The sequence below is a fragment of the Anolis sagrei genome, chromosome 5 (assembly GCF_037176765.1).
Source record: "Anolis sagrei isolate rAnoSag1 chromosome 5, rAnoSag1.mat, whole genome shotgun sequence".
Taxonomy (NCBI): Eukaryota; Metazoa; Chordata; class Lepidosauria; order Squamata; family Dactyloidae; genus Anolis; species Anolis sagrei.
Window position 1 is genome coordinate 138235494 of NC_090025.1, and position 113677 is coordinate 138349170.

A 113677-nucleotide genomic window follows, 5' to 3' on the forward strand; every position below is an offset into this window, starting at 1 on the left:
GAAACGGGTGAAGAACCTGTGCTACTCCAGATGTCGGGTGTGATTCCCATCAACTTTGACCAATACAACCGATTGTGAGGACTGATGAGAGTTACTCAGAATTTGAAGGAGATAAATATCTGGACTACAACTACCACTGCCTGTGAGGAATCCTGGCAGTTATAGTCTAAACAAGTAACATTTCCAAGCTTTGTACTGCAGTATCTGGAAGCCCATAAATTCCTCACCATCATTAGATGTGTGCACCTTCAAATATTCTCTTGACTTATATTGACCTCATGAAATCCTTCAACTATCCCGATTTGGCAGGGAGTGCTCTGATTAATTCTGTCCCACCTTTTTAGTTGTCCCACCTTTTTGACACTGGCCTGGTTTGCTTTTTCTCTCCTGCTCCTATTTCCCATTTGTACTCCTTGCACTTCAGTTGCTGCAAAATGTGTTCAAAGTACAAAATGAGTTGGCATACAAGTAACTCAGGGGAAGAGGAGAGGAGGGGGCAGACTCATGTGCTTCCCAGTAGACTCAGCGAAAAGCTTGTGTGTTTTTACCCATGATGACTTGTGCTATCTTGACCACACTTTGATGTTGCTGGCCCACATGGGTGCTCTTTTTCACTTATGAAACAGAGTTGTGCCACTAGAAAGAATACACTTACTTGCAGAGGTGAACAATGCAGAATGTTGTGTTGCTCCTTTCCAAACTTAATAGTGCTCCAGATGCCTCATTTTAAGAAACTTGTCTACAGCTGACTGACCCTTCTCAGTGGTGGCCTCTTGGCTGTGGAACTCCCTCCCCAGTGACATTAGATCACACACACACCCAGGCCTTCAGAAAGAAAGTGAAATCGTGGTTTTGGGATCAAACCTTTGGAGAATAATTGTAGTACAATAGATGAATACATGCAATGACTACTGAACGACCCTGGATTACTATTGTGGATGGCATGGTTTTAATAGTAGATGTAATGTTTTTAAGTGTTTAAGTGTGTATTAATTCTTAATTTCAATTTAAATGCTTGTTTTGATTGTATGTGTTGCCTATGTGTAATCTGCCTAAGAATTTCCTTTGGGGTACTATATTTACTATATGTCTGTATAAATATAGTAAATAAATAAATAGTACAGCCCTGTCACATAAAGCCAAAACTGTGGATTCAGCTGCATGTCCTCACTCTTTGTGTGCTTGGAACAAACATATTAACAGATAAGAGAAGCAAGTTGCCAGTGTCAAACTATCCCATCCTATGTTTGTCTTTTTCTTCTTCTTGGAATGTGATTTCTGCTCTCTTCTGCTATTCCTATCAAATTCCTGGAAAAGTATATTTTTCCCACCATTTTTGAGTACTCATCCTCCCATTAGCTGCAATAAGACAGCTCTTTCAGGTGCTTGAGTGCCAAGAAAGGAAAGTTTACCACTTCCCCTAGGAAGGGATCATGCTTCCTGCTGTGCTCTTCAGAGCTTGCTAGATCCCAAAAACCTGATTCCGAGGCGTCATCAGGGTCAGGCATTAGGAAGGTGCTATCCTGTGAGACTATCTGTGCTGTACAGGTGGGAAGAACCCTCAGAACCATACATAGCTTTGTGGTTGCTGATGCTTTTCATGCCTAAGGATGCTCAGAGCCTTCCTACCTTCCGTCTTGCTTTCCGAAGGGTGAGGAATCGTGGGGCAGTGGCAATGGCAATTGTGAAGATCCCACCCCAGGTAACCACATTGGCTTTTCTTCACATAGTGGCATGGCTTTTCCTCACATAGCAGTCTTCCCATATGCTTCTCAGGGTATTGCAGCTATGAGTATCTCTACTGGATCAATATCTGCTATTCGATTGTCTGTATAAGGGCTACTCTTTTAGGAACTACTTCACCATGGGTTTGGTAACACTGATTCGGCTATTACCTGATTTAGAATAAATAACATTGATTGAAAACTATTTTGTTATCATGCTATTCACTCCATATCATCCTACATCTACTAAAAGATGTTTTTGGTTACCTTTTAACCTTCAGTTCGATTGGCAGTATTGTAGTTATTCCCTAAACGCAACTTGTTCTTCCAGTCTTTCTCTCAACTTCTACGAATGCTACCTACTCTGTACAAATATAGTGTACTAATACTCCCATGGTCTCCTCCAAATTATATGGCATGACAAGGACAGAAGTTTCTGTTCTCACCGCAGATGGCAGGAGAGGTCAGATTGTCCCTACTGGTAAAGTAGATCCCAAAAACCTAGTCATTGCCATTTGTTTTCACTGCAGTTCCTAGAAAAACAAATCTAATGAGGGTCCTGACCACCTTATTTGATCTGGAGAATAACCATGGTGCTTGCAATAACAAGTTAGTTTGGACATTGAGGAGATGGAGGAATATAAGCAGCATGGTGTAATTTTGACACAAAGCATGTTTGTATTTTCATAAAAACACAAATCCAAATATTAAAGTGTATTCTGCATATTAACTGGAATTTTACTTTTACTGTAAAGTGCCGTGTGTATTTGATGATGCTGTATGATCATTCGTAAAATACACACAGCTGGCAGATGTACAATTTTGAATGCTGTGGGTTGAATACGAATTTTTCCTTTCCCCAATGGAATGAGTCTCATATAATATATCTAATGGAGCAAGTCCTATTCATCCAAAGTTTTCAATTTGTTCCATGAACCTACTTGGGAGGCAAAAATTAGGAGAAATATCACAAACGCACAATGTAAGATTATATCTTTATTTCAGTTTAGTTAAAACGTACAATGTTTCATTGAAACTGTGTAGCACGCTTTTCCCAACAATTGTAGTTGAATTGTTGATCTAAACAATACAGTGTGTACCTTTCTCTATATATACATATACAATATATACAAACTGTACCATTACCTATACAGGAAGGCTCAATATATTGATCACTGAAAACATCAACGTACTCTGAAAACCTGAACTTTGTGGACCCAAAAGAGAATTCATGGTTATTGCGGTATACATATTTGTGAACAAAGAGTGAAAAGCTTAATACCAGTAAGGGCTTCTTGTGCCCTCCAATGACGAAAACATTGGAGTCCCTTTCAAATAGGGACTTTTGCACACATGACAGTACTCAGGGTCACGGGTAAGGTTTCAAAGAAACGGGAAGCTAGTTGGAATTATAACTTTTTTTTGCCTCCAACAGCAACTACCGTTGTTCATGCCACATAGCAAACTGCTTTGAAACTAACAGGAGTTTCAAATCAGTTTGGTGGGGCATATGGTACAAAGAGAAAAATAAGATTTCACCAGAATTACACAGGTTGTTGGGCACCACTTGAGTAGTGAATGACAGCCAACTTTTGTTTTTTTAATATTAGAGTGTTCTTATGCAACTTGAGTACACAGAAATTCAATTTGGGCAGCCTTATTATTTTTCTGGAAATTTCCATTCCAGAGCTCTTTCCGAGATGTACAACATGAACGGATTATGGACATAATGGTTTAGCTATGAAGCACATTGAAAGTTTATATACATGACCAAAAAAGTCCAAAACTACATTATATACAATATCATATATATATACACGACTTATGTACAGAGGATATGCATAAATACTTCCAACAGGTTTTTGTTCTATAAATAACATGTTACATTTCATGAATGAAAGAACATGGAAGACACTAATTGTAAAATGAGGTGACTAACAGTGGTTTAATTTATAATACTGAAACTGCTTACTTAGGTACTCCATAGAAATCTCCAAGGATACAAATGTGTAACAGATTTAGACACAACAAAACATGAAGCCTAGTGGTACACAGCAAGAACCACTGGATATGTTTGTAGTGATCATTTGACAGAAAGCTGCATGATTCACAGCGTATTGTCCAGATATCACTGGAGTCAAGCTGCAACTCTATACAGATGTATTTGGGAGTAATCCCCACTGGACTTGATAGGGCTTAACTTCTGAGCAGCCATGTATAGCACTGCACAGACCGTATTGTTTTATTGAGGCACAATAATGAGTATTATCATGGAACTGTTGAGACAAACCAATGAATGTAGACAATTCTCCAGTATTGGAAGAGGGCAATTTTTCCCCTATCCCAAACTGATGGCTTAAAGGATATTGGGACACTGCAGCTGTTTTATAAAAAGCTACATGAATGTGTAAAGAGCTGCCATCTTAACTGAGACTTCTTTGAAATATTTTCACATGAATATGGTATTAAGGACCACTAGATTAATTCAATAAACAGGAAAAAGAGAAAAGGTGTTATTATGTAATACATTATCTGCTACATATGTGTAATGCAATCCATATTCCACTAAAGTCAGTAAGAGACAGAAATGTTAAAACACAGTTTCACCTTAGTCAAAGCAATTGCTCAGAAAATTGGGATTTTTTTTTTAAAAAAACCCTCACTAAATTGTTCTCTTTTTGAAGTTTAGAGCTGCTGCAAAAATTAAGTTCTTCCAAGTACTGTAGGGAGGTGGGGGTTGATAATTTTTGGTTAATTCAGTTTTCCAAAAATAGGGGAGATGATTAAAATGATTCAAGTACACTTCATACTACTCTATGCTAGATCATGACTTGGATTCGAGCCATGAAGAGAGGAGGCAAGAAATATTATTATTAAAATGTCAAGCAACTCAGGAGTGGAGCCCCCGGTGGGGAAATGGATTAAACCCTTGTGCCGGTTGGTCTGACTGAAAGGTTGAATCCAGAGAGTGGGGTGAGCTCCTGTCTGTCAGCTCTAGCTTCCCATGTGGGGACATGAGAGAAGCCTCTCACAGGATGGTAAAACATCCAGGAGTCCCCTGGGCAACATCCTTGCAGATGGCCAATTCTCTCACATCAGAATCGAGTTGCAGTTTTTCAAATCGCTACTGACACGGGAAAAAACCCCCTCAGTAATGGATGCAAGGAGGCTATAAAGGGAGGGTGGAATTGATTAGTTTTCCGTAAGGCTGATTGCCATAGTGATCTCAGTGGAATTAGAATGGCAGCAGTAGAGGCAAGCAGCGCCCATGCAGAAATGCAAACAAAATCCTTTGCATTATCATATGTATATAGGAAGACACAATGACAGAAATCTACCAAATATTGAAAAATGGGCCAAGACATTTTTCACAGAAAAAAAATCCCGTGTTGCTTAATTAGCTAATTACATGCCATTTGATCCCTCTAAACCAACTATTACTTGAATTAAATGAGACTCAAACTATTATGCCTGTTGAATATAGTTGAAAGCAGTCTACAGGTACTATACATTGCTAAATTGTTGCATGTCTAGATTCTTACAGAATGTAATGTCCTTTCCAGCAGCATCTGTGTATGGAAAGCAGTATTGAATATGCTCTTAAACAAGTACCAAATGTCTTCAGCCTGAGACTGAAATAATGTAGTGAACACCTACAATTTGAAAGCAGTTAAGAGACATGATCCTTCCCCCATGCAGGTGGATACCAATACAAAAAGGTATCACCATGAGAAATAGGAAAATGAGTTTCTCTTCTGTCTTTTGAAATTAACTGCCATCAAGTCAACTTCAAGTTATGGCAACCGTACGAATGATAGGCTTTTAAGTCATATTATAATCAACAGCCTTACTGATGCAGGGCCATGGCCTTCTTGACTGAGTCTAAGCATCACAAACTTGTAAGATCACTCCTTGAGGTTATTTACAATGAGTGGGTGTCTATATGCTTCCCTCCATCCAACCTTCCAATGCTGAGGGAAAGGGATGGGCAAGGAGACCAATCAAGGGCCATGAGAGGTATGCACAGAGCTTCCATTCCCTGCAAGACCTTGTTAATGTTGAATGTTCAAGGTCAAGGAGACAGATCTCTGCATTACGAAAAGGATCATGCTCTTAGTAACCACTGTATACAAACTGTTTTTTAAAAAAAGCAAAGTTAAGGCTCAAACAGCACTCATATATTTCAGAAATAAATACACATGAGATGACAATGTAGTCAACCAATGACCTCTACTTTAAAAAAAAGACTGCTGTAAATATCAGTTGCATTTAGGAATACCAGTTGCCTTATGAAGATAATTTTTGCCATGTACACCAGTGCCTGGTGTATTTGTATGCAATCATCTGTTCCAAGACGAACAAATGATAAAAATAATTTTAAAATTCTAATAATGGATGGAAAGTTGAAATTGAGAAGTATTATGCAGCCAGAGAATACTGTACTGTCAGTAAACTATAATAGGACCTCACTTTTACTCGCTTCAAAACATAAAGCTAAGCCATTGGCTATTGATAAGGGGATTCTGTTTTAATAGCTGATGACTTCAGTGTGATTTTACATGTAACAGCAACTGAATGGGAAAAAATACCTACACTTTTCTTTTTAAAAAATCTAAACGCACTATTAAGCCTCAAGAAGAAAAATGCCAATCACTAATTTGTCAAATATTCCTCCTACGTAGCCTTCGTTCATTTCAAGAGGCTTGCTTGAGTGTACCACTAATGGGGTAGGATGCTATGTTTACTACATCATACATATTGGTTTACACATCATAGCCATTTTAGTAGATTTTTTTTTACAAAAATTATGATAAGTTTAGTAAGTAGAAATAGAACACGGTAGTTTAGATTGATTGGGTTAGGTATAGTACCATGGAATCTCAATAAATATTTGTTTGGTTTCACAATAACTAAATTATACATGAAACCCAGTTATGGTTTTGACTCTTTCAAATTAGTTAATCTTCAGCATAATAAGTTTTAAAAATATTTTTTGTGGCCAAAAATATTATTTTAAGGATATGCCTTAACACATGTTGAATTTAGAACACTGATTAAACTGTTTACCGATTTCTTTCTAACCTTATTTGGATCATCAACTTACAAAAACATTTTTTCTTAAAGTCAAAATAGTGCTTTTGAGGTCCATAAAATTTTTGGTACAAAAATAATCATGTTTTTCTCTCTCACACTTTCAATGGTTAGCTTAGCCACCCCTGCTGTAAACTAACATTTCTCACATCAATTGTTTCCATTAGGCACATTCAAGTAAATAATAAAATTTCCAAGTAACAATGAGAAAAGCCAAACGGCTTGATAATATTTTTTACAGAGAAAGCTGTCCATTCTCTGGAATGGAATAAATAGTCACTTCCCTCAGCCAACGATTCAGGTGGTTTGATGTTAGGATCCATTCCCATCGTGTAGAATAGTTTCTTTGTCAAAAAGTTCACCTATTCTACCATCAGAAGAACTAGCATCAAAGAATCTGCATTTCAAAGGAAGCAGAACGGCAAACGCGGATAAGAAGTCCTGTCAGTAGATGGTGCATGAACACTGTCCTTAAAAGCAGATAGTTAATGCCCATCAGAAGCAGCATTGCTTGTCCAATCCAGAATGATCAAGGTCATACTTCCAGTCATCACAAATATGCCACTGAGCAGGAAAAGAAGAGCCTACAAAGAGAGCAAATAACAAATACAAATAGCATTATTTCATCAGGGGGAAAAAGATAGAGACAACTGGCTATGGATGCATTAGAACAGTGGTTCTCAACCTGTGCGTCCCCAGATGTATTTGGCCTTCAACTCCCAGAAATCAGCTGGTAAACCGGCTGCGATTTCTGGGAGTTGTAGGCCAAAACACCTGGAGACCCACAGGTTGAGAACCACTGCATTAGAGCTTCTTAAGCTGTGTGTCCTGACCCAAAATGGCATCACCTTATCTCAACGTTGGGGTCAAGAAATATTTGATAATAGTAAAAATGTTCTGAATGCTACCCATTTCTACAAATCTGTTAGCAACAACATGTACTGTTTACAGTAGACTCTGACACAAATGCTTCAGTTATAATACACCAAAAAGGAAAATCAGCCTGTTTAGCAAGCCTTTGAAATGCTGATTAGTTATAAGTAAATGTTTGATTTCTATTCTTGTTTTACATACCTATATATGCAGGGTCACAAAAAAGGGAAAAAAATCTCAGGCAGAAAGGGGTCCCAAGTGGGGAAAAAATCTAAGTAGCCCTGTATTAGTGACTGGAATCCGCCTTTCAAGTTTGCTTTGTAATTTTAAGAGATAACGTTCCAGATACATCTTGCCTTGAATGCATGGGGGTTGTGGCTTTGAAACTTATAAACAACACTCAAGCTTAGGGAACAATCCCTTTACCCATGAGTACATAGCTTCTTTTGAAAGAAATCATTGTTCCACAACTGCTATATTCTAGTATCTTGCAAACTCCTAAATTTGGTTTTACATATGCTGGGACTTGCAATTTGTTTTTCTTTTTTAGTCTTTGAATAAAAATTATTTTATAGAAATTAATTCCACATTCTGGTCAGTGTTTAGTATATAAAAGAATACAAATCCCAAGTAAAGGTAAAGGTTTTCCTCTGACATTAAGTCTAGTCATGTCCCTTATTATTATTATTAAATGTATTTATACCCCACTTTATCTCCTCAAAGGGGCTTCAAAGCGGCTTGACATAAAAGCATTAGTATGCCCTTTAAAATATAGAAATATGCAAACATTAAAACAGAATTAAACACAAAAAGCACTAAAAAATCCATCAAAACATATTCAAAGTTTAAAAACCACAGCACATGCACAAAGCCAGGTATGGACTCACTCAGTTTCAATAAATCCATCATCATATTCCATTTTTACTACTTACTTGAATAAGCATTATCTAGAACTACTTCTCCTCTGTACTTACCCCAATCTTCTGTACGGACTTCATTGGCTCTTTCTTCACTAGCTTGATGTAGAAAGCAGATGGAAGTATAAAGATCAGCATAGCAGCAGCAGAGGCACCTACATTAAAAATTAAAGATCATTTGGGATATTAGTTTCTCTTACACTATTCAGATTTCATTTGAAGTGCTTTCCTTTCGAATAAAATAAACAAGAGCAACTTAAGAACACTTACCGATGAATCCAAATATATCTCGGATTGTGGGGACGAAGATCACAAGGATGTTGGTGAATACCAAAAGGACGAAGGTAATAGCACAATGGCGCAGCCAGCTGAATTCCTTCCCTGAACACAACAGCTGTGTGATGGAGCTGCGGATCTGTAAATACAGGAAATTTTATTGAAGTTATTCATTGTTGGAAAAATAAGACGTCCTCCAAGTACTCATAGGATTGTGACAACTGAAAGAAAACAGCATGTGGGGGAAATAGTCTAAACTTTCTGACCATTTTAACCAATTATTTATGGATTGATATGCTTATGTAAAACTTCAACATAGGTTATGGGTGAGTTCTGTTTTAAGGTAAACGAACTGGAGGATATAAATGTAAACAGAATTGGGAGAGACCATATGGGCCACCCAGTCCAATCCCCTCCCATGCAGGAAAAGTACAAAACACCCCCGACAGATGGCCATCCAGTCTCTGTTTAAAAGCCTCCAAAGAAGGAGCTTCCAGCATACACTGAGGCAATGAGTTCCAATGCTGAACAGCTCTTACAGTCAGGAAGTTCTTCCTAATGTTCTGGTGGAATTTCGTTTTCTGTAATTCGAACCCACTGCTCTGAGTCCTGGCTCTATGGCAGCAGAAAACAAGCCTGCTCCCTTTTGTTGTTCTTTTTTCTGTAATCCTCTAGCAGTGTCTTAGATTAAAAGGTGGCTTCTCAGGTGTTAGGAAGCCTTTGTGAAGAAAATTCTCTTTAAAAACCTTTTTCTACTTTTGTCTTCTGCATCCCAGGCCCCTTCTATACTGTCCTTCTATTCTAGGATCTGATCTCCTTATCCTAGATTATATGGCAGTGGAGACTCAAATAATCCAGTTCAAAGCAGATCCTGGGATGTAAGGGACCTAGATTCATCTTTTCCCTATTCTAAAATCCAGGAATCATCTGAAGGAAGGGGTAATGGGCAGCTATGCTCTAAACAAAATCAGTTATAATCTTCATCTGCCCCTTTTGCCACTCCATGACCATGTCAATGAGAGGAGGTGAATTGGGGGAGACTATCTCTTCCCTGCCCAAGAATATCTTAGAAAAGGTAATTCTGAAGATGATCCCAAAATTGGGACAAAATTGACATTCTCTCCTGTGGGGATGAATAACTTAAGCAAGAACAATGCTACTTTGAGAATGGGTGGAGCACCTTTTAGAACACATGTGTCAGACTCCAGGCCCACAGGCCAAATCTGGCTCACCATGTAATCTTATGTGACCATCCAGATGCTGTACTACAACTCCTGTATTCTTCATTAGACATTATCATGACTAGAATTGATGGCAGTTGTGATAATGTAACATCTGGAAGGCTGCAGTTTGTTCTGTTTAGTCAGGATAGTGGGGTTTGAGTTGAGATATAAGCTTGGGGATATGATGTCTGACATTAAAATGTCCTTTTAAGCTTTTCCCAACCTCAGAACCACAAGTGGTGTTGGGTTGCAATTCCCATTACCACCAGTCCACATGGGGAATAATTAAAAGTGATGGGAGGTGTTCTTCAGTAACATCTGGAGATGCAAATTGGGTAAAAACTAAAGGGCACCAACCACTCTGTATCCATGGATTCTCCATTGGATTCAATAGCCCTTTGAAGGAAGCCATAACATTGAAGAGACTTGCCCAGAATTGAGCTTGGATCAATAGAAAAAAAAGGGATATTTCTTGATGGCAAGATTTCCCCTTCCTTCCTCAGCCCATGAGAAACTTTTTAAAGGAGCAAATGAACTTATAGGAGAGGACATCTGTGAACTTCCTTAGGTTCATTAATCTTGAGAACAAGCATTTAGTTAGGTCAGTTCTTTTTCAGTATGTCACTTAATTTCTTTAAAAAGGAAACAGATCCAGTGGCCACAAAGCAATGAAACAGAACATATTGATGCAAGCAGATGAGGGCAGTTGAGACTGAGCAGACAAGTCCTAAGTTATTTTGGTTTCTAAAGGACTATCAAAACTATGAACAAACCCCCTGAAGGGAAGTTACTTACTGGAAAAATCACAACTGGCACAGTAAGAGTCACAGCCATCAGAACAGCCAGACGTACAATCAAGAGAAGAACATCACTTCCCAGGACTGCAGAGTATGTATGCAGCAATTCTGGCTCAACATGGCCTGCAAAGAAAATGGCATTTTGATAGACGATTAGTGACTTTAGCATATACAAAGTTCAAAAGCAAGATCTCTGTGCACTGTTTAAAACTTGCTAGTGGAATCAGGTGAAAACATAGCAATGCATAACCAGGACATTCACTTAAATGTTTCTTCTTATTCAGTTTTGTTTGACAGGGTTATAAATAGACCAAATTCTGCATTCTGAATCACATCAGTAACAGCCTTTGGAATACAATGTGCTGTTCAAAGTGTACCTTTAATATCAAGGCAATATTGTTGTCACTAAGATTACTCATAAATGGATTAAATCCTGACCTCACTGCAGAATTGTCACAGTTTGACACCACATTAACTGCCATGGCTCAATGCTATGGAATTTTGGAATTTGTAATTTTGTGGCAAATTTAGTCTTCCCTGCCAGAGAACTCTGGTGCTACAGCAAATGACAAATCCCAAGATTCCACAAGATGGAGATAAAACAGTTAAAAGTGCTGTCATGCTCTGTAGTGTAGATGGAGATGCCCTGGAATCTATAAATGCATCATATCTAGATAAAATCTACTCTAAGCGTGGCAAACACTAATTCTCAATTTTCAGTCACTGAGTGAAACCAGGTAGTCAACTATCTTTGCAGTTTTCTTCTGGCATACAATAGGGATGCACTGGCAAACACTGCAGACCTATGGGCAGGATTCCTAATAATAGCCTTGTCAATCCTCTTTGTAATAGTTTTATGTAGAGGAGACACGGATAACTGAATTTATACCCGACACAATACATTTTCCCAATACTCCCCACAAAGCAAGCCTAATTTGGAATGAACATCTAAACCGGAACTAATTTCAAGCCAGCATGATCTGTTTTCTCTTTCCCCCTCTCTTCCTTCTAGGAAACCTAAGTTACTTTTTTGGACCATAACTTGCAGTATTCTATGCCGGTTGGGGGAATTCTGAGTTATAGCCCAAAAAGGAACATTTCAAAGGACTGGCCAAGCAGGAAAATCAAAGTGTTAGTGTACAAAACAGAGAAGAAAATCTCCAGTTGGTGCCCTTTGCTTTTCTGCTCACCATTTTCTATGTTAAGATGATATCAGTGTGAATATTTATATATTAGATCAGTGGTTCTCAACCTGTGGGTCGCCAGGTGTTTTGGCCTACAACTTCCAGAAGTCCTAGCCAGTTTACCAGCTGTTAGGATTTCTGGGAGTTGAAGGCCAAAACATCTGGGGACCCACAGGTTGAGAACCACTGTATTAGACGCTACTTCTTAACATACAATAGCTTATGTATTAAAGATAGAAAAGCATTCTATTTCACATCTGATACCAACCACATTACTTAATATCTCTATTCAGAAAGCAGTCCCAATATAGCAGGACTTGCTTAAGATTAAATGCATTTCAGAATGTGGGCCAGGACTCCCTACAATCAACTGCTTAAGAATGAGCTACAAATACATTGAGGCAGTTAATTTAATGCAGTGCTTTTTGGAACAGGGAGTCAACTTTTCCAGGCTCTCAATGGAGACCACTTTTAGAGGGCAAATATTTGGACACTTTAATTGTCCCGATTCCACTGGGAGAATTCACATGTGATCTCCCCATAGCCCTGACTGAAAGCAAAAGAATATTAAATGGATACCGAAAAACATCTACATGGTGTTTCAAGCACAAAAACAAACAAACCCCAGAAACTGATACGGAAATGTAGCTATTTACCATAAAATGTCAAGTAGCCGAAGAGAGCAGCCAGAAGGTACATGAGGAACATGGCAAAAAATGAAACATTGGATACCTTCATCATTCTTCTGCGGCTTCGGCTATTTCAAAGGAATAAATGTATTATTACTTCTGAAACACATGCATTCATACCTATCTCATTTTCTATGAAACATATGATACATGCAATATATATAAGCCTTACCCTTTGAGTTCTTCATAAATAGGAAGAATAGCAGGATGGCAGACAAAGGAAAACGTCAGGATTGGTACAGCATAGACAGTCTGGGAAACAAAACAAAGGCATTCGTTAATATTTTTTATAACTGTTAACACCAAAAAAGCAAGGTCAGTTTACTTGTTAACTAGGCTGAAATCATAATCTCACTATTTTTAACATATTTTATGTTTATTACATTTCTATTCCACCATTCTTCAAATGAGCTCATGTGATGTACACAATAACCCTCTGAGGTATTGGCTCAATATTACTGAGGAAGATTTAGGCCTAAGGAGTGATATGGCTCCTTAAATTATAAAAGATTTAAGAATGTGAGTGGCTTCATATGTGCTCATGTGTGCCCAAAGGCAAAAATTCTGTCCAGTCCGCATCATCATGCATTTAATTCAAGGATGACAGAAGATACACTGGATCTTATAACAGGAACACAGTGCTCTTGTCAGAGAAATAGGAGCTTTCAATAGTCAATGAAGCTTTGAAAGCATTATAGTCACAATTCTAATCAGCATATATAGAGTCAGTCGCTCCTCCAGGTTAGTCTTTATGTTTACCTGTGAGTTGAAGATGAAATACTTTGGTGTGCACGCATCGTCATTAGTTACATTGACATCAGTTCCGTGAAAAGGTGAAACAGTTGACAGGTGTTCTTGTGTGGCATTCAGAGTTGCATTAATCAAGTCATGTTCCAGCCCACAAGGAATCTGAAATTTCTTGCAAATGACCTAAATAAGGAACAAAAACAGCACAGACGGTTAACTTCCTCTCATCCATTTGTTTAAGACCTAATGGCTGTGAATAATTATGGGTAAGGAGCAAATTCATTTGGACCAGGCATTGCAAGCATTTCAAATTATACAGAAGAGGCTATACTTACGACAATGAGAAAGAAGACCATGCACAACAAGGAAAATCCACTGGTGTAGCCCAGATAACCTGTAATAAAGAAATGTTTTGACTTTTGGCTGTGTTTATTTCATCTCTAAGAGGACAAACATCACATGGTTTCTATGGCTCAGAAATGGGTTTCTAGGGCAAGATCTGTAAAAATCCATTATGGCACTTTTACAGATTTTACAAATGCCATCTTACCATTCAACATATATGCTTATATTATGGTTTTCCTCTGCATTCTCAGCTGAGAAACCTATGGTCCTCAGAAGGTGTTAGAATCCAATTTTCACCAGCCTTTGCCAACTTGTTTATGTTGGGATATTAACTCATCAATATAAGGAGGACCACAATTTGTTCAACTATAAGTCAAACTGAGCCCCCTTCTACACAGCCATCCATCCCAGAAGGGGCCTGAGTAATTTGATAAGTTAACAATTAGATTTACAGAGCAATTCTATACAAGTAAGTCCAAGTGGGTTAAGTTGGACTTTTTGCCAGTTAAACAAGTATAGGATTGCAAGCTCTCATCCCTCGGTGGTAGGTAAAGGTAAAGGTAGTCCCCTGACATAAAGTCCAGTCATGTCTGACTCTAGGGTGTGGTGCTCATCTCCATTTCTAAGCCGAAGAGCCAGCGTTGTCCGTAGACACCTCCAAGGTCATGTGGCCGGCATGACTGCATGGAGCGCCGTTACCTTCCCGCCGGAGCGGTACCTATTAATCTACTGCAATGGGTTAAATCCTTGTACTGGCAGAACTGTTGACCGAAAGGTCAGCAGTTTGAATCCGGTAAGCTGGGTGAGCTCCCATCTGTCAGCTCCAGTTTCTCATGCAGGGACATGAGAGAAGACTCTCACAGGATGGTAGAACATCCAGGTGTCCCCTGGACAACGTCCTTGCAGACAACCAATTCTCTCACACCAGAAGCAACTTGCAGTTTCTCAAGTCACTCCTGACACGAAAAAAACATCTTTTCTTGGTTTTTTGTTATTTACATATGCTTTATAGAGCTCATGTAAATCTCCTCTTTCAGGCACCACAATTTATTTATTTAATACTACCAGATGTGCAGCTTGTCAAATGGAAAGCTTCACACATAAGTTAAAGAAACAAAAAGGCAGTTATGACTTCTAATTTAAAGATGCCTGACAGTCATTATTTATTTCCCAGCCTGTACCTCTAGTTTTACACAAAAATCAAAACCTACTACTTACCTAAATTTTTCAGTAGTGATAAAGGTAGAATCAGCACCAAAGATACCAATATGACCAAGTAGTCACCATTGATATACCACTGCCTATAAGAAAAGCAAGAGAAGTCACTGTTAAAGTTATCATATCTGTATATAATTCCAAATAGTCCGTTGTTAATACTGTATATATTGCAGTAGAATGAAGGAAACAAGAAATGGAGCAGAGAAAATCTAGATTGGAGTACCTCATACACACAAGTATCCAATTCTGGCTATGGATCTATAAAACCCCATTCTTTGGGAAATTTTGCTCTGCATTCCAAGAGGAATGCCCATATTCTGTCAGCAATCATATTCAAGATTTGACAGCTCAGTTTTAAATACGTTTACTCAGGGAGAAATCTGTGGATTTGACTTCTTCCTTAAGAAGGATGCCCAGGTTTGCAGCTAAGATTAACTTCCTGCTCTCTTCTTTATACATATATTCTGTGCTAGCTTCCACACTTCTCCTGTTTCCCTACATGCATTTATTTCCAAATAAATCCTCCTGACGCTTAAGAAATGTATAGGAAACACCTGAATTTAACATCAGAGGCCTACTCTTGGAAGTCTGAGAAGAAATGAACTTTTCTTCCAGAAAATATGAGCACACTTATATTTAGAGTAAGTCTAGTCAAGACACCGGTGGTGCAGTGGGCTTGCTGACCGAAAGATTGGCAGTTCGAATCTGGGGAGTGGGGTGAGCTTCTGCTATTACTCCCAGCCCCTGCCAACCTAGCAGTTTGAAAATATGCAAATGTGACTAGAACAGTAGGTACCACTCTGGCAGGAAGGTAATGGCGCTCCATGCAGCCATGTCAGCCACATGACCTAGGAGGCATCTATGGACAATGCCAAGTTTTGGCTTAGAAATGGAGATGAGCACCACCACACAGAGTTGGACACAATTGGATTAATGTCAAGGGGAAACCTTTACCTTTACTAGTCAAGGGCACAGGGATGTGGGAGGTATATCCCTATTTCCATAGGAAATTGATGTGATTCTCATAGAAATACAGAAAATAAGAAAATAAGAGCTGGGAAGAAACACTAGAAGGCAATGTTGTCTCTTATGGAGATCTCTAAGCATGTTCCATAAGGGAAGGACCATGTTCTAAAAAATCAGACACCCTGCTGCTAAATAAGAATTACTCCTTACCACAAGCCAAAACAGAATAGGCAAGAGTCTATAGAAAGTCGAGAGAGCAAATCTTACACTGAATTTGATATGTTTAATTGGTGTCCACATGTTAATGATTATAATGAGATTTAGGCATCCTTACTTATCTCCTGAATTCCAGTGAAATCATTTGCCTGAAGCAAAAAACATCAGAATTTCAAAGTTATGCTTCAGTCCTAAATGCTTATGTGCAAAACTTACATATCTAATTTTACAAAAATGCCTGTGACCAAGGTTTTTGTTCCACTACGTTAAATTTTACATTGTATTGCATAAATATACTAGAGAAAACACTTCAAAAATGTTTTCTTTTTTCTATTTTTTTTCTGGGGAAAACAACAACTACTCTGCAACTTTATTTTTTTTAACTGATGTAGTTTATCATTTTTTTTTGCAAGGCAAACAGAACTATGTTACTGAATGGTTAATAGAAATGCTGCAAATAAATAAAAAAACTGCAGTCTATCTAACAGCAAACCTAGAAACAGTATAACAGTATTAAATTTACTAGATATTCTAATTTTGTCAATTAATTTCAGGCATTCTAATTTTGAAACATGACAAGATCTGTGTCATGTTTCAAACAGATTGTCCAAGAAATAGGCAAGCATAACAGAAGCCTCTCCTTTGTTTAGGAAGTTTCGTTTGTGTGTATCTACATAGGTATCGTATCCAGATCCAATGCTCCTTTCTGTTCCTACCAACAGTTTTCCTTCTGACTTACCCTGTGTTCTCTTCTATGTTCATAAATGCTTTGATGACCAATGGTAATTCATATTTCACTATGTAGAGGTAGCTTGACATAGCTGTAGGAGAATAATATTGTAGATTGTTACAAAAATAGAACATGGAACAGAAAAGGGAGCCACCAAACACATTCCATAATACTGTTTTCATGCATTAGTGGAACTGTGTTGTGTGACAAAGTCAGAATAGAAATGAAATCCATTCTAAAGCTTGTAAGTAAAGAAGGGTATATATCTGAACATTCTTACCTCCAATGTTCTGCATTGTAATTGATCCAGAGGCTGCTAACTTCCCAGCCATGCCAAATGCCTTCATTCCCAGTTGTTCATATAACAAAGATCCTATAGCCACAGAGAAACATTTGCAATTATTACACAGCCCAACAAAAAATAATTTCTTGTTTTCTTGATTTTTAGGTCTGTTTCTGGGGTTATTTGAGATACTGATTCAGAAAATTGCATTGGCAAGACAACACCAGTTCTAGTTTCTTAGCTATGGTTATCATGATTCTTTATGGGTGAGCAGATGGCGATGGGTAGATGGCATATGTTCTGTATCTCAAAACACAGAACTGATAAGGGAAAATTGGTGCCCTTTTAAAATCAGCAGGTCAAATATACCCAGAAACAGGTCTAACATTTGAGGCACCAAAATGTGTGTGGGTCAATCATTGATACCTTTTACTACTAGATTGGGATGAAACTTGGCTAACAACTTTTAAAATAATGCAATCAAAAAGATATAAAATGCAAATATTAAAATGGAGTTAAACTAATTCTATCGAACTGGTTTATTATGATAATGAGAGAGAATATTTTATTCAGAAATTGTTGTTATCATACCTCCTTCATTGGCAGTCTTCAGAAGAAGGTGAACGGAATACAAAGAAAACAGCGACACAAATATTAGGAGAATTCTAAAAACAAACACAAAACAGAAATTTTGATTTGACTAAAGCAAGTATTAAACATAGCAAGAAAATATAATAAAACACAAGAGGAATTCGACCAATTTTATGCACTTCTACCCTCACTTATTTCCACAGTAAAGTATTTACAGTTGTGCTTAAGATTTTCATTGAAACCAATAGCAATTAAAAGTAGCATTTTTTGAAAAAATTTCATCTTTCAAAAGTAACTATTGTTTTTAAAAATATCTAAGAATGAATGTGACAACAATAGTGGAAGATCTTTATTGTGTCTGAGGTTATAAGACATTTTCCATAAAGGATTACAAATAGCCCAACTGACCTACCAGTTAATTGGATTGCCTTGATTTAAAATAGTTCAGACTCACAATGGATTAAATCTCTGTTCTTTTAAGCTGACAAGCCCTTTCTACCAAAATGTTACCAAACTTCTGAGACGCAAATAGTTGGAGGGGTAAAGAAAGCTCTAATTCTTTTACTTCTGTTTGCTTTAGTAGTTTTACAAATTAACATTGGAACTCATGATACAAATTTTGTTACAGATATGTAGCATCTAGCAATATTGAAGTAACCCTTGGGATGAGACAGAAGATTAGACAGAAGAATCTAAATCCTGTTTAGAGTATCTTCTGACAAAATTAAAGAATCAGGATAGGGCAATATCCACCCAAAAAGGCCATGACAATCTGTAAAATGCTGCCATTCCTTCTCAAAATAAAGCACGTGGAAATGAGTTCAATTTGGTCACAAAAACATGTAATACAGACGCGTGTGGACAGGCCTCGGTGTCTTATTCAGAAAACTTCATTCAGCTTTGTAGTAGAGAAGCTAAATTTACACAGCAGTGGTTCTCAGCCTGTGGGTCCCCAGATGTTTTGGCCTTTAACTCCCAGAAATCCTAACAGCTGGTAAACTGGCTGGGATTTCTGGGATTTGTAGGCCAAAACATCTGGGGACCCATAGGTTGAGAACCACTGCTATAGAGTAATTGTTTTATTCAAGGAAGAGAATGAATTCAAATAGATTTCACTTCTGATTTAAAACTCTTATCCTGTGAACAATGATCAATATCTACCAGTAAGTATCTAATCCACATGCAATACAATCCTGAACAAAAATAGGTTCCATCAGAGCCCATTAAAACCTGTTTTCGAACATTAGTACACAGTATTGCTACTTTAAAGTATATTTAAACTCAATATCTGTTAAAAAAACCAAACAAACACAATACAACTTTGGACAATGTAGTACTAAGTGTCTGGGGAAAAACTACTGATTTCAATTTTTTAAAAAACTCCACTAATGTAAATGAGCTTTTTTTAAAATGGGAAAAAACAAACATTGCTATTCAGAGGGTACTGCTAGCATGCATTATGCTGATGATGTTGTAACCACTGCAAAACATTCTTGGAGCATGAAATGGCACATCTTAATACCAAATTACTTTTATCTCGCTCTCATTTTAAAAGTGTATGGCACCATTTTGCTTGGATTCCATTTTCCATATAAATTTACAAATTCAATTAATTGGCAAAAAATGCATAAGGGCCATACACCAACATGTGCTTCATACTTCAGTGGGTTTTTGTGGCAGCAGTAAAATTACCAGCATATTGCATGTTGAGACATCGAAAGAGTGATCAGCAGTGAGTCATTTTGAGGACCTGAGAAGACAGAAGGGAAGTTTAAATGTGCATCGCTTAAAGCCAATGAACTGGGCAAACTGAAAATACAGAGTGAAATGATAAAATGTGGAGGAATTAATATGAAGAGCCTGGTTGATAGCTCCTCTTAGCAATGCACATAACATTTTTGAGTATAATTACTTGTTTCAATGCAACATTTAAAGAGATCTGTGAGCTGCAGGTACACAACATCACTGCCTTAAAGCCCTTTTGAGTCTCTCAGGATTATGATGCATACGTGAAATACAGAAAAGCAGTTGTAAAAACTGGTTTCTAATGATGCAAGAAGGCAGATTTTCTATCACAAAAGCCCTTAGAGTAGTAGAAGCAGACAGAAGGACATTTATGTTTTTTTAAAAAAATGATTGTACACATTTGTTTATGGTTTTATAAAACATCTGTGAATGGGAATATGCTTTGATCACTATGAAGAAATTATTATATTTTGTAATCTATAAATATTTTGTCATCATCTTTTTTGTCTCTATGTCCAGAGAAGACTGCATTGAAATAGGCAATACCATGGTTATATATCTTTCCAAGTACGTTCTTCCATAACAAATGACACTGCCCCTAAAGGAAATAATTATACTACATAGTGATATGGGAAAGACATCTCCATATCATCCTAGACTAAGATTCCACTTATTAGTTGCTGTGACTTTTCCTGACTGTATGGCCATGTTCCAGAAGCTTCTGGAACATGGTCATACAGTCCAGAAAACTCATAGCAACCCGGTGATTCTGGACATGAAAGCCTATGACAACACACTTATTAGTTGTTTGCATTATGCTCCTTTCAACTCCCTTACATAATTCCAAAGCATACTGCTTTTTTAACATGAAAAGGATACTTTGATGCACACCGAAACTAGGATAAATTGTATTACTGCATTTTTTTAAAAAGAGCAAGACTCATTGCTCTGCTAAGAACAGAATGGTGAGATGGTTATAATGGATGTATATCTATCTAGCCATCTAACTGCAGAACATTATGGCCAGAAGCCATGGTGAACAAACAGGGAAGGTTCTTCTCCACTAGTGGAAATATTTTACAGGAACATTTGTGCTACAAAAAGAATACATCTCTGAATGCTGGAAACAAACATTATTTAATTCAAGGACAGATTCCCAAACACTAAATGAGATAAGTGAATGAGAAACAAAACATAGTTCGGTGCTACTGAGAAACAGAGATGCAACTGATATCAATTGGACTCAAAATGCTTACATAAGACGATAAGACGAAGCGGATTATTTTAGTGTAATTAGATGTCTGTGTAGTAGTGATATGTTAGTTTTTGTCATGTTGGCTCATTGTAAACTGTCTTTTTGTATATTGTACACCGCCGCGAGTCGCCTCAGGGCTGAGAGCGGCGGTTAATAAATGCAGCAAATAAATAAATAAATAAATAAATGGGACCAGCTCCTGCCCTTTGTGTTTTAATTGACTTATAGCCTGTTTCTGAGATCAGGAGAGTGAACAGAATTGATGGTATTTTGTAGCCCAAAGATGAGAATAACAGGGCTGTTCCGATGTTTGATCACAATCCCCTAAATTTCTCACCATTGGCAATGCTAGCAAGAGCTGGATGGGATTTGCTATGCAACAACATTTAGGATCTCTAAGTCATGTTTACCTCATTAAGATTTAAACTAGTTCTGTTCCTATACTCCAGAAAACGATTTCCACTCTAAAATTGTCTGTTTTAGACTTAGAAATAAACTGCAAACGCCTGCAGAACTGACATGCACTCATAGGGACAACATCACAGTATTGCTAATTTAATGCATTCCAGGACTTACACAAAGAGAGCAATTCCAGTGTTTGCCATGGCATAAGACAGTCCAAGGATGCCACTGCCCACAATCGCATTGCTCAGGTTAAATACTGACATTCCAAAGGAAGTAGTACCTGGTTGCTGAAAATAATAAGAAGAACAAGATTATAAGGATGATGTGACCATTTAACACCCAATAATTTATAATTGGCTTTTATCTGGATAGAAATTCAATTCACTTGGGAGCAGATATCAGGGCATGCTTACATATTCAGTTTCATATTTCTTCTTTCCAGGATTGTTTTCAAGTAAAAAGTTTTGGTTTTCTGGATCCATGTCTACATAATGGCTATAAGAAAAGGAAGGAGAGAAAAAGGAGCTTTAAGTAACATTCTCCAGTGTCCCATTTAAGCATCAAAAATAGTTTTGGCTTTCATAGCTAGAGCTCACGGATTTAAAAGTTCATTTTTGACTTGTTTGTTTGAGTGTATTTGTTTGTTTGCTTTTCTTTCCAAACTGGGACTTGAGGTACCTAACTCTGTTAATGATTCAGGCCAAATATTTGCTCTGTGCCTCCACCCATTTATGGTACATGCAAACCAGTGATTCCTGTCTTTGGATGGTTTAGTGCATCCACTCCAGATGCACTAAAATTTATATCCACTCCAGATATAAATTCAAACTTTAACATTTATATCCACTCCAGATATAAATTCAAACTTTAAAGGAGCTATCCACAACGTTGAACCCTATTTTGTATCTCAGCACTTTGCTTTGCTTTGAGATCTCTTTCTCTGCTTGTGTGTCAGGAGAGATGTAGTAATTGAGTTTTTCCCATCTTGAAATCTTAGAAGAGACGGACGTTAGAGTTCCTGAGACCCAGTTCTGGATTATTAAGAAATGCAGTTATTTATTATTGTAAATAAACCTTTTGTGATTTTTAAAAGATTGGATTCTGCTTATTCGCCTCCTAAGCTCTGAATTCTTTACAGCCACATCACACAGCACTACACGCTCTGCTTGCTAATGAGCTGATGCTCAACTTTTGTATCCTGCTTGTTTTTGGATGCTCTGCCTAATCTTAGGGGAGTTTTCCCTAACACCTCAACACTGCAGATTTAATGCACTTTGACACTTTAACTGCCATAGCTCAATGCTAGGCATTCTGGGATATGTAGTTTGCTTCCAAACCATACCCAATATCACATTTCTCCTTCTTTATGCTATACTCCTCTTGATGCAATTTAGAAAGAATGGAATGGCTCTTTTCACCGCAGCACCACAATCTTGGCTCATGTTCATCTTGGGGGCTCCTAAGACTCCTAGATCCCTTTCCTATGGTTCTATATCGTTACATTTCATTTTATTGCACATAATAAAAATGCCCGCTTTACCAGAGAAGGCTACAGACCAGGCATGGGCAAACTTCGGCCCTCCAGGTGTTTTGGACTCCAACTCCCACAATTCCTAACATCCTCAGGCCCATTCCTTTTACAAAAGGAAAGAGCCTGAGGCTGTTGGGAATTGTGGGAGTTCAAGTCCAAAACACCCAAAGGGCCAAAGTTTGCTCATGCTTGCTATAGACCTTGTAAAACCACAACTCGCATGATTTTGTAGCATTGAACCTTTGCAGTCAAAGTGCATTAATTCTACAGTGTAGATGTACCTTCAAATTCTAAGCTACTGGCTTCCATGTCAGTAAGGTAGTGAACTCAGCCTGCATTTTAGGTTGAATTTTAAAGGTATAAATCCTTAATAAAAAGATTACAGTGGAAAACAAACAAATCTACTTTTGTCCCCTCTATTCCCCCGCCCCAAAAGGGATGATCTGATTTTGATTTGGATGGGACTCTATCTTATAAAAGCCTTATAGAGAATCACTCCTTTCGGACCTCTTCAGAGAAGCCTGCTTGGTGGGGTAGGGGTAGTTGAAGTCGTTGCTGTTCGAGCTGTAGCTGCTGCTGTCCTCATCCGGGGTGGTGTTGAGCTTCCCCATTTCAGCTTTGGTCATGATGGGATCGGGGATGTCCCTTTTAGGTACCAAACTAAGCAAGGATGGGGGATGCTGGGGTGGTGGTGGTGTTGCTGTTCCTCCTGATCTTTTGTCCTTGGTGGCTGGACTTGCCTTGCCTGTGAAGGTAAGGGGGGAAAAAAGAGAGGGGGGAGAGACAAGGGAGGGAAGGCGTCAATACTGCAGCAATGCTGCTCCTCCAAAGTGGATCACGTGACTGGCTGCTGTTGCTGCTGCTCTGATTCAGAGGCAGAGTGGAAAAGTACCAGCCAGGGAAGGGAGGGGGGCAAAGCCAGGGGATGGGAAGGAAAAGTACAAGGGAGCGAACAAAAGATGATCTCCACAGAGAAGGGGGAGACTTCTGCTTGGAAAAGCCCACAGACCACTGTTTGCACCAGAGATGCTCTTGGATGGACCTACATCTCCAAAACCACTCCTATGGAAGAAGCTTTGGCCTTTTCCTCTCCCCAAGGACCCTTATTATTATTATTATTATTATTATTATTATTATTATTATTATGTTTATTGGATCCAGATCTTGAGACTGAACCCACCCAGAGGAATCAATTGACTGAGAGGTTGCAGGAAAATCCACTTAACACAGACCTCTGTATTTCAGGTTTGAGAAACCACCCAACTCCACCCCTTTTCCTCTGGGTATTAAAACATGATGCAACCTGGCTCTGAAATTGACACAGTCTCCTCTCTTTCCCTGAACCCTCTCCTTCTTAAACCCAGTCTCAAGAAGATATGTTTCTATTAATCAATCAATCCGTCACTATTATTGATAGTGTGAAAAAACCTCCTTTCCTTGGGGAAAATATTGCTAAGCAGTCACAAGACTGCACCATTCGTTTTCGGGTGCGCTTGATTCATTCATTCATTGGTTTAGGAGCTAAAAGCCCCAACTGGGGAGTTCAATAAATAAATAAAGACCCATCTCATCTAGTCTTACATAAAGAAACCAACCAGAAGGACGTTAAATGAAGCATTGAATCCTCTTCCCAAACCATAAAAATATTCAGTTCCCAAAACTACAGAAATATTATATATTAAATATTATATTATATATTAAATATTATTTTTACCCAAAACATGGAAGCATTCTAATATTTCATCTCCTTCCCTAAACGGTAAAATATAATTCCAGCCCTTTCCCCAAACTATAGAAATACCCCATTTTTTCAAGGCCGTCCCAAAATTATAGAAATATTCTAGTATTTTTACCCCCCTTTACCGCATACATGGAAGCATTATATTTTATCCTCTTCCCAAAACTGTAAATAATATTTCCACCCCTTTTCCCAAACTATAGAAATACCCCAAACATTCTCTTTCGAGCCCTTCCCAAAAGCTATAAAAATATAATATTTTTCCCAAAACATGGAAGCATTCTAATATTTTGTCTCCTTCCCAAAACCATAAATAATAATTCCAGCCCTTTCCCCAAACTACAGAAATACCCCAAACATTCTCTTTCAAGCCCTTCCCAAAACTATATAAATATTATAATATTTTACCCCTTTTACTGCAAGCATGGAAGCATTCTAATATTTTACTTCTTTCCCAAAACAGTAAATAATAATCCCAGCCCTTTTCCCCAAACTATAGAAATATCCCAAGGTTTTACCTCAATCAATCAATCAACCGAAGGATCTATAAAGCTTCAGATCAGAGATATTTCTTCCTTTTTGGATGAACCGTTAATATTAAGTCTTCTTCAACGGATCAGATCAAAAGAGCCAAATTTCTTGACTGGCAACACGTTAAAAAAAAAAAACCTCAGTAGAAAAAAAATTAAATTAAAATCTTAGAAAAAAAAATAAAGTCAGTATAAAATAATAATAATAATAATTTATGGTACTTTCATTAAATTAAAAAAAAGAAAGAGTTGAGGTCAACGAGAGCGAGGTATTGTTATTATGATGAGTATTGCGGCGTTCTTGATTGCAAGGTCTGTATTGCAATGAGAATGCCACGCGCGGGAAGTGAAGGTCCAGGTTTAAGGGAATGCATTGCAATGCCCCGGCTTTTCAGGGCAGGGTGCGGTGACGTCAGGGATGGGCGGAGCCAGGGAGGGAAACTGGGCTCAAGGTTTTCCCCCGGGCAATTTTCCTTTGTATACCAACAGACACTGCATTTCTTCGCCCCGCCCCCCGGGGCTCCTTCTCCCTCCCTTCTGAAGTTACCCTAGGGACGCTGTGGCTGTATTTACACCAGGCATGGGCAAACTTGGGCCCTCCAGGTGTTTTGGACTTCAATTCCCACCATTCCTGACAGCCTCAGGCCCTTTCCTTTTGCCCCTCAGCCGCTTAAGCGGCTGAGGGGCAAAAGGAAGGGGCCTGAGGCTGTCAGGAATGGTGGGAATTGAAGTCCAAAACACCTGGAGGGCCCAAGTTTGCCCATGCCTGGTCTACACTGCTTGACACCACCATAGCTCAATGCTATGGGATCCTGGGATTTGGTGAAGCGCCAACACTCTATGGCATAGACACCTTGCAAAACTACATCTCCCATGATTCCATAGCAAAGTCCAAAACCATCAAAATGAGTAAAATCTGGCTACCTGTTTCTTTTTTTTAAAAAAAACCCTCTAAAATCAGGACAGTAAATAGAGAGCAACACTAAAAAAGCAGGGGAATTTCAGACAAGAATCAATTAGGGCCATCTCACACCTAACAAATAATTTTTCTCCCCCCAGGCAGCAATCAGCCAGGCTTTGAAGCTGAAAGGCCATTAAATGCTAATCAAGGTGGCCAATTGCAACATTAAAAAAGCCCTCTAAAATCAGGAAAGTAAATAAAGAGCAACACTAAAAAAAGCGCAGGGGAATTTCAGGCAAGAATCAATTAGGGCCAGTTCACACCTCTCAACAAAGGACTTCTCTCTCCCCCCCCCCCAGACAGCAATCAGCCAGGCTTTGAAGCTAAAAGGCCATTAAGTGCTAATCAAGGTGGCCAACTGCAACTTTTCCTCAGCTTCAGAGGAAAGCAAAAACAATCCCTCATCTGAACAAATCTTGAAAAGCAAAACCCATCATAGGTTGTTTTAGTCACGCCTGATCAGCCAAGAAAGCTCATTGAGTGATCTTGGGTAAATTACACTCTCTCAGCCTCACAGGAAGGCAAAAGTAAATCCCTCTGAACAAATCTTGCCAACAAGACCCCCATGGTAAGGCCACCTTTGATCAACTTAGGTCAGAAATGACTTGAAATCATACAACAGTGACACAGAGACTACGTTTCTGCAATATCTCCTGACATTTATCAAGGTTTGGAAAGATTGCATGATAAAACTAGTGGTTTTACAATATTTATTCTAGCTGTGACATCAGGGACAGAAGATCTGGATGAAGATGCTGCCAAAGATAAAAGTTCCACGTTAGTAAACCTACATCTGAAGAACGTAACTGTAAATATTGCGAACATTATTGGCTCATGCCCTTTTCTGTAATCAAAATGTTGCTCTAATACTGATAATCCTGCATATTGGATTTTAGCACTGAGGAACCAATGTTGCTCAGGATCCTTCTGTATTATGATTAACCATAACAGTAAAAAGGTTCCAGTTCATGTCTCATGATGATGACAGCAAAATCTCCAAGAGGAAAAGAGCATCAGTTATCCTGACTGATATCTCTCATGTGAGTTGCTCACTTATTATTATATTTATAAAATGTGATGTCATGCCTTTCTAGATAGATTATGGATAGTGTTTGAGAGCAATGTCCAAATGTATATTTATTTCAATGTTCAATATGTCACCTTCATTTTCAATGAAGTGAGTCTCCTGAAGTTGTATGTGGGGGTTTTGGGAGTGAAAAGCCAAATAATGATAACAAGAATTTAAACTTGTATTATGAAAGTAGGAAAATAAATATTGCATCTTGTTTCTACTAATTTTCTCTGTTTTGAAAAAAAAAAAGAAGTTTGGGTTTTTCCCCCTCTGTAATTATTCTTTGCTCAGCCTTCATGAAAAAGATAGAAAGAGTGCAAAAAAAAAAAAAAAAAAAAAAAAGGGGGGGGGGGAGAGATAGCTTTCCTCACTTTTAAACTGAGGGTGCATCTACACTAGAATGAATGTAATTTGACATCACTTTAGCTGCCATGACTCACTATTATGGAATCATGGGAACTGTACTTTGGGGAGGCACCAGCTAAAGACCTTGTAAAACTACACTCCCAGGATTCCATAACATTGACTTATGACACTTAAAAGTGATGTTGAACTGCATTAATCCTACAATGTAGATGCATCGTAAGTGGTATTAAGACTTCAGGCACAAAGGGTTCATTACACTACAAGATGAATAACTGCCATGGCTCAAGTTTATGGAATCCTGTAGTTCCACAAGATCTTTAGCCTTCTCCTCCAAAGAGTGTTGGTCCCTCACCAAACTACAACTCCCATAATTCCATACAATTCAGCCAAGGCGATTAAAGTGATGTCCAACTGCATTAATTCTACAGTATGTAGATACACTTACAGTGGAGTGGAACTGAATGTCAATATTCAAAGGGTTATGCAGGGTGTTACAGGTATTTCATATCTCTGCATTGACCAGTGATGTGTAAAAGAGATCAGTCTTCCTCAAAATCAATTCCCAGTTCAGAACTTTCTCTGAGAAGATTCCCATTGTCATCAGTGCAGTATTGAAGACTCTTACTAATATACCTTTGATACATTTCCTTGATGTTTTTATATCTTGTTGTTTTGAATGGTTTTAAATAGATTGATTATATATTATGTGTTTAACTGCGTCTTAGCTTGTAAATTTTGTTTATGCTGGGCTTAGTTTCCATGTAAGCTGCCCCGAATCCCTTCGGAGAGATGGTGGCGGGATATAAAAATAAAGTTGTTGTTGTTGTTGTTGTTATTATTATTATTAGAAACACAAGATTAGTACACAGCAAACAAGATCACTATGCTGGTTGTTGTATTGGATCACATGTCGAACACTTCCTAAGTGTCTAGCACTATGTGATGCATCGGCGAATAATACGTGCAGATCCCAGTAGGGTGGCCTTTTGCAGCTGACAGATGGTAATTTTGTCAGTGCTGATTGTGTTTAAGTGCAGGCCAAGGTCTTTAGGCACTGCACCCTGTGTGCCAATCCCCACTGGGACCACCTTGACTGCCTTGTACCAGAGTCTTTGCAGTTCGATTTTTAAATCCTTGTGATTGTCACCTTTTCCAATTGTTTCTCTTCAATCCTGCTGTCGCCTGAGATTGCAACATCTATGATCCATACTTGGCTTTTTAACATGATCGTGAGGTCAGGAGTATTGTGCTCCAAAACTCTTGTCAGTCTGAATTCAGAAGTCCGAGAGTGATTTGAAGTGTTCATTTTCTGTAACTTTTTCAGGCTTGTGATCCTACCAGTAGTAGTAGTAGTAGTTGTTGTTCTTCTTCTTCTTTCTCCTCTTCTTCTTATATGCAGAGTGCCATGAAGCTATAATCTTTGTTCATACCTTGATAATGGAATTTGTGAACATAACAAAAACCAGCAATTTCTCTCTCTTTTTAGTCTTCCTTGTTCAATGGTCACAACCTGTACATATTTTATGTCCAAGATAGTTGAACTGGCTGAACAGGTTGTGAACTTCTAGTCTCACAAAGTAGTATTCCAACAGTTGATTGCTTTACTTGCCATTTGGTATATATAACTCATAAAGATTTGCATAGAACCGTGACATTTTTTCCTTCCTGCCTGTTATAGTAGTACATGTGGCCTTTAACTATATCCTTTTGGTAAACTCATTGTGGGTTGAGTAAACAAAGGACAGTGTCAGTATAGAAAACTCAGGGCACTTCAAGACAGGCCCTATATCCTAGGATATGACCCCAGATTTTCTGCTTTAAACTGCATTATATGAGTCCACATTGCCAGATAATCTGAGACAAACAGAAAACCTGGAATTAGATCCTGAGATATAGGGCCTGTCTGGAAGGGTCCTGAGAATACTTAAAAGTACATCTCAATAGAATGCAGGTTGACATCACTTTCACTGCCCTAGCTCAATGTTATGGAATGATGGGATTTGTAAAAATGTGTTGTTGAAGGCTTTCATGACCAGAATCACTGGCCATGTTCCAGAAGCATTCTCTCCTGACATTTTGCCTGCATCTATGGCAGCATTCTCTTCCGATGTTTCACCTTCATCTATGGCAAGCATCCTCAGAGGTTGTGATTAGCATTGAATGGCCTTGCAGCTTCAAAGCCAGGCCGATTCCTGCCTGGGGAAATCCTTTGTTGGCACTGAGCCACGGTAGTTACATGTATCAAACCCAGTTAATTCTACAATGTAGACACATCCTATGACTGAAATAACAGCAACCTGAATTCCCTCTATAGCAAGCATGGGTACACTTGAGCCTTCCAGGTGTTTTGGACTTCAACTCCCACCATTTCTAACATCCTCAGGCCCTTTCCTTTCGGAGGTTTTGTTTTTGGTTGTGTCAGGAGCGACTTGAGAAACTGCAAGTCGCTTCTGGTGTGAGAGAATTGGCCATCTGCAAGGATGTTGGCCAGAGGACGCCTGGATGTTGTGATGTTTTAACATCCTTGTGGGAAGCTTCTCTCATGTCCCTGCATGAGGAGCTGGAGCTGATAGAGGGAGCTCATCCGTGCTCTCCCCGGATTGGAACCTGCGATCTGTTGGTCTTCAGTCCTAACAGCCTCAGGCCCTTTCCTTTTGGAGGTGTTAGCTGGTCCTGAGATTTGTAGTTTGGTGTGAGAGAATTGGCCATCTGCAAGGACGTTGCCCAGGGGACGCCTGGATGTTGTGATGTTTTAACATCATTGTGGCTGGCTTCTCTCATGTCCCCGCATGAGGAGCTGGAGCTGATAGAGGGAGCTCATCCACGCTCTCCCCGGATTTGAACCTGAGATCTGTCGATCTTCAGTCCTAACAGCCTCAGGCCCTTTCCTTTAGAAGGTGCTAGCTGTCCCTGGGATTTGTAGTTTGGTGTGAGAGAATTGGCCGTCTGCAAGGACGTTGCCCAGGGGACGCCTGGATGTTGTGATGTTTTAACATCCTTGTGGGTGGCTTCTCTCATGTCCCGCATGAGGAGCTGGAGCTGATAAGAGGGAGCTCATCCACACTCTCCCTGGATTGGAACCTGCGATCTGTTGGTCTTCAGTCCTAACAGCCTCTGGGCTTTTCCTTTTGGAGGTGCTAGCTAGCCCTGGGATTTGTAGTTTGGTGAGACACCTTTGGCAGAGAAGAATACACATCCCACAATCCCATAACATTGAGTCATGGCAGTTCCAAGTAGTGTCGACCTGCATCCATTCTCCAGTATAGATGGACCCACAGCTGTCCTTGAATAATTTATACTTCTTGGTAATGCTCTCACGTCTCGAAAATGTATCTTTTTCATGGATCAAGGGGGAAAGGCAGCATTTAGGGACACTCCCCCCTTTGGGGGGGGGGGGGGGGACCAAAGCCTATTGGGAGGAGACACCCCTTAAAGCTGGGCTCCCTCCTCAGTTTCTGGGTGAGGCGCTTCGCCCGCCCTTTCTTCTCAATCCTCGTCATTTATAGCGCCTTCTTTCACCCTGAGGGAAATTTCCCGCTCCTTGAAAGGCATCCCTTGAGAGATGGGAGGGGCGTCGTTAGATTACAATATCCCGGATGTTCAAGGTCTATCAGTATTGTTTCTTCAGAAGGGGTGTCTTCGCTAGAGCTGGCGTGGTGAAGCGGGTTGGGCGTTTGGTATGAGATCTGTAGGGACAGGGTTCGAATCCCCGCTTGGTTTACGACACGCTCAATTCAGTATTCACATAGTACGGGAATTCCCCATCCTGATCACATTTTCCCCTTTCTTTCCTCGTTGCGCCGGAAGTGCCATTTCCCTCCTCCTCTCCCCTTCCCCGTCAGAATGTTCCAGATAGAAACAAGCGATAAGGGGGAGCGTCGCGCATGCGCACAGGAGCAGTACTTTTCCACTCCCCGGCTCCCTCAGGGGCTGCGGCGCGCCCCCCCTTCTTTCCGTGCGGAGTCACGTGGGAGGTTTCGTCACCTTTGGTGCTCAATTGTTTCAGAGGCCCCACCTGGCGCCCAGTGTTTTGTTTCCTCGGGGGAAACACCTTTTCCCATTTCCGGTGGAAATCATAGAGAATATTTTTTTTCCTTTTCCCCGACCTGCCCATTTCTTCTTGATAAGCTCATCCATTACATGGCACTTTTGTTTTTTAAAAAATCCTGTTTGATTATGAATCATAATAGTGGGAACATCCTTTCAGGAATAGGATTGCTAAAAGACTCTTACAGTAATACTAGCTGCCCCCCTGCCACGCGTTGCTGTGGCCCAGTCTGGTGATCTGGAATATAAAGTAATGAGAAAGTGTTGGTTTCTAATACATGCAATTTCTTTATGCTTGTGCGTAAACAGTATTTCTTGCTGTTTCTTTGTCAGTGTTGATGTCTGCCAGATTCCATCTGAACACGAGGAAGAACTTCCTGACTGTGAGAGCCATTCAGCAGTGGAACTCTCTGCCCCGGAGTGTGGTGGAGGCTCCTTCTTTGGAAGCTTTTAAACAGAAGCTGGATGGCCATCTGTCAGGGGTGATTTGAATGCAGTATTCCTGCTTCTTGGCAGGGGGTTGGACTGGATGGCCCATGAGGTCTCTTCCAACTCTTTGATTCTATGATTCTATACTCTGGAACAGACAACACATAATTGTCCCTCTTTAGGGGTCCCTTTCAAATCTATGATACTATATCTGTATGTGTGTGAATCATATCTATCTATATCTATGGCTGGATGGCTCTTTGTCAGGAGGGCTTTGATTACGTTTTCTTGCCCTGATGAAGGGAGTTGGACTGGTTGGCCTTGAGTATTTACTGTTGCTCATGGAGGTTCTGTGTGGGAAGTTTGGCCTAATTCTGTCGTCGGTGGGGTTCAGAACACAATTTGATTGTAGGTGAACTATAAATCCCAGTAACTACAACTTCCAAATGTCAAGGTCTATTTCCCCCAAACTCACATCTGTGTTCATATTTGGGCATATGGAATATTTGTGCCAAGTTTGGTCCAGATCCATCATTGTTTGAGTCCATGGTAGTCTCTGGACGTAGGTGAACTACAACTCCCAAACTCAAGGTCAATGCTCATCAAACCCTTCTAGTGTTTTCTGTTGGTCACGGGAGTCCTGAATGCCCTGGTTGGTTCAATTCTATCATGCTATTTGATTGTAGGTGAACTATAAATCCCAGCAACTACAACTCCCTATCTCTCTCTCTCTCTTTCTATTTATCTATCTATGGCTGGATGGCTCTTTGTTAGGAGGACTTTGATTACATTTTCTTGCCCTGATGAAGGGAGTTGGATTGGATGGCCTTAAGTATTTTCTGTTGGTCATGGGGGTTCTGTGTGGGAAGTTTGCCCCGATTCTGTCGTTCACAGGGTTCAGAATCCTATTTGATTGTAGGTGAACTGTGAATCCTAGTGACTACAACTCCCAAATATCAAGGTCTATTTTCCTCAAACTCCACCTGTGTTCATATTTGGGCATATTGAGTGCTTGTGCCAAGTTTGGTCCAGATCCATCATTGTTTGAGTCCACAGTGCTCTCTGGGTGTAGACGAACTACAATTCCCAAACTCAAGGTCAATGCCCACCAAACCCTTCCAGTGTTTTCTGTTGGTCATGGGAGTTCTGTGTGCCAAGTTTGGTTCAATTCCATCATTGATGGAGTTCAGAATGCTCTTTGATTGTAGGTGAACTATAAATCCCAGCAACTACAACTCCCAAATGACAAAATCATAATTTTTTGAGTGATGGTCACTCCTTGTGTTGTGAGACGTTTTGTTGCCAAATTTGGTGTGATTTCGTTCATTGGTTCTTTTGTTTTTAAGGAACTCATTATGCACAGCTTAAGCGGTTGTGCATAATTAGCAGTGTAGATGGGGTCTCTGATTCTTCTGTTTTTTTTACTGTACAACTCAGACTTCATAAATGGCAAATGTACTTTAAATAGTACAGCTGGCACTCCAGATTTACAGATTCTGTATCCCATGGATGCAATCATCCACAGTTGGAAAATGTATTTTAAAAAATCTAAAAAGCAAACATTTATTTTGCCATTTTATATGAGGGATTTGCCATTGTATGGAATTGACTTGAGCGTCCATTGATTTGGGTAAAATCAAACCCCAAGGAAACAATTTCCAATTGATGATAAGGTTTGGTAAAGTGGAGAGCAGCATAAAAAGAGGATGCCTGCATTTCAGATGGATTGACTCAGTCAAGGAAACTCCAGCCTTGTGTCTGCAAGACTTTGCTGTTGTTAACTGGCTTCAAGTCAACTTTGACTTTGGTAACCCTATGAATGAGAGACTTCCAAGTCATCCCAGTTGTCCGTTTTGGTTCCTAAGGTTGCCAGGAGTCAAAATTAGCTTGAAGCTGGTTAACAACAGAAACAAAGGAAAATTGTAGCGCAGCTGGCTGAGTGTCAGCTGCATTAAGATCACTCTGACCAAAAGGTCATGAGTTCGAAGCCAGCCCAGAATGGAGTGGGTTTCCAACCAATTGTGTAGCCTGTTGTCGGCCTTTGCTACCCAGAAGACAGTTGCATCTGTCAAGTAAGAAAATTAGGTACCACCTTAAAGTGTGGGGAAGCTAAATTAACTAATTTATGAGGGCATAAAAAAAAAAAGACTCCAGCAAGCACTCCAGCAAAAAGCATGTGGGGAATGCGGAAGTACTTCATCAGTGTCGCAGATGGACGATGAAAGTGATAGCTCCCTTGGCGGCCAGAAAAATAGCCTCTGTCTATGTCTGTATATGTTGTATGTCAAAAATTGGCATTGAATGTTTGCCATATATGTGTACACTGTAATCCGCCCTGAGTCTTCTGCGAGGTGAGAAGGGTGGAATATAAAAGCTGTAAATAAAAATAAATAAATAAAATCTACATTCCCTAGTGAATCTCCCACTTCCTAATCTTCGTGATCTTGTTGGGCTGCAACTCCCATAAGGATGATACCAGTTAAACTGTGATTGCAATAATTATGAATGTAACATCTGGACTGGGTGGCTCTCTCTCTAAAAAAAAATCTATCCAACTAAATATTTTCTTCCAATGTGTAGTAAATGATGGCCGAAGATATTTTATTATCTAAAGTGGTGGAGGGAAAAGGTGTCTAGCCCCGAAAAGTCAAACTGCATAGTATTCAAGAAAAGACGGTCCCCTTTTTGGGCAGTAAAAATAATAGCAATTTATTCCCTCCTCTTCATGACACTCCAGACCAACACTTCACTCTTCCTAATGTTGGTGCTAGCTTCATAATGGTGGGTTAGCTGCATGGAAAAGGCACAAAGATCAGATTCTTCTGGAGTTCAATGTGCCTTTCAGCCTGGTTTCTTTAGAGAACTCTTTTCAAGAGCCTTTTCACAAGCGAGAGGTTGGGTTAGAGGCTCTGCAGGGTTACACATATTTAGGATTTGTATAAATAACGATAAATAAAATAGTAAACTTGGTTCAGGAAGTAGGCCAAACAAATATGTAAAACCATAACATATACCCACAACTCATCATTTTTACCACAGAAGAATAAAAGCCATCTTGTCTAAGTAGGTGAGTGAGTACAAATATTATTTGTGGAACACAGTGTTAACTGTGGGCCAGTATCTTGCCTTTCTCAGGCCCTAGTAATTTATACTGATTACTCTGTTTCATATAAGTCTGGTCAGGTTGACCTGCTTGCATTTACTTGCATAAATTGTCATAAGCATAGCTCAGAAGAAGAACACCTCTGGTCTTTGGAAGGATAAAATTGGGGTGTAATTTTAATTACTGTATGGGGAAGGACTGATAAAAATGGTGTTGAGGCCACCTTTGTGTTTTTGCAGAAAAGCAAAGACATGATTTGTGAAAGAATAGTAACATGTAAATGGAGATAATGTTTCTTAGTTACATGCCCCTGAATATTTGGAAGTAGAGATTCCCCACTTTACACTGTTTCCCCAGGTAAATACCAGTCATGCGCTGATACATCCCAGGAGTCATATAATGCAGGAATTTCTCCTTGAATTAATAGCTAAGTTTGCCTAATGCCTATTAACTCATTGAACTCCATGTGAGTTAGTCATATTTTAAGGACATTGGTAAAAGGCAAGGATTAAATGAATTCTTTGCACTTCCATATGTTCAGTTCTTTCTTGAGAAAAACTCATTGCTGCTTTTTGCATCACTGACTTTTTAATGATAATCTTTTTTTTCTTTTTTGCTATCAAACAAGCATATGCACCACTTCAGCTGTGAGTTATGTAATCCACTGAATAGAAGTTACATTTTCCAGGATGTCATTTTGGCACTGTGGGAATGGAGCCAAACCTACCTCATGGAGTTATGGAAATCTCCATAACTCCATGAGGTAGGTTTGGCAAGAAAATTGTAAGCAGACTAAGACCTTCAGTAAACTAGAAATCGAGTTTCCCTTATTCTACTAAACCAAACTGGTTTTCCTATTTATAGTAGACCCCTCCTATGCAATAACTGCAAGGAAAAACTAAGCTTGAACAATATGTTGCTGGACATAACCTTTCTAATATAACCATTATTGGTTTAGATTCAAAAACTGACCACCTCAGTACAGCCATAACTTTGAAGATACTGCTTCAATTTTTCACTATGTTTTTTATTCTTTTTAAATAGCTCTTTTACATGTAAAGTCTTGGTAAGGGCCCTTATACACGAACCCTAAGATGCAGAGGAAAGCAGAATAAAGTGGGGGGGGGGGGGGGAGTTGTCTAGATGACTTTGCCAAAAATGCATGCTGGATCACACTAATGACTGAAAAACACGTGTTAAAAAGTGCACTTAAAATCCAATTTTGGCTGAAAAAAATGTGCATATTCGCATCACTGTATATCACTGCAGTCAAGAAAAGCACATGACTTCATTGCTGTATGCTGCTGTGGACTGCTCCAGTGCATGTGTGCGTTTTAAAATCGCGAAACCGCTGATGAAGGCTGTAAACAAATGGAACCAAGGACACACAGGTGGCTAAATGGAAGGACAAATTGAAAGCAATTCCCACGAGAACTCTCTGCAAACATTCCTTTGTTCTCATGTTTATGGAATTAAACAGAGCTGGAATTTACACAGTGGGCACCAGCATGGCAGGCAAGTGACCCCAAAGGGAAGCAGGGTTCAAGAGGGCAAACGTAAATGTAGATGGAAGGTGAGAAGAGATAATGGCACGAAATCCGCTTGTGCGCACATTCATATATCAGCATCAGCGCTTATGAGGTCCAGTGCATCTCAGAGCGCCAATGAAAGGAAAACTTCTGGCGAATGTCCCACAGCCATTTTGCAGATTTAAAAAATCTGCTACAATTGAAGCTGCCAGGATGCCGGGGGAGCATTTACCGAGACTGACAGCTCTGTGCCTGGACTCCCTTTAAGGTACCTCAATTTTTAAAACTACGTATTTGTTCCAGATTAGGAGGTTGTCTGGAAGGGCCTTGAGATTTCTGCCTATCCTTGGCATTCTTAACCACCACTTTTACTCCTGTCAAGAGATCTGTCCTCATTATAGTAAAGTTGAAATACAGTTTCCAGTGTCATGCCTTACACTGTGTTTGTGAGATCAAGATTAAGCAATATAATACACATCAGTTAGCCACATGAGCTTCATTTCATGAAAGAACTACAGTACCACTATTTACTGTATCTACAAGTTGCTAGGTCATGCTTCGGCTTCAAAAATTGGTCTCCACCCAGTATCTTACTCAGCAGAAACCTATTTGCTGAACTGAACTTCACAGAAGAAATCTAACATAACTTGTTTAAGAGTAAAAAAAAGAGGCATGTCTGATCATTGCATACTGGTTGATCATTGCATGCTGAGTACACAAGAATGAAACTGCAAAAAACTGAGCCACAAGTGTATGCTCCTGATAATATACTTTTTAGCAGTAATCATTCTTTAGCATTATCTATGAACAAAGAGTTAACCACAACCTGACCTCTCACTAGTCTTCTGAAACCCAAAGACTTGTTTTTGTTTTTGTTGTAAGAGGAAAATGCCAGGGAGGAAATGCGTACACGACTAGATGTAAATTATACAAAATTTGACCCTACATTATCTCACTTACTGTGAGGATCAGCTGTTGTATCCTTGCCAAACTGGAAATGCTGAATTAGAATTATAGTTATGTAGGGAATAATGGTACAGTTGGTAAGTATATATCTGTATAAGCTCTAGTTTATGAGGCCAACTTCTAATTTATATTATACATTTGCAGTATGAATATGAACCTAATCTTCAGTTTTCTTCAAGTTAAATGAAGATCAATATTAAAGTGATATTTTAACTTCAATAGGCAGGAGCAAGGCATAATATTTGATGGCAGCGAAAAATACATTTTGATCATACCTTTTGAACAATAGCAACCTAATTATGTAAAACATCTTTATTACACTTCCTCCAAAACTGAAGGTCAGCCATATAATCTTTTCAGTTTAGTAAGAATGTTGCATTATAAATCCTAAAATCATCTTAGATTTACTCCACCATGTACAGTTTTTTTCCCACAACTTGCCGTGACATTTTTATTTTGTAATGCGTAATTGAGTAAGATTTCTTTCTGGAGTAAAGAACAGACAAGACAAGAACAGTATGGAAGTGGTTAAATTCTTCTAATAGGTTTTCAAAACAATATAATTAATTGACATGAAACAAAAATCCATTGAAATGCAATAATTGAAATTGCACTGTGTCTGTGTACACTTAAAACTGAGTAACAAGTGAATTGATACAAAAAATTGAATTTGTAAAGCAACTACGTTGCTGTCACATTTTATTGTGTTTTTTTTAAAAAAATCTGCACCAAAAGACCTTTAAAACTGATACAATATTAAAAAAAGTTTTTTCATCGCAGCCATGTCATTATTGAAGCATTTCATACGAATATTAAACTCTTCCTCTTCTACTAAGTCAGAGTAACAAATTAGTATGCTTCTTCTTTCTTCTCCCTTTTCTTGTTGCAGTTGCTATCATCATCATCCCCTTCTACACTGCCATATAAAATCCAGATTATCTGCTTTGAATCAGATTATATGGCAGTGTAGACTCATATAATCCAGTTCAAAGCAGATAATGTGGATTATCTGTTTTGCTAATCTGAATTATATGGCAGCGTAGTAGGGGTTATCATTATCACCATCACATTTGTGCTTGAGTATTGCAAATAAATAAATAAATCAGTACATGCACATGAAAAATATTTTTTGGGAAAGTACAAATAAATACATGAAACACACAAAGATACGTAAGAGATGAGAAATGTTTAAACTTTGAAAAAATTGGATTATAACATTTTTATATTTCTTAGAGGAATGGTGCTCATTTGAGTATCAAAACTGAAAGCAACAACTGCAGAAATACTGTACAATTAATATTGGATTAATAATAAAATGGAATATTGCTTTCCAGAGAAAGCAATATGATGATGTGTTGAAATCATCTATAGGTGGGCCACATCCTACCACTCTCAGTTGTGGATGGCTTTGAAATGTCATTACATTCATTCATCTTAATAGTAACTTTCTGGTGTTTCCATGTAGTGTCTGAGCAGCATCTGTTAATCAGGTCTTTTGGAATCAGGGCACAATAAGAGCCCAGAAACTGATAGGCAAATTCTGTGCATCTGGAATATTGAGTTTAGCTTGTGCCAGTCATTATCAGTGGTGTGCAGAAGTGATATGGTGAGCGTAAGGTAGTAACCTTCACCTTCTGGGAGAGTAAAGCTTTGAAATCTTACTTGAAAATGTTTGTAATGTTTCTTTTTTATTCCTGACACTTCTGGAATGAAGTATGTTATGCAAGGGCACACCTTAACATGGATTGAAGGCAGCTTGAAAATGTGGTGGGTAAATGACGCATGGTACAGATTCACACAATAATGCGAATTAATGGCTTTAAACCATGATAAGCAAAATTGGATACTCTGAAAGAGAGTCAGTAATGTGCAAAAGTGTGCTTAGGTGTAAACCAACTAAGGGTCTGGTGCTCCTGCACTCAATACATTCTCAGTAGAGCAAGGGAACTGAAAAAAACTGAAAAAAAAATCCTGCACAGCCATGAAACTGTGGATATTGCAGATGCTGGAACGAGGTCAAAGCTAACCTCTACCCTCACTTTAATACAGTTCTTACACTTCATGTATAATCTCTCCCATATTGAAATAGCTTCCTCTGTTGGCTTCACCCAGCTTAAGTGGTTGGTGTAGATATGTCCCAAGATGAACATCTGTCACACGTCCTCATACAGGGCTGTATGATGGGAATGGCATATCAATCTACTTCATCACACTAGAGAATGAATCCACTTTAAATCTGGTTTCTGCTTCCTGCAGAATTCTGGGGTTTGTAGTTTAGTGAGGCTGTTAAAGGCTCATCCCTTTAACAGCCTCACTAAACTACAAACCGCAGAATTCTGCAGGAGGCAGAAACCGGTTTTAAAGTGAATTTATTTGCTAGTGTGATGAAGTAGTTAAGAGGAAAGGCACTGGTGACTTTGAGATGGGGAGTGAAACTCTAGCCCCAAATTTCTCATTCCTTGGGAGGTAACATATGAAAGCTCTCAGAGGGGTTTGGTTTAGGGAAATTGTGGGCTTCCCTAAAGCAGTGAACAAAAACTTGTGTACTGCCTCCCCCTCAAATATAAGAACTTTTAAAAATGCAGCCAGGACAATTTCAGGAATAAAACAAAGATATGAAAACAAAGACTCATAAAAGTCCGTTCATACTCATTTGGTAGTTTAGAAAAATCTATTGTAATTGATTACATCACCAGTTAAGTATTTCCTTTTGACTTTGATGTCTTGGGAATTTGAGCAATCTGAGACGGCAGACAGACTCGTTTGATTATAGGCTGTATATCCCAGAAGATCATGTTCTCTGGAACACACTGGCTTTCCTTTATACCTGCATCTGGCTGATTCTGTGGCTGCCTCCTAATTTCAACTTGAAATTGCTCCATTTCACAAATCCTGTTATTTGTCTCCAGAATTCAAGCAGGTTAGTTTCTAGGGCTATTGCTTCCCAAATTGTAAGTGGCCATGCCACCTGAGTGATTCTTGGAGTTGTCATCCCCAAAGGGAACTTTCTCGAACTTTGATCAATACCAGCTATTTAGAATGAAATCTTCTGTAAAATTGGGAGAGAGATACTGAGCACAGTTGTCTTCACAAATATGGTACTGAAGTATTTACTGAAGAAAGCATGCTACACCTATATGTGGACTTGTGTTTTTGTTTGGATTAAACAAAGTTGTTGAAGAAGAATAGAACATTTCATGACAGAACAGAATTATAGCTACATAGACTGTAGAATCAGTGCAGTTTGGCACTGTTTAAACTGCAATGACTTGATGCTATGGAATAATGGGAGTTGTAGTTTTTCTCCTCTGCCAGAGAGTGCTGGTGCCTCACCAAACTACAACTCGTAGATTTCCATTGCTCTTTCTTTATTCTCTTTAATATTTAAGCACCCCAATCGTATGTCTAATTTTCTACAAGTTAAAAATTAGGGGACTTTATTCCTTGCATTATATGAGTCTGCACTGACCATATAATGCAGTTTCAAACTGCATTATATGGCAGTGTAGATGGAGCCCTAGTTTGGTGCCTGAGGAAAAAGATAAAAGGATAGGTTCTTTCTTCAAAACGAAAAATAATACAATATACTTTAGAGGATTGAGGCACATACCTCTCACATTTAACATATTCTTGTCACCTTGCAAAACTTTACTCATGAAGCCAACACATCACTGGGCCTAATTCCACGATCAGTCCCAGTCCCACGTGCATTGTAAAATGAAGTGGATGTAGTCCAGTTCTTGGTTATCAGACGAACCAATTGAAAATTGAAAAATTACTGTACAGAATCACTGTATTAAATCCTATAAAACAGGATTTAATAGATTACAAATTCCACCTGACTCAGAAGGGTGTGGTATCCATTCACATTGTTTATACATGTTTTATGTTACTAAGATGTCACTTTCTTCTTTTCATATTGAGCAATTGTGCTTAGGTAATTGAGTTAGAATATCCACGGAAAATTGTTAGTTAAAAACAGAGCTCACTGCATTGGAATTCTGTACCAAAGTAGTTTGGTTTCAACAAGAAAAAATGGATGGGCCTCCTATCAGTTTCTGAGCTTCTGGAGTGCAGCTGCAGTATAGATGTGACCCTGCTTAAAGCTCCCGTTTTGTGTATAATCCTGGTTTAGTATTACCCAGTCAACAGCATTAGTGCTTGTTTTTCAAGTAGAATCTCCTGTGTTTTGTTACATACAGGTCATCATACCTTTTAATTTTGTGTGTCTGCCTCCTTTTGACTTTTGTCATAGTCCCCTGTTTGGAAGGAAAAAAAGCAATGAGGGCACACAAGAAAATGAAAAGGTTGAAGTTTGCTGTGGGAAGAGTATCATGTAATTATAGAGAGATCAAAAGCTCTATTATAATAAGAGTTTGCAATGGGACACTTAAGTGTTCCAATATTACTTGGTTTCTTTTCTATTATAGTTGTCCCTCCACATTTGCAGTTTTAACTTGTGGAGTTGATTATTAGTGGATTTCATTAAATATTCTTACTAGGAGTCTCTAGATTCTCCATGTGACTGTGTATGATCAACTTCCTCTGGTCATAGTGGGGGGATCTAGAGATTTCTAGAAAGAAAACTAGGAGCCTCCATGTCCTCCTGTACGATTCTATGGTCAACTTTAGAGTCATGCCAGAAGACTTAGGCCCCTTCTACACTGCCATATAAAATCCTGATTATCTGCTTTGAACTGCATTATATGGCAGCATAGAAGGAGCCTTAAAATGCTTAAAGGAGTGTTCTCCCAGGTCAAAGAAAACAGCAATTTCATTATTCATTATTTCAGGGGACTTCTGTGTCCCTAACCTCAGGATATGTGGATAGCTGATTGTACATTTTGTTAAGAGCCTGCTTATTTGGAAACAGTAAAGCAAACTGCAATGTGATTAAGTTAGACGTTGTTGTATTTTTTTTAAACGGTGTAGAATTGATATATGTGATTCCCATCAAATAATTTTAGCTTGTAAGATTGTTGTTCTTTAACTCAACAGAATAATTTTTCATGTATGTGTTGCATTCTGCGGTAGACAAACATACATGTTTTTAAAAACGGTATACATTTATCTGCTTAAGTGTTCCAAGTGCATGCAAAACCGCTTCTCAAAAGAAAACCCCTTGCAACAGGAAGCAAGGCCTTACAGTAAAGACCTATGTATTTCCTAAAAGGAACAGAAAGTGTTAACTTTGTGCAAGACGTTGAGACCATGATTACATTATTACTTTCTTTATTTAACCCCCCCCCCCAATGAATTGAGGAAATGATTCATGCATAGAACATTTGCGTACAGTGTGGTTCAAGTACAAAAAGTTCTAATTACTGAATGGAAGTAAGAGCAGTGTGGTAACTAGAAATTTGGTTACGTAATCCTTTTCACTACACAACACAGTTTTCCCCCCTTTCCTGTTCTAAAGACTGGCTAAGCCAAACTTGACTAGACAGAAAATACTATGTTTTATCAAATATATTTATTTCTTTGCAAGATTTCATACACAATAAGGGAGTTGTCGTTGTGTTTTATAATTTCTTGATTGATGATATTTTTACTAAACATATTCTCCTATATATGTGTTCTGTGTAGAAGCAGCTACTTTTGAATAATGGAAATATAGACATTATTATTATAGAAGAAAACCGAGTGAACCGCTCCTTTGTGTTCTACAAGTAGTTGTTTCGAACCTAATACAACGTTTCACATACACTAATAATGGCAGCATCTACATTGTAGAATTAATGCAATTTGACACCACTTTAACTGCCATAACTCAATGCTACGGAATCATGGGAGTTGTAGAGCCATGGCAGTTAATGTGGTGTCCAACTGCATTAATTCTAAAGTGTAGATGCAACCAATGTGGAAAGTATGGAGTCTCAATATAACAGGGTTCTCCCCTTTATTTTACTTTTTACGAAGTTATATCCTTCTGTGTCATTCAAACGTTCAGTCAGTTCAAAATTACAGTATTTGGATAATCATATGGCAAGATTGCTAAACCATCCATTCCAATATGAACTAAATTGTTTTGCAAAATATGCTACTGCTACTACTACTACTACTACTACTAAAAATTAAAGTATTACTTTTTCTGCCTTTTCTCGTGTGTGTCTCTTGAAGAAATCCAATGCCTGGTCTCTGGTTCTTCATAGAGGTCCAAACTCTGTATCTTTATATTGGCAAACCTAATCCATTAACATTTTAAGAAAATAATATGAAATGTTCTGTTCTTAGTGATTTAAATTTGAACTTTCTTCCTTAAACCAAGTAATTGTCTTACCACATTTGCTTCATTGCTAACTAGCTTTTACATCCCAATGAATCACAGGCCTGACTTTATTAATTCCTTGTTCAACTCCCACATGGCTGTCCTACCTTAGAAGACCAAGAGACTGGAGTACCATCAGGTTTTTCAAGGAGTAAATATCTTGTGTTCAACACAATTTTTGCTGCCAATTTCAATATGATAGAGAGCGCACCACAAGGCATCCTTATGCATGTCTATTTTCTTTAGGGCTGTGTAGTTTTAAGATGTATGAATGCATGAAAGTATGCAGTCTGTCATTAGTCACCAGCTCTTGACTTTATTGTAGTGGGATCAAGCATGCTTGTTTCTGGGACTGTAGCCAATATCTGTAACATTACTCATTTGCAAATGTTTTCAACATTCATTTTATCATGGCATCTGTAAAATCCATCACCGATGGGACTTTGATATGATATTAGCTGTAATTTTATTTGATACCATGGTAAATATGAATTGGAATGGGTAAGTATTTTATTTTGCATTGACGTGTGTGCTGCAACATTCTACAATATTTAAATAAATTACATTTGGAGCCTATGTATTACAAACAGGCATGCTGGCAGAATCTCCGTTTTAAAACCGCTCTGGGATCCTGAGATCCACCAGCTGAAAACAGATGTGAAAATTGTGGCATATGAAGGTGTATGTTATTAATAATTCAAATCCCAGGTCTTTCGGAGCGCATACACAGTCTGGGAGCTTTTAGTCAATACCAGAATGAATGTACAAATTATTTCACACAAAATCTATCACAGGTTTCCTCCTAAACTTTATCACTATCCCAGATTGATGGATGAGGACTTTTTAGTTGTCACCATTGTTAGTTGATTGGGAATCAGATTTGATGATTTGTTAGTAATTATCAAGAGATCTTCCTTTTGCCCACCACCGTCTACAGATGTGTGACCTAATGACATAATGCAACAGGGAACCCAAAATCTGCAGAGGGACAATAAATATTTAGAAAGAAGAAGGAGAAAACTAAAGACATCAGGATTGGCCCAAAATGTCTGGCTACCTGAGATGAAGAGAAAGAAAGTACTTCCCTACCAAAGTGCATAAACAGAGGTTGTTTGGACTGACAGTTGAATCTTACTTCAGTACTGAAATGGGATAGCATCTTCTCTTGGCAACAGGTTATTTTGGATGACCCAGGAGAGGGCAGTGAAACATGGTTAGCATAGGCAATGGTTGCAGTTCAAAAGTAGTTGTCCCCAAAATAACTTTTTTCTTAGCTCTGTTTTATGAAGCTTCAAAACAATGTATAAAGACTGAATATTAGAGGGGAATCTGAAACTGATGTTGGCAATAACAGAGAATGGAGTAGGCTGAAGGAATATGGAGCAGGTTCATATCAGCTGTTTATGGTTACATCTGTACACAGGCTTAGAACATTTGATGGTGCAGGAAATCTTTACTAAAAGCAAAGCAAGTGTGGAATGTATATATTAAAGGTAAAAGGGAAGGAAAAAGTTCTGAAAACTATAAAGTGAAGGGAAGGCACTTGCTGATGGGCAGATCCATTTCCAAAGGCGCACCCATATGAATCACAGGATGGTGATAAGAGTTATGTCAACAAACATGCCACATCCATATGGTTGAACCAGTTTGTTTTATTTTGTAAAAGAACATGTTTCACAAGTGTAGAGACATGTCTTAAGATAAAAGATGTCTGTGGGATTGGTCCTTTCTTATTTAGTATTGCAAGCTTTTTCTCCCACATGGTTTGGTGGAGAGTTTCCCATGACAGAGAGTGCATAAGTCCTGCAATACATTTGCCTGGGTGGAAGTGTAGAGGGAACTGCCATTTGATGGGAAAGTTACAGTCTTTCTGTTGCACTTATTCCCATCAAAAAAGTTGCCAGACTGATTTGTTAATCATCTTCACCTCTCCATAAAGTGTTTTATAAAATGTGATGGACTAGCATAAACGGGCCACACATAAAGAGCCTCAGGATGACTGAAGTGGTTAAAGAAGGCTGTAGAAAGAGCAGAAAAGAAGGTCTAAATTATCTTGGATACAAAAGGACAGTGTTGGCCCTTTCAGCATTTTTGTCATTTGGATATTTTACTCTCTTCAAACTATGCAAACATTATTATCAATAAGAGCAGCAACAACATCCACAGTATGTAATATTTTCTCATACTGAATGCACATCTATACTTAGGAGGGAAGTGAAAAGCAAATAAATTTATCTCCTGAGATGTAGTTATCTCAGTAGATTTACGGAATCAACTCTCAGACTCAACACTTGATAGTTTCCACTGTTCTGACACAGAACACACATTTTGTTTCTGGAGAGTTTTTTAAAAAATGCCACTGATTTATGTTGCTCAAACAGGAGAGATCTTCTCTTAGTGGTGGGAAACTTCACAAGGGTAACACATTTGCTTGGAAGAATTAACATGTTTCATTTAGAAAGTGGGACATCATAGAAGTCACATTTACACTTTTTACAGTACATTGGAAAAATGGGAAGGGAAATGGGCCTCGTTTTCTTAGAGCATCCAGTTTGTATGCAGAGTTGTGATTGAATATGCAGTAAAAAGAAACAAAAGTCTGAAAGTTAATACCCTTGGCGCCAAGTGCGTGTCTGTAGAAGAGGAATGCAACCAGACATTTCTGATATGCTCTGCATTAATTCTTGATAGGCTGCTTCTCCTTTACACTGAGCAAGATTACATGAATGTGCCAGGAGCTGGTGGAATTTTTTAACATACATATGTTCAGTGAATCCTCTCTGGCCTTTTGTGTATGTAATTAAATCATTTGTGTAAGAGTGAGTTCATTGTAGCTTCTGGGGTCTACACTGGGTGGGTGGCTGAGGAGTATGAAGGATTGACATTAGGGTCCAAAAAAGTGTTGCATTGGGACCTCTTGCACCACCTAGTTAGATTTTATGGCTTCTTGACTTCTTGGTTTTCTTTCCAGCAAAAAAGAGATAAAATACTTCTATAGATTTCCCCTTCCTCCAAAGTAGCATTTAAAAAATTTCAAACATAGATTACAGTGTTGCTATGGGTGGAGGTAAAAAGATTACATTGCTGCCCAACTAAGAATTTTAGCAGCCCTAAATTAAATTTTCTTTCAGTCTCTAGTGAATGTAGGAGAACTTTTCAGTGTCTCACTCTTTGCAATGCTGGAAATTTGGGGACCAATGGAAAACTTCAATTGGTTGGGCAAAATTCATATTTGGGGGGAACACCCACATTTTGTCTCTTCATAGCTACACTGCTGATGCTGTCTCCCCACACTTGTTTATACCTGTTTATCCGAACCAGGAGTGCCATGATCATTTTTTGTTTTTATTTGGAGGTATTTCGTGTTTGTTTTGTGGCAATCTGTATGGCCTCCAGACAATCCAGGGGAAAATGAACCCACTTGAGTCTGTATGAAAACTCTGGCTCTAGTCTAAAGGGCTGGCTTGTCTTTTACATTTCTGAAAACAGTCAGAACTTGCTGTTAGCATTCGTATATCTGCTAGGCTTGCCCTATTCCTTCCATTTTAAAGTCCAGAGTGTATGTTTGTTTTGCTCATGGACTAAAAGTCCTTTGTTTTCAGTGATTCATGCAGAGTCAAGGGAATACGTTAATGGGAGTTATGACCCAAGCAAAAGCAACAGCAGAGTTTATTGTCTTCTCCCTGACTGTGTTCATTCATCTTGTTTGTCCCTTTGAATGATGCAAGCGAATGACTGTAAAAATTGACATAGATGCAGTTTGTTTATGTGAGACAACATTCAACCCAACTGCACATCCAGATGCACGTTCATGGGCACAACAACTAAATACAGATGAGAGACTTTGGTAAAGTTCTGACAGATCTTTGCAACACATTTTTCCTTTTGCTCTGATCAATTTTCCTCTGTGCTGTTTATTTCTAGAATTTTGAACCAATGTTATTGACAAACCAGCACCAATACTGTACCTACCTTCTGACATGTTAATTATATAATAGAATTGAAGTTAGAAAGAGAGAGAGAAATAGTTGCAAACTTTGTTGAATTTAGAGAGAAACTAGGCTGTATGTTGGCTTACATGTCAGTGGTCTGAAGAATCTGCTTTGAATTTTAGTTTGGTTGTTAAAGGAGTTACCCAAAATGCTTAATGTTATACCCCCAAATGGATTCAGTGCTTTGGATAGATGTTTAAAGGTCAAACTAAGACCCAGACAAGAGTCACAATCCCATCAATTAGTTGCCAGCTGCCACTTCTAGCGGCTGTCTGGATGTTCTTTCAGTATAATGTCTTGCATCTATTTTTTTTTCAACAATCAGGCCAAAAGAATGATAGGTGTGTGAGTGAAATCTTTCCTCTTAAACCAGTTGAAGTGGACTTACCGTTGTCCATTTGGAACAGTTCAGCAATATTCAAAGTCTAGGGCAGGGGTCCTCAAACTTTTTAAACAGAGGGCCATGTCACAGTCCCCCAAACTGTTGGAGAGCCGGATTATAATTTGAAAAAAAAAATGAATGAATTCCTATGCACACTGCAAAAAAAAAAAACACTTAAAAACAATACAATAATTAAAATGAAGAACATTTTTAACAAATATAAACTTATTAGCATTTCAGTGGGAAGCGTGAGCCTGCTTTTGGCTGATGAGATAGGATTGTTGTTGTTGTTGTTGTTGTTGTTTTTGTGTGTTTTCAAGTAATTTCAGACTTAGGTTTGTCCCTGAGTGAGGGCCAGGTAAATGACTTTGGAGGGCTGTATTCGGCCCCCGGGCCTTAGCTTGAGGACCCCTGGTCTAGGGTTTCCTGGTCAGTAGCAGCCAACGTCCTGAGATTTCAAGGCCAAACTTGAGACTTGTAAAGTATTCATACTGCACAGTAATAACAGTTTGATACTTCTTTAAATGTCATGATTTTGTCATATGGCAGCTTGAGATTTATGGTTTGATGAAAGATTTGGAATTCTCTGAACTACAAATTCCTGGGGTACTTTGAGTGCCTGCGCACACTATCAACTTCAGCTTGTTCCTCCTTTTTCATCATACCTTGGTGCCTTTTATATAGCTCAACAAACTACAAATCCCAGAATTTTATAGGATGGAGCCATGGGTATTAAAACTATATCAAACTTAAATATGGTAAATAAATATGGTAAATAAAACTTAGGGTAGATCTACACAGCCTTATATCCCAGGACCTGATTTCAGATTATCTGCTTTCAACTGGATTATATGCATCTACATTATCAGATAATCTTGGATAATCAAATAATCTGGGATCAGATCCTGGGGTATAGGGCCATGTATATCCAACCTGATATTATTCTTCAGTGTGGATACCTAAATAAACTCCCTTGTATCATAAAGGGCAGCCCTAGTGAAGTAATTAAGCACAATAAATCAAGCATCAATCACACTTTCCATTAAAAATTATTCCATATTTTTTAACCCCCCCCCCCCACCACCTAATCTTACAAATATGTGCACTTTTAAAGGTGGCATTTTTTTCCTGAGATTCCCCTCCCTTGGTTTAAGGACAGATAAGAAGGCCCATGATCTGTAGTCTGGGAACCCGAACAGAGCCATATGCTTCTTATCAACACAGTAGCAACTCCAGGGAGAGGTGAATCTGGATTGAGCCCACATTGCAACAGAAAAGCTGGGATTCTTCTTCAGTAACAGAACCCTAATCTAAATTCCCCCATCTGTTTTTGGCAAAGGAAGAAGAGATTATGTGTTCCAGGCACACGTCTCTCCATGAGATGTCTAATTTGACTCTTCTGGAGGAAATTAAAATATCCACCCAGTGTAAATCAGCTTCATATTGTTAGATGATAGCATAAAGTCTTGATTTATTGTTTTACCATTTTAAAGAAATTTATTCTGAATCAATCCAAATATAATGTTACTGATATAGTTTTATTGGCTTTATTCTGAGTGCAGTTCAGGCATCACTTGGTTTGGCCAAGGGGTTTTTAAAACTAACCTCAACATTTGGGCTGCAATACAGCAGACAGTACTGGATTAGACACATTTAAGATAGTTGGTTTCAGATAGCATATATAAGCATTCTTCAGCCTTGTTGAATTGTTGTGTTCACAGCACTGGTTGTTAGGTGCTATACAAACTTCACCAGCTTCCATTTCTGAGCAAGGTCCATCTTGACTTGCCTAGACTCTAGGATTTGGTAAAATTTCTAGAATTGATCTTGAGGATTTGGTAAAATAGAACACTACCTACTGCCAGGATTCCTTAATGTTTTCAATTATCTTTTAAGATTTAAAGCCAACTAAATCTGTTGCATCTTTGGGAATCCACTTTCCAATCATAGACAAACTACTTATCAGCCTTCCATATCCACGGATTCTGCATCCATAGAATCAACCATCCACAGCTGGACAATATTACCCCCAAGATTCAGATCTTGGGGAACTCACACTCTCTCAGGAGGGTATTGGCAAACCTCTTCTAAATATGTCTGGCCAAGAAACCCCAATAAAAGAGTTACCATAAGTCAAAAGTCAACTTAAAGATACACCACCAACAAAAAGTTAAGCTTGACTGTTCCTCAGTGGCAGTATCCCTTTAAATGGAGTTCACTGAGTGTTCCAATGTGCAGGAAATTATTACCTCAGATTGACAGATGTCCTTGGTGCTTATGCAACTCCAGAACATTCATTTTTGTAAGAGGAAGAGGAGGGCAATGCCCGTTAAGTGAACCACCAATCAACGGGGGCTGGTTGAAGGCCGTTACTTTTGATAACAGCACTGGCGTGAAATGATAGGGCATAGGGAGCTGGTTTCTAGAGTTCAGAGAAGCATTTGAACTTTTTATTTACTTACCTGAGCTTCTGACCTTGAAAGATCCAGCTATTGGTTGCTTGCATTTAGTTTTTTAAAAACATATTCTGCCTCAATTAAAAGTACTGGACTGAAGAGTGTTTGAGGTTCTTCTCATCTCTTCTTTTTCTTTTTGTTGTTCAAAGAAAAATACCGAATAATTATTCAATTTAAAAGCCACCAAAATCTTTTGATACTATCACCAGATTTTCATATTTGTACTGAAGAGTCTCCCATATCTTTACATCACAGCTACGTGCCAATTCATGCAATGGTAAGACTATGGGATTAGTCCACCTTGGGAAGAGGACATGCCTAAACAGAGCTACTTCTGAAACAGCCTTGTTGGTATATGGTTCAATTGGAAAATTATGCAGCCAGAACATTCCTTGTTTGCTCCAAAGTTGTGTATTTTTAGAATTTTTACTACATATCTGGCTAAGGATCTATAAGGCCATTTTTGAGAAGTCATCCCAAGAATTGGCTCCTCCTGGAATGGATCTTGGGGAAAAGGAAACAGAGCTTGGCCAAGTTACTTTTTAACTACAACATTCAGAATCCTATAGCCAGATGGTTTCTAGGTTATAATAGGTACTGTAGTATAAAAAAAACAACTTTCAAAATGTAAAGTTAAAAATTGACTGGATATGCCTGCTAGAAGACATAGATCTTCAATTTTGTTCTTAAATCTCAACAGCTGATTTCACTGTCGGAGCTTTTCCAGCAGGTTGTTCCACAGCCTCGGAGAGGCTGATGAAAAAATCCTCGGGTTATGGTTGCCAGTCATGTTCTGGCAAACTGGAGTAGCCCCCCCCCAGACCTCAGTGCTCTAAGGGGAAAATTTTATGGGAGAAGGCAATCCTGTAGGTAACCTGGACCCAAACCATGTAGGTCAAAATCAACACTTTGTACTTTGCCCAGAATTGAATTGATAATCAGTGGAATGACTGCAGAATAGGTGTAATATGCTCACTCCTGGATGTTCTTGTAACTAGTCTGGCTGCCATGTTTTGAACTACTTGAAGTTTCTGAACTTGGTACAGAGATAGCCCAATGTAAAATGCATTGCACAAATCCAACCTTGAGGTTACCAGTGTGTGCACTACCATCTTCAGGTCCAAATCTAGAAAGGGGTGCAGCTGGCGGATCAGCCAAAGCTGGTAGTAAGCATACTTGACCGTCACATCTAGCTAGACTGATATTTGGAGAGACAGACCCAGGAGCACTCCCAAGCTGCGAACACAGTATTTCAGTCTGAGTGTAACCCTATCCAGAATTGGCTGCCATACCTCCATCCCCAGGCTAGGAGCCTTAATGAAATTCTGTTTTGTCTTGATTTAGTTCCAGTAGATTACTGCAACGTGCTCTACATGGGGCTGCCTTTGAAGACGGTTTGGAAACTTCAGCTAGTTCAACAGTCGGCAGCCAGACTACTAACTGGGGCGACATACAGGGAGCATATCACCCCCCTGTTGTGCCACCTCCCTCTTAGTTTTTCGAAAGAAACTAAAGGCATGGCTTTGGGACCAGGCTTTTAGACAATAGATGCAAGCAGCACTTTAAGGGAATGTGACTGGAATGACGATATGGCTGATGAGACTGTTTATTCTTTTAACGATGGCTTATGTATTGCTAATTATGCTTTTATGTCTAATTGTGGTTTTAATTTTATAACTTGTTATGTAATGGCTTCAGAATGGCGCCCATTGTAAGCCGTCCTGAGTCCCCCTTTGGGGGTTGAGAAGGTTGAGATAGAAATGCGAGAAATAAATAAATAAATAAAAGTTGGAAAATTTACTTCTTTGAATGCAGCTACCAAGAGTCCCTTAGTACACATGCTCACAAGCTGTTGCTTATGGTGACTGGAGAATATTGGAAGTTGCAGTCCAAAAATTAACTTTTCCAAGTTCTGGTCATTATTAACATGGGTCCCAAATATGTATTATAGTGTAACCAGAAGTCATTACTAAATCAACAATTTATATATAACACTTGGGAACAAAAATATATTTCATGGATTAAACAGCAGCCGCTGGTACAGTTAAATAATTCTAGATTTAGTAATGTGACATGGGGTTGATGTCTCTAAGGGCACTTCCACACAGCCTGTTATTCTAGGAGCATCCTAGGCCCCTATCCACACACATCCCAGAAAATACATGCTTTCTGGGGTGGGTGTCCAGATCTTCTCCCAGAACTTAACTGATCTCCATTAGAAGGCTGCTGGAGCTCTCCTGGTGCGTACAAATGACATGCCAAAAGGGGGTGGGGAGGAGGGATTTTCATTTGTACACACCAGGAGAGCTCTGACAGCCCTCTAATGGAGGCCAAGTAAATCCTTTTGTTTTTTACACTGGTTTTGCGGGTAGAATACGGACTGCCAACAAATATGCGGGGGAGAAGTCAACCAATCAGCTGTAGCTAACTCTGGCCAACGCTTGCCATATACCAACATTAATAAACACATTCTAAACTTACATCATAATTAGATATTCCATTACAGTGGGCTTTTGGGGGAGATAGTTGGTATTCTCACAGTATTCTGGACAGATTTAGTCTGGAAAACCACGGGAATACGGTCTGGACTGCAGTCCAGACATTGGAAGTAGTGGGTTTATCCTGTGCCTTCCAAGCAGGCGGAGAATACCCACCAACAAATTAAATTGCCACAAACTGGGATTTTCCTGGTTTGTAGTGAATTAATTTGGATGTGTTCAGGACGTCATCTGGACAGCCCTGTTTTTATTGTGGTAACTCCTGCGATAAAGGGGCTGCCTAGATGTACCCTAAAAGACAATATACATTATTTCACTTTTATTTCAAAATGTGAGACAACAGATCTTTTCTTGTCAACCCTTCAGCTCATTCTGCTAAGTGGGACCCTGGACATCTACCCCAAAGTTTTGTTTTTTCAAGTTGCCATTGCAGTCCCCAAAGGCTGGATTAGGGTCAGTCAACATAGTAACTGCCTGACACCCCAAATTTGTGGATGCCATTCATGGCTATAAATTATGCAGTTATGATTGAAAGCAATAGTGTAAAAAATCAACAGCAGTATGAACTTCAAATTTGTGGTGTCAATGGTGATTATGATGATGGTTACTATCAATTCTCATTTTTAATAAATGACAAATGAGAGGGTAATTTGGAGTGATCAGAACCCTACATGCTAGATTATCATTTGATATGAGAGGAATAATTTGTGCATATAACTCATGTATCAAATTTGTTATTTATTTATTTATTTATTTATTTATTTATTTATTTATTTGGGGTGCTTTTACCCCGCCCTTCTCAACCCCCTAGGGGGGACTCAGGGTGGCTTACAAAAGGCACAATTCGATGCCCAACAATTCACAATTAAATGTGCTATGAACACCATTTGAAGAACAAATGAGGCGAAACATGAACAAATGCAGTGGGGGACCACATACACTCTTTGCTGAGAGTGTCCTCTTACCTAAGAGTGATCTTGAGTCCATCTCTGACTGGGTAAAACTGCACCAGTTCCCCCCCCCCCCCCCAAATTGCTATGAGCAGAACTGAGAAACATAATTTTTTATCACAATGCTTAGAAAGATCATGAGTACTGATCATGGTGTCTAGAGAGTGTTGGGAAATATGGTGTCTTGTGCTGAAAATAAGAGTTATTTAACTGGATATAGTTGGGTTCCTTGTTTTTGTTTTTTTTAGAGAGGGCACCTGGAAAGGATATTGTGGTTCAAAAGCACATGTACTCATTCTGGAAATGTTCCCATTGTGTACATGTTCCGGTTCAGAAGACAGAGTTCATGTAGGTCAAATGCTCTAGTTAGTTTAACCATAAAAAGCGGCAATAGATGTTTTCTCCTAGGCAACACAAACTGGACTGTACAAAACACAATGATGGGTGACTTTAGCGGATTGCTTTCCACAGGTGTACAGCATTTCCTGTGCCTCATTTCCAAACAGAATTAAGCCTCTCCTTTGCCATTTTCCCAAGCACTCCCTCATCTTCCCCTCCCAGGCCCAGGTGACTCACTCTGGAAAATTCCTGAATATAAGCATATGCTACTAGCATACATTTTCTTCACTGCAAATACAATCAAAACCTCAGGCTTATTGCTGTTGCTTTACTCTTTTAAAACCATCAGTCTTTGAAGCCAGAGTTAACACAGATGCAATTTTACTAGAGCTGTAGGACTGTTGTCGATCTGTGATTTATATGGTAACCAGGCCCGTAGCCAGGATTTCATTTCGGGGGGGGGGGGGGTGAATTTTTTTTCAGGGGGGGTTTCGGGGGGGGCTGAGTTTCGGGAGGGGCTGAGTCTGAGTGAAAGAGGGTCTAGCCTAGCAAACCTTGTGTATCATTACCCCAATACCCCCATGCATATGGGATATATTGAGTATGGTGATCAGATCATGTTATTAATAAACATAACAGTTCAAATAATGCACCAATAAGGCCTTTTCGCGAACCACCATGAAAATTTCGGGGGGGGGGCTGAAGCCCCCCGAGCCCCCCCCCCCCCCCGGCTACATGCCTGATGGTAACTAACTGGTAATTGCAGTATAGCAATTGCCACTGCAAATCACTTCTGCATGATTGGGACTCCGTAAAGTTACAGTAACATCTGAAGGAAAGCACCCAGGCCATGTGGAAGTTATTTTCAGTGGTAACCACATAGCTATCACAACATGCAGATCAAAAGAGCTGCCTGGGGTGTGGCTGAATATGAACAGCTTTGTGGTTTGGATTGATTTGTATTTGTAATTAAGAAAATAGAATCATATGATCATAAAAAAAAACTCTCTGTATAGAGGAGCTCGGGAAAGTTATTCTTTTGGTGTATGTCTCCCCAAATGTCCCAGCCCCATGAGATTCTGGGAGGTGTAGGGTTTTAAAAAAAAGTTTTAGGATGAGTTGCAGCATGGTGAAGGTCTGGAATCCAGTCCTGGACATTTCCGGTTAAATTGATTGCAAAAGAACCCTGTGAGTTACTGACAGACAGGACAAAATAACCTTACCCAGACTGACATACTCTAGATCAGGGGAAGAGCAACAATTGCTGCTTTCCAATGTGTATGTGTTTATGTGTTCTTAAGTTTTCTATCAATTCATGGAGCCCCATGACATTTATAGTGTTTTAATAGGGAAGGTTGTTTTACCAATCAATTTTTTGAGATATGGCCTATAGTACTTTGAAATTTTGATGGTCTTCCATCCAAGTACTAAGCAGGGCTGCTTAGCTTCCAAGATCAGACAAGATTTAGTGCCTTTGGGTCATTGGTTCTCAATCTTTTTTGACCAGGGGCGGCTTTGACCAGGGACAACTCTCCAACATTAGTACCAAACGGGACGGGGCTGGTCAGCTCTGCGAAAAGGAACGGGAATAAAATAAAATAAAGAGGAAGGAGATTCACAGACCAGATTTTTGTTCTTGCGGCCCACTACTGAGCCACAGCCCACAGGTTGAGAACCACTGCTTTAGGGTATTTAGATCTCTATGTACCATAGACTAGTGCTACATTTCTGTCTATTGTAGAATTTTATTCTTTCCCCCCCAAGACTGGCAATCAATGACTTGGAAACCAACAGTGGTTCAGGGATCACTACTTTGAGTGGCACTGATTTTCAACTGGCATCACCTCTAAAATGATGGAAGTTGTAATCCATCATATCTGGAGAGTACAAGACTGGAAAAAGCCAACATAGACAGTACGAGCTGAGCTAGTCCTAGTATATAACTCCTAGATATTTGAGGAGCTGCTACCCAAACCTTTCTCAGAACTGAAAATTTTCACAGTTTCGCAGCCAAGTGAATAAATTACAATGTATCCATGCAATCACACAGACCAGTTTAGGAAGGGTAAAAACTCTTTCAAATGAAAGCAATTATCCACTACTAGCAACAAAACAATTGTTTGCCATTGTGCCTTCGGTTGCATTAACACTTAGGTCTTTGTTAATTGTTGCATGTGAAAGGAAACAGTGAGTGGGATTGTATGGTTGCATAAGAGAAGTGAAAGAGAAGTGAGGCAAAAGGTGCAACCTTTCATCTGGCTTGTATTTTGCAATACTCTGGATGATGAAACCGCATAGACGCAAGTCGACCTGGCAAAGTAGAGATCAGTTAATGATTTATAAATGAACGACTCCTTTGGAGTAATTGTAACGGGGAGACAATTGTCAGCATCAAGGGGAGTGTTTGGTTTACTCATTCATAACTTCACTTGTAAAAGGAAATGTATTAGAGTTTAAAGCCAGTTTGAAATCAATAATGATCACCAGTTCATTGCAGATGAACCCAAATAGGTCCAGCAGTGTGGCTTGTTCCTTTTATGTTTAGGCTAAAACCCAGACATGGAGCAGGCATCAGCTGCTTGCAATATGCCAGCTCCTATGCCATATATTCTCCATGTATCCATTGTAAAGTGCTAATATAGGCCATGAACAATATTGTTTTAAAATGTCCCATATGAGGACTGCAGCTTTTGAAATCCAGCTTGATGTACAGGCTGAGTCCGTGGTGAGTGTCCGATAAATTAGTTAACAGAATAACTCAAATTACATTATTCGGCATTGCACACTTGACCAGATTGTAGGAATAATTCCTAGATTTCAAGTTATTTCTATTGTGCCTATTTGTATCTTAAGAATTGTCTTGCAGTCTCGAAGAAAGATAGAAAATGCATGAATTAATGAAAGAATAATACTTTTCTCCTTGAGGAAATTGTCACAGATAGATTGGTAGTTAGAGCAGACACGGGTTTTTCTGAGTTTGTTAATATGAACATATCATAAAATATTTCTTAAAAGGAGAAAGAAATGGTGAAGCTCATAAAAATAACTGTACATTACTATGCAGACCATGTAGATATACTTTTTGTATGAGTTTGTACAAATTGAACACCATGTTGTTTTGTTCCTACTTCTTCTAAGCATACTTGTGGTTGGTAAAGAAATCAAGAGTTCACAAAAGTTACTTTTCCTAGAATGTAATTCAACCCTCTCACATGACATGCCATCTGCAAGCCATTGTAACAAAAAAACCTAGCCATTCCAGCTTTTGATAGGTTTATGTATTAATAGGGTCCTTAGGGTGCCATCAATAAATTTATAGTCTGGGAGGTGCATATCTTGAAAGAGCTGGCTCCTTATCATATTTTTGTTCATGCACAAAAGAGAGCTTTGTTCCTTCAAGAACAACACTGGCCCTGAAATGACTGTGGTGTTTGGCGTCAACTGTGTTTCTGGAATTGTAGAGGAAGCTAGCTTTGGCTTCTTCTCCCATCCTTTGCCTGCAGAGCATGTGCTATGACAACAGTTTGCATGCCTATGAGATGGCCATAGCTTACAGGCCACAGACACAGAAAGATTAATTTTGATAGGCAATGAGAATGTTTATTTGATCTGCTTTAATTTGCATCTGCCAGTCAGAACCAATTTCTACTCCATGGGAACAAGATTCAGCATGCAAAGCGTGTGTGCGGGGGGGGGGGGGGGGGGAGGAGGATTTAGTGAACTCATTTCAAACAAAACTGGATTATGTCTCTCTGATACTACTGAGAGTCCATGTGTATGGTTTTGGGTTTCTGTTCCATAATCAGAACCCTTCCAAACTCATCAAAAGGATATTGTTTACCCCCCTCCCCCAGCCATTAAACATTATTTCTCCATTGCTTTGGATTAATGCAAAGGATTGATGGTGCAGGGTAACAATTTATGTGTACCTGTATGCCATTGGACTGCATTTTCCACAGTCTTCCATCAATGGCTATGCTGTCTTTTGGAATCAAAATCCAGCAACATCAGGAGAGGCACAATTTTCCCACTCTTCTGTGATTGATAAGATAAACTATTTGGTGTGCTGACATTAGAAATTCTAATATTCACACTAGGGATGAATCCTTGAATCCAAGAATGAATAATTCCTATAGTATTTCCCACACCAGACAAAAACACAGTGGTTTTGATGCTATTTGCAGTTTAACTTGCAAAATGCATGGTTTTTCTATGTAGATTTCTCACACAGGGAACAGCATTTTCTGCACATTGAATATTTTCTTGGTGCAAAAACATGTCACACAGAAACCCCCAGTTATATTTCTTCACAGATGAATACAGCCACACATTAGTTAACAAGGCTCCTGATAAAGAAAATTCTTTTTACAGCAGGATTTTTAATGCCCACTTGAATTCCCTTTTCCTACCTGTACTTTGTCTAGCTGGAAGTTGTTTTAATAACTATCATTATTGGCAAAAGGCTAGAGAAACACATATTTGGTGTTGGGTTGCAGCAGCACATCTGTAGTAAACAGCTAAATAAACCTTTATCAGGGAAAGAAGAGTGCCTTATGTGGCGGATCTTAGGGTAGCAGTCTGTGCATGTGTATAACAGGCAAGGTAAACTGTAGCAGCCTCCAAAATCCCATACTGGGCAAGAGCAAACAAGGAGAGAAAAGGGGAAAGTGGATAAGCTGACTGCATCAGCTTCCTCCAGTGTGTTTAAAAAGGAACATGGAAGCTAGTGAAAGAAAAAAAAAACCCTTCCTGGATGAATTTTGGAAGCAGCTTTCAGGTAATCTTTAGAAAACTTCGAATGTTGTTTACTTCCACAAGTCTTGTTTCACCTGGTTGTTTCATTTCACATATGTATATCGTTAGTTTTGAATCACAAGTTGGCATTGTTCTTCCTCTTTTGTGATGCAAGAACTTATCCCTATCCCTTCCATGCTATTTCTGGCCCTAGGATAAAATATTCTGTTAAAGAAGTACTAGCTGGGAATACATTTACTTCATTAACTAAGTTATACACCCACTTAATGAAGAACGGTGTCTGTCTCTATTCTGCTGGGAAATAAATAATGAGGAAAATTCTTTCCATCCCTATCTGGCATAATCATGTAAGTTTATTCACTGGCAAATCATGTGAAGGGGAGGTGAAGAAAATAAACATTACAAAAATATCGGGTGAGTGAACCTACAAATTAAGGCAGTGGCCAGCCCAAATTATTTTCAAATGCATCCCTGTGTCATGTTTGTGAGCTGCAGATTTGTTCTTACAACATATCACAATAATATATTTTGATATATATTTCACTTTGAATCCAAGATAGTGACTCAAAATAACTGTTCTGAAAAATTGTTCCTTGCTTGTCTACACTTCCCGTAATGTTTCCAACTGAATAATGGAACATTTGAATCTCATAGACTTATCAGGAGTCTACCAAAGGTATAAAAAGATGATTGTCATGTCTGCAGCATTTTCAGCCATAATAGAGTTGTGATGATACTGTGAATGGCAAAAGAGCTGGCTGACCAAGACTATGATATACTCTTTTTTCTCTCTTCTGAATATTACATGTAAGCAACACCCTCCTCAGCTAGTCTTTTAAACATTAATAGCATTTTAAAATGCAGTTTGCATTGCCTCACCATTTATACATCTTGAACTCATAATATTGCCACTTTGGATTCATTCCTTTTGGTGAAAAGTCAAGCAATGTCTTTTGGAGTCCATTTGGCTTTTGAGAGGCAAAGAGAGGAGCGTTGGTTGACTTGACACAGGAAGCTTAGGAAAGTTACTTTTCTTCAACTTGAAGAATATAATCATTGGCATGGTCAGTACTTAACACAGTGGTAGCCGATAGCTTTTATGTCAGCAGGACAATGAATCTGCTATGAATTTGGCCCGAGCTCCAAAAAATCCCTGTCTCTCAAATATTCATTAGCAAAAGAAGCACCTTTAAAGTTCAGACTAAAGCCCAGAATGTACTCCATGTTCTCCTGACATGGAAGTCATCTACCATTAATGATGGAATTACCATGGTCCAATTGACTGGACTTTTGGATCTGCTGATAGACAGAAATGATATAAGAAACTATACAAGGATCCTAGTGGCAGGGCCCAACCTGACTGGAATGAGGTACCAAGCTGCTTTGACTAGTAGTTGGTGGTATGTACTATTCAATATTCTTCATGCATAGTATGAGATCTCATTGAATTCTTGTATGTCCCCTCAGGGAGAGAGTGGGGTCTATAAATAAATTATTATTATTGTTATTGTTGTTATTATTATTATTATTATTATTATTATTATTATTATTATTTTACTGACGCAAAAACACAGTATGTCACAGCAAATGAGATATATATGCTGGATTTTGTATCACAAAATCACAAGTCGAATACTTCCCAAGCATCTAGGATTGTGTGATGTATTTTCGAATGATGCGTGCAGATCCAAGTAAGGTGGCCTTTTGCAGTTGACAGATCATGATTTTGTCAGTGTTTATTGTTTCCAAATGCCGGCTGAAATCTTTTGGCATGGTACTCAGTGTGCCGATGACCACTGGGACCACCTGTTCTGGTTTATGCCAGAGCCTTTGCAGTTCGATTTTGTGGTCCTGATAACGGCTGAGTTTTTCCTGTTGTTTTTCCTCGATGTGACTGTCATCTGGCATGGCAACATCAATAATCCAATAATAATAATAATAATAATAATAATAATAATAATAATAATAATAATTTTACTGAGACAAAAACACAGTATGTCACAGCAAATGAGATATATATGCTGGATTTCGTATCACAAAATCACAAGCCGAACACTTTTCAAGCGTCTAGGACTGTGTGATGTATATTATTATTATTATTATTATTATTATTATTAATAATAAACAGACAAATCCATCACTTTGTCATGAACAGCCATCTACTTCTAAAGTCAAGAGTCATATTGGAACCGCAAAGGTTACCATACCATGTCCATGTTGCCTAAACTTGAGTGCACATAGAACACTCTTAATACAACATGTTGATGTGGAAATTTCTTTGTTAACTTTCTTGTTTAAGAAGTGCATATCATAATTCCTTGTTGTTCTCTTGCAAATCATCCAGGGATTTGCTAGCAGTTTTCAATCTGCCTTTTGCTCCCTCTTGCTATAAACACTGATCCAGAAGTATGTCTCATTATGCTTAATGGCACTTACTCTTGAATAGGCACCTACGTGATTGCCCTCTGAATGACTTGCAAGAAATTGAGCTAGCAATCTGTGTAAAATGCTATGATGGAGGATTAATTTCACATTTTGTTCAGCATTTCATAGATATTCAGCATAAAAGTTAAACACTTTAAATGATAGTTTCAAATGAAATCGTCTTCTTTATCTATCTCTCTATTTTTCTTTATTGTCAGAAGAAGGGACATACAAAATGAAATATTGGGAAAAGGTAACAAGTATTTAAGGTATAACTGCAATGATCCATATGATTTATTTATTGTTTGTTTGTTTGTCCCTGTTTTTCTTAGATTTTTGAAAGGAGTGATACAGTCTTTGCCCATTCCTATTGGATTACTTTTTCCTAATCTTTTTCCTAATCCTAATATGTTTATGAGTCAAATCATTTTTATTCTTTCTTTCTTTCTTTCTTTCTTTCTTTCTTTCTTTCTTTCTTGTTGCAAGAGTGTACATATGGATCTAGGATTAAAAGAGTTAAGAAAATACCAGTTGGTGCATAGCCATAGATGACGTATGGTAGGATTCCTTTCAAGGGAGTCACATTTATTAATTTTAGGGTGTTTCAATTTATTGTTCTATTGGAGTGCTTAGTGATTCCCAAGCAATGCTACCCTATAATAATTCCCAACTAGATTAAACCCATTGAATTAACTGAATATTGAATTACCATGTTGACATTGATATCCTGATATAAATGTTCTATGGGTCTATACTATGGGGCTAGCTGTTGGATTTAGGATATAAATTCAGGGAGTCCAGAGCTGTTTCTAATATGTGGGGACTCAGCAAGCAGATTGTTTTCAATTCTAACTGCAGGTATTTGTGGGAGAAGGGCAAATTATTTTCTCCCTCAAATATCATTCAAACATTCTCAAATATAAAGATGTTTACAAGTACAATGCTTATTATGACATATCCACCATGTGTTCAGTAGAGCTTACTCCTAAGAACGTGTGCATAGGATAGAGTTCAGGCCACCTTGATTACACTGAATGAGAGGGTGTTCAATGATCATAACTGTTTTTGTATTTCTTAGAACTTGAGCATTTATTACACTTGACATACCTACCGGGAGGGACCAGCTCCGTTGATGTTTTAGTGGTTCAATTGTGCCAGATCCTTATTTAGATTAAAAAAATACTCCCTGGTGGCACAGCGGGTTAAACCACTGAGCTGCTGAACTTGCTGACTGAAAGGTTGGCGGTTCGAATCTGAAGAGCTGTTAGGCCCAGCTTCTGACAACCTAGCAGTTTGAAAACACGCAAATGTGAGTAGATCAATAAGTACTGCTTCTGCAGGAAGGTAACAGCTGGCCACTTGACCTTGGAGGTGACTACAGACAACACTAGTTCTTTGGTTTAGAAGTGGAGATGAGCACCATCCCCCAGAGTCAGACATGACTAGACTTAATGTCGGGGGAAGACTTTACCTTTTACTTTTTAACAAAATTTTCAACAAACCCAAATCAGTAGCCCTACACCATTCTGATGTTCTACCAGAAAAGTTTGCTAAAAGCATCCAAAACACTAATGCAGAGATCTTACCATTAAGCCAGTAAGTAAAATAGAAATAATGACAGACGTAAACACTGCTTGGTGGGCTGTAATAGAAACAAAAGCAATTAGTATATATAATTTATGAAAATAATCAATCAGTCATTTTAGAATGTGCCGATGGTTTACATATTAAGAAAAAGATAAGCTGGCATTCAGAATATGATACTATGTGGAGTACAGTCCTGTACTGCCTTATCCAAAATAAGCTCCATTCTGTTCACTGAAACTTATATCTAGGCCATCATTTCTCAACCTGGGTGTCGGGACCCCTGGGGGGGGGGGGGAGCGGTCATGAGGGGGGTGTCAGAGGAGTTGCCGAAGACCATCAGAAAACACAGTATTTTCTGTTGGTTGTAGGGGTTCTGTGTGGGAAGTTTGGCCCAATTTTATCATTGTTGAGGTTCAGAATGCACTTTGATTGTGAGTGAGTTACAAATCCCAGCAACCACAACTCCCAAATGTCAAGGTCTATTTCCCCCAAATTCCACCAGTGTTCACATCTGGGCATATTGAATATTCATGTCAAGTTTGGTACAGCTCCACCATTGTTTGGGTCCACAGTGCTCTCTGGATGTAGGTGAACTGCAACTCCAAAACTCAAGATCAATGCCCACCAAACTCTTCCAGTATTTTCTGCTGGTCATGGGAGTTCTGTGTGCCAAGTCTGGTTCAATTCCATCATTGGTGGAGTTCAGAATGCTCTTTGATAATTATAAATCCCAGCAACAACAACTCCCAAATGACAAAATCAACCCTCCCCCCACCCATCAGTATTCAAATTTGAGCATATCAGGTATTTATGCCAAATTTGGTCCAGTGAATGAAAATACATCCTGAGTATCAGATATTTACATTACAATTCACAACAGTAGGAAAATTACAGTTATGAAGTAGCCACGAAAATTTTTTTATGGTTGGAGGTCACCACAACATGAGGAACTGTATTAAGTTGCAGCATTAGGAAGGTTGAGAACCATTGCCCCATATAATATATTCACTTTGGGCATTCTGTATAAGCTAGACCTTCTTTTCAGTGCCTCTATCCTATTGGAAATAACAGGATTTACTATTATCCACAATTTCACAAATTCATGTGGATGTGAGAGTTGTGTGTATGGGTTGTGAACCTACAACACTGCAGTCTTTCTCCATCCTCTGAAGTCACCCATACTTTCCTTTTGATTACAATGAATCAGATATCTGCCAACCATTCTAGCAAAGAGAGGATAATGTGTTCTATTCATACCACTTGGTTAGCTTTCAGCACCTCCTAATAATAATACTGGTAAAACAAAAGGCTAATTCACAAAGAAATGCTTTGTATCAAGGAAATATTTCAAATGCAAATAAGGGGATTTTTCTTGGGTCCTCAAATGCCCTCATAGGATATGAAATTTTACCTGAAATAATAGGGAATGTACTGGCTCATTTATGGAATAATATTATTGTGAGTGGTAAGCAGAATGGGGGGGGGGGGGAGAGGGAGGGTAAGAACAAAAGAGAGAAAAGTATTATTTGAAAATGAATAGTTCAAAAGTTGTTTGTGCTGAATCAGATGATTTCTCCTTGTTTCTGAGGAACAGCCTGTTTGATCGCCTGCTGGTTGCCAAACCTTCATTTTTTTTTTCAAGAAGTGGCCGACCGCTTAAGCAGTGCCAAACCTTCATTTTCAAAGTGATGAATATATAATGCTTTTTTGGTCTGGGTATTTTGGCTCCTTTCAAATGTGCTCCAGGGCCCAATGCCTAACTATGGTGTTGGATGCATGTACAAAATGGTGGCCTTCCAGATAATCTTGAACAACAAAATCCATAAACTTTCATATTCAACTTTCAGTTTCGAATTGTAGGTTGCAAACATCTGGGGCCCTTTTACACCACACAATTATAACACTATGAATGCACTTTAACTGCCTTGGCAACATCATATGCAATCTGGATTTTATAGTTGATGAATCCCGAGAGATTTCTGACTGAGAAATCTAAATCTCCATCTTCCACTATGCACAAGGGTTCTCAACTTGTGGGTCCCCAGGTGTTTTGACCTACAACTCCCGGAAATCCCAGCCAGTTTATCAACTCTTGGGATTTCTGGGAGTTGAAGGCCAAAACATCTGGGGACTCACAGGTTGAGAACCATTGTACTGTAGATTTCTATAAGGTTACCACAATTTCGGACTGGTGAAATGAGCCCTGGGATACAGTGCTTATAGAAAAATTAACAGTGTACATTAAAGAATTTCCAACTAATCAGAACAACAATTCATTTGGCAAATCATTTTATTCTTTTATTAACTACTGCAATAATAATAGTGATGTTTACTATCTTCCAACTATGTGCTGCAGTCTCTGGAAAAATCTGTTAATTGGATAAAACTTGTGGATTTTAGTGCCATATGGGGTGTCTGTGCTAGAATATCTATCACTCTTTCCTGGTTATCATGGCTATTTCTTTGGACTCTGAAGAATGTATGTATGTATGTATAGGGCATATGTGCATCTCTCCATCTCTTTTATTCATAGTGTGTCTATGTGTCTATGACAGAGAGGATGGATGGAGTGGCTTTTTCCAAACAGTTACATGTTTGGTTAGGGTGTCCACTGTAGTGGAAGACGATTTGTTCAACATTTCCCTCTGTGTTTGTTATTGTTGGGCAGTACGGCTGGAAACCTGAGATAGGAATGGACTGCTTTATAAGAGGTCATGAATACTAATTTAAAGCAAAAAATAAATCTTGGTGATGGCTAGTGAGGGTGGAGTCAGTGAACCATTCTCTTTCTTTCTTGTCTTTTATGCATCACCTTCTTTGTTTTCCTTTAGTCATTGTGTTGATTTCACTGGTTTCTTGGGATTTTTAATCTAAATGAAAGGGCAAGGAGATTTTTATTGGAAAGTGTGGCACAATCACTCTCCAATAATACCCAAGCAGAATAATAATTCATTACATTGAGTATTATATGCCAAAAGGGAAGGACATGGGCAATGACCTCAGGGCATCCTGCTCGCAATAGCTTTGAAGAAAGATCCCCATTTGACAGAGAAGGAGAAATAGCTAAGATCCATTTACTCATGTCAAAGTATGTTATATTTTGTACATTTATACATTATGCTTTATACATCCTCATGCTCTTGCTAGTTACTGCATGGCAATTGGGCATGGCCCCTATGGAGATGGGGATGCTGGTTTCAATATGATATATGACATACTTTGACTTGAGTAAAGGGATACTTAATGGTCACATTGCAAAACAAAAACATATCAGTCTTGTAGCACAAATTTTTCTCGTTCAGATGATACTATTCACAAGCATATTCAGGTAGATCTTTTTTATATAGTTGGCTTTGAACTTTGGTAAATTTTACCATTTGCGCTGTAAGTGCCAAATTTGAAAAGATCCTGCAGGGTGGTTATAGATGCTGGATAGTTGCAAATTTGGCAGTACTATGTTCAGCACAAACACAATGTTTGTCAAAATTTCAAGTCTGTATCTTCCTTTGCATGGAAATTGTTGCAGTCTGAATATTGGTCAAAATTTGTTGTGACACATTTTGATGCACACTTATTTATTTATTATTTATTTATTTATTTGATGCATTTATTAACCGCCATTCTCAGCCCTACAGGGCGACTCATGGCGGTGTACCCACATATAGAAGACACTTTACAAAAGGCAATTACAACAACATCCAATCTACACAACAATTACAAAACTACACTAAAAATCCGCTTCGTCTCATAGTGGAATCATAACCAATTTCGTATTCCTTGTTCCATTCCAGTCATCTTTACCACATTGTTGTAGCACATTAATTAAATGCCCTCTCGAACAGCCATGTCTTGAGGCTTTTTCGGAAGGACATGAGGGAAGGCGCCTGTCTGATATCTGCAGGGAGGGTGTTCCACAGCCGGGGGGCCACCACCGAGAAGGCCCTTTCCCTCGTCCCCGCCAGACGTGCCTGTGAGGCAGGCGGGATCGAGAGAAGGGCCTCCCCGGACGATCTCAAGGTCCTCGTGGGCTCGTAGGCCAAGATGCGGTCCGAAAGGTATTTTGGGCCGGAACCGTTTAGGGCTTTGTAGGCCAGAACCAGCACCTTAAATTGGGTCCGGTAGCAAATCGGCAGCCAATGGAGCTGGGACAACAAAGGCGTTGTGTGCTCCCTGCCACCCGCTCCGGTTAGTAACATGGCTGCCGCGCGCTGAACCAGCTGAAGCTTCCGGGCCGTCTTCAAGGGCAGCCCCACGTAGAGAGCGTTGCAGTAGTCAAGGCGGGATGTGACCAGAGCGTGTACCACCGTGGCCAAGTCAGACTTGTTTGACTGGATACATAATGTTAAAATTAATTTCATCGGAATCAACAGAAAAAAAAACTGTACAGTATTTCAATTTACTAGCCATTCTTATTCATGATCTATAAAAAGATAAGAAAAATAGGCAGATGCATATTTCCTTTGAGATAAATGCATAGCTTCACCACCTTAGCATCCACTAAGAGTCCTTAATAGTTGGCATTTCAGGCTGGTTTTGATGATTCAAAATTTTTATTGGGAAAATTAATTGTTTCCTGCTTATGTCATAATAAAATGAGTTACAAACAACAAATCTGTAGTTCATCCATCAAACTCTGTTTTTTTGTCACAAATAAAAGGAACTACTGTTTTATGATATTTATCTATTGGTGTTTTTGATATAGTAAAGATATCTATTAAATGTGATTTTGTTGTGTCTCATTACTTGTAGAAGAATAAGTAGTGGATAATTAAATTGAGAATAATTCTGGGAATCATAACAACAGAACTATGTACAGTAAGTAGAAGTAGAAGCCGTCCCATCTCCCTGATATTTGAATTCCTGGCTTCCATGCAAAATTAGAATTTTCCTAAATTTGTTTGACCATAAGCTCATATCAATAGAGAGGGAATCCATTCAAAAGAATTTGTTTTAGAAAAATGAGGGCAGTATCATTTTACACACTCATCAGCACATTTTGCCTCTGCAAAAATTAGTTAGGGTTGATGGATGCAAACTGATTTATTTTGAGAAGTTATGTATCAATAATGCTGCAGATTACGAGTTTATTCAAACTGCCATCAAATTCAGTGGTGTCCTAAAATATCAAATGCCTCATACATTGTGTGGTCATGATTTTTCCTGAGATTTTATCATGTAGGAAGATATTTATATATCGCGTCAGAAGCCAATTGAGGATACAGTTATTATGTATTTAAAAACCACAAAGTTAAACTTATCATTATACTAAATGTCCTTCGACCAGAAGCTGGCCACTTGGAGTGCCTCTGGTGTTGGTGTGAGAAGCTCCTCCAGTGTGCATGTGGCAGGACTCAGACTGCATTTTGGCAAGCGGTCTGTGGTTTTTTCTTCTCCGCACTCGCATGCCATGGACTCCACTTTGTAGCCCCATGTGGGAAGATGAGAAAGGAGAAGTCTAATTTGTGGGCATATGTTTCCCCAAACTAGCTGTTTTCCTAGGTAACAGTTGTGGCCATCTTTGCTGTAGTCTGGTTTCAGTTTGAGATCAACCATATAACTATTTCGGGGAAAGTCAGTAGACTTCCTGAAGCAGAATTCTTCCATCAGTTCAAGGTTGCTTCAAAGTATTTAATATTTGCAATGTGGTGAATCTTTCCATCTCATTCTTCCCCTTTTCAGGGAAGAGACCATGTCCAAACCCAAAAATAGTATGCATAGATATAGTGAAGGAGAAGTGAGAGAGTAACATCTATGCTTCACCCTATTCTTGCACACACAAGTACACACCCACACTGGTAAAGCTCTATTTCTATGTTAAGGAAAGCAACACAGGAGATGAACTAGGTGCCCCATGTCTGCAGAGATACTATCATGGAAGTAGCTATCACTAGGGGAATATCTTGAGCGAGCTACACAAGACACCTTAAACTTAATGCAGATTAGAGTACTTCACAGGGGTGAAGAGCCAGGACTATTTTGTTACCAGGATTAGCAATATCACCTGCCCCCCCCCCCCCTTCCCTGTTCCCTTTGAGCTTAGCTGTAGTCTTCACAATACCTGGGTGATGATTTTAGAAACAGTTTTTCTTCCAGCAAAAATATATCATTATGAGTGATCCCAGTTGTATTACAAAGTATTTTGGGGTAACTTGATCTTGAGTGTTAAAATGAAGACCCATTGTATTGTTGCTATGTGCCTGCAGAGTTGACTCAGTGGTTGAATAGGGATTTGAATGTTAGTCCAACATTTAAACCATAGACAATATTGGCTCTTTAAGGCCTAGTACCATTAGAAAGGTTCTGCCGTTCTGAAGAGAGAACTTCACACACTGAAGAGAGAACTGGGTTGTTGGATTGGATCTGCACAACTGTCTGCATTTTTGTCTATGGGATGTGTGGCCATAGAGGACTATCACAATGTGCTGCTACAACTTAGTTCTGCTCACACATGTGATATTTTTAGCCTCTCCATTAGACAGAATCCAGCAACTCAAAGGTCTTCACAAAGGAGGACCACCTATAGAACCTCATCACATTGATGACATCCAGCGATCCAATTTGTCAGCTTCCATTGTAGGGCAATCCTGATGCCTGCCACACTGCTTCTCCACCAGCTGATGCTTCCCCATCACACATGGGGAAGTGTCGCCACATGGCTTCCCCTGCACTAGCCCATTGGTGGAACATGAGGAGGCTCCCGTGTTGGTGGCTCAGCGTCCGACGACACTTCTTCCACTGGTTGACTCATGGAGCCCCACCGGAAGTGAGGTTACATTGTGTAATGGGTGACGTGGGAATCTGTGGGTCAACTGGGGCAAGGGGTGTGAAAAGGTCCATAGTGTGAGGGTTGTTGTTGTATGCCTTTAAGTCGTTCCTGACTTGTGGTCAGCTTAAGGCAAATCTATACTTTTTTTTGCAAGATTTATTCGGAGGGGTTTTACTTTTACCTTTCTCTGACACTGAGAGAGAGTACCTTGCCCCATGTTACACACTGGCTTTCTATGGTTGAGCAGGGAATTGAATCCTGTTCTCCTTAGTCATAAACCTGTTGTCAAACCACTACATCATGCTAGATCTTCATATTGTGAGGAAAGTCTATGGATCCATAGAAGTGGTTTGTATATGTGCATAGGCTTTTCTTGATGTAATTCTGAGTAAATTCACATGACCGCAAAACATCAGTGTTTTTCTTTTTTTAAAAAATCTGTCACACTTTAAAGCTGTTCCATTTCAAGAAACACATTTTAAAACTCTGCTCACTGAATTTGCTCTGTTATTGTCTGTCCCAGTTGTTGATTTAGTAGCTTTTCTGATGTAGCCTGGGAATGATTTCCTTTGGGTTTTCACACTATCATGTTACAATATACAACTCAGACTATTTATATTGGTGCTTAATGACATTGTGTGAGTGAAATTCACTGGTCTTAATATATAAGACAAGATAGAGTGGCTGTATAAATTCAAGAGTTACATCATGCTTATCATTCAAGTTTAGAAACTTTTTATCTTTATGAGACTTCAATAAAATATTCATTTGACTTGTATTTCAAATATTTCATGCTGGGAAAAACCCAGTATTACCATTTTAAAAAGCTAAAATTAGAAATTGTTTCCATTTGGCTAAATAAAGAAGGTCGATGGAAAAACAAAAATATTTTTAAAATTCTCCCAAAGGACTTGTTGAGCGACTAATATACCACATCCGTATCTAGTCCCTGTTTTTTTAAAACTGTTTTAAAATAGTGATAAGACAAATTCCATATAACAAAGTCATAGAAACATTCTGTTCCAGCATTTTTCTCCACTTGATCTTCTAAAAAGGCCAAGAATCTGAGGATCCTTCAGGGGCCACACACTGCCAAATTCACATGAAAGAAAGAAAAGGAAAGAAAAATCCAAAATGACTGGAAGTCCACTTATTGTTAGAAAAACGTTAAAAAAAACTTTGTGCATGAGTTCATATATGTGTAAACATGCAACCTCTTTAAATTTGAGTTCTGGCACTCGGCTTACCTCTCTTTTGAAATATCCATGACTCTACATCAGATATGGGCAAATTCAGGCCCGGGGGCTGGATGCGGATTTTTGGGCTCTTTTCTCAGACTCTCCTCTCTCACCATCCTAATAATTCCTTCCTTCTTTCTTTCCTTCCTCCTTCCCTTGCTTCCATACCACCCTCTTTCTCCCTTCCTTTCCACCCTTTCGTCCTTCCCTCTTTCCTCCCTCCTTCCCTCCTTTTTTTCCTCCCTCCCTCCCATCCATCCATCCATCCATTATCTTCCATCCTTCCTTCCATTCTTCTCTTCCTCCCTTTTTTCCTTCCTTCCTTCTTTTTTTCCTTCTTCCTTTCTTCCTGGGGAATATTTAGCTGAAAGAGGAAACATGAGAACCATGTTTCAAGATTTAAAACTCCCATTGAGGGGGAGAAGGACAACCTGCCTTTCAGCTGCTCTAGAGACAAGGACACAAGGGAGCAATGGGTTCAAATGACAGGGAAAGGGATTCAACTGAAAAGATTAGGAAGAACTTCTGGAGAGTAAGAGCTGTTGGAGAGTGGCATAGGCTGCCTGGGAGTGTGGTGCAGTCTCCTCTGGAGGCTTTTCCACAGAGGCTGTCTATTGGGAGTTCTTTGATTGTGCCTTCTTGCATGGCAGGGTATTGGACTAGATGACCCTTGGGGGTCTCTTCCAACTCTAGAATTCTAGGATTATATATCAGGAGTAGGCAATACGGGGACTAATGGATACAATTTTTCTCTCCTGTCCACCATCTCATTCTGACCAAAGCTAGCCCTTTTAGGATCCAAACGTTTCCTGTCTTTCCTTCATTTTCTTCCCCCGAAAGAAAAGAGGAAGGGGGGGGGGGAAGGGCAAGGAGGAGACCTGGGAAGAACCCCCTTCCTCCCAGCCTTCTCACCCTGCTATGACCCACCATGTGGCCCCCAAGTTAGAAAGTTTGTCCATGCCTGGTATAGCTGCAACCCATTTAAAGTTGAGTTCTGGCACCTGGCTGACCTCTCTTTTGAAATATCCATGGCTCTACATATATAATGAAATCAAGTTATTCAGTGAGTTTCAGTATGGGTTTTATGTTGAAGGGGAAAGTAGTTACTTTGGGGGGAAAACGTTCTAGACTAAATCTCAAAGTGGATTAATGACCTCACCGAGATGGACGCCACTGCTGCTATTGGTTGCACTTTGTGAGCCATTGGTGTCACCTATTGGCTAATGACCTCATCTATACCTGTATCACTTGGTAATGATAGGGTTTTGTTTAATCTCCTGAAATGTGTGTGTTTTAAATTACTTTAACAGATTGCTATTCTAGTGGAAATAATATTGACGCAAGGAGGGAATGCTTGGCTAATATACAGTCATGCATACAGAAAATAGGCTCTATTTTTATTACTAAACAAGAAAAGAATAGGTGCCCACTGGATTATAAATGGTAGTAATATTTTAAAGAGTGGTTTAAGAAGTATTTTGATGTTGTAAAGAAATGAATGAATAATGCCTTTGGCTGCCACTCTTTTTGTTTTGGTACAATGCCCCATTAAAATCCACTTGGCAAAGTAACTTCACCACACGACAAAGCATGTCAACTTTGCTTTAAGATGATGCAGCCAAGTATGGAAAATGTACACAGTGGATGACTCACATTTTTCTTAGGAAAGAGCTGTTGGGAAAAGGAGGAAGAACAGTGTTCAGACGCATGCACAAAAAACGGTTGCATCAGGCAGTACTGCCAGTCAGTCTCACTCCCTTTTACCTATTTGGATTGGCACAGTTGTTTGGAACAGAAGTTTTTTTTTACCCAGAGAGTCTGCACATCACACCTGGGACCTTTTGCATGAGAAGGACAACATGCTCTCCCCAGAACCTGGTTACCTTGAGGTGGGATGTAGCTACAGAGGGGGCATAGTGAAGAATTCAACCCCCCCAATGAAATGTTCCTCCAGTCTGCAAATTTCTAGCATTGCAGTAACTTAAAACTTCAGCAGAACATTTAGAAATAGACTTTAGGTTCCCACAGACAGACTCAGTTGCATATTTAGAAACAGACTTTAGGCACCAAAAAAAAGATTCAGTTGAGCATTTAGAAACATACTTTAGGCATCCAAAGACAGTTTCAATTGAGCATCTAGAAATTGACTTTAGAAATATATATTATGATGATGATGATTATTATTATTCTAATGCAAAAACACAGTATGACACAGCAAACGAGATATATATATATATGATGATGATGATGATGATTATATCTCGTTTGCTGTGTCATACTGTGTTTTTGCATTAGAATAATAATAATAATAATAATAATAATAATGTATTTATACCCTGCCACCATCTCCCATAAGGACTCAGGGCAGCTTACAAAATAGCACACAAAAAGATGCCATACATAAAATACATAATACCTAGAATAAAATACAGAAACATGAAAACAATAATAATATTACATAAACTAGGTACATGATTTGGAAAAAACAACCTCTATTAAAGTAAAATCAGTCAAAAGATTCGTGTAATCAATATAGCAGCCCAGTTGAATGCACATAGGATGTAGATATAAAGTGCTAAGTAACTGGTAATCTGTCTAAACCTGATCAAATGCCTGCTGACTAAACCAAGTTTTTAACTCTTTCTTAAAGTGTTGTAGTGTAGGGACCTGTCTAAGTTCCACGGGGAGGGCGGTCCAGAGCCGGGGGCCCACCACAAAGAAGGCCCTCTCCCTCGTCTCCACCAACTGCACTAGAGACGGTGGTGGGACTGAGAGGAGGGCCTCCCTGGCAGATCTTAGAGTCTGCACCGGTTCATAAGGGGAGATGCAGTCACGTAGGTAGTCTGGACCCGAATTGTGTAGGGCTTTATAGGTGATAACCTGCGCTTTGAATTGGGTTCGGAAACTTATCAGCAACCAGTGAAGCTGCTTCAATAGGGGCATGGTATGATCCCTATAGTTAGCTCCAGTTAGTAACCTGTCTGCCAATCTTTGTACCAATTGCAATTTCTGAGCCATCTTCAAAGGCAGTCCCACATAGAGTGCATTACTGTAATCCATTCTAGATATATCTAAGGCATGGACCACCATGACCAAGTCAGGCTTTTTGAAGTATGGTTGCAGCTGGCACACAAGTTTTAACTGTGTAAAGGCCATCCCAGCCATGGCCGATACCTGAGCTTCAAACATCAGCAATGAATCCAGGAGAACCCCCAGACTGCGGACCTGTGTCTTCAGGGGGAGTATAACCTCGAACACATTGTCCGGATGCCCAACCACCATCTCCCAAAGCAGTTGCTCTACTCTGAACTTAAGAACGGAAAACGGAATGTTGGTGGACAGGAAAAGAGATTTAAAGATGGGCTCAAAGCCAACCTTTAAAACTCTGGCATAGACACTGAGAACTGGGAAGCCCTGGCCCTTGACCACTCCAGCTGTGACTAGCTGTGACTAGCAGTGCTGCAGAATTTGAAGAGACACGAATGGAGGGCAAAAGGGAGACGCGTGCCAAAGGGAAGGCACATCAAGCCAACCCCGACTGGGACCGCCTTCCACCTGGAAACCAATGCCCTCCTCACTGCGGAAGAAGATGCAGAGCAAGAATAGGGCTCCACAGCCACATACGGACCCACAAGAATATTGGAAGACAATCATCCTCGGAAAATGAGGGATCGCCTAAGTAAGTAAGTAAGTAAGTAAGTAACCCCGTCAAGCACAGGTTGCTACCCTATACCCTGATGGACCTTGCGACTAAGCAGGAGGACTTCTGTCTTGTCTGGATTAAGCTTCAGCTTGTTGGCCCTCATCACAATTTCAAGACACTGGTCCAAGATCTGGGGAACTTCCTTGGAGTTGAGTGAAAGAGTAGTAGAGTTGTGTGTCATCTGAGTAGAGATGGCATCCTATCCCAAAATTCCAGATGACCTCTCCCAGTGGTTTCATGTAGATGTTGAAAAGTATGCGGGAAAGAATAGAACCTTGTAGAACCTCACAGGACAATGGCCAAGGGTCCAAGCAGGTGTCCTCCAGCACCATCATCTAAATCCGATCCTTTAGGAAATGCCCCCAAGACCATTCCAGAAAGCCAACCCAGAAGGATAACAAGGTCGATGATTTCGAAACCCACTGAGATGTCCAAGAGAACCAGCATGGATACACTCCCCTTGTCTCATTCTCTAAAAATAGGTGTTATGTATCCCCGGAGTCTCAAAACAAACAGGCAAACCTGCCATGGGGTCGTGAAAACAGAAAATATATTAGTTCTAGGTGTGGATGATTTTTAATGACTCACATTCTGCAAAAACGGAAATTTTGGAACTGAAGAAAACTATGCCTTAAGAGGGCGATGCTCTAATCATTCCTTTGCCCATATTTATAATCTCTTCTTTGTGAGCCTGCAGGTTGGGAGATATAAAGGGTATTTAGTACAAAAAAATCTAGGTTCTAGGGCTCTGCTACCTTTCTCTTCTAATTATACTTAACCTCTTCACCATAAGAATGCAGCATATCCAAAAATAACATGCAAGTGGAAGATAAGAACAACTGCAAACTGTAGATTGACAGTATAACTGTACCAAACCCTCAGCATCAAACAGACAAGCTGTTTTTGCACCTGAACTGTGTCTTGTCTATAAGAAAGGCAATTTTATTGTAACATGGCAAGCACTTGTGTGATGCTCCAGATGTTCTTGAATTGTGGCTCTCAGCTTTTGGAAGTTCAAGCCTCCAAAGAAGCAGCCTCCACTACACTTCATGGCAGAGAGTTCCACTGCTGAACAGCTGTCACAGTTAGGAAGTTCTTCCTAATGTTCAGGTGGAATGTCCTTTCCTGTAGTTTGAAGCCATTGTTCCGCATCCTAGTCTCCAGGGCAGCAGAAAACAAGCTTGTTCTCCCTTCCATATGAATTCACCTCTTTGTACATGGCCATGTCTCCTCTCAGCCTCTTCTGCAGGCTAAACATGCATATAGAGAGTATTGTTTCTTTGGTCCAGCATGTATCAGATGCAACTAGAAACAAGCTGTTTATCCTTGCTCAGCACTGTACCATAATGAAGACAATAGCTTGTATGCATGATGTGCTTTAGCTAGGTAACCGTGACCTCCAAATGCTATCCTGTCGGTCAGAACTATACACATGCATCTTTCATGTTCTAATAAATTTGCAACTTTTAATCTTAACTGATGCTTACGTGACTTTTGGCACAGTTCGTTACACTTATCTTACTTTATGAGATGATCCCCCCTTTTCCTTTTGTTATTGGAAATTGTATTGATGCATATTTGGAATACACAATAACTACAGAATATTTTGACAAAACCCTATCTTGTTTCCAAGCCTAATCCTTGTTAGTTTTTCCTCACCCTTCCTGTTGACATGCAAATCTTACCATATCAATCTTTCTTGTCTTAACAGTCTTGCCTTAATGATTAACTTCAATGAGCTCAGTTCTAGTCTTGCCAATAGCATTCCTTTATAATACTTCTAAGTGAGGAGCAATCTGAATTTAGTCATTCTTAAATCCATTTGGATTACTGGATTCACTGAAAAATCTGAATAGTTCAGGTTTTTTCAGGCAAACATGAAGTACTTTGGCCACATAATGAGAAGACAGGGAAGCTTGGAGTAGATAATGAGGCTGGGGAAAATAGAAGGAAAAAGGAAAAATGGCTGGCTTTGGGCAGGGTGGATGGATATTTTCCTTGAAGTGACTGGCTTGACCTTGAAGGAGCTGGGGCCAACAGGGAGCTTGGTCATGTGTTGCTCCATGAGGTCACGAAGAGTTGGAAGTGACTGAATGAATAAGCAACAACAAAAGATAGAACAAAAGGATACTTAGAGATATAATATTGAAAACTACAGAATTGATTTTTTGCTGTAGTTTGTAAGCCTCTCTGAGTCCCCTTCAGGGTGAGAAGAGTGGGGTGTAAATATAGCAAATAAATAAATAAATAAAATGGTGCTATAATTCACACCAGGAAAAATATGACAAAATGTCCCAGTGTCTTTATTTGCAATCTTATTCCAGATATTTGATTTTGGAATTGGTGTTGCCTCTGGCTGAGGCTGGTTTGTATGTTTGAGATATCTTTGATAAAGCATGTTTTTGCGATCATTCTTAGTGTCCAAAGATTTATAAATGCAAGCTGATCTGGTGAAAATGACTGTAAGACTTAAGATTTTAAGACAGATTGATATCCAGCAGTGGTTCCCAACCTCTTTTTGCCCAGGGACCACTTTGCCCAGGGACCACTTTGACCAGGGACCACTTGACCAGGGACTACTTGACCAGAGATCACTGTGACCAGGGATCTGTTTGACCAACATTAATACCAAAAGGGTTACGAATGAGTTTTTGGTTAACTATAAATTTGGTTTGGGGTGGTGATTTAGAAAATTGCATTGGATACACCACATCAGCTCTAGTTTCTGATACAGAACATATGCCATGGTCAGCAACAGGGAAGAAGTGACAGGTGATGCAAAAGAAGCAGAAATAAAATAAATAAATAAAAAGGAAGGAGGCTCACGGACCAGATTTTCACCCTTGCGGCCCACTGGTGGTCCGTGGCCCGCAGGTTAAGAACCACTGATATACAGGAACATGAATTTTCTCATTATAGTTCCTTGGTTTTGATAAGTATTGTAACCTCCATGCCAGCTCATTCCATTTCCCCTTTGGGAGGCTGTTGCTGATTGTAATGATTTTAACTTTCTCACAGTACTACTTCAGGTGCTTTGTCAGGGAAAATGGTGGCCCAGAGACCTAGTGACCCAGCAAAGGGAACCTTATGCAAGGGCCTGTCACCTTACCCACTTACAGTACTATGGTGCCATATTAATTGCCATAATAAAGGGAAGGTTTCTTAGAATTCTTAGCCAGATAACTCTAACCATAGGATCCCAGAGGATGTAGCTATGGCAATTAAAATGGAATCATAGTGTTAAAATTGTGTAGTGTATCACACTCATGGCCCTCTTTTATGATGTTGGGAAGATATCATTAGACTTGCTTCTGACTTCCAACCTCCAGATCATCTTCTTGCTTTTAAATCTGGCCCACCGTAATAATTATAGCACTTCAATCCCCAAAACTACAAATCTTAGAATTCCAGAGGATGGAGCCAAGGTAGTTTATGCAAAATCAAAGTGTATAGCATGAAATATGACTTATTCTGGATACACTTACCTCCTAATGAAATCCTAAGATTTGTATCTAAGAGGCAACCTGGAGCCAAATTCACTATTCCATCAATTACAAGGGTTCATTATTCCTTTGTAGATTGTTTGCTTGATCCTCGTAACATTGCCATGTTCTCACATTGCTCATCAGTTAAGACCTGCATTCTTTTAGTGTTTCTTGTGCTGCTGGGGCCTGTTTGGATGATTCAGGTTTTGCCCAAATATTCTCTTAAGTTCTGCCACCAACATCTTGTAATTGTGGAGGAGCACAGCTCTAGATTGTTGTATGATGACTAATTTGAAAGCAGTCATTTTCATCCTGCAGATGACAGGGACCGTGTTTGAATGCATCAACAAGTCAGATTTTTAAAAATATGTTTGCACCAGGAATAGTTAAATAAACATGACCTTCTGCCTGTGGTTTGCTTTTTGTGACATTTGCTTCAGCTAGTCTTTTATGCATAAGTTCTAAAGAATTCTAGCTAAATACTGAGATAGAATTGCTGGAGACAAACATGTCAAAATAAAATCCCCGTTTGGGAAAATAACTTTTTATTTATACACATCCATGTGCTCAATGTCATTGTGATTAACAACATGTAAGTGCTATGAGTTTTCATAGGCTTTCTTTGCTGTCTACCTTTTTTATTTTTTCCTGCAGATACTCTTTCCTTTCTCATTGTTAGTGAAAGAGAACAATAAATGTTCTGGTTGCACAACACTATGCATTTCAATCTGCTTTTCTGACAGCGAGTAAAACTCGTGTGCATTGTCTTTTGGTAAATGTATCACCACTGCTATTAAAAAAAACCTATATAAAAGAACATCAAGATAAAGCCTCTGTGGACATAGAACGAGGATGGTTTTGATTCATAGGTCATGGCAATCAAGGGCCCATCCAGACAGTACCTTTATCCTAGGAGCTTCTGCAGCAAACAGGAGCGTGGCCAGACGCTGTTCACTGTAAATCTGGAAGCAATCGCTACAAAGCCAAAAAGCACAAGATTTCCAGGTGTTGGAATATCTCAGTTTGTTCTGGGTTTGTTGCCGGGCTTTAGATGCTTGTTCATGATTGGTTGGTTCCTGGTTGGTCGATTCATTAAACAGAAGGTGACACTTGAGTAGAAGGTTTGTGTGCCAGAAACTTTATGAAATGTGTGGGGGGCACAGTTTCTCTGCCCTGCACATAGAATGGAACTTTTGCTGTGATCCACATAACTGAATCTCTGCATATTCGTATATCTGCATGTTGCGGGTTTTAAAAAAACCTGCCCGTTTCCGGCAGAAGTCCTGTGGGGAACCTCTACATTTTGGAACAAAGCATCAAGTCTGGACAACGGAGGCAGAAATCTTGGGACTAACTGGTCTGTATGTGGACATCTCATGAAGTCCCAGGATTTTTTGCCTCTCACTAAAACCCGTGATTTAATTCTGTCTGGAAGCGCCCCCAGAAATACATAACTAGGGGAACCCATTTGAATTTCCTTGTTGTTGTCAAAGGTACAATGCAGAAATAGTTTTGTAGTCCTAAGCATATGTTTCACTGAAGGAAAAACCTGGTGATATTTACAAAACATTGTTTATTTTATTTATTTATTCACTATATCTATATACTGCCTTTCTCATTCCAGGGGGAACTCAAGGGGGTTTACAACATATTAATGGCACATTTCAATGCCGTACACATATAGAAAGAAAAAAAATCATAATAACTAACACTCACTTATAACTGTAATTTAAAATAATTAAAACCATTAAACATAAGACATAAATAACATTAAAACAAAGCATTAAAACATCCTAGTATAAATATTAAAATCACAAAATCCAAAAATTGAACACCATAACCATATAAACATATTACAGTGGGACCTCTACTTAAGAGCATCCCAACTTTGACATAAGAGCAGCACTTTGAGTTAAGAGCTAGTGCCACAGGCATGAGAGTATAAGGCTTTAGGTCTTCAAGGGAGCAACCTCCTGTGCCTCATGTACTTTCCACTTTGGGAGATCACTGTCTGCTTTGCTCTTGTCCCCTTTGAAGATTTTGGGTGGTTTTTATTCATCAGTTGGCTCTAATGTATATAGTGCAATGACCTGCAGAAATTCCTGTTAGAATTGCCAAGAAATTTAATAGCATTGTCATGGTTGCTTAGAGACTCCCCACCTGATGGATGAATGAATGATGATTTTACCTAGTATTTATCATCTGTAACTCACCTGAAATGTACTATTGCTGTGCCTTTGATGTCAGTGCTATACTATGTTTTATGCTGGACTCTGCCATAAAACTAGAATGCATTGGGTTGTACCTAATGCTTCCCTTGATGACTTCTTGGAAGCAGTTACTGAAAAGCACATAGAAAGAATGCATATTGGATGCACCTTATCCTTAACTGTACTTCCTTTTTAGGCTATTCAAAGAACCAGTTTTAAAGCTGAGAACCAATGCTAGTGATCACTCATTTCAGGAAATGAACAGAAAAATATGCTCCAGTAGTTCTCAGTGTTCTCCTTGGTAGATTAGGATGCTGAATGCTCACTACAGTTGAATAGTTACCCCATATCTATTGTTGAGAAAGCCTTCGTGAATACGAAATCCATGCTGAATCATGGAATCCATTTTGATGAGTGACCTTCCTCTGAGGTTTTTATTTTCGAAGGAGTCATGCATCCTTTTTAAAAGAGTGACATTCCTAATCAAACAGGAAAAAAAATCCCACTTCTCAAAAACAGTATTTTTTGGTGTTTGCAGTACTTTTTATATTTAATACATTTCAATAAGGTTAATATGTATGCCAATGAAAAGCAAACAGACTAGCTATTTTAAGCAGAATGTGGCTCATCCATTAACCACATTCAACATTCAAGACAGGCAGACATTAAAAAAGAAGATTTTAAGAAAATGCAAACCTATTTTGCAATTGCAGAAATTGGTCCTTCTTGCAAATGTCAGTGATCAACGACTGTCATCAAATGTCCATACATTCCTCCGAGATTACTGATTTCACGTTGTAACAGCAAGGTTGAGTTTCAGAGAAGAATAACAGGAACGTGATGGGGCTGAAAGAACACATTTTGACACCCAGAGCAACTACTACCGATATTAACTATTGCTAACAGGTCTCTCTTTAGTTAGTTTTTGTCCACATACCTTTGAAATGACTATTGTAGAGGCATGCTGAGAACAGCCAATGGGTTGAATAATGAAAAATGTATGTTCTGTGGGCGAACAGCAATTCAGCCACAGGCTATGTGTTAAGCAGTGAGTTTCCTCTTAAATAACTTCTCCCATTCCAGAATATATGTATACAGGGCATTCTCTCAATTATAAGTAACTTAGGTGATCTCTCATTGTCCCAGTATGATGGCCTTCCAAGTGCAGTGTCTTGGCAGTGGATACATAGGTGACTGTGGAGCCCTATTCTTGATCCGCATGTTCTTCCACAGTGAGGGCATAGGTTTCCAGGTGGAAGGCGGTCCCGGTTGGCTTGACACGCCTTCCTCTTGACATGTTTCTTCCTTTCACCCTCCATTTGTGCCTCTTTGAATTCTGCAGCACTGCTGGTCACTGCTGACCTCCAATTAGAGCACTCAAGGGCCAGGGCTTCCCAGTTCTCAGTGTTTATGCCACAGTTTTTAAGGGTTAGCTTTAAGCCCATCTTTAAATCTCTTTTCCTGTCCAACAACATTTTGTTTTCCATTCTAGAGTTGGGAGAGTAGTCACTGGTTTGGGAGGCAGTGATCGGGCATTTGGACAATGTGGCCCATCCAGCAGAATTGATGGTGTAGGAGCATCACTTCAATGCTGGCCGTCTTTGCTTCTTCTAGAATGCTGACATTTGTCTGCCTGTCTTTCCAAGAGATTTGCAGGATTTTTCAGAGGCAACGCTGATGAAATCATTTCAGAAGTTCAGTGTTACATCTGTAGACAGTTCACGTTTCACAAGCATATACCAGGGTTGGAAGGACAACAGCTTTATAAACAAGTACCTTGGTATCCCTATGGATGTCCTGATCCTTCATTTGGAAAAATGCTGCACTCACAGAACACAGACGGTGTTATATTTCAGTGTCAATGTTGACTTTTGTGGAGAGGTGGCTGCCTATTAGAATTGCAGCACCCGTCACGTGTCATTTGGAAATCTGAAATACTCTAAATTTGTCCGAATGGGTGGCTGAGATAGTGTCACCTTTACTTTCTGTTAGTTTGGTGTCTGCACATTTTGTTTCATGCATAAAATTACTACAAGTATAATATTGTATATAAGATTATCTTCATGTTATGTGTTTAAGTATATATGGACCATGCAAGAATTTTGTGTTAAGGCTTGGGTTCCATCTCCAAGATTACTCATTTTTTACTTATATGCATATAAGTAAAAAAAAATTCCAAAATCCATTTTTTTTCAAAACCCAAAACATTTGGGGTCTCAAGCATTTTGAATAAGAAATATTAATCTGTACCACCATTTCAATTATAGTTGACACTGGAGTTTAACATTGTTAGATGTTGCCTGAGGTACATTCCTCTATTAAGAGAGCCACTGATAAATCTTGTCTTATTGTCTTACAGAGCATCGGGCAGTTTTGGGACTACAATCCCCAGAATCACCCAGATTGCATCATAATGGCCATGCTTGTAGGATTCTGGGATACAAATGCTCCATGTTCTGCATCTGTCCACTACCTAGCCCTTTCTTAATAAGTTAGCAGGGTGAAGAATCAAGAACATAGCAGCCACGCATTCTACTTTATGGAGAAAACTCTTCTATTTGAATGGTTGGCCACTCCTCCACATCTAGTTTCAAGACACAAAGGAGAGATCAAGACCTTTTCAAGTTGCCTATCAAACAGGGGCACAAGAGGAGACTCACAGCCTTCTTCACAATGATGTGTTTACCTCTCTGAAAGATCCAACACTGAATCACACTTGGCTGGAGCAGCTTATCCTCCTGGACTGACAACATCTGTGGATGTAGCCATGTAACATTTCCTTTTGACTTCTAAAAGGAAGGAATTGCTTCCTTCCTGTTGGAAGTCTGTGTTACATGAGTGGGCATGTTGTAGAGCTCAGAGGGCCACATCTGCTGTGTTTTTTTTTGTGCTTCCACAGTCCAGCTGTACTATTGTGGGTACCATTTTATTGACCAGAATTGCATCATCCAGGCTGCATTTTGGAATTGGAGTGGATATCTTTAATTTAAGCATTTACCCACAACAATATGAACATTATGGATTCCATTTTGGGAGAAAGTGGGATATTAAACCACAAACAAAACAAATGTTTGAATATGTTTATCATTGTTTTAAAGGATTTGTGGGCATTTTTTGAGGCGAAGACATTGAAGATTTGAGGGCATCAGTGGCTTTTCCAAGGACCACACTTGACCTTCCAAGCACATGTACAGCCCCCTAACTCTTTTCCCATACAGGATTCAAAGTTGCATGCCTTGCACCTCTGACTCATTGTGACATACCCCATATGATTGCACTATTCTCTAGCCCTTCTGTTGCCACCTGCTGTTTGGAGTTTTATTGCAACCCTAGTTCCAGCTTAACCTACTGCATGCTTCTTTGGAAACTATGCCCAGGACCCTTATGTATTGGAAATATCCCTGGTGAGGTGAGTAAAATGAAGGGATGGAGGGACGTATACTTATCTTAGTACCTCTAGACCTGGAAACATGTTGGTAAATAATATCTTTGTTGTGCCTTGATGTTCCATAGCTTTTTGCTGCTTGCTACCAGCTTGCTACCTGCAGCATACATACACCTGTTACTGAGATCAGGTGTATGTGTGTTGCTGTTATCTGTTATTCAGTGAACTCTAACTTATGAGAGATCCAAGAGCCTTGGTCATCAACTGCCCTGCTCTTGCAAATTCAGGCTTTCAAAAATTAATCCAAGGGCCCTTCCACACAACCCAATATCCCAGAATATCAAGGCAGAAAATCCCACAATATCTGCTTTGAACTGGGTTATCTGATAATGTGGGATTTTCTGCTTTGACATTCTGGAATATAGGGCTGTGTAGAATGGCTCCTAGTTACCTGACTCTGTCTGATTTTGGATATTAAGCAGGGTCAGTCCTGGTTACTACAAGGACAGGAGACAACTCGTGAATACTAGATACTGTAGTAGGCTATATTTCAGAGAAAGGAACTGGCAGAACCACCTCTAAGTATTGCTTGCTTAAGAAAACCCAACAAAGTGCATGAGACTGATGACAGGCAACCTGAAGGCATACAAACACATGCAATGTAGTCCTCCTCTTGTTCAACTGCCTTCTACTTAACCAAGCATGATTATTTTTTCCAGTGAGGCATATTGTGTCATGATATGTACATATTATGATAGCCTTTATCCAGTCATTTTAGGTTCCAGTGAGAATTCAGGGTTTATTTGCTCTCAGGCCCCTTCTGCACTGCCCTATATCCCAGGATCTGATTCCAGATTATCTGTTTATCCCAGATTATCTGGCAGTGGAGACAAATATAATCCAGTTTAAAGCAGATAACCTGGGATCAGATCATGAGATATAGGTCAGTGTGGAAGGGTCCACAAACTCATGTATTTGACTTTTTAGTAGACCATGGTAACGCTATTTTAAAACATAATGGTTCAGATGATCTACTTGACTGCCTTTGAGACTCCAGTTTTGCAAAGTGCTTGCTGCAATTTGTCTGTAAAAAAGTAACTCAGATTTCCCCCTTTCCCTCTGGATAAATACAAAAGAGAAAAGAAGAGATTTCCTTTCTCCTCTAAAAGGAAACCTACATATGCAGTGGCCCCCAGAGGAATAAGAAAGGCGGAGGGAGGAGGGCAGGGAAAGCTGTGCATGAGGGCCCTTCATGGACAAGGCGTGCTGCCTTATGACTTCCACTTAACTTCTGTGCCAATAATACCAGCACAGCTGTGGTTCACATCAAATGTTATCTAGGGGCACACATACATAGTACTGCTATTTAGAGCTGTAACAGGGTGTGCTACTCCCATTTACCTCTGGCCTAATGAAAGGACAGGAGTCACAGGCTGCATGGTAGCATTCCTGAAGGGGACAGTGCTAGTAGCACAATTGCTTTACTTCTCGTGCTGGTGGTTGACTCAGGGAAATGTCACCTTGTTCTTCAAGCCTCCAGTCAACAAAAGTGGTTGATCATTTACATGCCTTTGCTGCCTTTGGCTTAGAAAGTCAGATGCGTTCTGGGCAATGGCTAAGGGCAGGGGTGTATCTATGGGGGCGTATGGGGGAAAATAAGGGCATCACACCCCATAAATTTTCCCCCTCCTTAATACTGAGGGAGAACAAAGAAGCTAGGAGTGGTTGCTGGGTTAATTCAAGGTAAACTACTTTGGCACTTTGGATTCTGTTTGTACCAATTCATAATAAAGTCAAAAACAGGTTGAGAAGCACTGGTTTAGAAGCATTTTATTTTTATTTTTTAAAATTCTAATTTGGGTAACAGCTTGTTTTTTGTCATGCTATAGAAACGGCTTAACTGTAAAATAACAGTGTCTAGAAAGCATAGCATAAAGTGTGATAGTATAGAAGTGCACTGAACCAACTGAAAGACTTTTCTTTAGTTCAATTAGCGGTTAGATCTTAAGGAGTCATATGCAGTCCCATTATATGGGTTCAGGCCAGAATTAGTTGTTCTACTAATTGTTGACTTTGGCTTCTGTTTTTATTGGTCACTCCACCCTACCTACTATTGTTTAGAAGAGGAAACAAGAGGGCCTCTGGGCCCATTCATATAACACAATTATAGTGACATTATTCCACTTTAACTGGAATTTATAGTTCAAGAAGGGATATTTTTAACTCTCAAGCAGAGAGCTCCAGCGCCTCCCAAACTACAAACCCCGAGATTCCATGGGATGGAACCACCGTAGTTAAAATAATAGCACTATAATTCTGGAATGTGAATGAGCCTCGGGTGTAATTTGTACAGTAGTATCCATGAACTGTCTGTCAAGAATTTCCACCCATTTTTTGCTTCCTCATCTTTCCCCTGAATTTTCCTCATTCTGCTTTCCATGATAAAATGTTTTACTTGTTTGAACCATCTGGAGGTGATTTGCTTAATGTATTCTTTCGTCTATCAGCGCTTATGACGTTATATATCTCAGGGCCTCTTCCATTCCGCTTATGGAACACTCAAATGAATGAATTACTGGGGGATTAGGGGAAAATAATGAGGTGGGTGATCATCGGGGCATCTTGTCCTGATAATTCTATGGTTTTACAGCTCTATTTACCTTCACTGCACTCTTTGCTAATCTGTTTGTTGAAGATCTGGTTTGAATTGATTTCTTTTCCTGTCGCTGATATTTACCTGCCCAGAGTAAACAGAAGGTTAGTAACCCAAAGTTAATGCTTACTGCGTGTGATTAAAGTGCATATAGGTACAACAGTTTTTTCAGAGTTGCCGCAACCACACAGATGACATCAGATTGCCTATTCTAAACAAGGAGAAAGAACCTTTACGTTGCAGTATTGCGTATATTTGATTAGGCAGATATTACTGTTCACTTCCCCTGTTGCCAAAGAACCAAGGCCAGATAGGGATCTTCTTTTGAATTCTGGAAATAAAACAAGCAATCTTTATGGGTCCCATGGATTTATTTTAGAGGACATTTCAGCTTTGGGAGGGTCTAAGTGTGGCATGAAATGTTGCAGAAATGATGGGAAATTATGAATTAGTAATTGTGCAAGATTCTTGGCCATTTAAACATTGTCTATTGTATAATTCTGGATGAGAGACAACAGCAGGGAGCAGGAAGTGGGAGAACAAGTCTTGGGGGAAGAATATAAGGAAAGTGAGTCAATTCCTGCTTCTGTTGTATTCTGTGTCATCTACATCTGGAATTTAACTTATGTGTGTCTTTAATGGTAGTTCTTTGTTGTTTCATGTTGTTAAAGGAATGGTGTGCTTTTGTAAGTCTTTCTTCTGGGGCAAAATTCAATGGATTGAATGAGGAACTATCATGCTTACAGCAATATCACATGAATCTGGAAACTCACATGACAGCAGGATAATAGTGTATTTGGCTGTTATTTATCACAACATTGTGTCTCTTCTGTTGTTGCTATGTACAGGCAGTCCCCAAGTTGTTATGAACAAGATAGGTTTGTTTGCTTGTTCCTAAGTTGAATTTGTATGCAAGATTGCACAGGTACATTTTTAAAGTGTAGGTATATAGCTATATATGTGTGTGTGTGTGTGTGTGTGTGTAGGCTTTAATAGCACAAGGAAAGGTGGACACCCTTGTGGTTTGCTTTGCTGTCTGTGCCCCTATTCAGAAGATTTCACCTCATTTCCTGTCCCTGTGAGAACTGGATTTTGAAAAATTTGATTTGTTGTAGAAACAAGTTCTGGCAATAAAGCTCCAGTGGAGACACCTTTTCCCCATGATAACTCTTTCAGGGATGAATTTCCCTTCCTAGTGTTAGCTTTCTCTCACTTCCTGTTGTCTCACCTCCTTAACTATGAGTTTTTTTTGGAAGTCAGATGATTGTAACTTGGGGACTGCCTGCATTTCAATTGTTCATAGAGTGCAACTTTACACTGACAGAAAATCCTGTCAATGGATCCCAATACTGATGCTTTTAAAATACTGTCTTGGGTACAAAGGGGTCCCTTCTGCTGCAGTTCTGGTATTCTGGCAGTCACATAGTTTGAGTGGATGCGATTTTTCTCCTCTCTCTCATTTACTATTCCCAAGCAATTCCCAAGCAATATGAGATGGCTTTTACTCTATTTTGTTTTCTATTTTATTGTTTTGCTGCATTTGCACAATTGAAGAACAATAAATTCAAAAATTCAAAAAGTGAACATGTGCTGAATAGGACATACATGGGTAGGAAGGCAGGGTTAGCAAGTCACTGTGAAAGAGTGGTTGTGGAACTGTGCATGACCAAAACTACACCATAGCATGATTGCAGATAATAGTGATTGTTTCCAAACCAGCATGTTTTCATTTGCTTCAACCTGATTGCTATGAGAGAATATTCTGGAATGATAAAGTCCTTAGACATATTTGTTTATTTGTACATACAGTTTTGTCCGTCCCCCCCTTTTTAAAATGAGCTCAACATGGTGTACATGGTTCTCCTTGACTCCTCGTTATCATCACAATATCTGTAATGTAGGATGGACTGAGAGAAAGAGTCTGTCTCTCATGAGGGCATCTGATGTGTTTCACAGTTCATGGTTTTCCCTAGTACTCTTAGCTTCCTATATCCTACTAGTTAATGACTAACCTATTGTATATCCTATTGGGTTTGGTAGAGGACTAAGAACTTTATTACATGAGGTAGAGAAACAGGCATTGCAGCAGGATGCACATAGCGCCTTGTGCATCCTGCTGTCAGTTTCCCTCCGCACTGTGATCCTTAGGCATTGATTGATAAAATCTGAAAATAGCTATTAATCTCACTACGTTCCTATAACCCATAATAACAATTAGTTCCTTCTACTTCTGTGCCTGTACTTCAGAAGTAATATGAAATCAGATGCCTGTACTTCAGAAGTAATATGAAATCTCTTCCTTTCGCTTCTCCCCCATACATTTCTCAGTGTCCATTTTTCTTTTTCTTTATACATATATACCTTTGCTGTACAGTTGAGCCATATACAGAAACTAAGTCCAGTACGTATCTATTATTTACACCAGTGGTTCTCAACTTGTGGGTTTCCAGAAGTTTTGGCCTACAACTCCCAGAAATCCCAGCCAGTTTACCAGCTGTTAGGATTTCTGAGAGTTGAAGGCAAAACATCTGGGAATTCACAGGTTGAGAACCACTCATCTACACAAATGTCTAACTGTGGAATACGAAGTGAAAGTGCTAAAGTCCAACATCTGGATCCAGCCTGTTGATATTATTTAAATAATCAATTTTCAAATATTTTATTAGTAATAATATTCATAGTTCTTCAGTCTTATAGAAATACATTTATACTGTGTTATTGGGCATGGAATGACCCAGTCAATCCCAGAGAATAGATGTATTGAAACGACTTGAAAGAGGCAGAGTTGTGCATGAGTTACATTTTTAAGACAACCATTGATTATATCACTCTCTTTTGTTTTAGTGCAGCATAGGTAAATGTATTCTTAGAAAACTGTGGCCAGTGGATAGAGACATATCCTTTGTATCACAGCTTTTGCCCTATGTTGCACTCTTGCTCTTGATTCATTTTGCTAAGGAAATTTTCTAGCCTGCTTTTCATTTTATGGGGGCATTTCTTGGACTAGGATGAATTCTTCTGTCACTGTTTAAGTGTGGTTATAACATTTAAGTGAGGTTATTGATAGAAGGAGAATCAACTCATTTGAAATATGGAGCTGCAGGACTATTCAATTGATACCATGGACTACCAAAAAGACAGATAAATGGGCCCAAGTACAAACCAAGCTCGAATTCTCCCTAGAATGACAAAACAGAGGCTATTGTATTTTGGACAGATCATGAGATAGTGACTCCTCAGAAAAGCTTGGTAACCTAGAAAGCAGTAGGAAAAGAGTAAGACTGAATTATAGCTGGATAAACCCCAGCAAAGAAGATAGATCCCTTAGTCTGCAAAACCAGAACATTTCCCAATTCACACAGCAGATTTTGGAAAAAAAAAACTCTTCCAGTGGGATCTTCTGCCTCAGTACCAAATTAACAGTAGGATTTCGGTACTATGTGTCTTGAACCAGTTGGGTGTGTGGAAACTTTTGCTACCCATCTTCAAGCAGCACAATATCTTTCATTTGCCAAGTTGCCAACATATTCCTTGTAATTGTGTTGAGCCTGGTATCTGAGAAACTGAACTCCTAATAATAGGGTTACAAGTTTCTATTTCATAATTATCCATAATTATAAGATCAAAAGAATCTATAAAACCATCTTGCCTGTCAAGACAGAATCCTATGGCTATCACATGATTTTCTCATGTCCAGGTTTGCATGAATGTCTAGCCAGGAGCCCCTTCTGTATATGACTCAGCTGTACAGAACATTTGCTTGTGTGGGCAAATTGTGGGAGTGATTCACGGAGTCATTCTGTGACCAAAAAAAGTAATCTGAGCATGAGTGATTTTATTTAAAGAGAAAAAGAAATCTAGCTTCCGAAACTCAATGCATGCAGAGCAATGTCAACAACATCACTTTCAAACCCGGGTTTGTCTTGCATTGTCTATATGCTTGGGACTCAGACCCACAGAACATATATTCATATGATGGTGCAAGTAGATATATGGCCCATGCTCTTTTGTGGGCTAATTCAGACTAACAAGAAACAAGAGAGAGCATTTTTTTTACGGCTGTTTCCAAATTATTAAATAGAAGAAAGTTTCATCTCTTTTCTGTACTCCTTCAGGTTGCAAACAAAGATTGTTCTCTTTAGACAGGTGTTCAGCTGTTTCCTGACTGTTAACAGATCAAAGTTTTAAAACAAGTGCTGTTTCTCTTTTTAAAACTATTTTTGTTATTAGTGGGGTGTTTTGAAATTGTTGTTCTAATAGCATAATTAATTTAATGTTTGCATATACATATACTTCATTATGTTTTTATTGGGATGTTTCAGACTTTTGGAAACCACCTTGCTTGCAAGGAAGGACATAAATAAACTGCTGTTAAAAATTTTAGTTGGTTACATATCCACTGACTTTTCCACAGATGAAATCTGGGATATATGTGGGCATGTAATGTCAGAATATGACCAAGATGGCAAAAAAGTATTAATGAGGAAAGACAGAGGAGGCAGTTGAAGTTTGTTTTTGTCTGAGCCTACTGGGAAAGACATGTTTCCATCACTTCATCTCCTTTCCCCCAACTCAATTTATGGGAAGGCAAACTACTTTTGCATTTTGCACAGTTTGGAGCCCCTGATATAAGCTGAGAACAAAGGTGGGGGGGGGGGGGAGTGGGAGAATGAGAGAAAGAAACTGGGTCATTTTAAAAGTTGCTCAACATTGGATTGACAGAGGATTAACTAGAACTGTTTTTGCCAAATTGGAACAATTGGTGGGTATGCTGTTATATTCAAGGCACAGGTGACCTCACAATGTAAGGGAAAGGATTCCTATATGCATAAATCTAGCATCTATAATATATTAGATTTTATTCCTTATAAACCCTGATAATGTAAGAAGATTTAATGTAACATCTTTACATTCTATATGATGTTCTCAGTATCACACTCTTTGCATAATCATGTGAAGAATCCACAGTCAGAACCTGATATATGTGAGGGTTTCAAACATTTCTATTTTTCATCTTAATATGTATATAATTCTCTGTTATCTGTCAGGTTTTACTGGTCCTCACTCAGCCTTGCTGAAGTTAAAAGGACATTTGAATCACAACATCGCCATCTGGATTTCTGGCAAGACCAGGAAAGCTTAGCACAGCACAGTCAGCTGTTGAGTGTTTCTGTTGCTGAAGTCAGGTGGTAAAAATAGAGGTGAGTAATTTCATTTTAAAGGGACAGGTGTTTCCAAGATCCCTTTAATAATATTTCCATGGAGCAGACAGAAACATTGTTAATGCACTAGATCATATTGTATCAAGGTAGTTAATAACTTGTGGGTACAAGCCTTGACTGAGAAAGTTACTAAATGCCACATGTAAGTGGCGAAGAAACTTGGAAAAATATAAGAAGATACAGATAGGAGATGGGATGGATCAGGAATCAGATTGTGTGCGACCTCGGCCAATCGATTATATATTTTCATTTATTATTTTACCTGTCTTTCTCCCCATATAGGGAATCAAAGCTGCTAACAATACATATTTATTTGTTTATTATTCAAACTTATATGCCGCCACTCCCTTGGGGCTCGGAGCGGCTTACAAGAACAAGCTAAAATCTAACACAATTTAAAAACAATTTAAAACAATTTAAAAACAGCAATATCAAAGATCAAAGGCCTGTCAAAACAGATATGTCTTACATGCCCTGTGGAAAGCTGATAAGTCCCGCAAGGCACGGACTGTGGAAAGCTGATAAGTCCCGCAAGGCACGGGTGGCAGAGTATTCCAGAGTGATGGTGCCACTGCTGTAAAGGCTCTGCGTCTGGTTGCTGTTAGATGCAAGGTCTTGACATTGGGAATTTCCAACAAATATTGGTCCTCAGAACGGAGGGATCTCTGGGGTTGCTAGGGAGTGAGGTGGTCCCTCAGGTATATCGGCCCCAGACCATGCAAGGCCTTAAAGGTGAGTACCATCACTTTGAAAGTGATCCGGTGCTCAATTGGTAACCAATGCAGCTGCAGTAAGATTGGTGTTATGTGGCATCTCATCGGAATTCCCGCAAGAAGCCGAGCAGCTGCATTTTGTACCAGCTTGAGCTTCCGGATCACCGACAGAGGAAGGCCAATGTAGAGGGCGTTACAGTAGTCTAGTCTTGAGATGACCATAGCCTGGATCACCGTAGCTAGGTCATCCCTGGACAGGTAGGGGGCCAGCCGTCTAGCCTGCCGCAGATGAAAAAAGGCGGTTCTGCTAACGGCAGAGACCTGGGCCTCCATCATCAGCAGAGGGTCCAAAAGGACTCCCAAACTCTTTACCAATGATGATGGGCGTAGTGCCTCGCCATCTAGGGTAGGCAGCTGGATATCCCCACTGCCTGGTTGACCCAGCCATAGGATCTCTGTCTTTGCTGGATTCACCCTCAACCTGCTGGCACGCAGCCATGACATAACGGCCTCGAGGCACTGATGGAAATAATCAGGTACAGAGTCCGGTTGGCCTTCCATCTTCAGCACAAGCTGAGTGTCATCAGCGTATTGGTAACGCTCAAGCCCAAAACCTCAAATCAGCTGAGCAAGTGGTCGCATATAAATGTTAAACAACAGAGGGGAGAGAATGGCCCCCTGAGGAACCCCACAAGATAGAGGGGACCTCTCAGAGACCAGGCCTCCCCTCTCCACTCACTGTCCACAGTTGTGAAGAAAGGAGGACAGCCAATTTAAAGCTGTCCCCCTGACTCCAAGGCAGTGAGTCAAAAGATTGTGGTCGACTGTGTGAAATGCTGCTGTGAGATCCAATAACACAAGCAGTGCCGACTCACCCTGGTCAAGCTGGCATTGAAGGTGATCCATGATGGAGACCATCACAGTCTTTGTCCCATGCCCCACATGGAAGCCGGACTGGAAGGGATTTAGTCCGGCTGTGTCGTCTAGGAATTGCTGCAACTGCTCCGCTGCTGCCCTCTCAATCACCTTGCCCTTGCAGGAAAGTAAACAGGATTAGCCCAGCTGCATATCAGGTGGAAAGCGTTAACAAAAGAAGTACCGTTCCTCTAAATACAGACCTATTAGGGTATTTCTTAAGAAAACTGAATTTTAATTTCCTTCTGATCCTGTGCATGCTGGCTAGTGGATTCTGAAAGTTGTTTTCTAAACTCTGACTGGTAGCATTATTAAGCCAATGCCACTGAATTAGTAGAGCTGATGTTCTAATCCTGAGTCCCTCCAGGGAGAGAGGGCAGGTTAATAAATAAAATAACAACAACAACAACAATAACAACAACAACAACAGGAAAAACTCAGCTGTTATCAAGACCTCAATTGAACTGCAAAAGCTCTGGCATAAACCAGTACAGGTGGTCCCAGTGGTAATCAGCACACTGGGTGCCGTGCCAAAAGATCTCAGCCAGCATTTGGAAACAATAAACATTGACAAAATCACGATCTGTCAACTGCAAAAGGCCACCTTACTTGGATCTGTGTGCATCATTCGAAAATATATCACACAGTCCTAAACACTTGGGAAGTGTTCAACTTGTGATTTGGTGATACGAAATCTAGCATTTATATGTCGTTTGCTGTGTCATACTGTGTTTTTGTGTCAGTAAAATAATAATAATAATAATAATAATAATAATAATAATATCCCACATCTTTCCAGCATATGCTCACCATGAAAAGATCCCCAAAGCAATTACTAGTCCCAAACAGAATAGACCCATTGACTCAACTGCTTAATCAACATTCATTCCATGGGTGTACTCAGTTTTGACTAGCAATTGGATTTAAACCTATGTAATAAATGTCTACATTTGATTTTGATATTTTTCTTTACCCAGACAAATAAAGTATAATATTTCACTATGCAAACATTTCCTTAAGTCTCACATACTAAAAGGTAAAGGTTTCCCCTGACATTAAATCTAGTCATGTCTGGCTCTGGGGGTTGGTGCTCATCTCCATTTCTAAGCTGAAAAGCTGGTGTTGTCTGTAGACGCCTCCAAGGTCATGCGGCCAGATTGACTGCATGGAGTGCATTACCTTCCCGCAGAAGCAGTACCTATTGATCTCCTCACATTTGCATGTTTTCGAACTACTAGGTTGGCAGAAGCTGGGGCTAACAACAGGAGCTCACCCCACTTCTAGATTCAAACCACCAATCTTTTGGTCAGCAAGTTCACCAGCTCAGTGGTTTAACTTGCTGTGCCACCAGAGGGCCCATCTCATATATTAATATAGTATTAATACCACTGGCCAACACATATTTTGGTGCCTTTATTGTTAGACCTGTTTTCGGGCATATTTGACCTGCTGATGCCAAAAATGGCACCATTTTTTCCTTATCAGCTCTAGATTTTGAGATATAGAAAATATTCTATGTACCACTTTTCATCTGCTGTCCTATAGAAAACTGTGATAACCATATCTAAGAAACTAGAGCTGATGCAGTCTATCCAATCCAATTTTCTGAATCAATTCTCAAAAACCCCAGGAACAGGCCTAAAAACCAAGACAACAAGAATGTTTTTTTTTGTTGGGCTGTGTATTATCTCAGCCTGATTCATGATTACATTTTACATGTGCTGTCAAGCTATAATGTGTGCAAGTGGCAAACTCACGTTTTAGTTGTATATGTTACCAAGCTGACCATCACTGTTATTCAACTTGATAAAAGCTCTCCCAGCAAGGCCTATTTTATCTTAGTCTTAGCGACTGTTAGTAAATATAAAGTTCCTTCCATCAGTGGTACAGCTGCGACTCTGGGATTCATGTATCAGTTAGCACTGGGAACAAAGTGTGAAGTGAGGATAACCACAGCTTGTTTCTGTCCTTGAGGGAATGTGTCTGATTACACCTCCATTTGTAGCCAATATTGGAATGTATTTTATCTTCATGCATTTGCTGTTTTCATTGAGGTCTGACGTTCTCAAGAGCAGTATTAAAAACAGTGTGAAAGGTAATGGGACGAGGAAATGTGATAGTTTATAAAATCATAGGATGTGGTGTGAAGAAACTGATTGTAGTTGGAGAAAGCACAACTTATTGTCTTGTAAATTTTTAGGTCACAGGTTCGCTCTGGAAAAGCGATGGATTTCTGGCTTATAGCAAAGAGAAAGAAGTACTTCACCCCAAATGGATTCATTACTGCCATCTGTAGTAACAGGCACATGACCAAAAAATCTTTCAAAGCCCCGTTCCTCTGATCTCTCTCCAAATGAGTGACAAGATACTCTGACAATCCCAAGTCCACGTCATTGACTGCTCTAGGAATAACACCAAGGCATGGTGACATTGTGTCATGTATTTTATATGACAAGACATTCCTACGGGAAGGAGAATGAGACTCCAGACTCTTATTAGTATTGGCAGTCTTTATGTGCTCAAATATCTACATCTTGCAATAGAGTTAGCACTGAGCTGAGGAAAGGTTAGCGGTGTGATAGGGTTAGTAGTAAATCCAGTCTACTGACAGCTAGAGTATATCACTTGTGCTTTTTGCCATCATGGTTCATTAAAAACAGTATGGGACCTTTCCACTTCAATACATCAGACTGGCTGGGAAAAAATGACAAAAGATAACAGATTTGTTGTAACTCTTGTCTCAGATGTTTTAGCCTGTTTTTCTTTTCTTTCTTTTCAAAAAAAGTCTCTACATGGCAAGCAGTTGAAAACTGGGAACACACTGGCCTAAGACCTACTCCTTTTCCAAAATGAATCTAGAGAATCAATGAGATTTATTGAATGCTAACTAACTAACTAATGCTGGCTAGCTAACTAATCTGTGATTTGCATTTTAGGGAGAGGTAGTAAAAATGTCCATGCCTGAGAGAATTAGTGCTCCATCAAGCTATAAACTGCAGGGTGGAGTAAAAATGGAAACATGTTGCTATAATTCTATAGTGTGAAAGACCTATTGTACATCTATTTTTGTATGAATTCTGTAATGAAATGTAATTTTGGAAGATTAATATGTCTTAGTGCATGAGATTTAAGGACTTCATCAAATTAATCTTTGGCCCTGTTCTACGATGCTTGCAGGACAGAGCCAGGCTGGAGCCAGCTGGAGCCCATCACATGGCACAGGGCTACTTCCAGCAGGGCTCCGTCCTGGCCCCGTCCTGCAAGTGTCGTAGAATGGAGCCCTGAAAGCACAGGAGGCTTCCCGTGTTCTCATCCAGTAAATTGGGGAAAGCTGGGCAGTGACGCTTTCCTTTGTGGGATGGGATGCAGGCGATGTGGGGCAGGGGCAATGGTTTCCCCTACTGTCCATCAGATTTGCCCTGCTGCCCCATGGATGCCCCTGCTTTTCTCTGGCTTCAAGACTTCAATCTGAAGAGGTCCAAAGATGGTCATTAACTGTTGTGAATTGGACGAAGCAGGCTGGATTCTGCAAAAGCTAATGTCAGATAAAATGCAAAAGTATTCAAGGTACCAAAGTCTAAATGGTGCTGCAACGAATTAGCACAGCAACCCACCTGGAAGTGCATCTTTAGAAAGAGACTCTTCTCTGAACACGGCCTTCACTATACTTACATTTTTCCATATGATTGTCTCTCTTGTTTCTTTACATTTAGAAAGGAGATGTATTCAATGGGCTATACCTCATTGTTGGTCTATAAAAAATTACTATATTGTCCTTGTTGTGTTTTTTTATAGGCATATCTACTAGAAACTCATGTATGTAAATATGTTCTTTTAGAACACCAAAGAACAGTATGTAGGCTAAGAGTAAGGTGGAAAGCTGCAAAAGAGAACAAGGTGTCTGACCTTATAAGAGACCATAAAAGAAATGTCAGGAGGTGGTGATATTTCATACTACTGTGCGACAAGCTATATATGCCATAAATGCCACTTTCCAAGCACTATAAAGGGTATAACATGATTGCCATGTTTTTAGTTGAGGAACATTCCCTCAAATGTCTGTTCATCCATCTAACTCAGAACTAGGAAGTAACTAGTTATGTCTAGGCTGTAACTTGTAATTCCCCCTCCTACCTTGGAAGGTGGTAAAATCTATGATTCTAATTAAAAGTAATTAAAACATGCATATTCAAAGTAACTCTTCCCATGCCCAATCAAATTTCAAAGGCCTGCCAAAATAGAAAAGTTTTTGCTTGCCTTTGGAAAAGTAACTAAGAACATCTTCAAACGGGGCTAAAATTGGCAGCATGTGCTGGTTTAGCCTGAGTCACCCACGGAGCCCACCAGTTCCCATCAAATAATGCTCGTGTGGTTCCATGGCTGAAAGAGGGTGGAGCCGACACATCTTGCCATTGGAATTAATGGGGGGAAGCTGCATGCTCCATGTGTGCTCCAAGTGTGCTCCTTGTGTGCTCCATGCTTCCCCCATGTGATCACCTTCAGCTGGAGCTGGGTGATGCGGGACATCAGTTGCTGGGTTCACCATACCTCTGATGAAGCCGATAAACTCCAGTGGCCATGTGACAAGGTTGAAGGAGGGCACCAGCCCAACTTTTCTAGGGAGGGAGTTCCAGAGTCTGACCTTCTCCCATATTCCTACCAGGTAGACCAGTGTGAGTATGGTCTGGAAATGGTCAGAACACAGGCAGTTTAGTATGGGAAGATTATGGTCTGGTAGTCTAGAGTTAAGCAATATTGGGCTTGATAGGCCATAATCTGTTTTTGGAATGCTACCAATGAGGAGATATGTGCCATCTGTAGCCAACTTCTGCTATAAATCTATTTGTCTATGCGTTTTCCAAAGAGTTTTTGATACAGTCTTTCATGATAAAGACACTGCTTGTTCTAAAAACAAGCAGTGGAGCCAGAAAAGAGGAAAGCACCCAATTTGCACGTTGTTTGAATATTTATGCTAGAAGTAACCATTAAACTCTGTATTGTTTACTTCAACCCTGGCAGGGAATACAATACTCTGAGCAGCTGATAAATGTCGTTTCATTAGACTAAGCCATAATTGTTAATTTCCACCAGGCTGAGGCCAGTTTAAAGCATTTTGCCTCAAGCTAAAATGTAAATCTAATATACCGTAAATATAATGGAGAAAACTATGATCTGATTCTCCTGTCCACAAATTACTCAGGATATTTTGCATCTAAAAGAAATGATGTTCATCCATTTAAGTGGTAGCTGGATTTTATTGTAATTATTAAATGAAGAGTTTTTCAGAATGTGTGTGAGTTTAATAGTAGAAGTCAAACAAGAGAAAAAAGTACAATCTGACACCTTAATATAAACAACAAAACAAAGGTACAACTCAATTTCCTGAATGAACCATTGTTTTTGATTCTCTCCCTTCCTGCTCTATGATCCACCCTGTAATTAGAAGGTAAAATAAGATTGTGGAAAAAAGTAATTTTTAAAGGTGAGGCATACATTGTGGAGAGGAAGAATATTTCATAAAGTTTTCTTGAAGCTAGAAGTTGGGGAGTTCGTGTTGTATGTGGGCATGTTACATAAAAATCTTATGGGGACAGTAAGGAAAGGGTGAGGTGCCCATATACAACTCAAACTCTCTAACTTCTAGATTCAAGAAAATATTTTGAAAGTTTCTCCTACAGTTCCCACCATCCATGTAAACAAAAGATCAATAAGACCCCAGCTTGGATGAGGCTAGTCATTAATATTATTTGCAGTCAGACTTGGGGCAGTTTTTAAAGCTAGATATTTGCTAGTTATGTCATGAGGATTGCATCTCTCATGACAACAGCTCCTGTTTTTTGGACATACCTCTTGAATACAAGAACAGGAAACTGAAAATTACCATGTAATAATATGACACAGTGTGACTGACAACTGGGAGCCACTGCAATGTAAAGAAGTGAAGAGTTCATCTTTTTGTCAGAAATTACAATCAGTCTTGGTTTATTGTTCCCCACAATTCCTGTAATGGTGGCAGTAATCAGAGAAATCTGCAAAGTTAAAAGACAAGTAAAAGAACAAAGTATTGTACATTTGCAGTTAGAGCTGATCCTAATATTAGGCAGAGCGAAGTGGTGGATGCTAAGAGACAGAAGCATTGTAGTGATTTCATCTAGGACTGCGGATAGAGAGTCCATGCCTGACGAGCATATACTAAACCAGATAGGCTAGGACACCAACTCACCAAGTTGAAGACATGCCACAGAGGTTTAATTTGGCCAAAAAGAATAAGAGTACAAGCAATTTGCTTCAAAAGGTACAAGTATGAATTCACAGAAAATCACAAAACTTCTTACACAGCTATTCAGACTTCCTGCTCCCTCCCCTGATTGGCTGAAAAAGAGGGAGGCTAGGATCTGTGTGGAGATTGCCAGGGAACTCTGTTGATGTCACTGCCTCCAGGTGTGAATTTCCTTGGCAAAGAGAATGGCAGCTGGGGATTGATCAGTGTGAAGGATCAATCAGCTGTAGAGATTCCCCCGGGGAGGGCGCAGTTTGTGAGGAAACAATGGCACAGATATGTCGATAGGTACAATATAGTTCATGGGGTATAGCTGCTTCTAGTTGATTCCTGATGTTCTAAAGCTTTGAACCCCCTTGGAAAGTTGTGCAGCTCCGAACCCCCTTGGAAAGTTCTTCTTCATAAAAGGGAAAAAAAAATCATATATTTATTAATGGTCGCTTAGTGAACTATCAATCATTGGGAGGAGGGGGTTACTGTGGTTCAACAACAGCATGATGTTAGAAGGGAAAGTTGTTTGAAATACAGCCTGCTTCAGCTAACGTGTTGTCTTCATAGGAGGCCACAATAATTTATTTATATTACACTAGCAGTGTACATGGTGCATTAGGGTAAAAACAAGGTGTACACATTTATATACCTACATACACATGAGAAGGAAAGAATAATACAAACATAAAATTACCCAACTGGAAAAACAAATTTTCCAGATAGAAATATAAACCAGAGGAATATAATATAATCCAAACTCTTATATACATACAATCAAAATAGCCAAGATTATAAAATAATATTAGAATAAAATTCCAAAAAGCTTCAGAAAACAAGAAAGTTTTAAATTGAGGTTTAAAGATCAATGAGAGAAAGAGTAAAAGAAGAATGTTGTGAATGAGGTAAAGAATGTAGCTCCATTGTCAGTGTTCAAGAAAGATTACATTACTGCTGCAGGCAGCATTTTGACAAAGAATGGGAGGGGACACCTGTCTTATTCTTTGCCTCAGGCTACAAAATATCTTGGGTCAGTCCAATGTGCAGTGCAGGGTGTAGATACATAACTCATTTCTACATAAGCTTTATTCCATTTACCAAAAAAGGAAAAAAAATTAAAAAGGAATGTGTACAGCAATGAATCACAGACATAGATCAGTACATGGGGATCTTACCTTCTGTTCATATATTCGGTTAGCTCATGGGGTGCACACAGTGTAGACTCGAATATATATGGCCACCTCACTGCTCTTCCTATCCTGCAGCTTAATCTAAGTACTTTTCGCTGGATCTCTGCCTGTGCATAAGCCTTGTTTTGTTTTTGTTTTATGTTTTAATAAAAGATTACAAAATCTGTCAATTTAGAATGTTACAGATTTTATTCAAAGGTTCTTGTCATTATTCAAGACATCATACTAAATAATTATTCTTATTCTCCCTCAGGAAACCCTACCAAACGTATGTGAGCCAACAAACCATGCAATCACATTTAATTGCAATCTTGTGAAACTGTCTTTTTCAGCTTTTCCCCTCCCAAAACTGGAAAGCAATCAAAAATGAAAATGATTAATAAATGCAGATAACCCCCCCCCCCCCCCCGGATCCATTTGAGATTTAAAATAATGCTTTTTTTCTCATATGTACAATTTTCATTTGAGAAGTTTGTTGTAAAGTGTTCCCTTGCTACTTCATGGTTCACTTTTCATGGACTTGCTGTTTCGTGGGTTGTGTCTCCCAGTTTATGAATGGTTGCCATTGCCCAGAATTACATTGTAATCCCTCCTCCTGGCAATGATGGAGTGTGGAAGGGGGTCTCACCCCCTCTCCCAGGAGAAAGGCAGCCAATCAAGAGAGATTGCAAAGCAAAGCAAAGCAGAGATAGCTAGCAAAAAAAAGGTGTGCGGTGCCTCACTCTCAGAACTCGATATACATAAATAGCATCCCTACTTCATGGATTTTTACTTTTCGTGGGTGGTCCTGGAATGTAACACCATAATAAGTGAGGGAACACTGTAGTTACAGATGTTATTTTAAGGCCATTTCTTTCTTTCTTTCGATTAAAAAAAATCTGGCATTGCTGTTGTGCGCCTTCAAGTCGTTTCTGATTTATGGCAACCGTAAGGTGACCCTATTATGGGGTTTTCCTGGCAAGATTTGTTCAGAGATGGTTTGGTTTTGCCTTCCTCTGAGGCTGAGAGAGTCTAACTTGTCACCCAGTGGGTTTCCATGGCTGAATAGGGATTCAAATTCTGATCTCCAGAGTCATAATGTAATGCTCAGACCACTATGACACCCTAGTTCTCAAACAGGCATAGTCTAATACAGTGGTTCTTAACCTGTGGGTCACAGACCACCAGTGGGCCACGAGGATGAAAATCTGGTCCATGAACCTCCTTCCCCTTTATTTTATTTTATTTTATTTCCACTCCTTTCGCACTGCCTGCCACTCCTTCCTAGCCGTTGACAAACCCCGACCTTTTGGATAATCCACATCAGTTCTAGATGATTGAATATGGTTTTCTGTGGATGAGCAGATTGCGTCTGCTGTATGGCATATGTTCTGTGTCAGAAACTAGAGCAGATGTGGTCTATCCAATGCAATTTTCTGAATCGGCACCCCAAATAACCAAACCGAATCTTAAGTTGACCAAAAACTTTAGTAACCCTTATGGTACTAATGTTGGAGAATGGTCCCTGGTTAAGTGGTCCCGGGTCAAAGTGATCCCTGGTCAAAAAAAGTTTGGGAACCATTGATATAATAGAAAGCTACCATTTGAAAGCCTGTTGATTTGCTCTACATAAGAGCTCTTATATAACTCCTGCTCCTTTCAGTGGAAACACAGTGGAAAAACCACCAGATTTTTTTTAAAAAAATGTTTTGACATAGGAGGAATACACACACACACACGAGCTGGCCAAAGCTCGTTGATTTAAAAATCAAAGTCCAGAATTGATGAGCAAAAATACTTTGGGCTTATATCTTTTCCTTTGATTAGAATAATAACTTGAGGAATCTTTACATACAAAATGCAGACTGTACAATTTCTGGCACTGTATTGGCCTAGGATAACAAGGTCTTAACTGGAATGAGACTTCTTGGAGCCAGGAATTTCCTAAAACTACATGGCAAGCGGATAAAGCCTAAATATAGAACTTCAAGGAATTCCAAAGTTAAACAAGCATGAAATATTATAATTATTCAGAATTACTGAATGTGATGTAGAAGTATGTGAGTTACTGTCTTGAGCTACTTTCGTCTCAAGAGATTGCCACAGGCAAAATAGTGGAAGGGATGGTCATATTTCACTCAACCACATGCAATTTGATGACAGCCTCTAGGTCTCCCCAATTATCTGGAGAGTATCAGGTAAGAAGAATGAAAAGATGGGTGATGTGCATTCACTTCAGTTGTCTTAAGAGTATTTTAGTGAGTCAGAGATATTTCAAGAAAGGGTTTGGACAGAAATAAAGTCAAAAGAAGAAGAACTTTCCCCCTCTTCTGGACAAGACATTAATAACCTATTTCCCATTTATTGCAGCCATGCTGTGTTTTTATTAATGTTGCAATGTGACATGTGGGAAAAAGATGAATTATACATTAAAGAAACATATGAACATACAGAGGGCCCTTGGTATCCACTAGAGTTTGGTTCCAGGTCCACCAGTAAATACCAAAATACATGGATGGTCATGTCCTCATGGTGTAAAAAAATGGCATCCCATATACAAAAAAGCAATATCAAAGTTTGTTTTATGGATTTTTATTTTGCAACTAGCTGTACTTACGTGTTGCTGTGGCCAATCTTTCCCTCCCTCTTTCTCTCCTTTCCCTCCTTCCTTTGCTCCCCCTTCCTTCCTTCCTTCCTTCCTTCCTTCCTTCCTTCCTTCCTTCCTTCCTTCCTTCCTTCTCTACCTCTTTCCTTCCTCCCCTTTTCTTTCCCTCCCACTTTCTCTTTTTTCTTCCTTCTTTACCTCTTGCCTTTTTTCTTTCTTTCTTTCTTTCCCTCCCTCCCTCCCTCTCTTTATTTTTTGCTCTCTTTTCTTCCCTCCCTCTTTACTTCCTTTTTTCTGTATCATCATTTAGCTTTTCGTCATTTAGCTTTTTTGGGTTTTAAGTCCTTTCTGCTCTTTTTTTTTGGGGGGGGGGTTACGAGTGATGATCACTCGTTGGTCTGTTAGGGGTGTAGTGTCCAAATTTTGTGTCAATTCATCCAGTGGTTTTTGAGTTATGTTAATCCCACAAGCGAACATTGCATTTTTATTTATATAGATGTATTTGAGATACGGTTGGTTGAACTCATGGATGCAGAATCTGTGGATATGGATGTCTGGCTGTATTTGTTTTTCTTCTTCGATTCCTTTTATCTGTTCATTCCTTTCCCTGTCCTCTTTACCATGCAGGTCTTCCTCTCCCAGGCATGCATGGGTTTCAGTCTACAGTTATGCAGTTTCTGAGCAAACCATGCAAATTTCATAGAAAAGCTGTGCAGTTTCATATCCTGTCCTGGCGGGGGGAAATCACAAGTATCTTGAAGCTTATTGATTGCATCAAGTCAACTTGAACTTGTGGTATCCTGCATAACCACAGAACAAAAACCCGTTTCATTGTTCTGGACACCCATTGGGAATTGGAACATGTGAGATTTTATCACCCATACTTCCAACCATGATAGTTAACATCTATAGAAGCCCAACTATTTGATGCCCAGCCCTTATAATGGATCATGTGAATGAGAAGACTCATTTTTTATTGCAAACATAGCTGGCTCTCTCTCCATATTTTATATGATTACTTTGCTATTATTATATTTCTATTGCCAAGGTGAGGAAAAGGAATTTGCAAGAAATTTTACCCCAGGTAAGCTAATCTGACTTGGGTATTATTATTTTGACTTGCAGGGACAAAACACACTATCTACTTCTCCTTTGACAGCAAAATGTTTTGGACTGACCCTACTAATGAATGAACTACAGGACTTCAGCAGAGAATTCCACACCAACTACAACCCATGATCCCATGATCCCAGAGGATGTAGCAGTTATTAATATGTTTTCAGTTCCTTGTTTTATTGTTTAAATGTAATTACATTTTATGATTTAATTGATTGTTTTATGCTACTGTTGTGTTTTGTTAGGTTTTCATGCTGTGAGTTTTCTGGGCTGTATGGTTATGTTCCAGAAGCATTCTCTCCTGATGTTTCACCCACATCTCTGGCAGGCATCCTCATAGGTTGTGAGGTCTCACAACCTCTGAGGACGCCTGCCATAGATATCGGCAAAACTTCAGGCGAGAATGCTTCTGGAACATGACCATACAGCCTGGAAAACTGACAGAAACTCAGTGATTCCAGCCATGAAAGCTCCCAACAACATAATGAATGTCCCCATTGTTAATTATAAAATGAGTTTAGAGGAATATCTAGGTTTTTGTGTGTTGTAAAAGACTAGAAATTCTAAGATGTTTCCTTAAAGGGGCTGAAACTGCTAACAATCCTGTTCAGGGATTACTCTTAAAATGTTCCACCTTCATGTTTTTCTATCTTGTTTTGAGCCAATTTTAAATGCATATTAGATGAACAATTAAAAAGCTGACAGTAAACAATAATATAATATCAGTGCTGCAAAAAATTGCCCCTTCATTACATGGAATCTACTCCTCCTCCCACCTTCCTCCAATTCATAATACGCTTTAAAAATACTGTTCTGTCAAATCTCTTACACTTGGATTTTTAATATCTTCCATTGCATATTATTATAATTGTATTTATCTAGTTGTGAATCCAAATTTTGGATTAATAAATGAAATGAACCATCAAACGAAATATCCATTGGAGATTTGAAAAAGGAACGCCTTCATATATTCAAAGTGTAAACATTCATTTAAAACATTTAAATAAAGTTCTATTGTTTTAAACTGGGTTGATATAGAGCAAGTGCTCCTTATTATATTCCAAAATAAAGAAGCAAATGACGCCTTAAGAAAAATGATATCAAAATTTTTCGTAATTTCTCCCAAAAGGAGACTTGGGTTTCAGCAGCCTGCTCCTCGTATAATAATGACTGGCAGAACTTGTGAGTGTGCAGTTTCCAAAAGTCCTTTTTAATGACACTGCTTAAAGACACAATGAAATTTCACATGGCAAGACGAACACTCAGGATTATGAAACTGGATCGCAGGGCAGACTTTACTGTACTTTCGCATGTCAAGAAACAAGCATCAGATCAGTGGATTTGCCAAATGACAAGAGCCTGACCTATGCTTTTTGGATTTCTGCCAGTTTTGCCATCAAAAGAGGCCCAGTGCTTGAGTTGAACTAGGTGGGATAGCTTGTTATGCAAAAGCATTTATCAGGTTTTATAAGCGAGACAGGAGGTCGGCATTGATGCCCACTAGTATAATGAACATTTATCTTTTATGAGAAACTCCAACCTTTGTCTAAAGAAATGGCCACATTTCTTCTGCTAGTTCTTCGAATCAAAGCATTCTCTCTCACAGTTGAATCAAGAGTTCAAACAATTAGATTGGAAAGTGAAACGGGACAACTCAAAAATAAGTTAAAGCTTTTTGTATATTTAAAGGATTCCTTAGGAATGCAAGAATGTAAGTTCTGTGTAATTTAAACACAATATACAGCTTTAAAAAACAGAATAGTCCTACAACCTCATCACATCGACTTCTTACTCCGTCCTGGGATGATTCCAAGATGGGGCCAAGACGGAGATCGCCGGAAACCTTCACACAACGTAGGGCTACTTCCTGACATGGTCCTAGGATGGAACCCTGAAAATCGTGTTCTCATTACTAAGAACAGGACTACCTCAGGAGATACAATGAGACCTGAATTATACTATTGGTTGTTGTTTCTGATGCTTGTTTTATTGCTGTTATAATGTTGCTTGTGTTATTTTATATTGATTATTGCATTTTGTACATGTTATGATTTTAACTGTTGACTGGGCTTGGCCCCATGTAAGCCACCCTGGGTCCCTTCGGGGAGATGGAGACGGGGTATAAAAATAAAGTTATTATTATTTGAAGCACAACAAGATGAGTCCACAGCAGACACTCTGCTGCCTGTTGTATTGGATCACACGTCGGACACTTCCCGTGTCTAGGACTGTGTGATGTCTTGGCGAATAATGCGTGCAGATCCCAGTTAGGTGGCCTTCTGCAGCTGGCAGCTGGTAATTTTGTCAGTGCTGATTGTGTTTAAGTGCAGGCCATGGTCTTTAGGCACTGCACCCAGTGTGCTGATCACCACTGGGACCACCTTGACTGGCTTGTGCCAGAGTCTTTGCAGTTCGATCTTTAAATCCTCATATCACATCAGTTTTTCCAGTTTTCTCTTCCATCCTGCTGTCACCTGAGATTGCAACATTGACAATCCACACTTAGTTTTTTTAACATGATCATGAGGTCAGGAGTATTGTTCTCCAAAACTCTGTCTGTCTGAATTCGGAAGTCCCAGAGTAGCTTGACATGTTCATTTTCTGTAACTTTTTCCGGCTTGTGATCCCATCAGTTCTTTGTTGCAGGCAGATGGCATTTGTGGCAAGGGTTCCAATGAATCATCTGAGCAACGGTGTTATGCCTCTGCTTGTAGTCTGTCTGCACAATCTTCTTGCAGCAGCTGAGGATGTGATCTATTGTTTCATCTGCTTCCTTGCAAAGTCTACATTTGGGATCTGTTGTTGACTTTTCAATTCTGGCTTTGAAGTTGTTGTTGTTGTTGTTGTTATTATTATTATTATTAGCCAGTCCCACTAAATAAAAAGAATCACAAAAATAAAGGAAAATAAAAAAGATTCAGGAGAGAGGCCAAGCCAGAAGCCAAGCCAAAAGATGCACTGAAGCCAGGATGCCAAATAGGAGAGGAAGAGCCACATGGTTGTTACGGATGGAAAAATGGCTGGGCCCTTACTGTTACAGTCATCCAGCCAAGCCGAAGAAGCTGGATTGGCCAAAGGAAAATGGCTAAAATGGATCCACGCATGAGCCTGTAAATTATCTATTAAAAATTATTGCTAGGCATGTACCCATACATATATAGAAACTACATGCAAACATATATCCCCTTTGTTCTCGTTTTAGGCAATATGTAAGAAACCACCCACTGTGACTCTGCTCTGCAGGTTCCACTTGATGATTTATGTTTCAAGTCTAGAATGAAATTCTCTCAGAAGGGAGTTCTTGTTTTACACAGCAATATCATTGATTTCCTCTTCACATATTTATTAGCAATGTGCAGCAGTTAAGGATTTGGAATATTTAACTGTGCTCAGCTGGGCTATGAATTCTTTATTAGAGGATAATGTTTCCGTTTGACAACTTTTTGTTTGGGCTAGAAAATCCTTGTCCTTGGATTTTTATGCACAGCTGCTTGCAAAGAATGGATGATTTATTTGGGCCACCGAATTGGCTTCTCTCACACATGTGTGGTGAGGTTTTTGGAATCCCAAAAGGGATTCTACTTTTTTAGGAAAAGAAATCATTAAGTTAATGAAGTATTCATGCCAAAAAGGTTTTCCAGTTTATAAACATGATTTTTCTTCACTCATACTTGTCACATATTTTTTTAAAGGCACATGCAGCATTTAGCAGGTACATCTACCTATGTGTTCATTGGATGTGTGATAAATTGGTCCACTAGGGAAGCCTAAGTGGACTTTAAGTAGATTCTCTGTTGTTAATTTCTTGGAAATTCTAAGTCCTCATTAGTATGCAATATCAGATTCCTGGTGTTGCGAGGGATTCGTTGATCAAAGAGCAGCTGTGTGAAAATACAAAATTTACAGGCAGACCAACTTTCAAAAAGTCTAGAGGAAATGTGCTGCAAAGAGCTAGTTTCCTGAAGAACCCCTAACCTCAAGATTATCTCACAGATACTAATGAAAATATAACTGGTTCTTAAAGTTCATAGGAAAATCTGGTTTGTCTTTTCTTTGAAGATGCAAAACCCAGAATTAAGTGTAGCATGCAAATATGGGTATTTATGTCAGCATATCTAAATTTATGACTATGCATAGAAAATAGAAATGTAATAGCAATGTCTAAAACTATGAGTTTATTAACCCTTTATGTAATTGTTTTCCAAAACCAGCCCTCCCACAAGGTAGGCTGAATTTTTAAGTTTCCTGTTTGATCAGGAAGGCATTCGATTAAATTACACAGGGCGGAAAGACAGGGTTTTTATCTTGGTTTTAATGTTCACATAGTTTAAATGGTGTTTGCTGTTTCACATATCTATGTTTTAATGGGTTGTTTTAACTTTTGTATTGTATGTTTTTATTCTGTTCTAACTGCCTTGGGCTTTTGCTTAGAGAAAGGCAGGATATACATTTCTCAAATCAATCAATCAATCTATCAATATTCTAAATTGCAGAGTGAACAGCCTGGTTCCTAACTGAGGCTGACTTCAGGGAGCGGATAACACCCCCTTCCCCACCTTGGGTTGCAGCAGCTCCACTGGCTGCCAGTCTGTTGCCAGGCACAGTTCAAAGTGCTGGTTATGACAGTTCAGGTCCAGGCTATTTGGCCGACTGCACCCCTTTGTAAGACCCTGCCCAAGCCCTGAGATCTTCAGGAGGGGCCCTTCTCTTGGTTCCCCCTCTATCACAAGCTCAATTGGTGGGAATGAGAGAGAGCCTGCTCCTTGACCCATGGGCTGCTCCTCAACCTGGAACTGCTTGCCCATTAGAACAGCCCCTTCCCTGCTGTCCTTTCAGTGGCAGACCAAAACCTTTTTATTCAAACAGACGTTTAAAGATGAAGGGGTGCTGTGGTTTTTAACTTTGAATATGTTTTGATGGATTTTAACTGATTTTTACTGCTCTTTGTCTTTAATTCTGTTTTAATTTTTGTATATTTTAAATTATGTGCTAATGTTTATATGTCAAGCAGTTTTGATTCTCTTTTGGGGATATAAAGTGGAGTATAAATAAATATAACAATGACGACAACAACAACAAGTACAGGAGACCATAGTCATAATGATACAGAGTGAAATGATCCCAAAGTGGGTGGAAAATCAAAATGAAAAGGAAGCAATTAGAGAAAATACTACATTATATTAGAGGTTGGTAAAGAAGATGAACTTGAGCTCTTGACACAAGAAGGCACATATGTGATTAATAGACATCTCTGGAACCTAGTGGGATGAGTCACATAATAATGGAAGAAATTCTCAAGGAATGCACCAAACAGGAAAGGAGGGGGAATTGCATTATATGTCAAGGGTGCTATTGTAAGGCAGATACATGTCTAGAAAACAGGTTGTGAGCTTTTGAGTTCAAATTAAAGGTAGAGAATTGATCTCAATGTGAGTGTCTACAGGCACCCCAGCCAGATTGAAGATTTGGATGATGCCTTTAGTGATACAGTAGTCATGGAAAACTTCAATCACACTGATATTTGCTGGGAGTTACATCTTGCCAAGAGTGTAAGGGACAACAATTTCATCATTAGCTTTGCAGATAATTTAATTGTACAGAAGATGAAGAAGCAACAATGAGTACAACTATTTTGGATTTAATCCTGAGCAACAAAGATGAACCAGTCAAAGGTGAGGAAATAATGGGATCCTTGGCTGGGAGTGACCATGACCTCCTGGGATTTGTTATATACAAGAAAGGGAAAGTCCGATGTAGTCAGGTGCACATTTAGAACATGAAGATGGCCAATTTCAGTAACCAGCAATATTGAGTGAGATGACATGGCTAGAAATGTTCAAAGGGGAGGGAATCCATGGTGCAAGGAATTTTTTAAAGGTGAGATGTTGAAGGCACACTTACAAGTGACTTAATGAGAAAGAAACGTGGGAGCTGTTTAAACAGGGTGGATGTACAAAGAAGTTTCAGATGAGCTGAGATTTAAAGAAGACATGTAAAAGAAAAAGAAACAGCAAGCATTGTCAAAAAGAAATACAAATAAATAGCCAAAGTTTGTAGGTAGAAAGTCAGGAAAGCCAAAGTTCAGAATGAACTCAGGCTTGCTAGAGAAGTTATAAACAATAAAAAGGTGCTATGTCAAGAGCAAGGAAATGGTAGAGCCTCTGCATAGAAAAGATGGTGAAATGCTAGTAACTGGACAAAGATGAGGCCAAACTGTTTAATGCCTTGTTTGTCTCAGTCTTTTCCCAAAATGAAGGAATTGTTCTAACTGGTAAAGCAGTAGGAAAGCAATATCTAACCAATCTAAAATTAATTCAGGACTCTATAGCTTCCAATAGTACTAAAGGAACTTGTAATCTCAGAATCGTTGTTAATCATTTTTGATAATTTTTGGAGGATAGAAATCCCAGAAGCAGATTAAAGACCTCCCTCCACCCCAACTGCCATTGTCCTGGCCTTGGAGGGAGAGAAGAGGCAGGCACAGTTCCACCATGCCTAGGCAATGGCACCTATAAGTAGATGAACAACCCACTCTCCATACTAACTGATACTGCCTTGACCTTGCAGGAGAGAAGAAGAAGGATGAAAAAAAAACACCTGACAATACTCTTTACACCCCTAGAGATAGTGAGACGGTGCCAGCCACATTACCCTCAGATAGCCCGACCTATCTTAGAGACTGCATCTCCTTCTATGAACCACTGCGGGCCTTGAGATCTGCTGGTGAGGCCCTTCTCTCAGTCCCACTACTGTCACAGGTATGGTTGGTGGTGATGAGAGAGAGGGCCTTTTCAGTTGTGCCTCTCTGGCTCTGAAATGCCCTCCCTAGACAGATTAGATTAGCCCCAAATCTCCAGACCTTCTGTTCAAGCCTAAAAACATGGCTATTTACACAGGCCTTTGACCTGGAGTAATGCACTGTGGTCATGTGATGATGTCGAACATTGTTATTTGGCACTTTAGTTCGTGTTTGAAAAAACCCAAGGGCCCACAGGTATGTCTGTATCTAGAAATTTTAAAATTTTAAATTTTATCAACAGATGTTGTTTATGTTATATTCAGTCAAATTGTGTGTTGTTTTGATGATATACAATTCTGTTTTATGTGTGGCGCCTATTATTTATTTATTTATTTATTTATAGTTTTTATATTCCGCCCTTCTCACCCCGCAGGGGACTCAGGGCGGATTACAGTATACACATATATGGCAAACATACAATGCCAGTTTGACAGACAACGAATACAGACAATACACAGAGGCTATTTAACTTTTTTCTGGCCGCCAGGGGAGCTGCTGCTTTCATTGTCCATCAGCAACACCGATGAAGTTCTTCCGCATTCCACATCCTGGAGTTTTCTTTATGGCCTCATAAATTAGTTAATTTAGCCTCCCACACAAGGTGGTACCTTATTTTCCTACTTGACAGATGCAACTGTCTTTCGGGTTGCAAAGGTCGACAACAGGCTACACAATGGCTGGACACCCACTCCAGCCCGGGCTGGCTTCAAACTCATGACCTTTTGGTCAGAGTGATCTTAATGCAGCTGACACTCAGCCAGCTGCGCCACAATCCCGGTGCACCTTGAGTACTTTGTTAGCTGCCCTGAGTTCCATCGAGGATATAGTGATGAGGTACAAATAAAGTTATTTATTTATTTATTATTGTAGGACATCCATGCCCTGGTGTTACAGTGGGTTAAACCACTGAGCTGCTGAACTTGAGGACCGAAAGGTCAGTGGTTCAAATATGGGGAGTGGGGTGAGCTCCTGCTTTTATCCCCAGCTTCTGCCAACCTAACAGTTTGAAAACATGTGAATGTGAGGAGATCAATAGGTACCGCTTCTGTGGGAAGGTAATGGTGCTCCATGCAGTCATGCTGGCCACATGACCTTGGAGGTGTCTATGGACAAAGGCTAGCTCTTTGGCTTAGAAATTGAGATGAGCACCACCCCACAGAGTCAGACATGACTGGACGTAATGTCAGGGGAAACCTTTAGCTTTACCTAGGATATCCATTCTGCTCTGACATTGAAATCCATGGGTGGAAGCCATGTGCTCATGCTTCCCCCATCTGATTACCCTCAGCTGGAGCCGGGCAACGTGGGGCATGGGGTGCCGGATTCCTCATGCCCCTCTATGAAGTGAAGCAACTTGAGTGGCCATGTGACAAGTTTGTTAATCTACATGAAGGGCAAGATTCTGCCCTCTTTTCTCCTCTCCCATCTCCTGAGTTAATGAAGTACTAACTACTTTTTTAGAGTTCAATTGCAGCAAATAAAGTAAACCAAGTATGAAGGAGGAAACTGAGGGAAGGAGAGAGAAACTGGGACATTTTTGAAACAGCTGAAAAAGTGAGATGAGAGAAGATAAATCAAGGCTATTCCGTCAATTGTGATAGTTGGGGATATGCACTCCTTGCCTTCATCAGAACTCATAGAACAGTGGGATGGAGCTACAAGTTTTTCAAAAGCTCACAAACTTAAATGTTAAGTTCTAAATTCAATTGTCCCAATTGGAGTAGATCCAGTGAGTCAATGAGCAATTTGTATGTCAACAATTATGGAAATTTAATTGATTCATTGCATCTATTTGGTAGTACAAATTAGATTCAGGCCTAGATAATAACACTAATTATTTATAAATGGACTCATCAACTAATATGAATGTTTAATTATTTGATTTATTAATATCAGTTGTATGACTGGAAATAATGAGGAGATTTGGAGTTGCATCCATCAATCATTAAATAACATGTTTCTAGCATATTCTGCATCAAATGTTTTCCCAGAAATGATCTAGAATTTCCAGCAGAGGGTAGCATTGCAACAGTGGAATTCATCTTCATTCTAAGGTTTCATCAGGTTGCTACAGGAAACGGATGTCAAACCCTTGCATGAAATAAAATTTACGCACAGCTTTCAAACTGCAAGATGTTTGTAGATAACTGTAGATTATCAAACACAATACCTGTAGTTTTCACTGTATATTCAAATGCTACAAATGTGTAATCAGTGTGGCTTAACAAGAA

General features: G+C 39.3%; 1 protein-coding gene and 1 long non-coding RNA gene across 3 annotated transcripts; one reads left to right on the forward strand and one right to left on the reverse strand.

Annotated features, from left to right (window-relative positions):
- Positions 1-2707: 2707 nt before the first annotated feature.
- On the reverse strand, positions 2708-25461 carry SLC38A2 (solute carrier family 38 member 2). Its single transcript, XM_060777564.2, has 16 exons — positions 25064-25461; positions 23315-23552; positions 21690-21771; positions 21448-21563; positions 17871-17944; positions 17277-17369; positions 17006-17087; positions 15085-15167; positions 13857-13915; positions 13534-13704; positions 12947-13026; positions 12742-12842; positions 10900-11024; positions 8876-9020; positions 8663-8760; positions 2708-7399 (listed from the first exon to the last, which is right to left on the reverse strand). Exons 2-16 carry the CDS (start codon positions 23431-23433, stop codon positions 7301-7303), a joined length of 1527 nt encoding a protein of 508 aa, XP_060633547.2. The 5' UTR covers positions 23434-23552; positions 25064-25461; the 3' UTR covers positions 2708-7300.
- An 880-nt stretch (positions 25462-26341) lies between these two features.
- On the forward strand, positions 26342-104900 carry LOC132776210 (uncharacterized). 2 transcript variants are annotated; one of them, XR_009631596.2, is made up of 3 exons: positions 26342-27076; positions 91688-91840; positions 104657-104900. It is a non-coding gene; the product is annotated as an uncharacterized lncRNA (long non-coding RNA). The 2 variants fall into 2 exon arrangements; XR_010910037.1 differs by lacking the exon at positions 26342-27076 and adding an exon at positions 86993-87207.
- The last annotated feature ends 8777 nt before the right edge of the window (positions 104901-113677 follow it).

Bases quoted from the DNA above. Each gene is read 5' to 3' on its own strand.
- SLC38A2 (XM_060777564.2), bottom strand. From the start codon at position 23,433: ATGACCAAAGCTGAAATGGGGAAGCTCAACACCACCCCGGATGAGGAC. The intron at 21,772-23,314 runs GTCCGAAAGGAG...CTTTTCTTATAG, and splicing joins AAGCAGGCTTCTCTGAAGAG to CCATTATGTAGACATGGATC. The intron at 9,021-10,899 runs GTAAGTAACTTC...CTGTATTTACAG, and splicing joins TGCCAGTTGTGATTTTTCCA to ATCCGCAGCTCCATCACACA.